General features: G+C 52.4%; 2 protein-coding genes across 3 annotated transcripts in view; one reads left to right on the top strand and one right to left on the bottom strand.

Annotated features, from left to right (window-relative positions):
- OPHN1 (oligophrenin 1) overlaps window positions 1–26583 on the top strand; it is a 94815-nt gene extending 68232 nt beyond the window's left edge. The window contains 6 exon segments of the mRNA XM_038748273.1: window positions 15252–15408; window positions 19104–19409; window positions 20558–20723; window positions 21561–21611; window positions 21743–21793; window positions 25014–26583. Coding sequence (XP_038604201.1) covers window positions 15252–15408; window positions 19104–19409; window positions 20558–20723; window positions 21561–21611; window positions 21743–21785 — 723 coding nt within the window. The 3' untranslated portion in view covers window positions 21786–21793; window positions 25014–26583.
- A 13969-nt stretch (window positions 26584–40552) lies between these two features.
- Window positions 40553–117602, bottom strand: AR (androgen receptor). 2 transcript variants are annotated; one of them, XM_038748453.1, is made up of 8 exons: window positions 115928–117602; window positions 66119–66270; window positions 54801–54917; window positions 45042–45335; window positions 43752–43896; window positions 42403–42533; window positions 41411–41568; window positions 40553–41211 (listed from the first exon to the last, which is right to left on the bottom strand). In XM_038748453.1, exons 1-8 carry the CDS (start codon window positions 117232–117234, stop codon window positions 41056–41058), a joined length of 2460 nt encoding a protein of 819 aa, XP_038604381.1. In that variant the 5' UTR covers window positions 117235–117602; the 3' UTR covers window positions 40553–41055. The 2 variants fall into 2 exon arrangements, with proteins under 2 accessions (XP_038604381.1, XP_038604382.1); XM_038748454.1 differs by lacking the exon at window positions 115928–117602 and adding an exon at window positions 69145–70689.
- Window positions 117603–143420: the final 25818 nt, after the last annotated feature.

Raw genomic sequence — 143420 nt, 5'->3', positions numbered from 1 at the left:
CCTCCTCCAGGAGGCCTTCCCAGACTGATCCCCTTCCTTCCTCTCCCCCTCGTTCCCTTCTCCATCCCCCCATCTTACCTCCTTCTGTTCCCCACAGCACCTCTATATTATGTATATATGTTTGTACATATTTATTACTATATTTATTTATTTATTTATTTATTTATTTATTTTACCTGTACATATCTAGTCTATTTATTTTATTTTGTTAGTATGTTTGGTTTTGTTCTCTGTCTCCCCCTTTCAGACTGTGAGCCCACTGTTGGGTAGGGACCGTCTCTATATGTTGCCAACTTGGATTTCCCAAGTGCTTAGTGCAGTGCTCCGCACACAGGAAGCACTCAATAAATATGATTGATTGATTGATTGATTGATTGATAGGACACGGGCCTGGGAGTCAGAAGCTTTGCTGCCATTTGTCTGCTGCATAGGGATCCGCCAAGCTCACTCTCTTCCTCCCTTCAAGGCCCTACTGAGAGCTCACCTCCTCCAGGAGGCCTTCCCAGACTGATCCCCTTCCTTCCTCTCCCCCTCGTTCCCTTCTCCATCCCCCCATCTTACCTCCTTCTGTTCCCCACAGCACCTCTATATTATGTATATATGTTTGTACATATTTATTACTATATTTATTTATTTATTTATTTATTTTACCTGTACATATCTAGTCTATTTATTTTATTTTGTTAGTATGTTTGGTTTTGTTCTCTGTCTCCCCCTTTCAGACTGTGAGCCCACTGTTGGGTAGGGACCGTCTCTATATGTTGCCAACTTGGATTTCCCAAGTGCTTAGTGCAGTGCTCCGCACACAGGAAGCACTCAATAAATATGATTGATTGATTGATTGATTGATTGATAGGACACGGGCCTGGGAGTCAGAAGCTTTGCTGCCATTTGTCTGCTGCATAGGGATCCGCCAAGCTCACTCTCTTCCTCCCTTCAAGGCCCTACTGAGAGCTCACCTCCTCCAGGAGGCCTTCCCAGACTGATCCCCTTCCTTCCTCTCCCCCTCGTTCCCTTCTCCATCCCCCCATCTTACCTCCTTCTGTTCCCCACAGCACCTCTATATTATGTATATATGTTTGTACATATTTATTACTATATTTATTTATTTATTTTACCTGTACATATCTAGTCTATTTATTTTATTTTGTTAGTATGTTTGGTTTTGTTCTCTGTCTCCCCCTTTTAGACTGTGAGCCCACTGTTGGGTAGGGACCGTCTCTATATGTTGCCAACTTGGATTTCCCAAGTGCTTAGTGCAGTGCTCCGCACACAGGAAGCACTCAATCAATACGATTGATTGATAGGGCACGGGTCTGGGAGTCAGAAGGTTTGCTGCCATTTGTCTCCTGCATGGGGTTAGGACACGGTCCAGGGAGTCACAAGCTTTGCTGCCATTTGTCTGCTGCATAGGGATCCGCCAAGCTCAATCTCTTCCTCCTTTCAAGGCGCTACTGAGAGCTCACCTCCTCCAGGAGGCCTTCCCTGACTGAACCCCTTCGTTCCTCTCCCCCTCGTTCCCCTCTTTACCCCCCATCTTACCTCCTTCTCTTCCCCACAGCACCTGTATATATGTATATTTGTTTGTACATATTTATTTATTTATTTATTTATTTGTTTATTTATTTTTCCTGTACATATCTAGTCTATTGATTTTATTTTGTTAGTATGTTTGGTTTTGTTCTCTGTCTCCCCCTTTTGGACTGTGAGCCCACTGTTGGGTAGGGACCGTCTCTATATGTTGCCAACTTGGATTTCCCAAACGCTTAGTGCAGTAGTCCGCACACAGTAAGCACTCAATAAATATGATTGATTGATTGATTGATTGATTGATAGGGCACGGGCCTGGGAGTCAGAAGGTTTGCTGCCATTTGTCTCATGCATAGGGTTAGGGCACATGCCTGGGAGTCACAAGCTTTGCTGCCATTTGTCCTCTGCATAGGGATCCGCCAAGCTCGCTCTCTTCCTCCCTTCAAGGCCCTACCGAGAGCTCACCTCCTCCAGAAGGCCTTCCCAGACTGTGTCCCTTCTTTCCCTCTCCCCCTCGTTTCCCTCTCCATCCCCCCATCTTACCTCCTTCTCTTCCCCACAGCACCTGTATATATGTATATATGTTTGTACATATTTATTACTCTATTTATTTTACCTGTACATATCTATTTATTTTATTTTCTTAGTATGTTTGGTTTTGTTCTCTGTCTCCCCCTTTTAGACTGTGAGCCCACTGTTGCGTAGGGTCTGTCTCTATATGTTCCCAACTTGGATTTCCCAAGCACTTAGTGCAGTGCTCCGCACTCAGTAAGCACGCAATAAATACGACTGATTGATTGATTGATTGATAGGGCAGGGGCCTGGGAGTCAGAAGGTTTGCTACCATTTGTCTGCTGCATAGGGTTAGGGCAGGGGCCAGGGAGTCAGAAGGCTTGCTGCCATTTGTTTGCTGCATAGGGATCCGCCAAGTTCGCTCTCTTCCTCCCTTCAAGGCCCTACTGAGAGCTCGCCTCCTCCAGGAGGCCTTCCCAGACTGAACCCCTTCCTTCCTCTCCCCTCATTCCCCTCTTCATCCCCCCATCTTACCTCCTTCTCTTCCCCACAGCACCTGTTTATATGGATATATGTTTGTACATATTTATTACTCTATTTATTTATTTATTTGTTTATTTATTTATTTTATCTGTACATATCTAGTCTATTTATTTTATTTTGTTAGTATGTTTGGTTTTGTTCTCTGTCTCCCCCTTTTAGACTGTGAGCCCACTGTTGGGTAGGGACCGTCTTTATATGTTGCCAACTTGGATTTCCCAAACGCTTAGTGCAGTGGTCCGCACACAGTAAGCACTCAATAAATACGATTGATGATTGATTGATTGATTGATTGATTGTTAGGGCACGGGCCTGGGAGTCACAAGGTTTGCTGCCATTTGTCTGCTGCATAGGGATCCGCCAAGCTTGCTCCCTTCCTCCCTTCAAGGCCCTACTGAGAGCCCACCTCCTCCAGGAGGCCTTCCCGGACTGAACCCCTTCCTTCCTCTCCCACTCGTTCCCCTCTCCCTCCCCCCATCTTACCTCCTTCTCTTCCCCACAGCCCTGTATATATGGATATATGTTTGTACATATTTATTACTCTATTTATTTATTTATTTATTTTTTTATTTTACCTGTACATATCTAGTCGATTTATTTTATTTTGTTAGTATTTTTGGTTTTGTTCTCTGTCTCCCCCTTCTAGACTGTGAGCCCACTGTTGGGTAGGGACTGTCTCTATATGTTGCCAACTTGGATTTCCCAAGCCCTTAGTGCAGTGCTCCGCACACAGTAAGCACTCAATAAATGCGATTGATGGATTGATTAATTGATAGGGCACGGGCCTAGGGAGTCAGAAGGTTTGCTGCCATTTGTCTGCTGCATGGGGATCCACCAAGCTCGCTCTCTTCCTCCCTTCAAGGCCCTACGGAGAGCTCAACTCCTCCAGGAGGCCTTCCCAGCCTGAACCCCTTCCTTCCTCTCCCCCTCGTCCCCCTCTCTATCCCCCCATCTTACCTCCTTCTCTTCCCCACAGCACCTGTATATATGGATATATGTTTGTACATATTTATTACTCTATATATTTATTTATTTATTTCACCTGTACATATCTAGTCTATTTATTTTATTTTGTTAGTACGTTTGGTTTTGTTCTCTGTCTCCCCCTTTTAGACTGTGAGCCCACTGTTGGGTAGGGACCGTCTCTATATGTTGCCAACTTGGATTTCCCAAGTGCTTAGTGCAGTGCTCTGAACACAGTAAGCACTCAATAAATACGATTGATTCATTGATTGATTGATTGATAGGGCACAGGCCTGGGAGTCAGAAGGTTTGCTGCCATTTGTGTGCTGCATGGGGTTAGGGCACGGGCCAGGGAGTCACAAGCTTTGCTGCCATTTGTCTGCTGCATAGGGATTCGCCAAGCTCGCTCTCTTCCTCCCTTCAAGGCCCTACTGAGAGCTCACCTCATCCAGGAGGCCTTCCCAGACTGAACCCCTTCCTTCCTCTCCCCCTCGTTCCCCTCTCCACCCCCACATCTTACCTCCTTCTCTTCCCCACAGCTCCTATATATACGTTTGTACATATTTATTACTCTATTTATTTATTTATTTCTTTTACCTATACTTATCTAGTCTATTTATTTTATTTTGTTAGTATGTTTGGTTTTGTTCTCTGTCTCCCCGTTTTAGACTGTGAGCCCACTGTTGGGTAGGGACCGTCTCTATATGTTGCCAACTTCTATTTCCGAAGCGCTTAGTTCAGTGCTCCGCACACAGTAAGCACTCAATAAATACGATTGATTGATTGATTGATTGATAGGGCACAGGCCTGGGAGTCAGAAGATTTGCTGCCATTTGTCTGCTGCATGGGGTTAGGGCACGGGCCTGGGAGTCAGAAGGTTTGCTGCCATTTGTCTGCTGCATAGGGTTAGGGCCCGGGCCAGGGAATCACAAGGTTTGCTGCCATTTGTCTGCTGCATAGGGATCCGCCAAGCTCGCTCTCTTCCTCCCTTCAAGGCCCTACTGAGAGCTCACCTCCTCTAGGAGGCCTTCCCAGACTGAACCCCTTCCTTCCTCTCCCCTTCGTTCCCCTCTCCATCCCCCCATCTTACCTACTTCTCTTCCCCACAGCACCTCTATATATGTATATATGTTTGTACATATTTATTACTCTATTTATTTATTTATTCATTCATTTATTTATTTATTTATTTATTTATCTATTCATTTTACCTGTACATATCTAGTCATTTTATTTTATTTTGTTAGTATGTTTGGTTTTGCTCTCTGTCTCCCCGTTTCAGACTGTGAGCCCACTGTTGGGTAGAGACCGTCTCAATATGTTGCCAACTTGGATTTCCCAAGTGCTTATTGCAGTGCTCTGCACACAGTAAGCGCTCAATCAATATGATTGATTGATTAATTGATTGATAGGGCATGGACCTGGGAGTCAGAAGGTTTGCTGCCATTTGTCTGCTGCATAGGGATCTGCCGAGCTCGCTCTCTTCCTCCCTTCAAAGCCATACTGAGAGCTCACCTCCTCCAGGAGGCCTTCCCAGACTGAACCCCTTCCTTCCTCTCACCCTCGTTCCCCTCTCCATCCCCCCATCTTACCTCCTTCTCCTCCCCACAGCACCTATATATATGTATATATGTTTGTACATATTTCTTACTCTATTTATTTATTTATGTATTTATTTTACCTGTACATATCCAGTCTATTTATTTTATTTTATTAGTATGTTTGGTTTTGTTCCCTGTCTCCCCCTTTTAGACTGTGATCCCACTGTTGGGTAGGGACCGTCTCTATATGTTGCCAACTTGGATTTCCCAAGCGCTTAATGCAGTACTCCACACACAGTAAGCACTCAATTAATACGATTGACTGATTGATTGATTGATAGGGCACGGGCCTGGGAGTCAGAAGGTTTGCTGCCATTTGTCTGCTGCATGGGGTTTGGGCGCGGGCCTGGGAGTCGGAAGGTTTGCTGCCATTTGTCTGCTGCATAGGGATCTGCCAAGCTCGCTCTCTTCCTCCCTTCAAGGCCCTCCTGAGAGCTCACCTCCTCCAGGAGACCTTCCCAGACTGAACCCCTTTCTTCCTCTCCCCCTCGTTCCCCTCCCCATCCCCCCATCTTACCTCCTTCGCTTCCCCGCAGCACCTGTATATATGTATATATGTTTGTACATATTTATTACTCTATTTATTTATTTATTTTACCTGTACGTATCTAGTCTATTTAATTTTGTTAGTATGTTTGGTTTTGTTCTCTGTCTCCCCCTTTTAGACTGTGAGCCCACTATTGTGTAGGGACTGTCTTTATATGTTGCCAACTTGGATTTCCCAAGCGCTTAGTGCAGTGCTCCGCACACAGTACGCACTCAATGCGATTGATTGATTGATTGATAGGGCACGGGCCTGGGAGTCAGAAGGTTTGCTGCCGTTTGTCTGCTGCATAGGGATCCGCCAAGCTCAATCTCTTCCTCCCTTCAAGGCCCTACTGAGAGCTCACCTCCTCCAGAAGGCCTTCCCATACTGAACCCCTTCCTTCCTCACCCCCTCGTTCCCCTCTCCATCCCCCCATCTTACCTAATTCTCTTCCCCATAGCACCTGTATATATGTATATATGTTTGTACATATTTATTACTCTATTTATTTATTTATTTATTTTACCTGTACATATCTAGTCTATTTATTTCATTTTGTTAGTATGTTTGGTTTTGTTCTCTGTCTCCCCCTTTTAGACTGTGAGCCCACTGTTGAGTAGGGACCGTCCCTATATGTTGCCAAATTGGATTTCCCAAGCGCTTAGTGCAGTGCTCCGCACACAGTAAGCACTCAATAAATACGATTGATTGATTGATAGGGCACGGGCCAGGGAGTCAGAAGGTTTACTGCCATATGTCTACTGCATGGGCTTAGGGCACGGGCCTGGGAGTCACAAGGTGTGCTGCCATTTGTCCGCTGCATAGGGATCCGCCAAGCTCACTCTCTTCCTCCCTTCAAGGCCCCACTGAGAGCTCACCTCCTCCAGGAGGCCTTCCCAGACTGAACTCTTTCCTTCCTCTCCCCCTCGTTCCCCTCTCCATCTCCCATCTTACCTCCTTCCCTTCCCCACAGCACCTGTATACATGTATATATGTTTGTACATATTTATTATTCTATTTATTTATTTGTTTATTTATTTATTTTACCTGTACATATCTAGTCTATTTTATTTTGTTAGTATGTTTGGTTTTGTTCTCTGTCTCCCCCTTTTAGACTATGAGCCCACTGTTGGGTAGGGACCGTCTCTGTATGTTGCCAACTTGGATTTCCCAAGGGCTTAGTGCAGTGCTCCACACACAGTAGACACTCAATAAATACTATTGATTGATTGATTGATAGGGCACGGGCCTGGGAGTCAGAAGGTTTGCTGCCATTTGTCTGCTGCATAGGGTTAGGGCACGGTCCAGGGAGTCACAAGGTTTGCTGCCATTTGTCTGCTGCATAGGGATCTGCCAAGCTCGCTCTCTTCCTCCCTTCAAGGCCCTACTGAGAGCTCACCTCCTCCAGGAGGCCTTCCCAGACTGAACCCCTTCCTTCCTCTCCCCCTCGTTCCCCTCTCCACCCCCCCATCTTACCTCCTTCTCTTCCCCACAGCACCTGTATATATGGATATATGTTTGTACATATTTATTACTCTATTTATTTATTTATTTTGCCTGTACATATCTAGTCTATTTATTTTATTTTGTTAGTATGTTTGGTTTTGTTCTCTGTCTCCCCCTTTTAGACTGTGAGCCCACTGGTGGGTAGGGACCGTCTCTATATGTTGCCAACTTGGATTTCCCAAGTGCTTAGTGCAGTGCTCCGCACACAGTAAGCACTCAATCAATACGATTGATTGATTGATTGATTGATTGATAGGGCACAGGCCTGGGAGTCAGAAGGTGTGCTGCCATTTTTCTGCTGCATAGGGTTAGGGCACGGGCCAGGGAGTCACAAGGTTTGCTGCCATTTGTCTGCTGTGTAGGGATCCGCCAAGCTTGCTCTCTTCCTCCCTTCAAGGCCCTACTGAGAGCTCACCTCCTCCAGGAGGCCTTCCCAGACTGAATCCCTTCCTTTCTCTGCCCCTCGTTTCCCCTCTCCATCCCCCCATCTTACCTCCTTCTCTTCCCCACAGCACCTGTGTATATGGATATATGTTTGTACATATTTATTACTCTATTTATTTATTTATTTATTTTACCCTTACATATCTAGTCTATTTTATTTTGTTAGTATGTTTGGTTTTGTTCTCTGTCTCCCCCTTTTAGACTGTGAGCCCACTGTTGGGTAGGGACCGTCTTTATATGTTGCCAACTTGGATTTCCTAAGCGCTTAGTTCAGGGCTCCGCACACAGTAAGCACTAAATAAATACGATTGGTTGATTGATTGATAGGGCACGGGCCTGGGAGTCAGAAGGTTTGCTGCCATTTGTCTGCTGCATGGGGTTAGGGCACGGGCCAGGGAGTCACAAGCTTTGCTACCATTTGTCTGCTGCATAGGGATCCGCCAAGCTCGCTCTCTTCCTCCCTTCAAGGCCCTACTGAGAGCTCACCTCCTCCAGGAGGCCTTCCCATACTGAACCCCTTCCTTCCTCTCCCCCTCGTTCCCCTCTCCATCCCCCCATCTTACCTCCTTCTCTTCCCCACAGCACCTGTATATATGGATATATGTTTGTACATATTTATTACTCTATTTATTTATTTATTTATTTTGCCTGTACATATCTAGTCTATTTATTTTATTTTGTTAGTATGTTTGGTTTTGTTCTCTGTCTCCCCCTTTTAGTCTGTGAGCCCACTGTTGGGTAGGGACCGTCTCTATGTGTTGCCAACTTGGATTTCCCAAGCGCTTAGTGCAGTGCTCCGCACACAGTAAGCACTCAATAAATACGATTGATTGATTGATTGATTGATTGATTGATAGGGTACGGGCCTGGGAGTCAGAAGGTTTGCTGCCATTTGTCTTCTGCATAGGGTTAGGGCACGGGCCTGGGAGTCAGTCACAAGGTTTGCTGCCATTTGTCTGCTGCATAGGGATCCGGCAAGCTCGCTCTCTTCCTCCCTTCAAAGCCCTATTGAGAGCTCATCTCCTCCAGGAGGCCTTCCCAGACTGAGCCCCTTCCTTCCTCTCCCCCTCGTTCCCCTCTCCATCCCCACATCTTATCTCCTTCTCTTCCCCACAGCACCTATATATATGTATATATGTTTGTACACATTTATTACTCTATTTATTTATTTACTTTGCCTGTACATATCTAGTCTATTCATTTTATTTTGTTAATATGTTTGGTTTTGTTCTCTGTCTCCCCCTTTTAGACTGTGAGCCCACTGTTGGGTAGTGACCGTCTCTAGATGTTGCCAACTTGGATTTCCCAAGCGCTTAGTGCAGTGCTCCGCACACAGTAAACACTCAATAAATACGATTGATTGATTGATTGATAGGGCATGGGCCAGGGAGTCAGAAGGTTTGCTGCCATTTGTCTATTGCATGGGGTTAGGGCACGGGCCAGGGAGTCACAAGGTTTGCTGCCATTTGTCTGCTGCATAGGGATCCACCAAACTCGCGCTCTTCCTCCCTTCAAGGCCCTACTGAGAGCTCACCTCCTCCAGAAGGCCTTCCCAAACTGAACCCCTTCCTTCCTCTCCCCCTCATTCCCCTCTCCACCCCCACATCTCACCTCCTTCTCTTCCCCACAACACATATATATGTATATATGTTTGTACATATTTATTACTCTATTTATTTATTTTACCTGTATATATCTAGTCTATTTTATTTTGTTAGTATGTTTGGTTTTGTTCTCTGTCTCCCCCTATTAGACTGTGAGCCCACTGTTGGGTAGGGACCGTCTCTATATGTTGCTAACTTGGATTTCCCAAGTGCTTAGTGCAGTGCTCCGCACACAGTAAGCACTCAATAAATACGATTGATTGATTGATTGATTGATAGGGCACGGGCCTGGGAGTCAGAAGGTTTGCTGCCATATGTCTGCTGTATGTGGTTAAGGCATGGGCCTGGGAGTCACAAGGTTTGCTGCCATTTGTTTGCTGCATAGGGTTAGGGCACGGGCCTGGGAGTCACAAGGTTTGCTGACATTTCCCCTTTTAGACTGTGAGCCCACTGTTGGGTAGGAACTGTCTCTATATGTTGCCAACTTGTACTTCCCAAGCGCTTAGTACAGTGCTCTGCACACAGTAAGCGCGCAATAAATATGATTGATAATGATGCCATTTGTCTGCTGCATAGGGTTAGGGCATGGGCCTGGGAGTCAGAAGGTTTGCTTCCATTTGTCTGCTGCATGGGGTTAGGGCACGGGCCAGGGAGTCACAAGGTTTGCTGCCATTTGTCTGCTGCATAGGGATCCGCCAAGCTCGCTCTCTTCCTCCCTTCAAGCCCCTAATGAGAGCTCACCTCTTCCAGGAGGCCTTCCCAGACTGAACCCCTTCCTTCCTCTCCCCCTCGTTCCCCTCTCCATCCCCCCATCCTACCTCCTTCTCTTCCCCACAGCACCTGTATATATGTATATATGTTTGTACATATTTATTACTCTATCTATTTATTTATTTATTTTACCTGTACATATCTAGTCTATTTTATTTTGTTAGTATGTTTGGTTTTGTTCTCTGTCTCCCCCTTTTAGACTGTGAGCCCACTGGTGGGTAGGGACCGTCTCTATATGTTGCCAACTTGGATTTCCCAAGCGCTTAGTGCAGTGCTCCGCACGCAGTAATCACTCAATAAATACGATTGATTAATTGATTGATTGATTGATTGATTGATAGGGCACGGGCCTGGGAGTCACAAGCTTTGCTGCCATTTGTCTGCTGTATGGGGTTAGGGCATGGGCCTGGGAGTCACAAGGTTTGCTGCCATTTGTCTGCTGCATAGGGATCCGCCAAGCTCGCTCTCATCCTCCCTTCAAGGCCCTACTGAGAGCTCACCTCCTCCAGGAGGCCTTCCCAGACTGACCCCTTCCTTCCTCTCCCCCTCGTTCCCCTCTCCACGCCCCCATCTTACCTCCTTCTCTTCCCCACAGCACCTGTATATATGTATATATGTTTGTACATATTTATTACTCTATTTATTTATTTATTTATTCATTTTACCTGTACATATCTAGTCTATTTATTTTATTTTGTTAGTATGTTTGGTTTTGTTCTCTGTCTCCCGCTTTTAGACTGTGAGTCCACTGTTGGGTAGGGACCATCTCTATATGTTGCCCTTTGGATTTCCCAAGCGCATAGTGAAGTGCTCTGCACACAGTAAGCACTCAATAAATACGATTTATGGATTGATTGATTGATTGATACGGCACGGGCCTGGGAGTCACAAGCTTTGCTGCCGTTTGTCTGCTGCATAGGGTTAGGTCACGGGCCAGGTAGTCACAAGGTTTGCTGCCATTTGTCTGCTGCATAGGGATCCGCCAAGCTCGCTCTCTTCCTCCCTTCGAGGCCCTACTGAGAGCTCACCTCCTCCAGGAGGCCTTCCCAGACTGAACCCCTTCCTTACTCTGCCCCTCGTTCCCCTCTCCATCCCCCCATCTTACCTCCTTCTCTTCCCCACAGCACCTGTATATATGTATATATGTTTCTACATATTTATTACTCTATGATTTATTTATTTATTTATTTTACCTGTACATATCTAGTCTATTCATTTTATTTTGTTAGGATGTTTGGTTTTGTTCTCTGTCTCCCCCTTCTAGACTGTGAGCCCACTGTTGGGTAGGGTCTGTCTCTATATGTTGCCAACTTGGATTTCCCAAGCACTTAGTGCAGTGCTCCGCACTCAGTAAGCACTCAATAAATACAACTGATTGATTTACTAATTGATAGGGCACGGGCCTGGGAGTCAGAAGGTTTGCTGCCATTTGTCTGCTGCATGGGGTTAGGGGACAGGCCAGGGAGTCACAAGGTTTGCTGCCATTTGTCTGCTGCATAGGGATCCGCCAAGCTCGCTCTCTTCCTCCCTTCAAGGCCCTACTGAGAGCTCACCTCCTCCAGAAGACCTTCCCAGACTGAACCCCTTCCTTCCTCTCCCCCTCGTTCCCCTCTCCATCCCCCCATCTTACCTCCTTCTCTTCCCCACAGCACCTGTATATATGTATGTATGTTTGTACACATTTATTACTCTATTTATTTATTTTACCTGTACATATCTAGTCTATTTATTTTATTTTGTTAGTATGTTTGGTTTTGTTGTCTGTCTCCCCGTTTTAGACTGTGAGCCCACTGTTGGGTAGGGACCGTCTTTATATGTTGCCAACTTGGATTTCCCAAGCGCTTAGTGCAGTGCTCCGCACACAGTACGCACTCAATGCGATTGATTGATTGATTGATAGGGCACGGATCTGGGAGTCAGAAGGTTTGCTGCCATTTGTCTGCTGCATGGGGTTAGGGCACGGGCCTGGGAGTCACAAGCTTTGCAGCCATTTGTCTGCTGCATAGGGTTAGGGCACGGGCCAGGGAGTCACAAGCGTTGCTGCCATTTATCTGCTGCATAGGGATCCGCCAAGCTCGCTCTCTTCCTCCCTTCAAGGCCCTACTGGGAGCTCACCTCCTCCAGGAGGCCTTCCCAGACTGAACCCCTTCCTTCCTCTCCCCCTTGTTCCCCTCTCCATCCCCCCATCTTACCTCCTTCTCTTCCGCACAGCACCTGTATATATGGATATATGTTTGTACATATTTATTACTCTATTTATGTATTTATTCATTTATTTTACCTGTACATATCAAGTGTATTTTATTTTGTTAGTATGTTTGGTTTTGTTCTCTGTCTCCCCCTTTTAGACTGTGAGCCCACTGCTGGGTAGGGACCGTCTCTATATGTTGCCAACTTGGATTTCCCAAGCGCTTAGTGCAGTGCTCCGCACACAGTAAGCACTCAATAAATACAATTGATTGATTGATTGTTAGGGTACGGGCCTGGGTGTCCCAAGGTTTGCTACCATTTGTCTGCTGCATAGGGTTGGGGGACGGGCCAGGGAGTCACAAGGTTTGCTGCCATTTGTCTGCTGCATAGGGATCCGCCAAGCTCGCTCTCTTCCTCCCTTCAAGGCCCTACTGAGAGCTCACCTCCTCCAGGAGGCCTTCCCAGACTGAACCCCTTCCTTACTCTGCCCCTCGTTCCCCTCTCCATCCCCCCATCTTACCTCCTTCTCTTCCCCACAGCACCTGTATATATGTATATATGTTTCTACATATTTATTACTCTATGATTTATTTATTTATTTATTTTACCTGTACATATCTAGTCTATTCATTTTATTTTGTTAGGATGTTTGGTTTTGTTCTCTGTCTCCCCCTTTTAGACTGTGAGCCCACTGTTGGGTAGCGACCGTCTCTAGATGTTGCCAACTTGGATTTCCCAAGCGCTTAGTGCAGTGCTCCGCACACAGTAACCACTCAATAAATACGATTGATTGATAGATTTGACTGATTGATAGGGCACGGGCCTGGGAGTCAGAAGGTTTGTTGTCATTTGTCTGCTGCATGGGGTTAGGGCACAGGCCTGGGAGTCACAGGGTTTGCTGCCATTTGTCTGCTGCATATGGGTCTGCCAAGCTCGCTCTCTTCCTCCCTTCAAGGCCCTACTGAGAGCTCACCTCCTCCAGGAGGCCTTCCCAGACTGAACCCCTTCCTTCTTCTCCCCCTCGTTCCCCTCTCCATCCCCCCATCTTACCTCCTTCTCTTCCCCACAGCACCTGTATATTATGTATATATGTTTGTACGTATTTATTGTTCTATTTATTCATTTATTTGTTTATTTTACCTGTACATATCTAGTCTATTTTATTTTATTAGTATGTTTGATTTTGTTCTCTGTCTCCCCCTTTTAGACTGTGAGCCCACTGTTGGGTAGGGACTGTCTCTATATGTTGCCAACTTGGATTTCCCAAGCGCTTAGTGCGGTGCTCCGCACACAGTAAGCACTCAATAAATACGATTGATTGATTGATTTTTTGATAGGGCTCGGGCCTGGGAGTCAGAAGGTTTGCTGCCATTTGTCTGCTGCATGGGGTTAGGGCATGTGCCTGGAAGTCACAAGCTTTGCTGCCATTTGTCTGCTGCATAGGGATCCGCCAAGCTCATTCTCTTCCTCCCTTCAAGGCCCTACTGAGAGCTCACCTCCTCCAGGAGGCCTTCCCAGACTGAACCCCTTCCTTCCTCTCCCCCTCGTTCCCCTCTCCATCCCCCCATCTTACCTGTTTCTCTTCCCCACAGCACCTGTATATATGTATATATGTTTGTACATATTTATTACTCTATTTATGTATTTATTTTACCTGTATATATCTAGTCTATTTTATTTTGTTAGTATGCTTGGTTTTGTTCTCTGTCTCCCCGTTTTAGACTGTGAGCCCACTGCTGGGTAGGGACTGTCTCTATATGTTGCCAGCGTGGATTTCCCAAGCGCTTAGTGCAGTGCTCTGCACACAGTAAGCACTCAATAAATTTGATTGATTGATTGATTGATAGGGCACGGGCCTGGGAATCAGAAGGTTTGCTGCCATTTGTCTGCTGCATGGGGTTAGGGCACAGGCCTGGGAGTCACAAGGTTTGCTACCATTTGTCTGCTGCATAGGGATCTGCCAAGCTCGCTCTCTTCCTCCCTTCAAGGCCCTAATGAGAGCTCACCTCCTCCAGGAGGCCTTCCCAGACTGAGCCCCTTCCTTCCTCTCCCTCTCATCCCCCTCTCCATCTCCCCATCTTACCTCCTTCCCTTCCCCACAGTACCTGTATATATGTATATATGTTTGTACATATTTATTACTCTATTTATTTATTTATTTTACCTGTACATATCTATTCTATTTATTTTATTTTGTTAGTATGTTTGGTTTCGTTCTCTGTCTCCCTCTTTTAGACTGTGAGCCCACTGTTGGGTAGGGTCTGTCTCTAGATGTTGCCAACTTGTACTTCCCAAGCGCTTAGTACAGTGCTCTGCACACTGTAAGAGCTCAATAAATGCGATTGATTGATTGATTGATTGGAAAGCAGTATGATCTAGTTGGAAAAGCCTGGACCTGGGTTCTAATCCTGGCTCCATCACTCTTCTGCTGTGTGACCTTGGGTAAGTGGGGTGAAGAGACAAGAGAGTGAAGAGACATGATCCCAACCCCAGCATACAGCGCAGTCCTTGGCCACTTAGAATGGCTTAACAAGTGCCACAATAATTATTCTGTGCTGGGGGATTGTTTTCCAGGTGGCTCTGCTTGGTGTCTGCCTTGGGCCAGGCAGAAGAGGGGAGGGAAGAGGTTGGGAAGGGGAAGGGAAGAGGAGAAGTCCAAGCAGCTGGATCTTTATTTCTGTGACTGTCTGTCTCCCCTTCTAGACTGTGAGATCATGGCAGGCAAGACACTCGAAGTGTCCTCTGCCAGTCAGCCCCCAATCAATACGACTGATTGGTCGATCGATCGATAGAGAGGCTGGCGATGGAGATAGGTAGGGCCCTGGGCTAGATTGGCAAGACCTGGGTTCTCATCCCCACTCTCCCACTCGTCTGCTGTGCAACTTTGGGCACTTCTCTGGGCCTCAGTTTCCTCATCTGTAAAGTAGGGACTGTGAGCCCCGCTGGGACTGATGGCCGTGTGTCTGCCACAACGCTTAGAGCAGCGTTCCGCACGTGCGGTTACGGTTCTCGGGGCTGGGGTGCGGGCCAACGGTTTCCGGTGTCCCCCCTCTCCTCCTTCAGATCTGCTCTGGTCCCCCCGAGGACAACGTGGCCCCGCCGGCTCCTCCCCCTAGGGTCTCAGCTCGGAGGCACAAGCCCATCACCATCTCCAAGCGGCCCCTGCGGGAAAGGGCCGAATTCTACTGCCCACCCCCTGCGCCTGCTGCCCAAAACCACGGTCAGTGCACACGCGTACCCCCAACTCCCAGCCCGCCTTGGCCCTGCTATCCTGCAGATGGGGGTGGGGGAGTTGGAAAGAGGTGGGTGGGATGGGATGGGGCGAGTGCCGGCAGGGAAAGCAGAGATTGGGCTATGGAGGCGAGGGGGTGGGAGGTGCATGAATGTAAACTTGTGGGAGAATGGGGTGGGTGAAGGATGGGATGTGGGGAGAGGGGGTGGGGCACGGGTTGTGTCTGTCCCATCCCCTCAGCTTGCAGGGTTGCTACACCAAACTCATCCAAGCGCTCATCACAGCCTCTTCGCTGAGCTCCCTGCCTCCAGCCTCTCTCCACTCCAGCCCTCATTTCAGTCTGCTGCCCGGATCGTTTTTCTACCAAACCATTCAGTCCACCTCTCCCCACTCCTCAAGACCCTCCGGTGGTTGTCCATCCACCTCTGCGTCAAACAGAAACTCCTATCCTTCGCTTTAAAGCCTCTAACACCTTGCCCACTCCTCCCTGATCTACTCCAGTTCGGCCTGTACACTCTGCTCCTCTAACTCCAACCCACTCAACCCGCTCGTCTTTCTCGCCGCCCCCCCCCTTGCCCACGTCCTGCCTTTGGCCTGGAATTCCCTCCCTCTCCCTTCACACCAGACAGATCACCTGTCTCCCCTCCTTCAGAGCCATCCTAAAATCACATCTCCTCCAGGAAGACTCCCCTGACCGAGCCCTCATTTCCACTCCCTTTACTCCGTCCTTTCTGCATTACGTACATACTTGGATCTTTCCCCTTTGAAAGCTTGGAGTTTCCTCCATCCTCAGCACCATACGGCTGCGCCCATAATTTATTTATATTTGCATCCGTCTCCCTGTCTAGACTGTGAGCTCATGAAGGGCAGGGAACGTATCTGCTAATTCTGTTATACTGTTCTCTCCCAAGTGCTTACCAACGCTCTGCACAGAGTGAGCACTTGATAAATACCAGTAGACTGTCAGCTCCTCAAGGGTGAGGTACACCTCTGCCACCTCTATAATATTGTCCTCTCCCAAGTGCTCAGAACATTTGTCTGCCCCAGAAAGTGCTCACTAAATCCCATTGATGGATTAAAGTGGGGTTTGGAGGGCCAGGCCTGGCTACCTAAGGGTCACTGTGACCTCCCAGCACCCGCCAGCCCCCTCGCAGGCCAGGTGGACAGCCCAACCTGCGTGGTGACCAGATCGGTCACCCCAGGTGCTGTGAAGACTGGTCCGTCCCACCCTGCCTGTCTCTGCTTCGGGACTGGCCCCAGCTCCAGGGGAGCAAAACCCTTCCTTGGCATCAAACCCCGCTCCTTGGCCAAGAATGCAATGGCCACGGCAACCGGGAGGAGGAGGAGTGGGAAGGGGCGGGGGTGGGGGGAAGGAAGAGGAAGAGATGGGGAGAGGAGGAAGAGGAAGAAGAAGAAGGGAAGGAAGAAGGGGGAAGGAGAAGGAAGAGGAGGAGTGGGGGAAGGAAGAGGAGGATGACAATGGGAAGGAGGGGAGAGGAGGAGGAGAAGGAGGAAGAGGAGAAGTGGGGGAAGGAAGAGGAGGAGGATAATGGGGAGGAGAGAGGAGGGGGAAGAGGAGGAGACCGAGAAGGATGAGGGGGAGGGAGAAGAAGGAAGAGGAGGGGGAGGAGGAGAATGTGGAGGAGTTCAAAGGAGGAAGAGGATGGCAGGGAGAGTGAAGAGGAGAAAGAGGGGGTGCCCAGGGAGACCCCAGGGGGCCAGCTGTGTTCAAAATTGCATTTCATGAGCACTGGCTCACCGTCCCGACCAAGAACATCTGGCTGACAGTTGCTGCCAGGACCCCCGCTCCCGGCCAGATCCGGCCTCTGATCCGAACCGGATTGAGCATCCCGATCCCAGCCTCTGCTCTGGTTTGGATCAGGCTTCTGGTCTGCATCAGCCCTCCTTCTGGGCGGATCACAGTTGGAGCTCATGGTCTAGATGGGGAAACAGGCACTAATATAAATAAATTATGGATGCGTGTTGTGACGCTGAGGATGGAGGCAAATCCAAGCTTTCCAAGGGGAAAGATCTAAGTACATACATAATGCGGAAAGGAGGGAGTAAGGGGAGTGGAAATAAGGGCTCAGTCAGGGGAGGTTTACTGAAGGAGATGTGATTTTAGGATGGCTTTGAAGGTGGGGAGACTGGCAAGGGGTCGGCGGCAAGATAGACAAGCGGGTTGAGCAGGTTGGAGTTAGAGGAGCAGAGTGTACAGACCGAACTGGAGTAGATCAGGGAGGAGCGGGCAAGGTGTTAGAGTGATTTAAAGCCGAAGGATAAAGTTTCTGTTTGACGCAGAGGTGGATGGACAACCACCGGAGAGTCTTGAGGAGTGGACTGAACGGTTTGGTAGAAAAACAATCCGGGCAGCGGACTGAAATGAGGGCTGGAGTGGAGAGAGGCTGGAGGCAGGGAGCTCAGCGAAGAGGCTGTGACGAGCGCTTGGACGAGTTTGGTGTAGCAACCCCGCAAGCTGGGGGGATGCGACAGATCAGCAGCGTGGCTCAGTGGAAGGAGCCCGGGCTTTGGAGTCAGAGGTCATGGGTTCAAATCCCGGCTCCACCAATTGTCAGCTGTGTGACTTTGGGCAAGTCATTTCACTTCTCTGAGCCGCAGTTACCTCATCTGGAAAATGGGAATTAAGACCGTGAGCCCCCCGTGGGACAACCTGATCACCTTGTAACCTTCCCAGCGCTTAGAACAGTGCTTTGCACATAGTAAGTGCTTAATAAATGCCATCATTATTATTATTATCAGCCCTTCTAGAGGAAGGCCCAGCCACAACCTGTTACAGTCTGTTGTGCATCGAGCACTGTAATGATTACCTGGAAGAGGTCAGTAGCATTAGTAGACATGATCCCTGCCCTCGAGGAGCTGATAGTCTACTTTGTGCAGAGCACTGGGCTGAGCGCTTCTGGGAGGACAATAGAGTTAGTATTCATTCATTCAATTATATTTACTGAGCACTTACTATGTGCACAGCACTGTACTAAGCACTTGGAAAGTCCAATTCAGCAGCAGAGACAATCCCTGCCCACAGTCTAGAAGCGGGGAGACAGACATCAGAGCAAGTCAACGGCCATCAACAGCATCGATATAAATAAATAGAAGTATAGATGTATGTGCACATCAAAACAAGTTAACAGGCATTGATATAAATAAATAGAATTATAGATCGTGCATATATACACAAGCGCTGTGGGGTGGGAAGGGAGATAATAATAATAATAATGATGATGGCATTTGTTAAGCGCCTACTATGTGCAAAGCACTGTTTGTTCTAAACGCTGGGGAGGCTGCAAGGTAATCGGGTTGTCCCACGTGGGGCTCACAGTCTTCACCCCCATTTTACAGAGGAGGTCACTGAGGCCCTGAGAAGTTAAGTGACTGCCCAAGGTCACACAGCTGACAATCAACGGAGCTGGGATTTGAACCCATGACCTCTGACTCCTAAGCCCGGGCTCTTTCCACTGAGCCACGCTGGTAGAGCGAAGTAGCTAGTCGGGGCGATGTTGGGGGAGGGTTAGTGGACGGGAACCCTGCCCTCAAAGAGCTGACAGTCCACTATGTTCAGAGCACTGTACTGAACCCCGGAGAGAGGACCGTGGAGTTGGTAGCCACAATCCCTGCCCTGGAAGAGCTGGTCATCTGGTACGTGACTCTCCTCCTCCCTTTCCCAGGGGACCACCATCATCGGACGGTGAACGGCAGCCTCTCCGGCAGCCTGGAGCCACCCAGGCCCCAGAAGCAGCCGCCTGGCCCGAGGCCCCGGGAGGGGGACCCCAGGGGACGGTCCCCGAGCCGGCCCGCCCACGAAGCCCACCCGGAGCAGAGCCCGGAGCAGAGGCCGGGGCCGAGGTTGCCCGAAGGAGCCATCAGGCCGCCCCCAACCAGAGCACCAAACGGCCTGGGGACGGAGCCCCCCAGGATCCCCTCCCTCCACATAAAGAGGCCCGCCCCCAGGCCCCTGGCCCACAGCAAAGAGGGTGAGTACGGCCCCCAACCCAGCCTCGCCGGTTGCCCTCACCCTGGGCTGCCCCACACTGGGGAGAAGCGCTTAGCACAGTGCAGCACTGTCCCAAGCGCTTAGTACAGTTCTCAGCACACAGTAAGCGCTTAATAAATACGACTGAATGAATGAGAAGTAGACCAGGACAGGAGACGACCACCGTGTGTCCGAGATGGACCCCCACCTTCGGGGCAGGGCAGCAGCTGGGCAGAATTGCAGTAGACACAGCTGGCGCTGTTGGGAGCCAGTGGGAAAGTTCAAGATCATACAAATCACATAAGGATAAAATAATAATTGTGGTATTTGTTAAGCGCTTACTATGTGCCAAGCACTGTGCTAAGCGCTGGAGTAGAGGTTGGACACAGTCCCTATCCCACGTGGGGCTCACGGTCTTCACCCCTATTTTACAGCAGAGGTCACGGAGAAGTGAAGTGGCTGATCCCAGGTCACAAAGCAGACACGTGGCAGAGCGGGATTAGAACCCAGGACCGAGATCAGGTCCACGCTGCTTTTCTAACGTCGTAACCGCTCTCAAGGAGCCTACGGCCTAATGGAGGAAACAGATGATCTGTCGATAGAATTTATTGTCTCCCATGGGCAGAGCACTGGACGGAGCGCTTGGGAGAGGACAGTGGAATTGGAAAATGCGGTCCCTGGCCTCAAGGAGCTGACAGTCTACTATGTGCCAAGCACTGTGCTGAGCATGAGGGCTAGGACCCTAGAGTTAGTAGACACGATCCCTGCCCTCCAGAAGCGTCCAGTCTACTGTGAGCACCCTCAAGGAGTTGACAGTGTCCCGCTTGAGGAGCACTAGCTAGCCGACTAGCGGAGGAGGCGGACACAAAAATGACATATGGGTAAAGGGGGCAAGGACATGTTTGGACAAGCAATGAGGGTGGATAGAAATAAATCAATAAGTCCTTGGTGTGACCGTCTGTCCCCCCTCTCCCCACCCTAGCCTTCTGCTGTGCCTGCTGTAACGGGGAGGAGAGGTCACTGTCTCCGTCTTGTCACTCCCCAAGGCCCAGGGTCTCCCCCGACTGTTGTGCCCCCTATGACGGGGTGGGTGGCCACCGTCGTGTCCATCCGGTTAATTCCCCGGGGCCTGGGGTCTCCCACTTGCAGGTGACGCTGATGCTGCCGGTCGACTGCGCTCCCCGGGGGACAGACCGGCCCTCACCCGCCCCCCCATGAGGCCCCCTGACCCTCCTGCCCGGACCCTCGTTCCCCAGAGGCTGGAGCAGAGGCCAGAGCCGACGGCCGGGGGCACCGAGGGCATCCCGCCGTCCGTGTGAGTAGGGGGATCTTCCCCGGGTCCCTGCCCCGCGTGTTTCCAGCCGGCTGCTGTGGGCCCACGGGGCAGGCCGGGCAGAGGGCTGGACACGGGGATTGGTCCCGGCTGGCCACTGTCCATCCTCCTGGGCCTCATGGGGGTGGCTAGGGCTGCAGGTGGAAATTGTACACGGACACTGGTCGGAGCCGGCCACCCCCTGCCCCAGCTCGGCACTAGTAACGGCTGGCCCCAGTCCTCCCCCGGGGCCCAAGAGGGTGCGGGGGCTGCGGACAGATGGAAGCTGGACTCAGACATCTGTCACAGCTGGACATTGTCCAGCCCAGGGTCCACGGGAGCACAGATGCTGAGCCTGAAGTCCCGGGCCACCTTGGGGTAATGGTCTGGTGTGTCTGTTTATTGTTGTATTGTCCTCTCCCAAGCGCTTAGTACAGTGCTCTGCACACAATAAGCGCTCAATAAATACGATTGAATGAATCCCCCAGAACCCCACCCCGGCCCCCAGGCCCCAACCACAGCCCCTCGGCTGGTCACAGTCTGGCTTGCACCTCTTCCAGAGAAGCAGCATGGCCTAGTGGCTAGAGCCTGGGCCTGGAACTCAGAAGGTCATGGGTTCCAATTCCGGCTCCGCCACTTGTCTGCTGTGTGTCCTTGGGCAAGTCACTTCACTTCTCTGTGCTTCAGTTCCCTCCTCTGGAAAATGGGGATGAAAACCGTGAGCCCCACGTGGGACAGGGACTGTGTCCAACTCCATTTGCATGTATCCACCCCAGTGCTTAGTACAGTGCCTGGCACATAGTAAGAGCTTTACAAATACCATTATTATTATTATTCCAGGGTGGCCTCCAGGACCAAGTTCTTCGAGACAGCGTCACGAAAGCCTGGGAGGTAAGAGGCACCCGTGGTCAGGGGTGCCCTGCTTTTCTGGGCCTGTTTCCATTGGGTGGGGGGCTTTCCGGTGCCCCCTCCTCCCGTCTTTGAGACCCCCATACCCTCATGGCTTTTCTCTCCCCCTGCAGCCCCTCGCCCGCCCAAGGCAGACTTCCCGGAGACGAGAGTTGAGACGAAAGGTAAGCGTTCCTCCCCCTGAGCCTCCGGCCCGAGGGTCCAGGCTGCGAGACCCCCAATTCAGTCAGTGGTATTTAATCGAGCACTTACTGTGTGCGGGGTATTGTACTAAGCGCTTGGGACAGTACGGTGCAACAAAGTTGGTAGACACTTTCCCAGCCCATAATGAGCTTCCAGTCTAGAGGGGAAGACCGATGCTCACAGAAATAAATAAATTATGGATACTTACATAGGGGGCGTGGGGCTGAGGGTGGGATGAAATCCAAGTGGAAGGGCGACGCAAGAGGGAGAGGGAGAAGAGGAAATGAGGGCTTAGATGGAGAAGACCTCTTGGAGGAGCGAAGCAGGCGGGCTGGGCTGGAGTGGAAAATAAGTGAGGTAAGATGGGAGGGGGCGGACAGATGAAGTGCTTTAAAGCCGAAAGTAAGGAGTTTTTGTTCGACACGGAGGTGGATGGGCACCCGCTGGAGGCACTTGAGAAACAGCGAGACGTGGACCGAACGTTTGTGTAGAAAAATGATCCAGACAGCAGGGCGGAATATGGACTGGAGTGGGAGAGACAAGAGGCAGATGCAGTAGCGAAGGCAGGATAGGAGAAGTGTTCGGATCAACGTGGTAGCGGTTTGGATGGAGAGGAAAGGATGGATTTTAGCGGGATTATGAAGGTTGAGCTGACAGGAATTGGTGACATTGAATCTGTGGGTTGAAAGAGAGACGGATTGAGGATAATGCCAAGGTTCCAGGGTTGTGAGACAGAGAGGACGGTCTACAGTGACAGGGCCGAGTCAGCATTAGCAGCCTGCCTTCCCACCCCAGCCCAGCCTGCGGGAAAGAAGATCACGAGGGCAGGGTTGGTGACTACTGATTCTACTCTCCTCTTGTCACGCCCCTCTTTCGGCCGGACTGTACGGGGCAGGGAAGCAAGGGGACGTTGAGGGATCCTTTGGATTTCTGCGAGCAGTGACCCTTTAGAGAAAAAAAATACTAGCTCTTCATTTCTTCCTGACACAAACTCAGTCAGACGTGTACGATCGCTCCCCCCGAGCCACCGGCGCTGTGCCTAGTGGAAAGAGCACAGGCCTGAGAGTCAGAGGTTCTAATCCTGGGACTGTCGCATGTCTGCTGCGTGACCTTGGGCCAGCCACTGAACTTCTCTGTGCCTCAGTTCCCTCATCTGGAAAATGGGGATCGAGAGCGTGAGAGCACAGGCCTGGGGGTCAGAGGTCGTGGGTTCTAATCCCGGCTCTGCTACGTGACTGCTATGTGACCCTGGGCAAGTCACTTAATTGCCTCATCTGTAAAATGGGGATTAAGACATGGGGGACAGGGACTGTGTCCAACCTGATTACCTCGTATCTACCCCAGCGCTTAGAACAGTGGTTGGCGCACAGTAAGCGCTTGAGACACCACAACTATTATTATCGTTATTGATTTCTAGCTAGAGTTTGCAAAGAGGGCGGGAATAAGTGATTCCTAGCCCAGTACTTGATAGCTCTCCTTCCCTGGACCAGTTTCCCAGTGGTCACCACTTTAGCCCGTCAAGGTCCTCGCTTCCTGTCTTGGCATTCATTCATTATATTTATTGAGCGCTTATTGTGTGCAGAGCACTGTACTAAGTGCAGTTATAGGCAGACATCCGGGTTTCCAGACCAACTGGAGAATCTCTGCTGCTTCAGCCGCAAAGATTCTTCAGGTCTGGCCCGTCCCTAGAGTCTTGGCTCAAACGATACCAGACGGGCCTGTTCTGAAATTGGCAACTCCTAGCGATGGGGAAAAGTCAGCCTAAGTTTTGAGACACAGACAGTTGGTGGCCTTGGATACCTCTCCTGAGCGCTCAGTACAGTGCTCTGCACATAGCAGACTTTAAGTTCCTTAAGGGCAGGGATCATGTCTATTAACTCTTCTACTCTCCCAAGTGTTCGGTCCAGTGCTCTGCACACAACAGATTGTAACCTTCTTGAGGGCCAGAGTTGTGTCTACTAACTACTGTACTTTCCCATGTGCTTAGTACAGTGCTGTGCACACAGTAGTCTGTCAGCTTCCTAAAGGTAGGGATTGTGTCTACTAGCACAATTGTGCTCTCTTGAGTTTTCAATCTGCGTACGGTGGGTAATCAATGTTATTGATTGAGCCACTGTTTCCAGTATTGGTTGTGGGAAGGGTGGGAAATTTGGGGGGTTAAACCTGAGTGTGGGATTCAGGCGCTTGGATCCTGGGTTGTCCTGGTGGACCCAGATGGACGAACCCCCTTTCCCCACTCCCCAATAGTAGGTGGGGAAACCGAAGACTTCCACAGGGACCCCAGGGCTTTGGTGGGACGGGAGGACTTGCTTCTTGGTAGAGAAGCAGCATGGCATAGTAGATACAGCCCGGACTTTGGAGTCAGAAGGTCGTGGGTTCTAATCTGCTGTGTGACCTTGGGCAAGTCACTCACTTCACTGGACCTCAGTTACCTCATCTGTAAAATGGGGATTAAGACTGTGAGCCCCATGTGGTCAGGGACTGTGTCCAACCTGATTATCTTATACACACCCCAGTACCAAGAATATTGCCTGGCCCATAATAAGTGTTTAATAAATGCCATTATTATTATTATTATTATTATTATTATTATTATTATTATTATTATTATTATTATTATCCCAGGGCCCCAGTCCAAGTTGAGGCCTGAGTTGGGGGTCCCTGGGCTGATTCAAGGCTCCGGACAGAGTTGGGGTCCCCAGTGTGATTCGGAGCTCAGTTCCAAGTTGGAGCTCCGCTCTGACTCAGGGTCCGCGGTCTGAGTCGGGGTCAACTGGCCACCTTCTCGCTCTCAGCTGGACGGTGGGTTGGCCTACTTAGTAGAAAGCACCTGCCCACTCTGTATTGAATTCTCTCAACTGCTTAATAATAATAACAATAGCAATAAAAATAATTATAGTTGTATTTGTTAAGTGCTTACTATGTGCTGGGCACTGTACTAAGCGCTAGGGTAGCTAGAAGATGATTGGATTGGACACAGCCCCTGTCCCACACAGGGCTCCCAGTCTCAATCCCCATTTTACAGGTGAGGGAACTGAGACACAGAGAAGTGAAATGACTTGCCCAAGGTCACACAGCAGGCAGGTGGTAGAGCTGGGATTCGAACCCAGGTCCCTCTGACTTAGCACAGTGCTCTGCACGAAGTAAGCGCCCAATAAATACCCTTGGTGATGATGATGGTGGGCTGTTCTCCCCCTGCAGGCGTGACCCCCGGATCCTGGCTGGCCCAGGAGCCTCCTTCCTGCTTCCCGAAGGGCCTCCCGGCCGACCTGCTCCCCGGGACCCCCGCCGCCTGTGGGATGTGGCAGCGGCAGCCGGGGTCCGGGACCCTCCCAAGACCCCCAAGTCCTCCCTCCCTCCTCCGGCCCCAGCAGTCATCCCGCAAGCCCGCAGAACGACGACGTGGCTTCTGTGAGGACTGGTGGGCTCTCGGCCCCGGGATGGACCAAGAAGAGACCCCCAGAGCCGGGCTTCGATGGTCTGCCCGCTCGCCCACCTCTCTGAGCGCCCTAGGAGATCGGCCAGGCCCCCGCGGAGGTGGACGCCTCTGTTTGGATGGATTCAGAACTTTGCACCGACCTGGCCCTCCTCGGGGAAGCCCAGATGGACATGGGGGAGCTCAGAGAGCTCTCATTTCATGTGAAGGGACATGAGAGACCCCAGCTGTGCCTGGATTAAAGCCACACCCTGTCCAGCCCTGCCCAGCCCCTCTCCCGGGAAGCCTTCCCCTGGCCGTGGGCTTCCACAAGACGCTTTCTGCTCTGGACCCATGGCCCTTGGGCCTCTGGGGAGTACGAGCACTGCGGGAGCCCGTTCAGGAGCAGATGGACCCGTGGGAGCCAAGCTGACCTGCAGGCGGGGACGAGTCCCCTCCCAGGCTCCCTCGCCCATGTGGCTTTTAGCTCTCCCATTGCCCGGGCGGGTGTGGAACCAGTTGGGCCCGGGACTCCCTCACGTGACCAGATCCAGCTGTCTCGGCCTCGCTTCCTGCGGGACCAGGGGAGAACGAGAAATTGGGAAATATTTAGAAGGTGCTGGCAGGCTGGGACAGCTGCCACCGAGGCTGGAGACTCCTTAGCCATGAAGCGAGGAGAGAGGGAGGGCGGGGAGACACTGGGGCCTGGCCGGGATTGGGGAGCACAAGCGGAGAGGGAACTCATTTGGGAGCACGTGCCAGATGGGAGCATGTTTGGTAAGGGCACATGTTGGAGGACATACAACTGGAAGAATGTTTGAATCCCGGGCCCTCCCACAAGGCCGGCTACTCATTCGGACCAGTAACTTCAAACCTGGAGCAGTCATTCCAATGGATTTACGTGATAGCCATTTCCGAGGAGTCCCAGGGCTGTTTCCCGCCCCTCTTCTCTATGGAAAAGGAGGAGGGGATAAAGATGGGGCGGAGGAGGAGAGGCGAAAATGGAAGAGGGGAGGAAGAGTTCGGTCCTCAGGACAGCTAGCCGCTGCCACCCCCGTGACCAATGCCGAGGTCCTCCAGGTGACCGCAGCCTCCAACATGACCCCGAGATGAGTCCAGGCCTCGGCCTCCTAGTGAGGAGGGGCAGGGCCGGTCCCTTCCCCATTAGTCTCCCCAGCCACGGCGCTCTTCTCCAACCCAGCCCTGCCCCACCACCCCATTGGGGTCACCAAGGGAGCCCACCTTCACCTGCTGGGGGACACCCACTCTCAGCTGAGCAAGGCCTGGGCAGAGGGAGGAAGATGAAGAGAAGGACACTCTAAAAGGCAGCGTGGCCTAAGTGGCTAGAGCACAGTAGCCTCCGTTCTAGTCCTGGCTCTGCCGCTTGCCTGCCGGGCAAATCGCTTCTCTGGGCCACCTCAGTTTCCTCATCTGTAAAATGGGGGTGAAATACCCGCTCTCCCTCCCTCTTACACTTATAAGACAGGGACCAGGTTTGATCTGATTATATCGGATCAAGACCAGCGCACAGCACGTAGTAAGCGCTTGACAACTACCACAGTAATAATTATAATCATAATCACAAGGGTAGATACGATTATGATGATGACGAAGACGATGATTCGGTGACACTACTTGGCGTTTTCAGCCTGAAATCCTGGCCGGAAATCATCAGAGGAGTGCCCAGCCCCCGCTGGGCCCTAAAGTCCTTTGTGCTTCTTGTTCTTCTACCGCGGGTTTGGGGCGTCCTCCTTACTGGCCTGTGCCCCTCATGGGGTACTAGCCCATCACCCCTCTCCCGGGACTGTCTGCAAAAAGGGACAAAATACTGTTCCCACCTCTGTATTTCCCTCTGGCACCCAGGGGCTCCCGTTTTTCTTCCCGCTCAGGGGTAGGATAATCGCTCCTCCAGAATCCGGGCCGCTAGACTCCAAACCTGCAGGGATCCTCTCTCTAATGCTGTGCCCTCCATCCACCCAGGGTCCACAACACGAGGTATCCCCATGTCTTGCTCACCCAAACAAACCTCACAGCCCCTCGCCTCAAGATGGCCAAGATTCTCTCACTTCTTCCCATCCTGCCCCTCTACTTCCTACCCAGTCCTTCTCTCCGATTGCTTCATCTCACGGTTCAGGGAAGGGCACGGAGGAAGGACTCTCCCGGACCGGGCGAACGTGTCATCGTGGGAGCCAGGATGAGGGGAGGGTTGGATCTGACCTCCTGTCTCCAAAAGAGGAGAGGACTTGCTAGTGTCAGAAGAGGCAGGATATTGCAGGGAAAATCCCTGTTCCAGTCCTTGATCCTGATGGATGGGAAATATCGGGGTACCCGGCCTATCCACACTCCAGTTCCCAGGAGCAAGAGCCCACATGACTTAAAAATCTCTCTGCTCAATCTGCTAAGGGAGGGTCTGGCCAAGAAATGGGGTCTCCACTCACTCGGTGTCCATATTTCCCCAGCTGGGCTTGGTGCCAACCTCACCAACCTGAGAAATGGATGCTCAGTGTTTCTTTGCTAGTCTTTCCCCATTAGAGTGGAAACTCCTTTTGGCTAGGGAAGAGGTCATTCCTTTATTTTGCCCTTTCCTCGTGTGCAGTAGAGAGCCCAGCACCCCAGGGGTGCTCAATACCTGTCATTATTAAAGTAGAGGGAGTGGGGGTCCCCTACTCCAAACTGATGTGGGGAAACGTGTACACCCAGCCTCAATGTGGGGGGTAAGGACCCCCCTCAACACCAGAGAGGAGCAGTGCCAAGGCACCACGGGGGCTGGGACACTGAAGCACTGTGAAAAGCCACGGGACCCAGGGGAAAGAGCCCGTGGGTCTGGGTTGTAATCCTGGCTCCTTCACTTGTCTGCTGAGTGACCTTGGGCAAGTAACTTGACCTCCCTGTGCCTCAGCTTCCTCATCTGTAAAATCAGGATATATGTCGTCCCTTCTTTTTAGATTGTGAGCCCCGTGTGGGGCAGGAACTGAGTCCGATCTGATTGTCTAGGGTCTACCCTAATGCTTTGCACAGTGCTTGGCATAAAGAAAGCCCCCGTTATTACTGGAGTCAAATGGCTGGAGGGCAGCGGAGGAATGGAGAAAGTACGAACCAGAGTAATAGCGGGTGGTCTGATATATGATATTCTGTTTCCAGGGAAGATCTTGGGGGGAAGAGACCTCCATAGGAGGCTGCATTTAGGGGCAAAGGGGCCTACTGGAGGCAGGCGGCCAGCCAGTGATCAGATAATAATAATAATAATAATAATGGCATATATTAAGCACTTACTATGTGCAAAACACTGTTCTAAGCACCGGGGAGGTTACAAGGTGATCAAGTTGTCCCACGGGGGGCTTACAGTCTTAATCCCCCATTTTACAGGTGAGGCAACTGAGGCACAGAGAAGTGAAGTGACTTGCCCAAAGTCACAGCTGACAATTGGCAGAGGCGCGATTTGAACCCATGACCTCGGACTCCAAAGCCCGGGCTCTTTCCATTGAGCCACGCTGCTTCTCCGATCAGATGGTCGGAAGTGACCACCTCTCTGTGACCTTCCGTTCTTGGGCCATTCTGGCCCCACAGCCCTGAAAGGGGGGTGGCTCGGCTGGTCAGAGAAGTAGTGTGGCCTAGTGGCTAGAGCCCAGGAAGACCTCATCTCTCAATCTGGCTCAGCCAGCTGTTTGTTGTGTGACCTCGGGCAAATTGCTTCACTTCTCTGTGCCTCAGTTACCTCATCTGTAAAATGAGGATTAGGAATGTGAGCCCCATGTGGAAACTGAGTCAGAGAACTAGTTATAAAATTGACAGCACTTGCGTGCCCAGCACTGAGGAAGTTACAACAATCAGATCGGACACAGTCCCTGTACCCTCTAGGAGCTCACAGGGAGGAAGAGGTATTCTGGCCCCATTTTCTAGATGAGGAAGCAGGCGTTGAGAGGTTAAGTGACTTACACAAGGTCACCCAGCAGATAAGTGGCAAACTCGGGAGTCTCCCGAGCCCCCGACAATCAAAAAATCAATCGGTGCTATTTATTCAGTGTGTAATATCCTGTGCTCTTCCCGCAAGATCACAATTTCTTCTCCTACGATAATTGTATTTGAGTACTCACTGGGTACTTAAAATTGATGTATCCATCAGTGGTATTTACTGAGCATTTATTGTGTGCAGACCACAGTACTAAGCACTTGGGAGAGGACACTACACCAGAGTTCATAGACACGATCCCTGCACCACAAGGAGTTCATAGTCTAGAGGGGGCAAAAATGCATTAAGCGCTTGGAAAGTATAAATCAAAGAAGCGACACATTCCCTGCTCTCAAGGAGATTCCCCGCTAATGAGGAGATGTAACATAAAAACATGTACGAGTGGAGCCTTCCGATTAAATAGCCGAACGGAATATTGAATAAATGTATATGCACGTCTATGTGGAGAATGAGTAAAAATAAGATTTAGACGAAGAAGAGGGAGGCTGAGGGAGGTTGGCGGTTGTCAGAGAAGACTTTTCAGAGCAACCCATGCCCGCTGAGCAGAGACGACAGTGAGAGAGTACTCTGTTCGAGGTTAGCGCCCAAATGGAGGGGGGGAAATCAGCGAAGAAATCGCCAGCCTTGGGTTGCATGTTTGAGTCTCTCCCCTGGCTACAGCAACCGTTTCTTGACGTGTCCTGTCTTCCCTGCCGAGACACCTCTCCGGAGTTGATGGGGGGCTCTCTCATCCCCCAGGATCCCCTCTGGTGTAAGAAAATGTGGGTGATTTTGAACTGCTGAGAGACCCAGGCAGGTCAGGGGTTGGGATTTCATCTTCTAAGAGATGGGGAGGAGCAAAAATGCTGATTCCAAGGAGAGACAGATTCCCAGGGGGCCGGGGAGACTTGGAAACTTCGGGGAGGGTAACTACATGTGCATATCCTACTCTGCCCCTGGATAAGCCCTGGTTGGAGACCTCTGCACCCTCCAACCTAGCAGGGGAGGGACAGAGGGGAATTGCCAGGGGGATGGGACAGCTTCCATCTGGGAGAATCAGTGGGGTCAGCTCTCTGCAGGGCGCTTAGGCACTGCCCCTGGACCCTGTGGTCAGCTCTGGCTGTCCTGTCCAAGTGGGGACAGTACAGAGATTGGGGAGGGGAAAAGGAAGCAGGCAGAGTGGTTGGGGGACGGGGCAGCATCCATCCAGGAGAGTCCGGTGGGGTCAGCGCTCGACAAGGTGGACAGGTGCAGGCTGAGAGGGGCCTAGAGACACAGAACCAGGATGGGGCCTATCACAGACCTGCCATCCCCCAAATCTCCAGCTCAGGACACGAGGGCCCCGTTGGGGCTGGCGACATCCGTCCGAACACAAGGAAACACCCTGCCTCTGAAGTTGTCAGGGCCCGGGCCCCATTCCCACAGACAGAATGTGGACAGAAACATCAATAACTTCCAGAAGGGCTTGGATAAAATCACAGGTAAGCGGTAAGAATGGGTGAGGAGAAGGGAAGTTGGAAGCATCAGACAGTCCATCCCTATTACCATGAGGGTACTAGCGGTGGTGCTATTTAGTGAGCAGTCACTGGGCAGAGGACACTGTACTGAACACGTGGACGTTACAGCAGAATAAAGAAATACATTCCCAGCCGACGAGAAGCTTTCACACTAACTGGAGAGGAGAATGTAGAAGCAATCAGTTATAAAAGATCGAGCACTTACCGTGTGAAGGAAGTGGGTCTTCAGGAAACCAGGCGGAGGGCCTAAAGAAATTCAGGCAGCAGATTTAAAGGAAACCAGGCAGGGGGAACTAAAGGAAGGTATGTAGTGGTTGCAAAGGAGCCAGCTCCAGTTCAGAAGCTGAAGCCAGCCTTCTCCTAATCTCCAGTCAAAACCGACTCTCCCGTCCTCCACCTCCCTTTAATCCTCTCAATCAATCATTCAATTAGTGGTAATTTATTCTCCCCCTTCTAGACTGTGAGCCCGTTGTTGGGTAGGGACCATCTACCTTGCCGACTTGTACTTCCCAAGGGTGCTCTGCACACAGTAAGTGCTCAATAAATACGATTGAATGAATTGAATGACTTATCTGGGCAGAACACTGCACTAATTGCTTGGGAGAGTAAAATGCAACACAGCTGGTAGGGACATTCCCTGTGCTCAAGGTGTTTTCAATCTAGAGGGGGAAACAGGTGGTTGAATGAATTACAGATGTGGGTAGGGATTGTGACTGTTTGTTGTGATAGTGTAATAACAATAAATAATGTTGGTATTTGTTGAGCGCTTACTAGGTGCCAAGCACTGTTAATAATAATAATGGTGGTATTTGTTAAGCGCTTACTGGGTGCCAAGCACTGTTCTAAGCACTGGGGGTTGGGGGGGGGGGATACAAGGTGATCAGGTTGTCCCACGTGGGGCTCACAGTCTTCATCCCCATTTTATAGATGAGGTAACTGAGGTGCAGAGAATAATCATAATAATAATAATGGCATTTATTAAGTGCTTACTATGTGCAAAGCACTGTTCTAAGCGCTGGACTTCTAAGCACTGGACTGTTCTAAGCGCTGGAAGTTAAGTGGCTTGCCCAAGGTCACACAGCTGCCAAGTGGCGGAGACAGGATTCGAACCCATGACCTCTGACTCCCAAGCCTGGGTTCTTTCCACTGAGCCACGCTGCTTCTCTAGTGTACTCTCCCCAGCACTTAGCACAGCGTTTTGCACAGAGTAAGTGTCAATAAATACAACTGAATGAATGAACGATATAGGGGAGGTGGCAGAGAATAACGATACAGACATAAGTGAAGCAGCGTGGCTCAGTGGAAAGAGCCCGGGCTTTGGATTCGGAGGTCAGGGGTTCAAATCCCGGCTCTGCCAATTGTCAGCTGGGTGACTTTGGGCAAGTCACTTCACTTCTCTGGGCCTCAGTTACCTCATCGGTAAAATGGAGATTAAGACAGTGAGCCCCCCGTGGAACAACCTGATCACCTTGTAACCTCCCCAGCGCATAGAACAGTGCTTTGCACATAGTAAGCGCTTAACAAATACCAAAACAAAAAAAAAAATCCCAGCTCCGCCAATTGTCAGCTGTGTGACTTTGGGCAAGTCACTTAACTTCTCTGTGCCTCAGTTACCTCATCTGTAAAATGGAGATTAAGACTGTGAGCCCCCTGTGGGACAACCTGATCACCTTGTAACCTCCCCAGCACTTAGAACAGTGCTTTGCACATAGTAAGCGCTTAACAAATACCAAAACAAAACAAAATCCCAGCTCCACCAATTGTCAGCTGTGTGACTTTGGGCAAGTCACGTAACTTCTCTGTACCTCAGTTACCTCATCTGTAAAATGGGGATTAAAACTGTGAGCCCCCTGTGGGACAACCTGATCACTTTCAGCTGTGTGACTTTGGGCAAGTCTCTTCTCTGTGCCTCAGTACCCTCATCTGTAAATGCCCCACGTGGGACAACCTGATCACCTTGTATCCCCCCAGCGCTTAGAACAGTGCTTTGCACATAGTAAGCACTTAACAAATACCATCATTATTATTGTAACCTCCCCAGTGCTTAGGACAGTGCTTTACACATAGGAAGTGCTTAATAAATGCAATTATTATTATTATTATTGTTATTAAGTGCTGGGTGGTTCAGTCTGGGTGAGTATCAGATCCATGTACACAGAAGGGGGAGAGGAGGAAAAATTAGGGCTTAGTCATGAAAGGCTTCCTGGAGGAAAATTGACTTTTTGAAGGTGTGGAGAGTGGTCATCTGTGGGCTACAAAGAGGGAGGGAGGTCCAGGCCAGAGGCAAGACGTGGGCGATGAGTTGGTGGCGAGATGGGCGAGACCGAAGTACAGTGAATAGGTTGGCGCTAGAGGAGCAGAGATTTTCTCCCTGAGAAGAAAATCAGGGAGGTGAGGTAGGAGGGGGCGAGCTGATTGAGAACTTTAAAGCCAACGGTAATGAGTTTCTGTTTGATGCGGAGGTGGGCGGGCGATCCTGAGGAGTGGGGAGACGTGGACTGACTGGGGAAAAATGATCTGGACAGCAGAGTAAAATACAGATTGGAGGGGGGAGAGCCAGGAAGTAGGGAAGTCAGAGATGAGGCTGACTCAGTAAGCGAAAGGGGATAGGAGAAGTCCTCGGATCATTGTGGTAATAGTTTGGATGGAGAGGAAAGGGTGGATTTTAACCATTTTATTCACTCAATCGTATTTATTGAGCGCTTACTGTGTGCAGAATGCTGTGCTAAGTGCTTGGGAAGTACAAGTCAGCAACTGATAGAGACGGTCCCTACCCAACAACGGGCTCACAGTCTAGAAGGGGGAGACAGACGACAAAACAAAACAGGTAGACAGGCGTCAATACCATTAGAATAGATAACTAGAATTTTAGAACAGTCTTTTGCACATAGTAAGCGCTTAATAAATGCCATTATTATTATTATTACTATAGCTACACAGGCATCATTAATAAAATAAATAGAATAATAAATATGTACAAATATACACAAGTGCTGAGGGGAGGGGAAGGGGGCAGGGCAGAGGGAGGGAGTGGCGGTGATGGGGAGGGGAACAGGAGGAGAGGAAAGGCTCAGTCTGGAAAGGCCTTCTGGCTCAGTGGAAAGAGCCCGGGCTTTGGAGTCAGAGGTCAGGGGTTCAAATCCTGGCTCCGCCACTTGTCAGCTGGGTGACTTTGGGCAAGTCACTTCATTTCTCTGGGCCTCAGTTACCTCATCTGTCAAATGGGGATGAAGACTGTCAGCCCCCCGTGGGACAACCTGATCACCTTGTAGCCTCCCAGCGCTTAGAACAGTGCTTTGCACATATTAAGTGCTTAATAAACGCCATTATTATTATTTTGGAAGAGGTGAGCTCTCCGCAGTGCTTAGAACAGTGCTTTGCACATAGTAAGCGCTTAATAAATGCCATTATTATCATTATTATTCTTCTGGAAGAGGTGAGTGCTCAGCAGCGCTTAGAACAGTGCTTTGCACATAGCACTTAATAAATGCCATTATTATCATTATTATTATCCTGGAACAGGTGAGCTCTCAGCAGCACTTAGAACTGTGCTTTGCACATAGTAAGTGCTTAATAAATGCAGTTATTATCATTATTATTATTCTGGAAGAGGTGAGTGCTCAGCAGCGCTTAGAACAGCGCTTTGCACATAGTAAGCGCTTAATAAATGCCATTATTATCATTATTATTATTCTGGAAGAGGTGAGTGCTCAGCAGCGCTTAGAACAGTGCTTTGCACATAGTAAGTGCTTAATAAATGCCATTATTATCATTATTATTATTCTGGAAGAGGTGAGCTCTCAGCAGCGCTTAGAACAGTGCTTTGCACATAGTAAGCACTCAATAAATGCCATTATTATCATTATTATTATTCTGGAAGAGGTGAGCACTCAGCAGCACTTAGAACAGTGCTTTGCACATAGTAAGCACTTAATAAATGCCATTATTATCATTATTATTATTCTGGAAGAGGTGAGCTCTCAGCAGCGCTTAGAACCGTGCTTTGCACAGAGTAAGCGCTTAATAAATGCCATCATAAAATAAAAAGTAGGGCCAGGGCCAGGGCTGGGCTGGGGACAGAACAGTGCTTGGCACACAGTAAGAGCTCAATAAATACGATGAATGGAGTCCGGGTCTGGGAGTGAGGTTGTGGGTTGGGGGTCTATAGGGGCCCTGGGCTGGGCCAAATCTGGGGCTGGACCAGGGCTGGGGCCCAGAGGGGCCAGGACTTGGGCTGATAAATAATTTATTTATTTATTTATTTATTTTACTTGTCCATATCTATTCTATTTATTTTATTTTGTTAGTATGTTTGGTTTTGTTCTCCGTCTCACCCTTTTAGACTGTGAGCCCACTGTTGGGTAGGGACTGTCTCTATATGTTGCCAACTTGTACTTCCCAAGCGCATAGTACAGTGCTCTGCACACAGTAAGCTCTCAATAAATACGAGTGATTGAGTGATTGGAGTGGGCCTGGGGTTGGGACACGGCCAGGGCTGGCCCAGAGCCGGGGCTGGATCTGAACTCCCGGGCTTTGCCCAGCACGGACGGGAGGTTCGACGGGAACTCGAGCGGCTGGCACGACCCGGTCTGACCCGCAGTTCCGGGAAATGTCCTTGGACTTTGGCGCTGACGGGCAGAGCTTACGGCTGCAGAGAGGGTCCGGCTCCCCACCGGCAGGCCCCGGGAGTTCTGAGGACGCCCGCGTACGCAGCCAGGAGAAGTGGCCTTTGCCTGGGGAGACTCGCCCCCAGCCCGCCTGAGCAGCTGAGGAGCCAAGGGGCTGCCAAGAGGTGCCTTCCTGGTGTCATGGTTCCCTCTGGCCAGGAATTTCCCAGGGCATGGAGCCCTTGCGGTGGTTTTCCTGGGCAAGGGGTCCTCGGAGCGGTGCTCCCCGGTGGCACAGGGACCACGAGGCTTCCTGCTGTTATGGAGCTCTTGGGGTGGGACGTCTTGCTGTCATGGGGCCCCTCTGGTGCCAACCTTCTCAGTGGGCCTCGTTCTCGCCTGTCCCGCCGTCGACCCCTGGCCCACGTCATCCCCCTGGCCCAGAATGCCCTCCCTCCGCACATCCGCCAAGCTCGCTCTCTTCCTCCCTTCATCATCATCATCATCATCATCATCATCAATCGTATTTATTGAGCGCTTACTGTGTGCAGAGCACTGTACTAAGCGCTTGGGAAGTACAAGTTGGCAACATATAGAGACAGTCCCTACCCAACAGTGGGCTCAAAGCCCTACTGAGAGCTCACCTCCTCCAGGAGGCCTTCCCACACTGAGCCCCCTCCTCTCTCTCCCCATTCCCTCTGCCTTACCTCCTTCCCCTCCCCACAACACCTGTATATATGTATATATGTTTGTACGGATTTATTACTCTATTTATTTATTTTATCTGTACATTTTTTCTATTTATTTTATTTTGTTAATATGTTTTGTTGTCTGTTTCCCCCTTCTAGACTGTGAGCCCACTGTTGGGGAGGGACTGTCTCTATATGTTGCCAACTTGGACTTCCCAACTGCTTAGTACACTGCTCTGCACACAGTAAGCGCTCAATAAGTATGATTGAATGAATGAATGAATGAGGCCTTCCCAGACTGAGCCCCCTTTTCCTCTGCTCCCCCTCCCCCTCCCCACAGCACTTGTGTATATTTGTACATATTTATATTCTATTTATTTTATTAATGATGTTTAGATATCTATAATTCTATTTATCTACTTTGATCCTATTGACGCCTGTCTACTTGTTTTGTTCTGTCGTCTGTCTTCCCCTTCTAGACTGTGAGCCCATTGTTGGGAAGGGATTGTCTCTGTTGCCGAATTGTACTTTCCAAGCGCTTAGTACAGTTCTCTGCACACAGTAAGTGCTCAATAAACACGACTGATTGAGTGAATGAATGAATACAGGTCCTCCCTGTATTCAGAGAAGCAGCATGGCTCAGTGGAAAGAGCCCGAGCTTTGGAGCCAGAGGTCAGAGGTTCAAATCCCGGCTCCGCCAATTAGCTGTGTGACTTTGGGCAAGTCACTTAACTTCTCGGTGCCTCAGTTACCACATCTGTAAAATGGGGATGAAGACTGTGAACCCCCCGTGGGACAACCTGATCACCTTGTAACCTCCCCAGTGCTTAGAACAGTGCTTTGCACATTGTAAGCACTTAATAAATGCCATCATTATTATTATTCCCTCCTATTTTAGACTCTGAGCCCCATGTGGGATGGGAACTGTGTCTGACATTCATTCATTCAACCGTACTTATTGAGCGCTTACTGTGTGCAGAGCACTGTACTAAGTGCTTGGGCAGGATTATCTTGTATCTACCCCAGTGCTTAGTACAGTGCTTGACACATAGTAAGCACTTAAATACCGCTATTATTTATTGTGAGAAATCAGAGACAGCCTAAGAGGCCCAGAGAGACCACATAGATGCAGAGACAAAACCCAGAGAGATGTGAAGCAGTGTGGCATAATGGATAGAACCTGGGTCTGGGGGCCATAATAATAATAATAATAATAATAATAATAATAATAATAATAATGGTATTTGTTAAGCGCTTAAAGACCTGGGTTCTGACCCCAGCTCCGACAATTGTCTGTTGTGTGACTTGGGCACATCACTTCACTTCTCTTTGCCTCTGTTCTCTCATCTGTAAAATGGGGGATGAAGAAGGTGAGCCCTATGTGGAACAGGGACTGTCCAACCTGATTTTCTAGTATCCCCCACAGCACTTAGAACAGTGCCTGGCACACAGTAAGCGCTTAACAAATGCCATAAGTATTATCAAGCACTTAGTACAGTGCTCCGCACATAGTAAGCGCTCAGTAAATGTGATTGAATTATGTGGAGAGATGTCACAAAATCCCGAGAGACCCCAAGAGCCACCGAGAGACCTAAAGGGGGTGGGCTGGGGTTGGGCTGGAACTGAGGTTGGGGCTGGGGCCTGATTCCAGGCGATCCTGGTTCTCTAGGGAACAACTTCTCAGAGGGTGGATGGGTCCTGGGATTCCCGGGAATAGTTCATTGGGCAGAAGGGCAGAGGCCGGAGTCAAGGAATCTGGCCTTCCCACCCGTCCCCAGTTCTGAGCAGGAAGCTGTCCCCTTGGGGGATAACAGACAGCAGATTCGCCCGGCTGCGTACCGTCCTGGGGGTGGACTGCACCATCCCCTGTGGCCCAGGATGCGGGGGTCACCCCCACTCCCTCCACTGGGCCGCCTTTCTGCTGGTCGGGGGTCTCGGGTGGCCACCAAGTCCCGGCGGGAAGACAGACGCGGTGGCCCCCTCTTCCAACCAACAAAGTTTCTGCCTTTATTGTTGTTTCAGAGCAACGAGAGAGTCAAAAGTTACAAAACGGGACTGAGCACGGGCGCGCAGAAAGACCCAGCGGCGGGGGGCCCGGGACCCCGACCCCGGACGAAAAGCGGGGAGTAGGGGGCTGGGGTTTGGGCTCATTTCTGCAGGGATGCACCCCTGTCCCCCCCAGGGGCCTCCGAGAATGGGAGGGGCAGAAGGCTCGGTGCCTCCTTCCTTTCCCAGGCCCATGGGTGACTGGTTCGGGCCACACGTGCGTCGATGGACGAGGCTGCTGGGAAAGGGTTCTGCCCTCTTCCTCTTCCCTCCCAAACCCGTGTGGAAGAGGTCTGGTGGAGGGACCCCCACCTCGGTCCTGGGCCTGGGAGTGCCCTCGAGGGGCGGGGGTCTTCCCGAGGAGCCCGGAATTCGCCCGGAGCGGCCCCCAACCCAACCAGCAGCAAGAGCGGATGGAGCGGATTGGGTTTCCCAGGGGCCAAGACCTTCCCATCTTGATCCGGGGAGGACCTCGGAGACCCAGGGATGGAGCGGTGCCGGGCCCGGGCACAGTCGATTCTACACCCCGGGTCCACGGGCAGCAAAATGCCACCTGTGCCACTCCATCGCCCGGCACAAAAGTCTCCGCTGAGACGGAGTTCCGGGCCTGCCCTTGTCCAGGTTCGGATCGACCCCCTGCCCTAGGCGGCAGACAACGCACTCTGTGTGGGTCAAGGGGGCCGCCCTGAGGCTTCAACCCTCTGGCCAACATCAACCCCCCCAGGCACAACCCCAGGACGCTCCCCATCCCTCCACATCCCTTTCGGTCCCTTGCTCAGCCGCTACTGGAGAGGAAAAAAACAAGCAAATTGTGCTAGAAATCACGCAGCGAAGGACTCGGAAATCTGTCTTCCCCAATTACAGTCTACCCACGAGCGCATCTACGTCTACAGGGACCCAAAAAATCTGTCCCAAGACCCCAGCCAAGCGCCTTGAGCAGGGAACTTCTGAGAGGAAAACCCCCCCCCCATCCCCACCTCGATTTTGGTATCTTAGCAAATACAGCGGTATCTTTGGTTACATGAAATGCACATCTATTCTAATATTTTCTGGGAGGCAGTGGGGAGGGGGAGGAAGTCAGAAAGCAGGCGCCAGTTTGGGAAGTGGAGGCCGGGTTTGGGGGGAGGGAATCCCGGGGGTGGGGAGGTGGGCCAGCCGGATCCGTCCTCCATTATCCCGGGGCTGGGCAGGGAATCAACTAGGTGACCGGGATCTGTGAATGCCCAGTCAGAGCTGCCTACCCCAGGCAGCGCCACCCCCTCACTCAAGTTGTTTGGGGACCCCCCCCGGGGAAGCAATGGGAACTTTGGAAGGTGTCCGTGTCCCCAGACGCAGGGGGAGGCCCCCGTTTCTAAGTACAAGTAGGAAAAAAATTATATGTGTGGGTATATGTGTGTGTGTAAAGAGAAAAACAATGGGGTCTGCAAGGGGTCAGCCGGTGGCTTCCTTGACCGCAGCCATGGGGCAGACTGGGATGGTTAGGCCGGCTGACCCTACCGCGCTTTCGGTCGCAGGAGAAAGGGCGGGCGGGCCCGCGGTCCCCGCTCCATGCCGATGCCCGCCAGTGGGCTTCCTTCCCACATACCGGCCGGACACCGCAGAGAGAGGGGTCATCCCACTCCAGGTCAGGGGGGCCGGCGGCCGGGAATCTCACACTGCAGTGTCACAGCCCCGATCTTGGCCGTCTGAAAGCGGAGAAGCTGACCGCTGTGGCCAGCGGAGCCCCCCCGGGTGCCTCGATGGGAGGAGGAAGTGGGAACCCGCTGAGGCCGGAGACAATTTACACTATGTACAAGAAGGTGGTGGCGGGGGCAAGCGGAAGCGGCCGACAGATTCCTGATGGACAGCATCCCCGGAGGGGGCCGCCCGCTCCCGCCCGGCCCATTGGTTCCTGGGCCCGGATCCCCGTCCACTTAAACTGCAGCCGGGAAAGGCAATGGGGTTCCCTGGCACCCCCTCGGGGCATCCCTGGCCCCGGGTGTGTCCCCTCCCCATCGTGAGGCTGGGCAGGAGAATGGTGACAATGGGGGGAGGTTTTGGGGCCTGGCGGGAAGCCCCAACTCCACCCCAACAGGCTCCGATCCCGGCGCCTCCCACTGATAGATGACCCCTGACCTCCGACCCCCGCCAGGAGTGAACAATTGTTTCGGAAACATCCTGAATCGCTGAATCGGCCTGCACTCATGCACAATCCAGTCTCTTAGCCGGACTGTTCCGGTGGCTCGTTCCCCACAGGGTTGGCAATGCGTGGGTGTGTGGGTGAGTAGGGGGCTGTGAACGGTGCCCGCGGCCCGGCTGGCAGGGCCCTGTGTCCCGAGAGGTTAGTCTCCCCTCTGCGGGGGGTTGGCTCCGCTTTGATGGCTCTCATCATCTCCGGCAGCGTGAGGCCCCCCCAGGACCACCCGGTCGCTGGCGGGCAGAGATGGGGCACAGACTGGACGTGGGCCAGATTGCATAGAGGGTGGGTGGGGGTTGGGGGGTAAGGCAGAGGGGAGCAGGGGGGCAGGAGGTGGGCTGGGAAGGGAGGTGGAGGGAGAGGAGGATAAAGAGGAGAGGGAAGAGAGAGAAGAGGAGGCAAAGGAGGGGGGATTCAGGGCGGGGATGGGAAAGCGGGGCAGGCAATTCCTGGGAGAAGTCTCGGGGTGGGAGCACCATGGGTGAGGCGGAGGCTTCAGATGTGCCCCGGGCTCCAGCGGCCCGAGGGCGGGCAGGTCCAGTCCGCCCAGAGGGGGGACCCAGGGGCAGGGGGAACTGGGTGTCTGCCCATTAAGGGGATGACAGGGGTGGGGACTGCATTGGGCACACAAGCTGGAGGGAGGAGGGGCAGAAGAGAAGGGCAGAGGAAGATGGTGGGGGGCTGAGGGGGAGGGTGTGGTTGAGGAGGGGCGTGGAGGAACCAGCAGGAAGGACTAGGACACAACTCTGGGCTGGCGCTGGTGCCCTGCCCCGGGAAGAGGAGAGCAGGGCAAGGCCGGGCCCAGTGGGGAAAGGCTGGGCGGGACCGGAAGGGACGGGGGTCCTCACTGCGCGTGGAAGTAGATGGGCTTGACCTTCCCAGAGAGGATCTTGGGCACCTGTACAGAGATGATCTCGGCCATCATTTCTGGGAAGTCCACGCTGACCATGTGACTCTTGATGAGCAGGTCGAAGGTGAACTGGTGCAGCTCCCGGGCGATCTGGCAGGACGGGGGTGGCACGGAGGTGACCCGGAGGCCCGCGATGGGGGCAGGCCGGCCAGGGCTGGGATGGGGCGGGGCGGGGCCGGGACCCCCCCCATTACTGGCTGCGTGGAGTCCAGTGAGTTGGGGCTGGGCTGGGGTCGGGGCTGGGCTGGGGTGGGCCCGGGTTGGGCTCGGGCCTGGGGCCCTGTGTTACCGGCTGCACGGAGTCCAGCAGTTTGGTGAGTTGGTAGAATCTCCTGGAGCAGGATGTGGGATTCTTTCTCTTGCAGGCGATGATACGATCGAGTTCCTTTATGTAGTTCATCCGGAGTTCGTCAAAGAACTTCTGATTCTTCAGGCCGTCCACGGGAACTGAAGACGGACATGGACACGGACGGGGGGGACGGGGGAGAAGGGAAGTGGACACCCTCAAATCTGCTGCAGCCAGGGGTGGGAGGCGTGCGGCAGGAGGGGCAGAGATGCTAAGCTGGGGTGGTGGGGGCCAGGTCTGCCAGGGTCCTTTATTTTATTAATAATAATAATAATAATGATGATGATGATGGTAGTTATTAAGTGCTTACTGTGTGCCAAGCACTGTTCTACAAGGTGGTTACAAGATGATCAGGTTGTCCCACGCGGGGCTCACAGTCTTCATCCCCGTTTTCCAGATGCGGGAACCGAGGCCCAGAGAAGTGAAGAGAACTTGCCCAAAGTCCCACGGCTGACAATTGGCGGAGTCAGGATTCGAACCCACGAGCTCTGACTCCCAAGCCCGGGCTCTTTCCACTGAGCCACGCTGTTTCTCTACAAGAGCAGGGGCTTTAGAGTCAGAGGGCATGGGTCCAAACCCCGGCTCCGCCAACTGTCAGCTAGTCCACTTCTCTGGGCCTCAGTGACCTCATCTGGAAAATGGGGATTAAAACTGCGAGCCCCCCGCGGGACAGCCTGATCACCTTGTAACCTCCCCAGCGCTTAGAACTATGTGCTCTGCACATAGTAAGCGCTTAACAAATACCATCGTTATTATTATTATTATTCCTGGAACCTCTTAAGGGACCTCGACAGCAGTGACTGGTGACCCCAAAGCTGGCAGCTCTGTGCCCAGCAGCCTGAGGAGCGTCATGACGCCGGCTCTGCCCGCAGCCTTGGGAAAGCCCCGTGCTAGCGGGCCCGGCAGCCTGGCATCCCCGACAGGCGGTCACTCACTGATGCTGAAGAGCAGCAGCGCCTTCATGCACAGGAACTCCTGCGGGGTGATCTGCAGCCACCCGAACTCCTGCGACAGGTGACGCATCCGCACGCATTGGCTGTACATCCGGGACTTGTGCATGCGGTACCTGTGGAGTGGAGTCACGAGACTTGGCAAGGGGCTCCCACTCAGAGCCTTGGCACAGCCCAGCCAGGGACCTACCGGCACCGGAGTCTCCACACAAGCCCACCCGTGCCGATCCGCTCTCCCCATCACCCTCTCGTTCGTTCATTCATTCATTCAATCGTATTTATTGAGCGCTTACTGTGTGCAGAGCACTGGACTAAGCGCTTGGGAAGTACAAGTTGGCCACATGTAGAGATGGTCCCTACCCAACAGTGGGCTCACAGTCTCTCATTGCCCCACCCACACCCCGGCCCTCCTGTCACCTTGCCCACTCCCTGACAGTCGCGCCCACGTGCCAGCCTTGCCATCCTCAAAAATCTCCAGTGGCATCAAGCAAAAACTCCTCCCTCTCGGCTTCAAGGCTGTCCATCCCCTCACCCCCTCCTACCTCACCTCCCTTCTCTCCTTCTCCAGCCCAGCCTGCACTCTCCGCTCCTCTGCCGCCGCTCACCTCCTCACTGGGCCTCATTCTCTCCCGTCCCGCCGTCGACCCCCAGCCCACGTCCTCCCCCGGCCCGGAATGCCCTCCCTCCGCACATCGGCCAAGCTAGCTCTCTTCTTCCCTTCAAAGCCCTACTGAGAGCTCACCTCCTCCAGGAGGCCTTCCCACACTGAGCCCCCCTTTTTCCTCTCCTCCTCCCCACCCCCCCAGCCCTACCTCCTTCCCCTCCCCACAGCACCTGTATATATGTTTGTACAGATTTATTACTCTTACTTGTCCATATCGACTATTCTATTTATTTTGTTAATGATGTGCATCTAGCTTTAATTCTATTTGTTCTGACAACTTGCCACCCTACCACGTTTTGTTTTGTCGTCTGTCTCCCCCTTCTAGACTGTGAGCCCGTTGCTGGGTGGGGACCGTCTCTCTATGTTGCCGACTTGTACTTCCCAAGCGCTTAGTCCATTCATTCATTCAATCGTATTTATTGAGTGCTTACTGTTTGCCACTGTACTAAGCACTTGGGAAGTACAAGTTGGCAACATATAGCAACGGTCCCTACCCACGGCTCTGCACACGGTAAGTGCTCAATAAGCATGATCGAATGAATGAATCCCTCAGCCCTGCCCCTGCCCGTCATTCCCCACCCCTATGGACAAGCTGGCACCCGCCTTCCAGAACCTGTCGCCCGAGACCTCTCCCGCCGAGCCCCCCGCCCTCCGGGCCGCGGCCACTCACTCATTGAACACGAGGTCGGGGGCAAAGTAGAGCATGCGGGAGTTGACGTTGGTGAAGGAACGCCAACCCATGGCGAACACCATGAGCCCCATCCACGAGTACTGGATGACGGACATCTGGTCGTCCACGTGCAGGTTCCGGAAGCCTGGAGGACAAAACGAAACAAGAGGACAGGTGTCAAGACGCCTGGAGGACAAACGCAGCGAGGGGTCACGGGGGGCCGAGAGCCACGGGGAACGTTCTACGTTTCACTACCGGCATCTACACTCTGACCCGGAGCCCTCCCGCTGCAGGGCTTAGCCCTGTTTGCGGGAGTGCGTGTGTGTTTGCGTGTGTGACCGTGTGTGAGGGTGCGCTTGAGGATATGTGTGCGAGAGTGCCAAGTTGTGTGGGAGAGAGTGAGGTTGTGTGTTTGGGAATGTGCGTGAATGTGTGTGGAGTGTGAGAGGATGTGTGTTGTTCTGACGTCTTGACACCTGTCCACTTGTTTTGTTTTGTTGTCTGTCTCCCCACTTCTAGACTGTGAGCCCGTTGTTGGGGAGGAACCGTCTCTATATGTTGCCGACTTGTCCTTCCCAAGTGCTTAGTACAGTGCTCTGAGCACAGTAAGTGCTCAATAAATATGATTGAATGAATGAATGAATGTGAGCCCGTTGGGGAGGGACCGTCTTGATATGTTGCTGACTTGTCCTTTCCAAGCACTTAGTACAGTGCTCTGTGCACAGTAAGCGCTCAATAAATACAATTGAATGAATGAATGAATGAACGTGAGCCCGTTGTTGGGGAGGGACCGTCTCGATACTTTGCTGACTTGTCCTTCCCAAGAGCTTAGTACAGTGCTCTGTGCACAGTAAGCGCTCAATAACTACGACTGAATGAATGAATGAATGAATGAATGTGAGCCCGTTGTTGGGGAGAGACCGTCTCGATACGTTGCCGACTTGTCCTTCCCAAGCGCTTAGTACAGTGCTCGGCGCACGGCAAGTGCTCAATAAATACGATTGAATGAATGAATGAATGAATGAATGTGCAGGAACTGGCACACAAACAAGCTGTTGCTCCCCCACCTCGTGTGTACGTGTGTGTGTGTGTCTGTGTGTGCGTGAGAGAGAGTGTGTAGTGTGTGAGGGAGTGTGGGTGTGAAGGAGTGTGTGGGCGTGCGTCTGTCCACGCTACTACCGCGCAGGGCCTCGGCCCACCTGACACGGGCGAGCGGCTGTTCTCCCAGCTTGTGTGTGTTTGTGTAGTGTGCGTGTGTGTGTGTCCCCACGTCCCCGTCCACGCTCTTACCGGGCAGGGCCTTGGCCCACTTGACGATGTGGACGAGCTGCCGCTCTCCCAGTTCATTGAGGCTGGTCAGCAGGACGGCGAAGGAGTCGGGCTGGTTGTTGTCGTGGCCGGCGCAGACCACGCCGGGCTCGATGGCCTCCAGGACGTTGAGGAAGATGGGCTGGCACTCGTAGCTGTCCATGTGGGACAGGCCAAGCGGGGGGCCCGGCTCCTCCGGGGGGCCGCCGCCGCTGCCGCCCGCCGCCTCGCCCTCCTCCTGCAGCTTCAGGCTGCCCAGCTTCTTCAGCTTGCGGGCTGGGGGCGGGAGGAGGGGGCCTCAGCCGCCGGCCGGCCCAGCCCACGGAGACTGTGAGCTCACCTTTTAGACCGTGAGCCCACTGATGGGTAGGGACTGTCTCTAGATGTTGCCAACTTGGACTTCCCAAGCGCTTAGTACAGTGCTCTGCACACAGTTAGCGCTCAATAAATACGATTGATTGATTGATTGATTGAGGGGACGCTGGCCGGGGGCTGGTGGCCACAGGCCAGTGTTCCAGTGACTTCCCCAGGCCTCACTCCCATCCACCATGGAACCTCCTCTGATTATCCCTCCTCTCCCTATCACGCCTGCTCCAGGAGGCCTTCCCGGATTATCCCCCTCTTCCCCATCACTACCCCTCCAGGAGTCCTCCCAGGATTAACCCTCACCTCTCCATCTCGCTTCCAGGAGGTCTTCCCGGCCTTACCTCCCCTCCTCCAGGAGGCCTTCCCTCATTACCTCCTCAGCTCCCCCATCACACCTCCGCCAATCAATCCATTTATTGAGTGCTTACTGTGTGCAGAGCATCATCATCATCAATCGCATTTATTGAGCGCTTACTGTGTGCAGAGCACTTTACTAAGCGCTTGGGAAGTACAAGTTGGCAACATATAGAGACAGTCCCTACCCAACAATGGGCTCACAGTCTAGAAGGAGGCCTTCCCTGATTAATAGTGTTGGTATTTGTTAAGCGCTTACTACGCGCCAAGCACTGTTCTAACAAGTTTATCAGGTTGCCCCACGTGGGACTCACAGTCTTAATCCCCATTTTACAGATGAGGTAACTGAGGCACAGAGAAGTCAAATGACTTGCCCAACGTCCCACAGCAGACCAGTGGAAGAGTCAGGATTAACCCCTCATCTCTCTGTCCCACCTGCAGGATGTGACACTCAGGATGAGCCCCTTGGCAACTGTGGGGTCTGTTAAGTGCCTACGTTGTGCCAAGCACTGTGTCAAGCACAGGCGTAGATACAGGATAATCACATTGAACAGGGTCCCGGTCCCACTCGGGGCTCAGAGTCTAAGGGGGAGGGAGGACAGGAATCGAATCCCCATCCATCCTTGGAGGCCTTCCCAGATTGAGCCCCCTCCTTCCTCTCCCCCTCGTCCCCCTCTCCATCCCCCCTGCCTTACCTCCTTCCCTTCCCCACAGCACCTGTATATATGTATATATGTCTGTACGCATTTATTACTCTATTTATTTATTTATTTTACTTGTACAGATCTATTCTATTTATTTTATTTTGTTAATATGTTTTGTTTTGTTCTCTGTCTCCCCCTTCTAGACTGTGAGCCCACTGTTGGGTACGGACCGTCTCTACATGTTGCCAACTTGTACTTCCCAAGCTCTTCATACAGTGCTCTGCACACAGTAAGCGCTCAATAAATATGATTGACTGATTGATTGATCCTACAGAGGAGGAAACTGAGGCCCAGAGAAGTCAAGCGATCTGCCCTAGGTCGCCCAGCGGGCGAGTGGCAGAGAACCCAGGTCCTCTGACTCCTGGGCCCACCAGGAAGTGTTAGAGGTGGGCAGGGGGAGACCCTGTCCTAATAATAATAATAATAATAATAATGGTATTTGTTAAGTGCTTACTATAAGCACCGTTCTAAGTGCTGGCATCCAAGCTAACCAGGTTGGACACAGTTCCTGTCCCACATGGGGCTCACAGTCTTCATCCCCATTTTTACAAGTGGGGTAACTGAGGCCCAGTGAAGTGACTTGTCCAGAGTCACACAGCAGACAAGTGGCGGAGCCGGGATTAGAACCCAGGTCCTCTGACTCCTGGGCCCAGGTTCTTCCCACCAGGAAGTGCTAGAGGGGGGCAGAGGGAGACCTTGTCCTAATAATAATAACAATAATAATAATAATGGTATTTGTTAAGCGCTTACTATGTGTCAAGCACTGTTCTAAGTGCTGGAATCCAAGCTAATCACGTTGGACATTTATTACTCTATTTATTTATTTATTACTCTATTTATTTATTATTACTCTATTTATTTATTTATTTTACTTGTACCTATCTATTCTATTTATTTTATTTTGTTGGTATGTTTGGTTTTGTTCTCTGTCTCCCCCTTTTAGACTGTGAGCCCACTGTTGGGTAGGGACTGTCTCTATATGTTGCCAACTTGTACTTCCCAAGCGCTTAGTACAGTGCTCTGCACACAGTAAGCACTCAATAAATACAATTGATTGATTGATTGATTGATTGATTGGACACAGTCCCTGTCACAAACGGGGCTCACAGTCTTCATCCCCATTTTTACACGTGGGGTAACTGAGGCCCAGAGCAATGAAGTGACTTGTCCAGAGTCACACAGCAGACAAGTGGTGGAGCCAGGATTAGAACCCAGGTCCGGACTCCTAAGCCGATGCTCTATTCACTAGGCAATTCTGCTTTTCCGCTCCCTTCTCCTCCCCGTGGGGAGTCCAGCGGCCGTGGCCCTCGGCCCGCCCTCCGGAGACCACCCGAGCGGGCCCCCCAGCCCGCCCGGTCCCGGCCCCTGGCCCGAAGCCAGGCCAGGGGAGCTTGCCAGGGCAGGCAGCTTTTCCACTGGAAAAATCGCAGTGCTAATTCGGAGCGGTCGTATTTCCACAATTGTGCCTTAAACTGACATTAAAAACAAATGGGAAAACAGGCCGCGCTGTGCGGGTCAGGGTGACCGGCTAAGGGAGAGGGAAACAGAGGCGGGAGGCGGGGGGCGGGCCTGTGTGTGGGGGGGGGGGGGAACGGCGCTCTGCCAACCTAGCGGAGGCCGGACGGCAGCACCAGTGTGAGAATGGCTTATTAAAGGACACTGCAGCCGGATGGCAAGCAGAGGAAGCCCAAAGTGGCAGACAGGCCCTCTGCTAAAGGGGCAGCCCCCTGCTTCCGGGCCTAGTCAGGGGCTGGGGACAGGGCTCAGTCCCATCCCCGGCCCCTCCGGACCCCCGGCCGGTAGGGTTGTGGTGCAGGGGGAGACCGGGTTACTTGGGGGCTGCCCCCACTCCCCTGTGCCCCCCAGCTCCCATGGTGTCCTTCACCCTCCGGCTCTCATGGTTCCCCTCACTCCCTATGCCGGCCCCCAGCTCCTATGATTCCCTTCACCCCCCAGCTCCCCTGGTTCCCCTCCCTTCTCCATGACCCCCGGATCCCATGATTCCCATCACTTCCTCATGCCCCCCAGCTCCCATGGTTTCCCTCACTCCCCTGTGCCCCTCAGCTCCCATGATTTCCATCACCCCCCAGCTCCCCTGGTGCCCACCAGAGCCCATGGCTCCCCTCACTCCCCCATGCTCCCCAGCTTCCATGGTTCCCCCCACTTCCCTGCCCCTCCAAATCCCACGGTTCCCCTCACTCCTCCATGCCCCCCAGCTCCTGTGGTTCCCCACTGCCCCATGCCCCCCAACTTCCACAGCCCTCCTCACTCCCTCGGGTCCCCCAGTTCCTGTCTCCCCTCATCCTCCCAGCTCTCTCAATTCTCCCGACTCCCCTGTCGCTCTTGAGTCCCCTAGTTCTGGAGCTCCCCGGGCTGCCCCAACTCTTCAGGTCCCCCAGCTCCGCCAGCTCCTGCCAGGGCTTCAGCTGACACCGCAGCACTCGTGGGAGGGAGTTGGAAGGGAATCTGGACCTGGCTCCAACAGTGAGGGGTGGGGGCCACAACACAGACACCATTTCTGGGATGGTTAGGTGACGCGTGTTGCCGTGGGAACGTTATCAATGCCAGTCTATCAGAAGCCTCCCCCGGCTTCCCACGGCTCCTCCCGGGCTCTTTCGGTTTGATTTTACCTCTGGGGAATGAAGTCTTGGGAACCCTTTCCTCTGGGGTGTCCTTGCCGCCTGGCTCTAGACTGGAAACTTGTTGTGGGCAGGGAATGTGTCTGTTCATTGTTCTACTGTTCCCTTCCAAGCGCTTAGTACAGTAAGCGCTCAATAAACATGATCAAATTGAACTGCCCACTTGGAAAGTGTTTTCCACACCTCTGTCTCCTTCTAGACTGTGAGCCCACTGTTGGGTAGGGACCGTCTCTATATGTTGCCAACTTGTACTTCCCAAGCGCTTAGTACAGTGCTCTGCACACAGTAAGTGCTCAATAAATACAATTGATTGATTGATTGATCGATTGTCTCAACAGCCACAAAGCTTTAGGACAGGGTTTCCACTCAGCGCCTACATGGACAGTCCAAGTGGAAACGTTTTCACAACAGCCGTCTGCCTCGACGGCCCCTCCGCCGAGTGTTCTGAACGAACCTGTTCCTCCGGAAACACCTGTCCCCCGTTCCAGCCCCTGACCCCACGGGTCACTAGACCTTCAGGATGCCCCCCTGGACCAGCCCGGCCTGGACCACCCCGCTGTGGCCGGCGGACATGACTCCGCGCTTCTGCCTTCCGTCCGCCCCCTTCGCATCTAGCCGCAACACAGCTCTCCCCTTCTCCAAAGCCCTTCTGAAGCCACGTCACCTCCAGGAGGTCTTCCCTGATTAATCCCTCATCTCTCCAACACCTCTTCTCCAGGATGACCTTCCCTGATTGCCCCCTCACCTCCCCAACTCAACTCCTCCAGGAGCTTTCCCGGATTATCCCAATCACACCTCCTCCAGGAGGCCTTCCCCTAATAACTCCCCCCTCCCCATCTCATCTCCTCCAGAAGCCCTTCTCTGATTAACTCCCTCACTTCCCCATTTCATCTCCTCCAGAAAGCCAGATTGATCCCCTCACCTCCCCATCTCATCTCCTTCAGGAGGCCTTCGCTGATGAACCCCTCATCCCAGCAGTTAGAACAGTGCTTTGCACATAGTAAGCGCTTAAAAACTACCATTATTATTATTATTATTATTATTATTATTATTATTGTTATCCCCCCAATCATCTCTCTTCCAGGCAGCCTTCCTTGATTATTTCATCTTCCTGCTATGTTTTTCCCCTCCATTTTAGCACTTGTGCCCCAGTTAGGTGACTGGGCAATGTAGCATTACTGTACACACTCTACTATAATAATAATAATGGCATTTATTAAGCGCTTACTATGTGAAAGCACTGTTCTAAGCACTGGGGAGGATACAAGTTGTCTCAAGAGGGGCTCACAGTCTTAATCCCCATTTTACAGATGAAGTAACTGAGGCCCAGAGAAGTTAAGTGACTTGTCCAGAGTCACACAGCTGATAAGCGGCGGAGCAGGGATTTGAACCCATGGCCTCTGGCTCCCAAGCCCGTGCTCTTTCCACTGAGCCACGCTGCTTCTCTATGTGAGCACTAATTCATCTATACCTCTATTTCTACCTCTTGCACTGTCTGAAAATTATTTCTGGGTCTGTCTCTCCAGCTGGAATATAAAATCCTTGAGGGTGGGGATCACAGGCAGGGAACTTGTTGCTGTCCACACAGTAGGCTATAAACTCCTCAAGGGCAGGGATCATGTCTACTAACTCTATTGCCCACTCCCAAGTACTCAGTACAGTGGTCTGTACTTAATAGACTGCCAGCTCCTTGAGGATAGGGATTGTGTCTACCAAGTCTGTGGTTCTGTATTATCCCAAGTGCTTAGTACAGTGCTCTACACACAGTAAGTGCTCAATAAAAAACAATGATTAATTAATAGAGAGGTGGGGAAAAAGGAAACCACTGAGTAATTAATAGAGGGATGGGGAAAAAGGAAAGGGAGGAGGGAGGGAGGGACTATAAGCTCATTATGGGGAATGTATTTACTAACTTGGTTATACCGTCCTCTCCCAAGTGCTAAGTACAGTGCTCTGCACACAGTAAGTGCTCAATAAAAACAGTCGATTGATTGATTGATTGCTCTGGCCACTGACATTCACCTTCAAACTGGGAGGGGGAAGTCGAGTGGGAGAGTGGGCAAACAGCCCCTAGCACTCTAGGACTCTGGACTGTAAGCTCGCTGTGGGCAGGGAATGTGTCTGTGTATTGTTAGATTCCCAAGCGTGTAGTACAGTGCTCTGCACACAGTAAGCGCTCAATAAGTGTGATCGGCTTACTGACTGATTGGGGCCCACCAGTGGCTTCCTGGGAAGATGTAAGCTCACTGTGGGCAGGGAATGAATCAGTGTATCGTTAGATTGTCCTCTCCCAAGCGCTTAGTACAGTGCTCTGCACACAGTAAGCGCTCAAGAAGCACTTGAGCACAGTAAGAGCAGCAGCGTGGCTCAGTGGAAAGAGCCCGGGCTTTGGAGTCAGAGTTCATGGGTTCAAATCCCGGCTCCACCAATTGTCAGCTGTGTGACTTTGGGCAAGTCATTTAACTTCTCTGTGCCTCAGTTACCTCATCTGTAAAATGGGGATGAAGACTGTGAGCCCCATGTGGGACAACCCAATCACCTTGTAATCTCCCCAGCGCTTAGAACAGTGCTTTGCACATAGTAAGCGCTTAATAAATGCCATCATCATCATCATCAATACATGCGATCGGCTTACTGACCGATTGGGGCCCGCCAGCGGCTTCTTCGGATCGACCCTGGCCACGGCCCCTCCCCGGGGTCCCAGGGGTGGCTGGCGTGAACTTGGATTGGTGCCCCCCACCCCAGTGGTCCCTCGGATCAATGAATTCATTCATTCAAACATGTTCATTCATTCATTCATCCAACCGGATGGTGCCTTAAGCTGAGTCACATCCGGCCTGCAGAGCGCTTAGGCTGAGGATCGCCGTGGTTCGGAAGCGCTGCGCCCTGCGCGAAACACTGGCCCGGTGAACATATATCCACCCCAACACTTAGAACGGTGCTTGACACAGAGTCAGCACTTAACCAACACCAAAACAGAGAGAGGCAGTGTTGTCTAGTGGATAGAGCAGGGTCTGGAATACAGAGGACCTGGATTCCAATCCCAGCTCTGTCATGTGCCGGCTGGGTGGCCTCGGGCAAGTCATTTAATTTCTCTGTACCCGTTTCCTTATCTGTAAAATGGAGATTAAGCCTGTGAGTCCCACGTGGACAGGGACTGTGTCCAACCTGATTACCTTGAATCTACCCCAGTGCTTAGTACAGTGCCTGGCACATAGTAAGTGCTTAACAAATAACTGCGGTATTTGATATTTTATGGGAAATACCATAAAAGAAAAAAAAAGGCTTACTAAGTCCTAAATACTGCATGAAGCACAGGGTTAGATACAAGATAATCAGGTCGGACACAGGTCGGCTTACTATGTGCCAAGCACTGTACTAAGCGCTGGGGTGGAATCGAGCAAATCGGGTTGGGTACGGTCCCCGTCCCCACATGTGGCTTGGTGGAAAAAGCTTGGGCTTTGGAGTCAGAGGTCATGGATTCAAATCCTGGCTCCGCGAAGTGTCAGCTGTGTGACTTTGGGCAAGTCACTTAACCTCTCTGGGCCTCAGTTACCTCATCTGTAAAATGGGGCTTAAGACTGTGAGCCCCCCCGTGGGACAACCTGATCGCCTTGTTACCTCCCCAGCGCTTAGAACAGGGCTTTGCACATAGTAAGCGCCTAATAAATGCCATCATTATTATTATTACCTGTACCTGTACATGCCAACTTGTACTTCCCAAGCAGTGCTCGGCACACAGTAAGCGCTCACTAAATACAACTGAATGAATGAATGAATGAACATGGGGCACACATTCTTCATTCCCGTTTTACAGATGAGGTAACTGAGGCACAGAGAAATAAAGTGACTTGCCCAGCCCTGTCTAATGGCAGGGCCCGATTAGAACCCAAGGTCCTCTGCTCCCAGTGGTGCGTTATCCACTAGGCCGAACTACTTCCCAGTTTCCCGGTTAAAGCAGTTAATTCCCTGTTTACTTTTCAATTAGCTGTTTGGGTTCTCCGACTTCTGCCCCTCGGCAGTTGCAAACTGTCAGGAGGTTAAACAATTACAGAGGAAACCTACAACTCCCGAGACAAGGATGCAGGGTTTAAAATGAAGGATTTCCCCGTTGCTAGGGGGCTGCGGCTTTTAGGATTTTCCAGAGGGAAAGGCGTCGTGGATATTCATTCATTCATCCAATCGTATTTATTGAGTGCTTACAGTGTGCAGAGCACTGTACTAAGCGCTTGGAAAGTACAATTTGGCAATGGATAGCGACAATCCCTACCCAACAACGGGCTCACAGTCTAGAAATAGGACAGAGCACAGGTCTGGGAGACGAAGGTCACGGGTTCTAATCCCTGCTCCGCCGCTTACCTGCTGTGGGACCAGGGGCAAGTCACTTCACTTCTCTGTGCCTCAGTTCCCTCAGATGTAAAATGGGGATTAAGACTGAGAGCCCCATGTCGGGCAGGGACTGTGTCCAATCTGATTACCTTGAATCTACCCCAGTACTTAGAACGGTGCTTGGCACATAGTAAACGTTTAACAAATACCATAATTATTATTAATTATTACTTGGATTTACACTCTTTATTCACCCCTAGAGCCCGGGCTTTGGAGTCAGAGGTCATGGGTTCAAACCCCGGCTCCGCCAACTGCCAACTGTGTGCCTTTGGGCAAGTCACCTCACTTTTCCGGGCCTCAGTTCCCTCACCTGGAAAATGGGGATGAAAAACTCTGGGCAAGTCACTTCACTTCTCTGGGCCTCAGTTTTCCCTCATCTGGAAAATGGGGATGAAAACTGTGAGACTCCTAAGGGACAACCTGATCACCTTGTAACCTCCCCAGCGCTAAGAACGGTGCTTTGCACATAGTAAGCGCTTAACAAATACCATTATTATTATTATTATCCCAAGGCACCTATGTCCATACACATTATTTATTGATTTCTATGAATGTCTGTCTCCCCCTGTAGATATCGAACTCTCTGTGGGCAGGGAACACGTGCCCTCCACCGTTCCCCACCCAAACGTGCCACACCAGCCCATCACCCAACTTGTTGCCAACTTGTATTTCCCAAGCACTTAGTACAGTGCTCTGCACACAGTAAGTGCTCAATAAATACGATTGATTGATTGATTGATCACCCTGGCGATGGTAGTCCTACTGCCCCAGCCCCTGTAGACCCTCCTCTGGCCTCGGAGGCCCTGCCTCCAACCTCCCCGTCAGGGTCATCCTGGCCCCGGCAGCCCCATCCCCAACCTCCTAGCCTCACCCTCACTAAATAGAATATTTACTATTCTATTTATTTTGTTAATGATGTGCACCTAGCTTTATTTCTATTTATTGTGATGACTTGCCATGGTTTGTTTTATTGTCTCAGACCGTGAGCCCGTTGTCGGGTAGGGACCGTCTCTAGATGTCGCCAACTTGGACTTCCCGAGCGCTTAGTCCAGTGCTCCGCACACAGTAAGCGCTCAATAAATACGACTGAATGAATGGATTCATTCATTCAATCCCATGAACCCCATGAATGGATGAATCCAGGCCTTGGAGTCCCGCTCCCACCCCCATCGCCCTTCCAGGGTCACCCCAGACGTGCAGGCCCACCCCCACCTTCCAAGGTCATCCCAGCCCCCGGTCCCGCCTTCCAGCCGGGATCATCCAGGCCTCCTGGCCTCCCGGACACCTACCTCCAAGGGTCATCCCAGCTTCGTAACACTTGCGCAGGCGGCAGGAGGGGCAGTTCTTCCTGCGGAACTTGTCAATGGTGCAGTCGTTACGGCTGGCGCACAGGTACTTCTGCTTCCCTGCCGGGTGGGAAGACCACACGCTGCCCACCGGGCCCCCGGACCCCACCCCCGGAGGCTGGACGGCCAGGGCCCAGCCGGGAGAGGTGGACGTGACCCTGCCCAAGGGCCCGGGATTCACTCAGAGCACTCAAAACAGTGCTCTGCACATGAAAGGCGTCCAGAACAGCGTGCCCACAGTACGCAAAAGTGCCCACAGTACGCACCTAATAGAGCGAACACAAAACACAAGAAGCGGCGTGGCTCAGTGGAAAGAGCCCGGGCTTGGGAGTCAGAGGTCATGGGTTCAAAGCCCAGCTCTGCCACTTGTCAGCTGGGTGACTATGGGCAAGTCACTTCACTTCTCTGGGCCTCAGTGACCTCATCTGGAAAATGGGGGTGAAGACTGTGAGCCTCATGTGGGACAACCTGATTATCTTGTAGCCTCCCCAGTGCTTAGAACAGTGCTTTGCACATAGTAAGTGCTTAACAAATGCCATCCAGCGCTTAGAACAGTGCTTTGCACATAGTAAGCGCTTAATAAATGCCATCATTATTATTATCATTATCATTATTATTATTATAGGTGTCCAGTACAGAGCTCTACACACAGTATGCGCCCAACACAGTGAACACCCACAGCAGGTGCCCAGTGCAATGCCTGCACACAGCAGACATCCAGAACACTCAGTAGGTGCTCAGTACAGCCCCCTGCACATAGCAGGTGTTCAATAATAATAATAATAATGATGGCATTTATTAAGCACTTATGTGCAAAGCACTGTTCTAAGCACTGGGGAGGTTACAAGGTGATCAGGTTGTCCCACAGTGGGCTCACAATCTTAATCCCCATTTTCCATATGAGGTAACTGAGGCCCAGAGAAGTGAAATGACTTGCCCAAAGTGACCCAGCTGACAATTGGAAGAGCCAGGATTTGAACCCATGACCTCTGACTCCAAAGCCCGGGCTCTTTCCGCTGAGCCGCACTGCTTCTCTGCTTCTCCAACACGGCACTCTGTACTCAGTAGGTATTAGAGAAGCAGCGTGGCTCAGTGGAAAGAACACAGGCTTGGGAGTCAGGTCATAGGTTCAAATCCCGGCTCCGCCACTTGTCAGCTGTGTGACTTTGGGCAAGTCACTTCAATCAATCAATCAATCAATCATATTTATTGAGCACTTACTGTGTGCAGAGCACTGTACTAAGCACTTGGGAAGTACAAGTTGGCAACATAGAGAGACCGTCCCTGCCCAACAGCGGGCTCACAGTCTAGAAGGGGGAGACAGAGAACAAAACCAAACATATTAACAAAATAAAATAAATAGAATAGATATGTACAAGTAAAATAAATAAATAAATAAATAGAGTAATAAATATGTACAAACATATATACATATATACAGGTGTTGTGGGGAAGGGAAGGAGGTAAGACGGGGGGGGTGGGGGGGCAGTTATCTCATCTGTAAAATGGGGATGAAGACCGTGAGCCCCCCGTGGGACAACCTGATCACCTTGTAACCTCCCCAGCGCTTAGAACAGTGCTTTGCACATAGTAAGTGCTTAATAAATGCCATATTATCCAGTAGAGCACACTGAATAATAGGGGCTCAAGAAACACTCCTGGATGGATGGATGGATGGATGGACAGGCAGACCAATGGGAAATGGTGCCATGGCTTCTCTTCTGGTGCTGGTGGGCAAACCCTGTGCCCTCAGGTCCCCAGAGAGGAAAGTGCCCAAGGGCAAGGGTCTGTGCTCCCTGGCTGGCATGAGCCAGCAGTAATAGCGGCTGTGCCCAACCTCTCTTCAGCTAATGGGCAAAACCGCCACCACCTTCTCCATGGCAACGGCAGCGTCGCCCCGGAGACCACCCACCCACACCCCTCCTGCCCCCGCGCCCCCCTGCCGGCTGACCCCAGGGCCCACCACCTACCCTGCTCTTTGTGTGCCACCATTGACCTGTGCCAACATCCACCTCTGCCACGGGCGCTCAAGGGACTGTCATTAGGGCAGCTCTCGGGCCAGGGGAAGGGACAGGAGAGAGGAGCCGGGAGCAGAGCTGGGCATGAGGAGGGGACAGGAGGAGGGGCCTGGCTTGGAGCTGGGGGGGTCCCAAGGGACTTGGGGGGGTGCGTGGCCTGGATCTGGGAATCCCAGATGGCTGGAAGGAGTCTGGCTTGGCATGGTGAGTCCCCAGTGGTCTGTGAAGGGCCCAGCCTGGAGCTGGGGGTCTTGGAAGATGCTGGGGGGCCCAGGTGGCCTGGGAGGGACCAGGCCTAGAGCTGAGAGACACAGGTGGCAACGAAGGGCCTGGCCCGGTGATGGGGGTCCCGGGTGGCTTAGGACGGGCCTAGCCTGGAGGTGGGAATCCTGGCAGCCGGGAGGGCAGGGGCTGGACCTGGGGGTTCCTGGTACCCAGGAGGGGCCTGGCCTGGAGCTGGGAGTGCAAGGAGAGGCCCTGGCAACCCCGATCAGGGGTTGGGGCTGAGGACTGAGAGTCCTGGGGCACAGCAGGGACTTGGGAGTGAGTGGTCAGACTTGACGGGACCAGCGAGGTTCTGGTCCCCACGGGGGTGGACCAGCACCAGCTGTGGGGGCCCAAAGGCTCCTCAGAGCAGCCCTGTGGACCGGAGACACGCTCCCCCAAAAGCCGGCCCTCCAGGAGCCCTCCGTCCTACGATTGAATGAATGAATTTGAGATGGGTGAGACGGCGGGCAGGCCAGAGACCCCTCCTGTCTTGGAGAGACGAGTGAGATTCCACCCCGGCCGGCCCAGCAGAGGCGGCGAGGCCACGGGGTGAGCAGCTCACGGCCTGAACAAACAGCCAAAACCCAAAAAGGAAAAGATTGTCGGCAACCATTTCCGGAGGCCCCGGCTCGGCCGGGCAGGAAGAATTCCGGGGACACTGCCCGTGAGGGAGGGGTGGGATCCAGGGGACTGGGGGTGGGCTGGGAGGGATGGGGGAGACACAACCAGGAGGAGATGGGGGTGACGGCAGGGGTGGTGAGGAGGATGGGGGGCAATGAAGGGTACAGGGCTGTAGGTGGGAGGCTGGGATGAAAAGTCAGGAGGCTAGGATTGGAATCACCCCCCTGAAGCAAACGAGTGTGAGTGCGCCTGTGGGTTTTTGTGTGAGTGTGTGTGTGTATGTGCGTGTTCATGTGTATCCCCCAGGGCACTGGAGCCCATGTGCTGGGCTGCCCTGGAGTCCCTGCCCTCTCTCTGCCCAGGCGGCATGGCCCATCACGTTTGGACAGACACGGGGCTCGGGCAGAAAAGTCAGGTCCCGGGACCCCTGGCTCCCCCGGCCAGTGGTCATCCTGAGCTTTCAACCTTCACTCTTCCCGGGGGTTCAGTCCTGCCTCCTTCGGGAAGCCCTCCACGGTTGCGAACAGCAGGGATGGGGTAGCCTTTTGGCCGAACTGCTGGGCATCTTGGCCCGGGCCACCCCAGTGGGTGCCATACAGAATACTGCTACAACAACTGCTTCTGCTATAATTGCTACTATTACTACTTCTATACTGTTGCTTCTGCTGCTATAACAATTAGGGTATTTGATAAGCGCTTCCTGTGCGCCCGGCACTGTCCTAAACACTGGGGTAGATTCAGGGTAATCTCGTGGGGCTGACACTTTTAATCCCCATTTTACAGATGAGGTCACTGAGGCACGAAGTGAAGTGACTTGCCAAAGGTCACACAGCAGACAAGTGGCAGAGCCGGGATTAGAACCCACGTCCTCTGACTCCCAAGCCCGGGCTCTTTCCACTAAGCCTCGCTGCTACCAATTCTACTACTATTACTGTTACTAACAGTGCTTGGCACATAGTAAGCACTTAACAAGTACTATTATTATTAGTATTATTACTGCTACTACCACTAATCCTGCCATTCATTCATTCAATCGTATTTATTGAGCGCTTACTGTGTGCACAGCACTGTACTAAGCGCTTGGGAAGTACAAGTTGGCAACATATAGGGTCGGTCCCTACCCAACAGTGGGCTCACAGTCTAGAAGGGGGAGACAAAGAACAAAACAAAACATATCACATATCATGCCACTATCAATACCATTACTATCACTACCACTACTGCCGCTATCACAACGACTACTACCAATACGACTTGGAGAAGCAGTGTGGCTCAGTGGAAAGAGCCCGGGCTTTGGAGTCAGAGGTCATGGGTTCAAATCCCGGCTCCGCCAATCGTCAGCTGTGTGACCTTGGGCAAGACACTTCACTTCTCTGGGCCTCAGTTCCCTCATCTGTAAAATGGGGATGAAGACTGTGAGCCCCACATGGGACCACCTGATTACCTTGTATCTACCCCGGCGCTTAGAACAGTGCTTGGCACATAGTAAGCGCTTAAAAATACCAATATTATTATTATTATTATGGGTTCAAATCCCGGCTCCGCCAATCGTCAGCTTTGTGACCTTGGGCAAGTCACTTCACTTCTCTGGGCCTCAGTTACCTCATCTGTAAAATGGGGATTAAAACTGTGAGCCCCCCCCCCCGCCCCATGGGACAACCTGATCACCTTGTAATTTCCCCAGTGCTTAGAACAGTGCTTTGCACATAGTAAGCACTTAATAAATGCCATTATTATTATTACTACTACTGCTACTACTACTCTCATCCTACTCCCTCAATTATCACCATTACTACTACTGCAACTACTACTACCAGCCACATCATCCTTGATATTTATTGGGCACTTACTAGGCACAGAACACTGTACTAAGCCCTTGGGTGAGTACAATACAATAAAGTTGGCAGACGTGTTCCCTGACCACAATGAATTTACAGCCTAGAGGGAGAAATGGATATTAATATAAATACATAATTTATAATATATAATTCAAACATATGTACACAAGTGCCATGGGGTTGAAGGAAGGGGGAATATCAAATATCACGCAGATCATCACTACTAGTACTAGAATTACTACTACTATTTCCCCATTAAAGTACTCACCCCAACAGCATTGATTTCCCTTATTTTTATACTTTGTTCCTCCCCCTACCCACCGTTTAGTGTCTATCTCTTCTGTTTGCCTGTAATCTCCTTGAGGATAGGGATCAAGTCTACTAACTTTTATACTCTTCCAAGAGTTTAGTGCCATGCTCTGCAACCAGTAAGTGCTCAATAAATACTAGTGATTAATTCCTTCCACCAATGCTACTATTACTACTTCCACCACAAAAGAGGTAACAGGGGAATGGGGGAACAGGCAAGAAATGGGGAGAATGGAGGAATGGGGGAATAGGGGAAGATGAGGGAGAATGGAGAGAATGAAGGAATGGGGGAACAGGAGAGAATGGGGAAGAATGGAAAGAATGAAGGAATAGGGGAACAGGGAACAATGGGGGAGAATGGAGGAATGGGGAATAGGAAAGAATGGAGGAATGGGGGAACACGAGAAAATGGGGGAGAATGAAGGAATGGGGGAACAGGAGAGAACGGAGGAATGGGGGAACGGGAGAATAATGATGGCATTTGTTAATAATGATGACATTTGTTAACTGCATACTATGTGCTAAGCACTGTTCTAAGGGCTGGGGGAGATACAAGGTAATCAGGTTGTCCCACATTGGGCTCACAGTCTTAATCCCCATTTTCCAGATGAGGTAACTGAGACCCAGAGAATCAGTCAATCAATCAATCAATCAATCGTATTTATTGAGCGCTTACTGTGTGCAGAGCACTGTACCAAGCGCTTGGGAAGTACAAGTTGGCAACACACAGAGAAATGAAGTGACTTGCCCAAAGTCACACAGCTGACAAGTGGTGGAGCCGGGATTAGAACCCATGACCTCTGACTCCCAAGCCCGGGCTCTTTCCACTGAGCCACGCTGCTTCTCATAATGGGGGAGAATGGAGGCCTTCCCAGACTGAGCCCTTTCCTTCCTCTCCCCCTCGTCCCCCTCTCCATCCCCCCATCTTACCTCCTTCCCTTACCCACAGCACCTGTATATATGTTTGTATGTTTGTATATAGTTATTACTCTATTTATTTATTTATTGTACTTGTACATATCTATTCTATTTATTTTATTTTGTTAGTATGTTTGGTTTTGTTCTCTGTCTCCCCCTTTTAGACTGTGAGCCCACTGTTCGGTAGGGACTGTCTCTATATGTTGCCAACTTGTACTTCCCAAGCGCTTAGTACAGTGCTCTGCACACAGTAAGCGCTCAATAAATATGATTGATTCATTGATTTATTGAATGGGGGAATGGGAGAATGAAGGAATGGGAGAACAGGGAAGAATGGAGAGAATAGAGGAATAGGGGAACAGGGAAGAATGGGAGAGAATGGAGGAACGGGGGAACAGGGGAGAATGGAGGAATGGGGCCCCAAGAACAGGCAAAGGGACTGGGGAGGAACAGGGAACCTGGCTCTGCCACTTGTCTGCTGTGTGACCGTGGGCAAATCACTTCACTTCTCTGTGCCTCAGTTCCCTCAGCTGTAAAATGGGGATGAAGACTGTGAGCCCCACGTGGGACAACCTGATCACCTTGTATCCCCCCCAGTGCTTAGAACAGTGCCTGGCATGTAGTAAGAGCTTAACAAATACCACCATCATCTTTATTATTGCTATTATTATTAGCAATAGGGGGACAGGGGGATGGGGAGGGTGGGAGAAGGGCCTGGCCAGTGGTAGGTGAGTCAATGTGGGTCAGATTCAGCTGAGCCGGGATGCTGGGTCTCCCTGGGCCCAGGGCGATGCCATCTCGCTGCCTGCTACTGCCAACAGGATGTGTGCCCTGCAGGCAGGGCAGGACGGGTGGACGGACGGGCGGATGGACGTTTAGCCCGGGAGCAGAACCCCATTGCCAACCCCTGGCCCAGCCTCACGCCCACCTCTCCTTTAATCCTCCACTGCCCCTGCCCACTCCCTGGAGCTGGGCTGCCCTGTTTCTCCCACTTCAGGTGGTGGGGTGGGGAGGAGCCCAGCCATGGCAGAGTCCCAGGGGGTGCTCAGCTCTCTGCTCTGGATAAAAGACTGATTGAAGGGAGGATGGAAGTGCTGACTATGTGCTAAGTGCTGGGATAGTTGTCAGCTCACATCCTGAGAGGAAGAACAGATTTTAAACCCCAACTTGACAGGGAAACTGAGGAACAGAGAGGCTAGGCGACATTCCCAAGGTGATGGGCAGAACTGGAGAGCCGGGAAGACCTGGGGAGCAGGAAAGAAAGAGCTGGGGAGAGATGGGGGCCAGGAAGCTGGGCAGAACTGGGGAGCAGGAAGATGTGGGGAGCAGGGAAGACCTGGGGAGCAGGAAAGAAAGAGCTGGGGAGAGATAGGAAGAGCTGGGCGCCAGGAAGCTGGGCAGAACTGGGGAGCAAGAAGATGTGGGGAGCAGGAAAGACCTGGGGATCCAGGGGAGACCAGGAAGAGTTGAGGAGTCAGGAAGAGCCAAGGGGAGCCGGGGGGAGAGCAGAGAAGTTGGGCACAGCTGGGGAGCAAGGAAGAGCTGGGGAACCGGAGCCAGCAAAGAGGCCCAGTCCCTCCCAGTCTGTTTGCACAGGTGCTGGGCAGGTGTCCTCTGGACCTCCAGCAGCATCCTGCGTCCGGCTGGGGGAGGGGGAAAGGTGCGGCCAGCCGGAGTGATGACCTCTCTGCTCTGGGGCTCCCTCGCCTCCTGGTCGGTGACCAGCCTCACTCCCTGACAGGACTTATTTCCTCAAAGGAATTATCCCGCCCTCTGCACTGTCAGCTAGTTATGGGCAGGGAACGTTTTTGCTAATTCTGTTGTACTCTACTCATTGAAGTGCATAGTACAGAGAAGTAGAAGCGCTTTAGAGGGAAGTGCTCTGCACACAGTAAGTGCTCAATAAATAAATACGAATGAATGAAGTAGAAGCAGAGAAGTAGAAGAGAGAACAGAGAAGTAGAGAAGCAGCGTGGACTCCCTGACAGGATTTATTTCCTCAAAGGAATTATCCCGCCCTCTGCACTGTCAGCTAGTTATGGGCAGGGAACGTTTTTGCTAATTCCGTTGTACTCTACTCATTAAAGCGCATAGTACAGAGAAGTAGAAGCGCTTTAGAGAGGAGTGCTCTGCACACAGTAAGCGCTCAATAAATAAATACGAATGAATGATTGAAGTAGAAGCTGAGAAGTAGAAGATAGAACAGAGAAGTAGAGAAGCAGCGTGGCTCAGTGGAAACAGCACGGTTTTGGAAGCCAGAGGTCACGGGTTCTAATCCCGGCTCTGCCACTTGTCAGCTGTGCGACTTTGGGCAAGTCACTTCGCTTCTCTGGGCCTCATTTACCTCATCTGGAAAATGGGGATGAAGACTGTAAGCCCCACGTGGGACAACCTGATCACCTTGTATCCCCCCCACGCAGCGCTTAGAACAGTGCTTCACACAAAGTAAGCGCTTAACAAATGTCATCATTATTATTATTACAGAGAACTGCACATAGTCAGCACTCAATAAATGCCCTTCATTTCATTCATTCATTCAATCGCATTTATTGAGCGCTTACTGTGTGCAGAGCACTGTACTAAGTGCTTAGGAAGTACAAGTTATTGATTTATTGATTGATGGATGCCCTGCCTTGCTTTCCCCACAGGAATCTGGGTCTGGTGCCTGGAGACCGGAGGCCAGAGGTTACAGAAAGGACCCGGGAGAAGGTGGAAGCAGAGAAGAGATTATTTGGGGACAGGTGTCTCCGCAGCCTGCTCCACCCAAGCCCCTCAAACCCCACAAGAACCTGGAACTGGACACCCCCAATGGCCCCACTCCCTACTGCTGGGGTCACAAATGTCCAGGATTGGGCCTCCACCTTTGCTGGGCAGAGAGCAAACGGGGAAGCCGGACGTTAAAAAACCCAACCGCCAGTGAACCCAAGGAGCAGCCCGCAGGAGACCTGGGTTCTAATCCTGGCTCGGCCGCTTGCCTGCTGTGTGACCTTGGACAGGTCATTTCCCTTCTCTGGACCTCAGTCTCCTCAATCGTAAAATGGGAATTCAATCCCCGTCCTCTCTAGCACTTAGACTGTTAGCTCCACTTGGGACCTGATTACCTTGTATTTATTCCAGTGTTTGACACATGACAAATGCTTAAAAATAGCACAATTGATTATGATTATTATCATTAGTCAGTCTTATTTACTGAGTGTTTCCTGTGTGCACAGCATTGTCCTAGGTGCTTGGGAGGACCATATAATTAATAAACAGACACATTCCCTACCCACAATGAGCTTACAGTTATTATTAGTATTATAGTATGTTTGGTTTTGTTCTCTGTCTCCCCCTTTTAGACTGTGAGCCCACTGTTGGGTAAGGACCGTCTCTATATGTTGCCAACTTGGACTTCCCAAGCGCTTAGTACAGTGCTCTGCACACAGTAAGCGCTCAATAAATACAATTGATGATGATGATGATCCTTATTCTTATTAATAATTATGGCATTTGTTAAGCGCTTACTATGTAAGCACTGTACTAGGCGCTGGGCACGGTACTAAAATTCTTATTATTACCTGTGAGGAGGAGGGAGAGGAGAAGGGAAAAGGAGAGAGGCAGCAGTAGTAGTTCTCTTCCCGCTCACCTCCCGCCGATTATTTTTCTCTATTTTACAACAACAGCAGTTTGGTGACCCAGATTTGAAAGGCCCGGGTGCCGGATTGTACAGCCCGGAGAAATCGACTCTCGCAGTTGGGCCGATTTGCCCGCACTGCTCCCTCCCTGTGGGCCTGAATAATAATAATAATAATCATAATAATAATCATAATAATAATCATAATAATAATCATAATAATGGCATTTATTAAGCACTTACTACGTGCAAAGCACTGTTCTAAGCACTGGGGAAGTTACAAAGTGATCAGATAATGACGATGGCATTTGTTAAGCGCTTACTATGTGCAAAGCACTGTTCTAACCCCAACCCCGCCACTCTCCAAGGCACCCCACCCCTCTTGTCGCTGAGGAGGGAGGTGGCCCCTTGGGCTTCCAGTGAGCCACTTGGCTCTCCTGGGTTGCCCCAGCACCGCTAGCCGGGCTACCCTTCCCTGCTGGGAACCGTGAGCCCTCCTGAGCCCAGAGGGCTCATTTTCTACGCCCCGTGGCCACAAAGTGGGCAACACACGGAGGTACCATCCTTCCAACCTGGACACACAGACAACAAAATATGTAGGGGCGTCCACTGCAGTTCTCTGAGGGACGGCGGGTTACTGCCACTTCCCCTGCCCGCTGCCGCTGGCCTTCAGAGAGATGCGGTGCAGGGTGCCATCTTTGATAAAGGCCACCCCTTGGTCACCACCACCTTTGCTAGAAATGGAGCGTTGAGAGAGGCGGTGGTGTGGCCACCTTTGGAAAGGGTTGGGGGGTGGCCGCAAGTCCCCCAAGGCGACTGCTGTTCTTATGCTCTGAAGCCAGCCCGACTGGCCCCCCTCAGATGGGCTGATGCGACCCTTCCCCTTCATCCAAATAATAATAATAATGATGGCATTTATTAAGCGCTTACTATGGGCAAAGCACTGTTCTAAGCGCTGGGGAGGTTACAAGGTGATCGGGTTGTCCCACGGGGGGCTCACAGTCTTAATTCCCATTTGACAGATGAGGTAACTGAGGCACAGAGAAGTTAAGTGACTTAACAGCCTCCAGCCTCTCCGGCCCTTCTCCCCACTGGGAAGAAGGCTGGACCCCTGCCCTGCCCAGGATGTCTCAGGCCAGCAGGGTGGAGGGCACAGGGAGGGGAAAGGCCACAGCCTTCGCCTCAGAGTGTTCTTTGGAGAAGCACTGTGGCTCAGTGGAAAGAGCCCGGGCTTTGGAGTCAGGGGTCATGGGTTCGAATCCCGGCTCTTCCAATTGTTAGCTGGGTGACTTTGGGCAACTCACTTCACTTCTCTGGGCCTCAGTTCCCTCATCTGTAAAATGAGGATGAAGACTGTGAGCCCCCCGTGGGACAACCTGATCACCTTGTAACCTCCCCAGCGCTTAGAACAGTGCTTTGCACATAGTAAGCACTTAATAAATGCCATCATTCATTCTTTGGTCCTCCCACCCGGACTCCTCTCCCTGTCCCTCTTTGCCAGGGGGAAGGAGGGGCCGGTGACTGAATTGGGTGGGTCCATTTCCCAGTTGCCTGAGTTGGGCTTGCGGGACTCCTGCCATCCCGGACTCGGAGATCTCAAATGGCTTGGACTACCCCAGGGAGAGAGGAGCAGGAGGGAGAGCAGACGCAGCAGAGACGGGGGAAGGGGGTTCCTACCTTCGGCCGCCCTCTTGAAGAACACTTTGCAGCTGCCGCAGGTCAGAGCTCCGTAGTGGCAGCCAGAGGCCTCGTCTCCGCAGATGAGGCAGGTCTTCTGAGGCGGGAAGTAGTAATCAATGGGCAGCACATGCTCTCGTGCCGCCTCCAGCCTGCGGGGGCACAGGGACAGGGCTTGGCGTGAGGGTGGGGGCACCGGCGGGGCACCCCCCGCTTATTGCCACCAGCCTTTGGGGGCCCAGGGACAGGATGCGGGGGGAGATACCCGTGGGGTGCCCCTGGCTGGCCACATCCAGCCTGCTGAGGCACGGGAATGGGTCACGGAGTGATGGAGGAGATGCCAGTGGGCGTGGGCAGGGCAGCCTGCTGGCAACCCAGGCCTTGGGGTTCATCAGACCGAATTTTTGTCACTAAAGGTACTTGGGGGTGACCCCCGCCTCACTCCTCCCCTTCAGCAGCCTCCTCCTTTCCCTCCTCCGCATCCCCTTTCCGCTCCCACCCTCCCTCCATCCTGCACCCTCGGCCAGGACACTTGGGCAGAGTGTGTCGGGAAGAACCAGCCCGACACCCGGTGGGAGAGGCAGGGGGAGGTGTGAGGGCCCTGGGAGGGGTCAGCTCTCAGCTGGGGAAGGGGATTTTGGCGGACAGAGGGTGGCAGGGGTGGCGGTGAGGAGAAACAAGACATGGGAGACAGGATGGGGCAGCAAGGCTTGACACTGACAGGACGCATCATGGAGGGGTGGCGTTGGGGTGGGAGACCCTGCAGATCCTCTCAAACCCGCTGGACTGGCATCAGGCAGTGACAGGCAAGAATGGGGGGCTGGAGGAGGGTTTGGGGTCTGGGGGTGTGTGGCGCAGAACGTCACAAGCCCGTCACCGGGCCCGCAGCCAGCCCTGGCAAGCGATCTGAGCTGCATCCCCTACTACCAGGCTGCCGCCCGGGGGGCCACATCCATCCTCCTCGTCTTTCCCAAGGGCGGCGTATCCCAGCCGGGGCCCACACCAGTCCCCCCTGTTTCCCCAGAACGGGGCAGGCCTGAGTCCGGGCCATGTCCTTCCCTCTTGTCTTCCCCGAGGTGGGTGGGCCTGAATATGGAAGTTGCGGGGGGGAGAAGGGAGCGGCGAGCAAATCCTTGGGGCAGACAGGCCCCCTCTTCCTGCTCTGCTGGGCCTTCCCCATCTAATCTCCATGGGGTGCCACCCTGGCTCTTCCGCTGTTCACCGCTCGCAACCCCGAGCTCTGGCTACTGGTAGCCCTGGCTCCTCTTCCACTGGTCAGTCGCACCTCTGCAATCGGCCGCTTGCGGCCCTGACACCACTGCAGTTTGCCGACTGCTTAGAAGCCCAGCTGGCCAGTGATTTGCTTTCTGTTGGCAAGCCTGGCATCTCCGCACCTCGGTGACTTACTGTTCGCAGGTCGGGCGCCTCTGGGATTGGCTGTTCGTAACCCCAGCACCTCCGCCATTGGCCAGTCACAGCCCCGGCTCCTTGGTTATTGGCCGCTCACAGACCAAGCACCTCTGCAATTGGTCAGTTGTTCGCAGCCCCACCACGTTTCACAACCTTAAATTGCCATCCTCCCTCAGGACCTGGGAACTACTTCATTCCCAGCCACTGGGGCGTCTCCCCCACTGCCCTAATCGCTCTCCCTACTGGGTCTCTGCACTTGGGTCTATTCCCTTTAAGAACCTAGGCAGTCGCCTGCCCCCAGCCCCCCAGTGTCCTTTACACTCTGCCGCTCCCCCGTCACTAATTTATTTTAATCCATCTGCCCTACTGGACTGTCAACTTCCTGAGGGGAGGGATAATAATAATAATGGCATTTATTAAGCGCTTACTATGTGCAAAGCACTGTTCTAAGTGCTGGATATACTTTGTCGTTTCCCCGTTGGGGAACTGAACCCCGGTCTCCCGTGTGACAGGCGGGATGTTGTCTACTAACTCTACCGTGTTCTCCCCAGCGCTCAGTCCAGTGCTCTGCACAAAGTAGACGACACTTGTCAGCTCCTTATGGGCAGGAATCACGTCTACTAACTCTACTGGACTCTCCCTGGTGCTCAGGGATCACCCAATAAATAGATGAATTGTCCCCTCTCCTCCCCTGGGGCTTTCCAATCAGCTTCCCCGCCCCACAACTCTTACGTACATATCTAGGATTTATCTATTTGTATTATGAATACTAATAATGGCATTTGTTAAGCATTTACTATGTGCCAGTCACTGTACTAAGCACTGGGGTGGACACCAGCAAATTGGGTTGGACACAGTCCCTTTCTCACAGTATCAAACCCCCATTTTACAGATGAGGGAACTGAGGCACAAAAAAGTGAATTGGACTTGCCCAAGGTCACATAACAGGAAAACGGCGGAGCCAGGATCAGATCAATGTCGGTATCCCCCTCTAGATTGTAAGCTTGCTGTGGACAGAGACTGTGTCTGTTTATTATTCTGTCGTACTCTCCCAAGCGTTTAGTACAGTGCTCTGGACACGGTGAGCGCTCAATATGTATGATCGACTGATTGATTGACTGCAACTTGCCCTGGGGACACTAGATGGGTCAGACATCAACCGGGCCCTAGGAAATCGCTGGAAGCCCCGACTCATGAAGGCAGGTCGGGGGGAGTTGGGGAGCCTGTGGACAGGGACTTCACACAGTCACACAGGCTCCAATCCTGGCTCCGCCACTTACCTGCTGTGTGACCTTAGCCAAGTCACTTCACTCCTCTGGTCCTCAGTTCCCTCATCTGTCAAACAGGGATGGAGACCGTGAGCCCCTCGTGGGATGGGTACTGTGTCCAACCGCGTTTGCTTGCATCCTCCCCAATGCTTAGTGCAGTTCCTAGCACGTAGTTAGTGCTGAATAAATAGCATTATTATTTATAATAATAATAATAATAAAGGATCCTGATAATCATGGACCCACGGTGCTCGTTTCTATAAATGACAAAATAGCCGCGTCCAGTTAGGCTCCGGAGCAGGTGTAGCAGCTCAGCCTGCTGGAGATGGGAGATCTCACCTCACTTACCCGCTGGAGATCTCTGAAGCACGGCTACAAGCACGCGGACAGAGGTCGCGGGAGCTGGAGTAGCGTCCTCCACGTCGGAGGTCGGCGGTCATCCTGGAAGTGGGCTGCTTGGAGAGACAGAGTCCCTTGCCCTTGGGTGTACACTGTCCGTGAAAATTCAGTCTTGCCCCTTTGCGCACTTAGGCCTTCCCGAAGCCAGGCGTCTGCAGGGCCGCCCCGGAGGTCAGAAATGGTGGGCGGATGGCCTCTTCTGGGCAAGAGCGCTGAGAAATCTCTCTCCAGGGATGCTGAGCTCTTCTGAGGGGCCGGGGGTGCGGCGGGGAGGCCTAAAGGGCAGACTGACCGGTGGGAAACTTCTGGGGCTGGGGGCCGGGTGGGAAAATGACCCTCGGAGTAAATGAGGGCTGCCACGCTTCTGGAAAGTCCGTCTAGATCACGGTGGTGGGCGCTGGCCCCAGGGCTGCCCGGCCCAGCTCCAGAGGAGATCCTGGAGTCATCGCTGATGGCTCCTCTCGGCCATGGTTGGTAGCCCCTGGTCCCCGTGGTCAGTTCTGGCTCTCCCTTCCCAGCCGGGGTAGGAGAGAGCTGGGGGACGGGTGGAGGGGCAGCCAGGATGGTCAGGAAGATGGGATAGCTTCCATCCAGGGGGTCAGGGCTCTGCATTGTGGACAGATGCTGTCCCCGGGTGCTGTGGTCAGCCCTGGCTGCCCCAACCCACTGTGGGGCAGGACAGAGATGGGGAAAGGGAAGAAAGGGCAGCCAGGGCGATCAGCGGAATGGGGCAGCTTCTGCCCAGGAGAGATTGACAGGGTCAGCACCCAGAAGGGTGAAAAGAGCTGCCCCTGTGCCTTGTGGTCAGCCCTGACCCATCCTAGTGGGGACAGGACTGAGCTGCGGGAGGGGAAGAGGGGCAGTCAGGGTGACCAAGGGGATGGGGCAGCTCCTGTCCAGGAGTGACCGATGGGGTCAACACCCTGCTGGGTGGACAGATTCTGCCCCTGGGCCCTGTGGTCAGCTCTGGCTGCCCCAACCAAGCAGGGGAGGGACAGAGTTAGGTGAGGGGTAGGGGCAGCCAGAATGATCAGGGGGATGGGGAAGCTTCTGTCCAGGAGTGACTGACAGGGTCAGCGCTCTGCGGTGTGGACAGACACTGCCCCTGGGCCCTGTGGTCATCTATGGCTGCCCCAACCCAGCAGGGGTGGGACAGAGTTAGGTGAGGGGTAGGGGGGCAGCCAGAATGATCAGGGGGATGGGGCAGCTTCTTTCCAAGAGTGACTGACAGGGTCAGCGCTCTGCGATGTGGACAGATTCCGTCCCTGGGCCCTGTGGTCAGCTCCGGCTGCCCCATCCCAGCGCGGACAGGACGGAGCTCAGAGAGGGAAGAAAGGGCAGTTAGGATGGTCAGGGGGCATCTAGGGGCAGCTCCCAACCAGGAGAGACCGGCGGGGTCAGCGCTCTGCAGGGTGGACAGATGCAGCTGGGAGGGGCTGGCCTGGAATTCCCAGGACCAGGAACGGGGCGGATGGGACAGACAACTCCCCTTCCCTCAGCAAGAGAACTTTCCCTCTGGTCTCCTCAGGGCAGGGACCACTTCTCTAGGCATTCTGGGAAGCGGGAACAATTTCAGCTTCCGAACCCTGCTGACAGGAAGCAAGGGTCCAGCTGGGGAGATTCTAAGGAGATAAAAAGACGAAAACCACTTAGCATTTTCAACATGGAGGCAAAATCACAACAAATCAACCGGTCAATCAGTTGCAGTGTTTGCTGACGGATGGTCAGCTCCTGGAGCCAGGAGCTCGTTTCCTAAGCGTTCAGTACAGTGACATCCTGTCAGCTCTCCTGGTCAAATGCTGTAGTGAGCACTGGGGCGGCCGAAGTGAACTGGCACAGACCCGAGGAGGCACGGGACGGGGTTGGGCCCTCAGTGTGGACCTGGAAATGCCACCAGCCTGGCCAGGCCTGAGGGGGACTGTGGTTGCTTGGTTGCTACCCCTCCTGCCCCATTCCTGCCCACCCCATCGGCGGGGGCAGAGGACAGAAACCGAGGTCCTGGACACGGGGAGTGTGATGTGGGCAGAGGTTTTCGGCGGCAGTGGGTTACGGCGAACTGTTTCCGAATGCTTGGCACCTGATAAAGAGTGGTTGGGCCCGCGAGGGGTTCATTCATTCATTCATTCACTCATTCAATCAATTTATTGAGTGCTTACCGTTTGCAATCATCATCATCAATCGTATTTATTGAGCGCTTACTATGTGCAGAGCACTGTACTAAGCGCTTGGGAAGTACAAATTGGCAACATATAGAGACAGTCCCTACCCAACAGTGGGCTCACAGTCTAGAAGGGGGGAGACAGAGAACAAAACCAAACATATTAACAAAATAAAATAAATAGAATAGATATGTACAAGTAAAACAGAGTAATAAATATGTACAAATATATATAATATGTACAAATATATATGTATATATATATAAATATATACAGGTGCTGTGGGGAAGGGAAGGAGGTAAGACGGGGGGGATGGAAAGGGGGAGGAGGGGGAGAGGAAGGAGGGGGCTCAGTCTGGGAAGGCCTCCTGGAGGAGGTGAGCTCCTAGTAGGACCTTGAAGGGAGGAAGACAGCTAACTTGGCGGATGGGCAGAGGGAGGGTATTCCAGGCCCGGGGGATGACGTGGGCCGGGGGTCAACGGCGGCACAGGCGAGAGCGAGGCACGGTGAGGAGGTGAGCGGCGGCAGAGGAGTGGAGGGTGCGGGCTGGGCCGGAGAAGGAGAGAAGGGAGGTGAGGTAGGAGGGGGCGAGGGGATGGACAGCCTGGAAGCCCAGGGTGAGGAGTTTTTGCTTGATTCGTAGGTTGACAGGCAACCATTGGAGATTTTTGAGGAGGGGAGTGCCACGCCCTGAGCGTTTCTGTACAAAGATAATCTGGGCAGCAGAGTGAAGTATAGAGTGAAGTGGGGAGAGAGAGGAGGATGGGAGATCAGAGAGGAGGCTGATACAGTAGTCCAGACGGGATAGGATGAGAGCTTGAACGAGCACGGTAGCGGTTTGGATGGAGAGGAAAGGGCGGATGGGGGGAGCCCGTGGCTCGAGGGCGGCTTCGTCCTCCTCGGGCCCCGCCACATGCCTCCGTCATAAGCTGGATTGGTGCCCAGCTGGCCACCCGGCTAAGGTCTGGCACCTGGGAGCTGTGGGCCCATAAAAGAGGATGGCTGGCTGGGCGGAGGTTTGGCTTCAAGGGAGGTTTGGCTTCCCCCATACAACCACACTGTCTTGCCCCCCTCCCCAAAGACTCCCTCTCCCCCTTCTAGACTGTGAGCCCACTGTTGGGTAGGGACCGTCTCTATATGATGCCAACGTGTACTTCCCAAGCGCTTAGTACAGTGCTCCGCACACAGTAAGTGCTCAATAAATACGATTGAATGAATGAATGAATGACGCAGCAGGAAGATGGAGATGCCCCCCCGGGGACCCCTTGCTCCCTTTATTCGTCTCCTCCTCCCCAGCCCCAGAACGCCCTAGAATCCAGGCCTGGGAGTCCGAAGGACTTGGATTCTAATACCGGCTCCGCCACCTGTCTGCCGTGTGATGCTGGGCAAGTCACTTCACTTCTCTGGGCCTCAGTTCCCTCATCTGGAAAATGGGGATGAAGACTAGAGAAGCAGCGTGGCTTAGTGGAAAGCGCATGAGCTTGGGAGTCAGAGGTCATGGGTTCAAATCCTGGCTTTGCCACTTGTCAGTTGTGTGACTTTGGGCAAGTCACTTAACTCTGTGCCTCAGTTACCTCATCTGCAAAATGGGGATTAAGACTGAGCCCCATGGGGGACAACCTGATCACCACGCATCCTCCCCATTCATTCATTCAATTGTATTTATTGAGCGCTAACTGTGTGCAGAGCACTGGACTAAGCGCTTGGGAAGTACAAGTTGGCAAATAATTCTATTTATTCTGACGGTTTTGACACCTGTCTACATGTTTTGTTTTGTTGTCTGTCTCCCCCTTCTAGACTGTGAGCCCGTTGTTGGATAGGGACCGTCTCTATATGTTGCCAACTTGTACTTCCCAAGCGCTTAGTACAGTGCTCGGCACACAGTAAGCGCTCAATAAATACGATTGATTGATTATTTGTGCAGGGAACAATGTTGCGGTCACAAATGGCTCACCGCGCACGCTCTGAGTGGGTGCTTATTGGATAATTTCTTTGTGCAGGGAGCAGTGTGGAGGATGCCTAGCGGGTACACGCATGCTTCAAGACTGCGAGCCCACTGTTGGGTAGGGACCGTCTCTACTTGTACTTCCCAAGCGCTTAGTACAGTGCTCTGCACACAGTAAGCTCTAAATAAATACGATTGATTGATTATAGGGACTGTCACTAGTCAGTTGATTGTATTTATGGAGCAATTATTATGTACACAGCACTGTACTAAGCACTTGGGAGAGCACAATACAACAATCTAACAGACACATTCCCCGCCCACAATGAGCTTACGGTCTAGAGGGCAAGACGGACATTAATAGAAATACATAAATCGCAGAAGATATGAACATAAGTGATGTGGGGCCGGGAGAGGGGACGAATAAAGGAAGCAAGTCATGGCGACGCAGAGGGGAGTGGGAAAAGAGGAAAGCAGGGCTTAGTCAGGGAAGGCTTCTTGGAGGAGATGGGCCTGCGATAAGGTTTTGAAGAGGGGAAGAGCCACTGGATATGAGGAGGGAGGGCGTTCCAGGCCAGAGAAGCAGCGTGGCTCGGTGGAAAGAGCCTGGGCTTTGGAGTCAGAGGTCATGGGTTCAAATCCCGGCTCTGCCACTTGTCAGCTGTGTGACTTTGGGCAAGTCACTTCACTTCTCTGGGCCTCAGTTCCCTCATCTGTAGAATGGGGATTAAGACTGTGAGCCCCACGTGGGACAACCTGATCACCTTGTAGCCCCCCAGCACTTAGAACAGTGCTTTGCACATAGTAAGCGCTTAACAAATACCATTATTATTATTATTATGTGGGCGAGAGATCGGCGATGAGATAGAGGGACGGTGAGGAGGTTAGCGCCAGAGGAGCGAAGTTTGTGGGTTGTGAGTGGGACTCTATCCTGGCCAGTTTTTGTGTTTGGAGGGCACCAAGCAGGGGAACAGCCTTTCTGGGACCATGAGGGGCTCTGTGCTGGACACTTTTGATCTGAGAGGTGCGGTGTGGAGGGTGCCTAGCAGGGGCAGAGCCCTACAGAGATGTGAACGGTGCCAGAGACCGTAGGGAACCTGGGGTCTGTGCCCTGCAGATGGCCCACCTCTCCAGGGGGCTCAGCCGCAGCCGACCGCTGGGTTGGCGGGCGCCTCGCAGTCGCCCACCCGGGGCCGATCCCACCCCGTCACCCGCCAGGTCAGGACTAAGGAGGGTCACTGGGGTGGGGCTGACCCACCGTCCCATCCCCAGGGATGGACAGTGTGGACAACGGCGGGGGGAAGGGTCCGGAGGCACACACAAACTTGGAACAGCTGGAGCCGAGCCCGGCAAGGCCTCGCTCCCGGGGCCAAGGTCGATGCGGCCCAGGCCTGGCTGGAGAAAAACACCCGCTCCTCCGCCTGGGCCGGAGACAAGGCCCCCCGGCTCTAGACCCCCGGGCCTGGAGACCTCCTCCGGAGAGCGCCCTGACCTCTGCCCTCGGGTCTGGCCTCCTGGGCCATCCTGCTGCGGAAAAGACACCCTCTCTGGGCCTGCCCAGTCCCGTGCCCATCACTGCGCTGAAACCCCCCCTGCCCGGGCCCGATACCCTGGCCCACCCTAGCCGGCCTCAGCCCCACCCCAGGAACACCAGAACGAGGCAAAGACAGCCTCCTTCAGCAGCTCATTAGGCACTGATCCTGGAGGGACACCCCCAAGGACAGACCCTTAATAATAATAATAATAATAATGATGGCATTTATTAAGCACTTACTATGTGCAGAGCACTGTTCTAAGTGCTGGGGACATTACAAGGTGATCAGGTTGTCCCACGGGGGGCTCACAGTCTTAATCCCCATTTTACAGATGAGGTAACTGAGGCCCAGAGAAGTTAAGTGACTTGCCCAAAGTCACACAGCTGACAAGTGATGGAGCCGGGATTTGAACCCATGACCTCTGACTCCAAAGCCTGTGCTCTTTCCATGGAGCCACACTGCTTCTCTTCCCTTCTGGTCAGGCCCCCAATTAATCCCTGAGTCAGTTCCCCCAGTAAAGCCAGTCCTCTCAGTCAGACCCCCACCAAGTCAGCTCTCCCGGTTAGCCCAGGACTTTGTTACACAGCATCACAAACACCAAGGAAGTATGAGTGCTGACTGTCATTCATTCACTCATTCAATCGTATTTATTGAGCGCTTACTGTGTGCAGAGCACTGGACTAAGCATTTGGGAAGTACAAGCTGGCAACATAAAGACTGTGAGCTCACCTTCTAGACTGTGAGCCCACTGTTGGGTAGGGACCGTCTCTATATGTTGCCAACTTGGACTTCCCAAGCGCTTAGTACAGTGATCTGCACACAGTAAGTGCTCAATAAATACGATTGAATGAATGAATGAATGAACATATAGAGACGGTCCTCTTGGATACCCACCTTCATGGGTGGGGATGGATCTCCCCAGACTCCTGATGGCCCTCTCATTCATTCAATCATAATGATAATCATTCATTCATTCCATCATATTTATTGAGTGATTACTGTGTGCAGAGCACTGTACTAAGCGCTTGGGAAATACAAGTTTTCAACCTAAGGAGACGGCTTCTACCCAACAATAGGCTCACAGTCTAGAAGGGGGAGTAATAATAATGTTGGTATCTCCTATCCCACCTTGACAACTCAATAATAATAATGATGGCATTTGTTAAGCGCTTACTATGTGCCAAGCACTGTGCTAAGCGCTGGGGTTGACAAGGTCAACAGGTTGTCCCCCGTGGGGCTCACAGTCTTCATCCCCATTTTCCAGATGAAGGAACTGAGGCCCAGAGAAGTGAAGTGACTTGCCCAAGGTCACACAGCTGGCAAGTGGCAGAGCCCGGATAAGAATCCATGACCTCTGACTCCCAAGCCCCGGCTCTTTCCACTAAGCCATGCTGCTTCTACAATTCAATTGTATTTACTGAGCGCTTACTGTGTGCAGAGCACTGTACTAAGCGCTTCGGAAGTACAAGCTGGCGACATAGAGAGACGGTACCTACCCACCAACGGGCTCACAGTCTAGAAGGGGGAGACAGACAACAAAACAAAACATGTAGACAGGGGTCAAAATCTCCATCCCTGACTCTCTCCCAGTGACCGAGCATGGACCATCCAACACCCCTGATTCTCCCCTCTCCATTCCAGACTCTTCCCAAGTGATCCTGGACACCATGATGCAGGGTGGGCCTAGTGGATAGAGCATGGTCCCGGGAATCAGAAGGACCTGGGTTCTAATCCCGACCCCGCCACTTGCCTGCTGTGTGACCTTGGGCCAATCCCTTCACTTCTCTGGGTCTCAGTCACCTCATCTGTCAAGTGGGAGTTAAGACTGTGAGCCCTTTGTGGGACAGGGACTGTGTCCAATCTGAGTATCTTGTATCTACCCCAGGGCTAAGAATAGTTGTTGACACATAGTAAGTACTTAACAAATACCATTCTTCTTCTTCTTCTTCTTCTTCTTCTTCTTCTTCTTCTTCTTATTATTATTATTATTATTATTAATAGAGAAGAGAAGCAGCATGGCTCAGTGGAAAGAGCACAGGCTTGGGAGTCAGAGGTCATGGGTTCAAATCCCAGCTCCGCCAATTGTCAGCTGTGTGACTTTGGGCAAGTCAATGCCCTCCCTCTGCCCATCCGCCAAGCTAGCTCTCTTCCTCCCTTCAAGGCCCTACTGAGAGCTCACCTCCTCCAGGAGACCTTCCCAAACAGAGCCCCTTCCTTCCTCTCCCCCTTGTCCCCCTCTCCATCCCCCCCCATCTTACCTCCTGCCCTTCCCCACAGCACCTGTATATATGTATATATGCTTGTACATATTTATTACTCTATTTATTTATTTATCTTACCTGTACATATCTATTCTATTTGTTTTATTTTGTTAGTATGTTTGGTTTTGTTCTCTGTCTCCCCCTTATAGACTGTGAGCCCACTGTCGGGTAGGGACTGTCTCTATATGTTGCCAAATTGTACTTCCCAAGCGCTTAGTACAGTGCTCTGCACACAGTAAGCACTCAATAAATACGATTGATGATGATGATGATGATGAAGTCACTTAACGTCTCTGTGCCTCAGTTACCTCATCTGTAAACTGGGGATTAAGACTGTGAGCCCCACATGGGACAACCTGATCACCTTGTATCCCCCCCAGCACGTAGTAAGCACTTAACAAATGCCATCATTATGATTTACTAGTATTTCTTAAGTCCTTACTGTGTGTCAAGCACTGTTCTGAGCGCTGGGGTAGATACAAGTTAATCGGGTTGGACACAGTCCCTGTCCCACACTGTCAATCCCCATTTTCCAGATGAGATAACTAAGGCCTAGAGAAGTGACTTGCCCAAGGTCACTCAGAAGACAAGTGGCAGAATCAGGATTATTCATTCATTCATTCATTCATTCAATCGTATTTATTGAGTGCTTACCGTGCGCAGAGCACTGGACTAAGAGCTTGGGAAGTCCAAGTTGGCAACATATAGAGACGGTCCCTCCCCAACAGTGGGCTCGCAGTCTAGAAGGGGGAGACGGGTCTTTCTGACCCCCCACCCCAGCCTGTGATCTATCCACTAGGCCACCCTGCCTCTCATGGCTGGGGGTGGGGAAGAGGAGGGGGTGCCCACTAAATATGAGTCCCCAGTTGGTTTGGGGAGGGGGTTGCTTGGCCTATGAGCCAGGCCCTCCCTCCTCCTGGGTGCCCCCCGCAATGGGCTGACTGACGCTCTGCCTCCTCAGGTGGGCAGGGGATGGGCCCTCTGAGGGCAATAATGGGGAGGGGGCAGGATGAGGGCTCCTTTGCAGTGGAAGAACCCGCTCATACGACATGGAGGGTTTCATGTCAGGGGCCTCAGGAGTGCCCAATGAGGCTTCCCAGGCACTGCCAGGGCCGCTGTGGGCCGCCGAGGGTTCTTGGACAAGTCCCAGAGAGTTGCCTCATCTGTAAATTGGGTCTACTAATACTTGCCTTTCCCTACCCAGAGTGCTGTTTAATCACACTTGAAAGACCTCTGGGAAACAAAACTGCTATATCGGTGCAAAGCTTTATTCACAGTTTCTGTGTCATTCTTCTTTCTTAGCCACCTTAGTCCTTTCGGCAGCTATTTAGTCATCAGTGATAGATACATAGTCTAATAAATAGTCTGATATTTTCAATAGTCTAATATTTTGAATAGTCTAATAGTTTGGGATCTTGGGCAAGTCTGAGAGAGTTCCCTCATCTGTAAATTGGGTATACTAATACTTGCCTTTCCCTACCCAGAGTGCTGTTTAATCACACTTGAAAGACCTTTGGGAAATAAAACTGCTGTATTGGTGCAAAGCTTTATTGACAGTTTCTGTGTCACTCTTCTTTCTTAGCCACCTTAGTCCTTTCGGCAGCTATTTAGTCATCAGTGATAGCTCATCTAATAAATAAATAGTCTAATATTTTAAATAGTCTAATAGTTTGGGATCTTGGACAAGTCTGAGAGAGTTTCCTCATCTGTAAATTGGGTCTACTAATACTTGCCTTTCCCTACCCAGAGTGCTGTTTAATCACACTTGAAAGACCTTTGGGAAATAAAACTGCTATATTGGTGCAAAGCTTTATTGACAGTTTCTGTGTCATTCTTCTTTCTTAGCCACCTTAGTCCTTTTGGCAGCTATTTAGTCATCAGTGATAGCTAGTCTAATAAATAAACAGTCTAATATTTTAAATAGTCTAATAGTTTGGGATCTTGGACAAGTCCGAGAGAGTTTCCTCATCTGTAAATTGGGTCTACTAATACTTGCCTTTCCCTACCCAGAGTGCTGTTTAATCACACTTGAAAGACCTTTGGGAAATAAAACTGCTATATTGGTGCAAAGCTTTATTGACAGTTTCTGTGTCATTCTTCTTGCTTAGCCACCTTAGTCCTTCCGGAAGCTATTTAGTCATCAGTGATAGATAAATAGTCTAATAAATAAATACTCTGATATTTTCAATAGTCTAATATTTTAAATAGTTTAATAGTTTGGGATCCTGGACAAGTCCGAGAGAGTTTCCTCATCTGTAAATTGGGTCTACTAATACTTGCCTTTCCCTACCCACAGTGCTGTTTAATCACACTTGAAAGACCTTTGGGAAACAAAACTGCTATATCGGTGCAAAGCTTTATTAACGGTTTCTGTGTCATTCTTCTTTCTTAGCCACCTTGGTCCTTTTTGCAGCTATTTAGTCATCAGTGATAGATAAATAGTCTAATAAATAAATACTCTGATATTTTCAATAGTCTAATATTTTAAATAGTCTAATATGTACAGATAAAATAAATAAATAAAATAGAGTAATAAATCCGTACAAACATATTTACATATATACAGGTGCTGTGGGGAGGGGAAGGAGGTAAGGCGGGAGGGTGGGGAAGGGGAGGAGGGGGGCAGAGGCTAGGGAGTCGAAGGCAATCTGCTACAAGTCAAAACTCACCCGTGCCGGGCGGCAGCGGCACGGGAGAGAATCAAGGGCGAAGACTCGAGTTTACGCGGCAGTGGTAAACCCCTTCTGTATTTTTACCAAGAAAACTCTACGGATACACCACCAAAACGATTGCAGACGGAGGTGGGGCGTTCTGGGAGAGATGTGTCCGCGGCTACAGGTCGAATACAACTCGACGACCCAAGACAAGACAACAATCCTTCTTGGTTGGGACGTATTCTCGTTTACTTTGTCCCTCTAACATTGCTCCGATTTCTCAGTGTCCCATGGAGACACAGAATCACACACTGAGGTCCAGTAAGACCCAGGGCCCTATGGGGTGGAGTTGGGTGGCCAAGTGGAAAAAGCAGGGAAATGGGGAGTCAGGACACCTGGGTTCAAGTTCCAGCTCCACTTCTTCGTCTGCTGTGTGACCTCGGGCACGTCGGTTAAACACTCCGCTCCTCAGCTGGAAAATGTGGATTCACTCCTTAATAATGGCATTTATTAAGTGCTTACTATGTGCAAAGCACTGTTCTAAGCGCTGGAGAGGTTACAAGGTGATCCGGTTGTCCCACGGGGGGCTCACAGTTTTAATCCCCATTTTACAGATGAGGTCACTGAGGCACAGAGAAGTGAAGTGACTTGCCCAAAGTCACACAGCTGACAATTGGAGGAGCTGGGATTTGAACCCACAACCTCTGACTCCAAAGCCCGGGCTCTTTCCAGTGAGCCACGCTCCTTCCTTGTTCTCCCTCCTGTTCAGCCTGTGAGCCGCAGTGAGACAGAGACTGAATCTGACTTAATTAGCTTGCATCTACCCCAGTGCTTGGTACATAGTAAGCGCTACACAAATACCATCATTATTATTATCGGGAAAATTTCTGGGTATCCTGCTCAGAAAACTGTTTTTAAAACAGTCCTAGAGTACAGCCGGGAATTCAGTTGGGGTACACTATGACCCTCAGATCTTTTTTCAGCTTGGAATTCCTTCCGTGTCTCCAAGCTATCGATCGATGATATTTGTTGAGCACTTGCTGGGTGCAGAGCACTGTACTAAGTGCTTGGAAAAGCACGACACAACAGAGGTGGTAGATTGGATTCGAGCCTCAGGGGGAGGCAGGAATTAAAATAAAGGCCAGATAGGGGAAAATGCAGAAAGTAAGACTACACAAAGAAATGCTACAGGGCTGAGGGTGTGGTGAATGTCAGTGCTTGAAGGGAAGCTAGAGGGCAGCATGACCCTATAATAATAATAATTATTATTATTATTATGGCATTTATTAAGCGCTTACTATGTGCAAAGCACTGTTCTAAGTACTGGGAAGGTTACAGTCTTAAACCCCATTTTACAGATGAGGTAATTGGGGCCCAGAGAAGTTAAGTGACTAGCCCAAAGTCACACAGCTGACAATTGGCGGAGCCGGGATTTAATAATAATGATAATAATAATAATAATAATAATAATAATAATGATAATAATAATAATAATGTTGGTATTTGTTAAGCGCTTACTATGTGCCAAGGAAATCAAGGTTGTCCCACTTGGGGCTCACAATCTTAATCCCCATTTTACAGATGAGGGAACTGAGGCCCAGAGATGGTAAGTGACTTGCCCAAAGTCACGCAGCTGACAATTGGTGGGGCCGGGATTTAATAATAACAATAACAATAATAATAATAATAATAATAATAATAATAATAATAATAATGTTGGTATTTGTTAAGCGCTTACTATGTGCCAAGGAAATCAAGGTTGTCCCACGGGGGGCTCACAATCTTAATCCCCATTTTACAGATGAGGGAACTGAGGGCCAGAGAAGTGAAGGGACTTTCCCAAAGTCACACAGCCGAGAAGCGGCAGAGCCGGGATTAGAACTCACGACCCCTGACTCCAAAGCCCATGCTCTTTCCACTGAGCTATGCTACTTCTCTGTCGAAAGAGTCCAGGCCTGGGAGTCGAAGGAGCTGGGTTCTAGTCCCAGCTCCGCCACCTGATTGCCGGGTGACTTTGAGCAAGTCACTTCACTTCTTTGGGCCTCAGTTCCCTCATCTGTAGAATGGGGGAGTCAACCCTTGTTCTCCCTCCTACTTAGACTGTCAGCCTCATTTGGGACCAGATGACCTTGTCTCGACCCCAGGGCTCAGTCCAGGCACAGAGCAAGTCCTGAAGAAACAGCACAATTATGATGAAATTACTGTGTGCAGAGCACCAACTTGTCCTTCCCAAGCACTTAGTACAGGGCTCTGCACACAGTAAGCGCTCAATAAATACGATTGAATGAATATCTAAGCGCGTGGTCCCGGAGAAAGGAGCAGGGAAAATGAAGGCTCAATTGGGGAAGGCTTCTTGGAGATTTAATATCCAAATTATTAATTTAATAATTTAATAGTGATCTAATAAGGCTTTAAAGGTAGGTAGACTGATGATCTGTCGAATACAAGGGGGATGGACAAAGCCTGGGTTGGAAGTCAAAAGGGCCTGGATTCTAACCCTTGCTCCCAGACTTGTCTGCTGAGTGACCTTGGACAAGTCATTTTCCTTCTTTGTGCTACAGTTACCTCATCTGTAAATGGGGATTAAGACTGTGAGCCCCATGTGGGACATGGATTACGTCCACCTGATGACCTTGGATCTACCCCAGTGCTTAGAACAGTGCCTGGCACATACTAAGCGCTTAACAAATACCAGAGAAGCAGCGTGGCTCAGTGGAAAGAGCCCAGGCTTTGGAGTCAGCAGTCATGGGTTCAAATCCCGGCAACACCACATGTCTGCTGTGTGACCTTAGGCAAGTCACTTAACTTCTCTGAGCCTCAGTTCCCTCATCTGTAAAATGGGGATTAAGACTGTGAGCCCCGTGTGGGACAACCTGATCACCTTGGATCCCCCCAGCGCTTAGAACAGTGCTTTGCACATAGTAAGCGCTTAACACATGCCATTACTATTATTATTATTATTATTATTATTATTATTATTATTATTATTAGCGGGAAGGAAGCCCAAGGCCAGAGATGGGACATGGGCAAGGGATTGGCGGTGAGGCAGACAAAATCAAGAGGCCTCACAACTCCCCTGTTGGGTTCCTGAAGTTTCTTCTTCTGATTTCTGAGGTGTGATGCTCCTAATTTGCCAAGATCCGGAATTCCTCCTCCCTCTCCCTTCCGGGCCTTGTCTGTCTATCCTTGTTCCTGTTCCAGCTTTCAATCTCTGTAGACTGTGAGGTTGTTGTGGGCAGGGAATGTCACCATTTTTTGTTGTACTGTTCTTTCCCCAGCGCTTAGTACAGTGCTCTGCACACAGTATGCACTCAATAAATATGACTGAATGAATAAAAGACTCATCCGTCTTCCCCCTGAGGTGGCCAATACCTCAGGGGCAGGAAACCTTTGTCTTGTTGCTGTCACACACTCCCAAGCGCTTAATGCAGTGCTCTGCACATGGTAAGTGCTCAGTAGAGAAGCAGCGTGGCTCAGTGGAAAGAGCACAGGCTTTGGAGTCAGGGGTCATAGGTTCGAATCCCAGCTCTGCCAATTGTCAGCTGTGTGACTTTGGGCAAGTCACTTCACTTCTCTGTGCCTCAGTTCCCTCATCTGTCAAATCGGGATTAAGACTGTGAACCCCCCGAGGGACAACCTGATCTCCCCTAGCACTTAGAACAGTGCTTTGCACATAGTAAGTGCTTAATAAATGCCATTATTATTATTATTATTATTATTATTTAATACCAATGGTCTACTAACTCTACTGTCCTCTCCCAAGCATTCATTCCAGTGCTCTCCACACAGCAGACTGCCAGCAGAAGATAATGATTTTTTGGCAAGCCTGGGCCATCATCAATCAATCATTTTATTGAGCATTTACTGTGTGCAGAGCACTGTACTTAGCACTTGGAAGAGTACAATATTATCATTATCATAACACACACCCATCATACAGTCACCACATACACTCACACATATTCTTATCTCATGCACACACAAACACAAACTCATCATCACCCCTCTGTATTCCCACTTACACACACACACACACATCATAACCACACCCATACATGTAGACATTCTCAGTTTGTCACTGCCAGACTTCCTAAATCAGAGTGGAAGCTCTTTGTGGATGGGGAATGTGTCACTTCTTAGTTCAGTTAATAATAATAATAATAATGATAGCGTTTATTAAGCGCTTACTATGTGCAAAGCACTGTTCTAAGCGCTGGGGAGGTTACAGGGTGATCAGTTTGTCCCCCGTGGGGCTCACAGTCTTAATCCCCATTTTACAGATGAGGGAACTGAGGCACCGAGAAGTTGTGACCCGCCCAAAGTCACACAGCTGACAATTGGTGGAGCCAGGATTTGAACCCATAACCTCTGACTCCAAAGCCCGGGATCTTTCCACTGAGCCACGCTGCTGGTGCATGTTGCTTTGTGTGTGCGTTTGTGTGCGTGTGTGTGTGTGTCTGGAGTGAGATACTGTGTGAGTGTGTGGGATGTGAGATGCTGTGGATACCTGCATTGGGGCGGTGTGTGATGCTGTGGTGTATGTGGTGTTAGTGGCGATGGTGTGTGTGGTAGAAGTGTGCATGTGTTGTAGAAGCAGCATGGCTCAGCGGAAAGAGCATAGGCTTGGGAGTCAGAGGTCATGGGTTCAAATCCCAGCTCCGCCAATTGTCAGCCGTGTGACTTTGGGCAGGTCACTTACTTTCTCTGGGCCTCAGTTGCCTCATCTGTAAAATGGGACTGTGAGCCCCAAGTGGGACAACCTAATAACCTTGTATCTATTCCAGTGCTTAGAACAGTGCTTGGCACATAGTAAGCGCTAAACAAATACCAACATTATTATTATTATTCTCTGTGCCTCAGTTACCTCATCTGTAAAGTGGGGATTAAGACTGTGAGCCCCACGTGGGACAACCTAATAACCTTGTATCTATCCCAGCACTTAAAACAGTGCTTGGCACACAGTAAGCACTTAACCAATACCAACATTATTATTATTATTCTCTGTGCCTCAGTTACCCCATCTGTAAAATGGGGATTAAGACTGTGAGCCCCACGTGGGACAACCTGATCACCTTGTATCCCAGAGCTTAGAACAGTGCTTTACACTTAGTAAGTGCTTAATAAATGCCATCATTATTATTATTATTATTACTGTATCCCAGCACTTAAAACAGTGCTTGGCACACAGTAAGCGCTTAACCAATACCAACATTATTATTATTATTCTCTGTGCCTCAGTTCCCTCATCTGTAAAATGGGGATTAAGACTGTGAGCCCCACGTGGGACACCCTGATCGCCTTGTATCCCAGCGCTTAGAACAGTGCTCTGCACTTAGTAAGCGCTTAACAAATGCCATCATTATTATTATTATTGTCCCCAGCTAGTGTGACTTTGTCTGCAGGGGCTTTTCTGTTACCTGTTGCAGAGGATGGCGACAAGCTGGGGCTGGGGGTAGGTAGACCGGCTGGGAGGGATGGAGGGTCCGGACCGGATGGACGAATGGATTGGGGACAGACAGACCAGGAACAGGGATGGGCTGGAGGGGAGGAGGACAGACCTGCATCAGATGGATTGGGAAGAGAGGACTGATGGACTGGGACCAGGCAGACTGGGTTGGGAAGGAGGGATGGACGGAATTGGGGGGCAGAGGGACGGACAGACCAGGGTCAGATGGTGTGGGTTCGGGGAAGGATGGCAGGGGTCGGACGGATTGGATGGTGGGACAGATGGACTGGGGTTGGACAGTCTGGATCCGGGAGAGATGGATCAGGTGTTGGGGGCTGGACAGGCCAGGGATGGATGGACTGAGGGGTGGCAGGTAACGGACGGACGGGGACCAGATGGACAGGGTGAGGAGGGTGGATGGACTGGACAGATGGACTGGGTGGGAGGGACGGATGAATTGGGGTCAGGCAGACTGGGTTGGGGGGAACAGATGGACTAGGGTTAGATGGACTGGGTAGGGGAGACGGATGGACCAAGGTAAGACGGACTAGTTGTGGGGGACGGATGGACCGGGGATGGACGGATCAGGTATGAGAAGGATGGACCTAGGTCAGACAGACTGCATTGAGGGATGGACAGATTGGGGAAGGACAGATAGGGTGTGGCGGGGATGGATGGACAGGGGTCAGATGGACTGGATTTGGGTGGAGGGAGGACAGATCGGATAGGATGGATCAGGTGTAGAGGGGTGTGGAGAGATGGATGGATTGGGCGAGGGATCGGGGAACGGACCGGAGTCAGATGGACTGGGTGGAGGGGACTGACGGGCTGGGTCGGGGGGATGGACAGACAGGGGTCAGATGGACTGGGTTGGGGGGGATGGATGGACTGGGGTCAGGTGGACTGGGTGGAGAGGGATGGACCAGGTTGGGGGAATGGACTGGGGATGGCTAGACCTGGGGTCAGGCCGGACTCCTGCCCACACAAGCTCCCTCCCTCAGGCCATTTAGTCAAAAGATGCGGAAGGACAGACTGGACGCCTGCTGGCCTTCCTCAACCTCAGGGTGGGGCCAACACTCCCCTCCTGGACCAGAGAGGGCCATGGTCCTCCCCCTGCCACAAAGAAAGTGGGGAGCAGAGGGGAGGAGGTGCTTGGACTGGGTTTCTGAGTGTCATGGCCCAGGAGTGGGAGGATGCCCTCACTCACTCACTAGCTTGCAGCCGGACAGAACAGGAGTCGGTGCCTGGGCCCAGCAGACGGGATGGGAGAGCGTCTGCTGGGGCCCCAAGCCCCCCATACTTCAGCCAAATCAGCCTCTGAACCCCTCCCTCTCTGGTAGCTGGGAAGCAATTACCATAAAAATGATGATGATGATGATGGTATTTGTTAAGCACTTACTATGTGCCAGACACTGTACTAAGCACTGGGGTGGATACAAGCAAACCGGGTTGGACAAAGTCCCTGTCCCACACGGGACTCAGTCTCAATCCCCATTTTACAGATGAGGGAACTGAGGTACAGAGAAGTGACCGGCCCAAGGCCACACAGCAAACAAGTGGCAGAGCCGGAATTAGAACTCATGACCTTCTGACCCTCAGGAAGTTACTTTATCCACTACGCCAAGCTACTTCCACAAGCAGCCAAGCACTGGGCTAAACACTGGGGGAGATAAAAGATAATCAGATCAGACACAATTCCTAACCGACACGGGGCTCACAGCCTAAAAAAGGAGGGGGAGTGGGGATCTTAGCCCATTTCATAGATGAGGGAGCTGAGGCCCAGAGAGGTTCATTGACTTGCTCGGGGTCACCCAGCAGGCTAATAGCAGAGCCGGGACTAATAATAAATTGTAGCATTCATTAAATAATAATAATAATAATGATGGCCTTTATTAAGCGCTTACTACGTGCAAAGCACCATTCTAAGTGCTGGGGAGAATACAAGGTGATCAGGTTGCCCCCATGTGAGCCCATGTGGGGCTCACAGTCTTCATCCCCATTTGACAGATGAGGTAACTGAGACACAGAGAAGTGAAGTGACTTGCCCAAAGTCACACAGCTGTCAATTGGCGGAGCCGGGATTTGAACCCATGACCTCTGACTCCAAAGCCCGGGCTCTTTTCCACTGAGCCACGCTGCTTCTCTATTAACGCTTAATAGAGGATAATGCTCTGTTAATGCATATTAAATATGTTCCGAGCGCTGGAAGAGATACAGTCCCTTTTCCACACGGGGCTCACACTCTATGGGAGAGAGGGAGGACAGGGATTTAACTCCCGTTGAACAGATGATGAAACTGAGGCAGGCCGAAGGGAAGCGGCCTACCCGAGGTCACCTGGAATTAGCAGCTGGCAGGTAGGTTGCCCTATTCCCAGGCTCGGTCTCCTTCCCGTAGGCTGCCATTTTGTTTTCCAGCTTCTTCCCAGAAAGGCGCCTCTAAAGTCGGTTGGTGCCAGCCCAGCGCCAAACCTGCTCAGTGTTCTGAACTTAGAAAAAAAGGACTAACTGCCCTTTGTTTCAAAGTCCCAGTGAAACCTGCAGATCGTAAATCTCCCGCCATGCCTTCGGGACGACACCGGATCACAGATTTATGAGCTTCGTGTTGGAGATGTGTAATAGTATCTTTGCCGAAATGGCCGCCAGAATTCCTTTCTGGGTGTTGGTGGAATGGAGAGAGGCAGACCTACAGAAAGCTTTTCTCCCGAGAGTCCCCCTACCGCCTCCGCCCCTCGCTCCTTGGACTTGCTGGTCGCTCCCAGAAATTCCCAGTGGCTCCCCCAACCCTTTCCAGGCCGGTTCTCATTTTCCGGGGGGCCGCTGGTTGCTCCAGGACCCCGGTAGCCTTTGCCTTGTTTCTAAATCCAACTTGCCCACGGCCCAATACCTTCGGCTTCTACCCTCAAACGGTCCTCAGCCCGACGTCTCTGCCTTCTAAATCCTTGTTGCCCGCACCCCGTTGTCCTTGTCTTCTAAATCCAACCCGCCCGAAGCCGGGTGTCTGTCACCAAAATCCTACTTGCCCGCAGCCCAGTGTGTTTGTCAACTAAATCCAACTCGCTTGGGAAGGCTTGGAGACCCCCTGGGCCCGGACTGCCAGCCGTGCCCAACCCAGGCTCCCATAGGAAGGCTTCTCTTCAGCTCCTTCCTTGCCTTCCTGAGGGCCATGGCAAGTAGCCAGTGGGGTGAGAGGGAGAGGTTAAAGGGGCCCCCTTAGCTAACCACATCCTCCCATAATAATAATAATGATAATAATAATGGCATTTATTAAGTGCTTACTATGTGCAAAGCACTGTTCTAAGCGCTGGGGAGGTTACAAGGTGATCAGGTTGTCCCACGGGGGGCTCACAGTCTTCACCCCCATTTTCCAGATGAGGTAACTGAGGCCCAGAGAAGTGAAGTGACTTGACCAAAGTCACACAGCAGATGTGTGGTAGAGCCGGGATTTGAACCCATGACCTCTGACTCCAAAGCCCGGGTTCTTTCCACTGAGCCACGCTGCTTCCCATGCCCACAGACCCCCTGAGCCCTCCATACCCGCGATGCCTGAAAGTGCCTGGGCCCTCCACACCCTCATGCCCACAAAACCCTGAGCTCTCCATGTCCCCAGCTCCCCAGACCACATGCCCCATCCTCCTGAGAACCCTGTACCCCCACCCTCCCTGCTCACAGGCCCCTCTGCCACCAGTCTCTCCTCCCGATGCCCACAGCAGCTGGGTGGGGGGGGTGAGGGTGGAGGTAGGCAGGGACCTGAACGAGTGAATTACTGATACAGAGACGCCCGTCCCCGGGGCCACATCCTCCCGGTGCCGGTCTGGGCCGGGGAGAGCCAAGGCCAGAGACTGCCCAGGCCCGTTGATCCCTGCCGGCCTGAACAGAGCTGCCCAAACGATACCCAGGCCAGCACATGCAGGGATTGCTAGAAGACAGCAGATAAGGGCCTCCGGGGAGGCGGCGGCAAGTCCTGGAGTGGGCCTGGCCTGGCCTGGCATCGTTCCCCTCTCTGGAGTTGGAGAGGGCAAGATGGAGGGACTGACACCCCATCGTGGGAAGAAACCGAGGCACAGACGGGGGCAAAGCATGGGCCTGGATCTAGCATCAGTACCATTCATGGAGGGCAGAGCACCTGTCATCTTTATTGTCCTCTCCCAAGCACTTAGCACAGGGCTCTGCACACAGTAAGCACTCAATAAATACCACTGATTGATGGATTGATTGAAAAAGCCACCGGTCCTGATGCTTTCTACTTCACCGTTGGCCGCTGCAGTCTGCACTGCCCGATAAAGACAGCAAGCAGAACCCGAAGGGGATTAATGAGAATTAACAGGGCTATTAAGTACACACTGGGTGTCAAGCACTGGGGGTGAAACAGTGTAATCAAGTCAGACACAACCCTTCTCCCACATGGGGCTCCCAGTCAAAGATGGAAGGAAAACCTGGATTAAACCCCTGTTTTACAGATGAGAAGTCTGAGGCCCAGAGAGGTTAAATAATAATAATAATTGTGGTACTATTAAGTTCTTACTGTGTGCCAGGCTGGGGTAGATGCAAAGTAACTAGGTTGTACACAGTCCCTGTCCCACATAAATAATAATAATGTTGGCATTTGCTAAGCGCTATGTGCCAAGCACTGTTCTAAGCACTGGGGTAGATACAAGATAATCAGGTTGTCCCATGTGGGGCTCACAGTCTTAATCCCCATTTTCCAGAGGAGGTATATGAGGCCCAGAGAAGCGAAGTGACTTTCCCAAGGACACACAGCAGACATATGGCAGAGCTGGGATGAGAACCCAGGTCTTTCTAACTCCCAGGCCCGTGTTCAATCCACTAAGCCACGCGGCTTCTTGCCTAATGACTCACCCAAGGTCACTCACTCTGCTAGGTGAGTGGCGGCGCTAGGATTCAAAACTTGATCTCCTGAGTCCCAGGCCCAGCCTCTTTCCACAGGGTCATATTGCCTCCCTCAGAAACTCGGGGTTCCAGTTGGGACCCCCAGGGCGAGAAGAAGGCGCAAGTGAGAATCCGCTTCTGCAGGGCGGGATGCTCCGGAAATGGAACTGGGGGGACTGAGGCAGACCGGATGAGAGCTTGGGGAGTGGCATGGGTGAGGAGTGGAAGACAGGATACATTTCCAGCTCCCCCAACCTCCACGCCTCCAATTACCCAGCCCCCTCAACTCCCACCCCTCCAGCCATCCCCCCAACCCCTTCCCCAGTCCCTCCAGTCCACCCGGGGGTCGGGGAGACATTTCCTGGAGCTTGCCAGGCTGGGAAGCCGAGAGGCTGGGTCAGCGGTACAGGTGGCAGAATGAGACTCGAAACGAGACAGAAAATCCTCAAAGAAAAACAAAACCCTAGAACTGTTTGGAAAAATCCAGGAGAAGAGGGTTTTATAGCACCCGGCAAAGATCTGCCGTCTGCCACCCGAGTCATCAAGGCCAGCAAGAGACAGAAAGAGAGAGAGAGAGAAAGAGAGAGGGAGGGAGAGGCAGACAAACAGAGATAGATAGACAGACATAGTAAGACATGCAGACGGAGAGATACAGAGAGTCAGACCGACAAAAATGAAGAAATAGAATAGGAATGACAGAGAGAGAAGGCAGACAGAGAGAGGAGAAAACACACACACACAGAGGCCGAACAACAGAGATGAAGAGGGTCAGGCTGACAGAGACAAAGAGAGACAGATGCTGAGAGGGTGAGAGACACACAGAGAGACTGACAGAGAAAAAAAGAGACAGACCGACCCAGACAAAGAAATAGCTAGAAGGTAAGAGACAGAAAGGGAGACAAGGTGAGACATAGAGACAGAGAAGATCCATAAAGTAAGAGTCTGAAGGAGAAACAAAGACAGAGAAAGAGAGATGTTTAGAGAAAAGCAGAGACCAAAAAAAGAATGAAACTCAGAGACAAAGAGTCAGAGAAAAACAAAGAGAGAGAGGATGAAGAGAAAGAGAATGAGGCAGAGACTAGGAGTCAGACAAAGAGAGAAACAGAGAGACAATGAGGGACAGACATAGAGACAGAGACAAAGAGAAAGGGAGAGACAAAGATACAGAGAGAGACAAAGGCAATCAAATAAAGACAGAGACAAAGACAAGCAGAGAAAAAGGGAGAGGAAAAGTCAGAAACAGAGAGACAGATGCAAAGAGATGTAGTGAGACAAGGAGAGACATGGAGGTAGAAAGGAAGCGGTGAAGAGTCAAAGGCAGAGAGAAAAGAGGCAAAAAGAGAGATAGAGATGAAGAGAGAGGTAGAGAGACAAGGAGGAAAAGAGCGAGTCAAAAAATGATAGAAAGGGAGGTGAAGAGTCAGACAGAGACATAAACAGATAGAGATGAAGAGAGAAGCAGAGAGAAGAGGAAAAGAAAGAGTCGAAGAATGACAGAAAGGAGGAGGTGGAATCAAAGTCAGAGATAGAGAAGCAAAAAGAGAGACAGTGAAAAGAGCGAGTCAAAAAACGATAGAAAGGGAGAGGTGAAGAGTCAGACAGAGACATAAACAGATAGAGATAAAGAGAGAAGCAGAGAGACGAGGAAAAGAAAGAGTCGAAGAATGACAGAAAGGAGGAGGTGGAATCAAAGTCAGAGATAGAGAGGCAAAAAGAGACAGTGACAAGGAGAGTATAGAGACAAGGAAAAAAGAGAGGTAGAGAGACAAGGAGAGGAAGAGACAGCAGAGGAGAGTTGAAGAGTCAAAACCAGACAGAAACTAAAAGAAAGAGACAAAGGGGGACAGAGACGGAGAGATGGAGGCACAGACTGGACTGTGGCAATGAGGACCTGGAAGCAATGCTCCTACAAGATGGCCACCACCGGGGAGATGGGCAGGGCCATGCTGCGAGGCGCCGTGGTCGGGCCAGGATGCCCGCATCAGAGCGTGCCCGCCTCTGCCCGGCCCCGCTCCTTGTCCTGTCCGGCCGCCCCAGGCTCTCCGCTGCATTTTGCCTGACGTGCCTCCTACTTCCTTTCTCCCTTGCCAGAGAGCACTCCGTAGCCTTCTGTGCTCTAGTGCTCCTCTTTGATCTAGTGCTCCTCCCACACTCCAGCGCCCCTTCCCTCCTCCTCCCTGCTCCCTTGGCCTCCTGGCAAAGTGCAAAGTTCCCACAGCCCCCCCAGGACCCCGGCATCGTCCACCTCCCGGCCGCCCCCGCGGAATTGGTCGGGACAAAGGGAGACTGGAACACCCTTCCCGGAGTCGGAGATTTCTGAGGATTTCTGGCTCTTCACCCCAATGGCCACTCCACTCTTTTCCGTCCCTTCCCCTCTCTCCCGCCTCCAGCCTCTCCCTGTTGCCCCTCCTACGCGACGGATAATTCACGGAGCTGTTCTCAGGGGCTCCCCACCCACCGGGCCTGAAAGTCTGGGCCAGGACTAGTAGTGGTCCCAGCATGGGGCTGGGAAAATGAGGACCAGAGTCCTAGCCCACATTCTGCCCCTGCTCACTTTGGATAAGTCACTTCTGCTCCCTGAGCCCCCATTTCCTCCCCCATTAATAATAATCCCTGGGATGTTTGTGAACCTCTTTCTCTGCGCCAAACATTGTGCTGAGCGCCAGGGTACCTACAAGACAATCAGGTTGGACGCAGCCTCTGTTTCACATTACGGTCACGGTCTAAGGGAGAGGAGGACAGGAATTGCATCCCCGTTTTACAGATGAGGAGGTTGAGTTCCAGCAAATCAATCAATTGGCATTTATGGACCCACTTACTAAGTGCAGAACACTACTAAGCATTTGGGAGAGTCCAACACAACGGAGTTGATAGGCGCGTTCCCTGCCCACAACCAGCTTCCAGTCTAGAGGGAAGCGGCTCGCCCAAGGTCACACAGCGGGCAAGTGGCAGAGCCAGCATTAGAACTCAGGTCTTTTGGCTCCCGGGCCCAGGCTCTTCCATTAGGCCCAGCTCCTTCTCTAAAAGATAAGGCCACTTCTTCCTGGGTCTCAGTTTCCTCAGCTATAACATGGAGAGGAGGCTGACAATAATAATAATAATTATTATTATAATAGTATTTGTTAAGTACTTACTATGTGCCAGGCACTGTTCTAAGCCCTGGGATGTACCCCAGCTAATTGGATTGGACACAGTCCCCGCCCTACACGGAGCTCACAGTCTTAATCCCCATTTTACAGATGAGGGAACTGAGGCTTGGAGAAGTGAGGTGACTTGTCCAAGGTCATCCAGCAGACAAGTGGTGGAGCCAGAATCAGAACCCAAATCCTTCCGACTCCCAAGCCCATGCTCTAACCACTAGGCCATGCTGCTTTGACCGCCCTTCACGGCCCTAGCGCCCGGGGAACATAAGGGGTGTACTGGACCTGTCTTCTCCCACTGGCACTTTCTTTAAAAACGAACAGTCCTGATCCCCATGGGCCCAACTCAGACATTTAGCTTTGCCTCTGTGGCTTCGCTGCTTTGCCAAGTTTGTTTGTGGGAGGGCCCCCTTGACCCTCGCGCAGTCTCGAGGGGCTCGGAGAGGCCCATCTGGCCCTCCTCCTTCGGGGCTGGGGGGCCGAGGGCACACCTGGGGGAAACTGGTGATCCTCGGGGCCGAGGTGGGAGGCCGAGAGCCGGCGGAGGAGGAGGCCGGAGGCCGCTGTGCCCCGGGCAAGGAGCCCAGGGGTGCCCGGCCGCGATCACGACGATCCGGGCGGCCCCCGCGCACTGGCGTCACGCAAACCCTCAGGAAGGGTGGCCAACTCAGCGGGGGACGCTAAACTTTTCCTTCTACAGGGGTGTCCTCGGAAGCAGGCCCAGGGCCAACCAGCCCCGAGGGGCCCCTGCTCCCTCTCTTCCCGCTCCGGGGAGAGGCGGGAGATTCCAGAGGCGGTGGCCACCCACCCACCCTCTAACATTTCAGTTGTGCAAAAGCGAGCACACATACACACACGAACACACACACACACAAACCACCAGTGGCCTGCCGCCAACCCAAGCAAAGCTCTTTTATAGGTCCCTTTCCCACATGGGGATTGCCAACCTGTTCACCAACCCGAGTCCAGTCTGCCAGCGTTGGGGGCCACAGGTGGGGGCCGGGGAGCTGCCCCGCTGGCCCCACCACCGCACCGGGGAGCCCACGGAGGAGGAAATGTGGCCTTCAGAGGCCAGTCAGACCTCGAGCTTGTGGGAGCTAATTCAGGCCGTGGAATGTGATCAGCTGCGACCCTCCCTTCCAGCCCGGCCTCTCCGGCCTCGACACTGAGGCGTCTCCCGGGGCCCGGCCTCGGCGGCCAAAGTCCGAGCCCCGGACGGGCCGCGCACTCGGGAACGTCCGGGGAGCCAGGGTGTTGGGAAATCAACGTCTCCGAATGCAGAGGAGGCTTGCCCAGACTGGCTCGCCAGCAAGCGTATGTACTAAGTGCCCACTCTGGGAAGGGCACTGTACTGAGCACTCGGGAAACATCGATACAGTTAGTTGTCATGATCCCTGCCCTTGAGGAACTCCAGGAATTTCAGGGTATGCAGAGCACTCTACCGAGTACTTGGGGGTGTAGAAGAGTTAATAAACATGATCTCTGCCCTGAAGGAGTTTACAATCTAGAAACGGAGACAGATCCTAAAATAAGGTCGTGGGTTCTAATCCCAGGTCCACCACTTGTCTGCTGTGTGACCCTGGGTAAGTCACTTCACTTCTCTGGGCCTCAGTTACCCCACCTGTATAATGGGGATTGAGACTGTGATCTCCACGTGGGACAGGGACTGGGTCCAACCCTATCTGCTTGTATCCACCCCACCGCTTATAGTGCCTGGCACATAGTAAGCACTTAAATACCAATATTACTATTATTATTATCATTATTAACAGGAAGAAGTAACCAAGAGAGCATAAAGAAAGTCACTGGGGCCTGGTGGGAAGAGCGTGGGATTGAGAGTTAGAAGACTGCCACTTGGCCTTCTGTGTAACCTCGGGCAAGTCGCTTAACCTCTCTGTGTCTCCTTTTTGTCATCAGATCCCTCTTCTCCCTTCCCCCTTAGACTGAGGGCCCCGTACGAGGCACAGACTGTATGACCTGATTATGTGGTACGTATTCCAGTGCTCAGCACAGGGCTTGGCACACAGTAAATTCATAAGTGCTAGTGGGCCAGTGACGGTGGGTATCCGGGTGTTCGGATAACATAGCTGGAAGGCTGGTTAGAGATGCGGGGATAGCCAAGGAGGGCCTCCCGGAGGAGGTGTGATTTTCTAGGAGGGCTTTGAGGCTGGGGACAGCAGGGGCCGATTGGATGTGAAGGGGATGGGATCACGTGGGGGAGAGTCCAGGTGGCGGAGTTTCCAGTGGGGAGGGAGCAGGGAATAAACTTCCGGGCCGTGTTCCCGACTCTTCACGCCCCGACAGACACGGGGGAATTGTGCCGTGGCCGGGCGTGACTGGCGGGGCGGGATGGCTCCTGGCCCTTCCCCAGCTCCACAATGTCCTGGCCTGAACCCCAGGACTCTGGCAAGGGTCACCGCTCCTGGGGCAGATGAAGAGCCATCGTCTGGGCATCTAGCAGAGCGGCCTGGCATCCGTCGACCTCAGGGGCCTCCGTCCATCCGAGGGTCAAGTCTCTCTCACGCCTGACAGGTGCCATTGTCATCTGGGTGCCCGGCCCCTACATTCCTCGGGGCCCTGGACATCCCGGGCCGAGGGCACCTTCCCGCCAGCACGGATGTCCTCCAGGCTGGGGGCCGGGATGGAGTGGCTTTCAACAGGCCCGGTTGGCACCCACAGACAAGGGGGCGACCAGCAGAAGGCCCGGGGCCTGGAGCGAGGAAGCATTTCGTAACTCTTCAGCTGGCCTGCAGCTGCCTCAATAATCTTCGCCCCTTAACCCAATGCAGCACACAACGCTTGGCACAGTGTCAGAGCTCAGCCACTCCTACGGCCCTTATCCAGCGACTTGCTGTCACTTCTGTAAAGGACGACGGCCCAGCGACGGCCCAGGGCAGACCGTCGGAGCCAACTGTGGCCACCAAGGTCAACTGTAGCCATGGGGGTCAACCGAGGGTTCTGGGGTCAATTTTGATCACCGACGTCAGAGAAAGGACCCGCCACCACTTCCAGGTGGTGCCCTACTCCAGGAACCGCCAAACACACGTATGTGATGCATAAGTGACTATGGTTGGGGGGGGTGGCGGTGATGCAGGGAAGAAAGGGGGAAGGGAAAGAGGAACTGAGAGCCGGGGCAGGGCAGCCAGGATGGTGGAAATAGACAGGCGGGAGGGCTGACCAGCTGGAGGGCTGGTCCTGGCAATCCCCAAACCCGGCAGGGTCTCGGCAGGTCACCAGCCAGACGGGCCCACCCCCGGGTGCCCCCCACCATCCGTCGGGACCCCCGCATCCCCAGCCCCACACTGCCCACACCTCCACTGCCGTAGACATCATCCTGGAACCGGGGGCTCTATAGTCTGGGCCCCGTAGGGACCGGATCAGTCACGGGTATGGACTGAGCAGCATCGACAGTGTACAGAGCACTGTACTGGGTGCCCAGAAGAGGACAATGGAATCAGTAGACAGGGAACTTAGTCTACTCTATGCAGAGCACTGTACTGAACACTTGGGAGAGGACAACAGAATTAGTAGACATGATCCCAGCCCCCAGAAAGTTAATAATACTAATACTAATAATAATAATAATAATAATGATGGTATTTGTTAAGCGCTTACTATGTGCAAAGCACTGTTCTAAGCGCTGGGGGGTACAAGGTGATGAGACTGTCCCACATGGGGCTCACAGTTTCAATCCCCATTTTACAGATGAGGTAACTGAGGCACAGAGAAGTTAAGTGGCTTGCCCAAGATTACACAGCTGACAAGTGTCTGCCAAGTGACTCCCAAACCCGGGCTCTTTCCACTGAGTCATACTACTTCTCTAAAGCTTGGCAGTCTACTGTGTGCGGAGGACTGTACTGAGCACCTGGGGATACGATATGCCAATATCATAATATAATATATTACTAATATATATAACTATAGTTATGTATATGTTAAAATATATATAACTATAACTATAGTTATATATATTAGTTATAGTTATATAGTTATATAACTATAACTAATATATCATGTTAGAAGACATGATCCCTGCCCTCAAGGAGCTGAAGAGGACAACAGAGTTAGTAGATAGCATTCCAGCCCTCAGGGAGCTTCCCATCTAAAGTGTGAAGAGCACCGTGCTGAAAGTATTGGACTTTCCCAAGCGCTTAGTACAGTGTACCCAGTAAGTGCTCAATAAATTCGATTGAATGAGTGAATGAACGAGAGGGCAATAGAGTCGGTAGACACGACCCTGCCCGCAGGAAGTTAGGAGCCGGCGAGCCCGAGGGGAAAGAGGCGTGTCTGGCCCGGTTCTGGTTTCCGTCCAGCCAGTTCAGCCATCAGGAAGGGGGCAGCGGTCCAGGTGGGGCTTCGCAGGCTCCCGGCGTAATAATAATTGTAGTATCTGTTGCGCCCTCACTACGTGCCGGGCACTGTACTAAGCACCGGGATGGATACGAGCAAATCGGGTTAGACACGGTCCCCGTCTCCCTTGTGGGGCTCACAGTCTCAATCCTCATCTTACGGATGAGGTATCGGAGGTCCAGAGATGCGAAATGACTTGCCCCAGCAGAAAAGGGTCAAAGGGACCGCGGGTTGGAAGCTCTGCCCCTCTCTGCCTCCTCACTCTCAACCGCCCTTTCCTATCCCTGCTGCGCCATAATGGCCGTCCGGGCTTCGCCCCAAGAGATCTCTCCAGGGGCCCGTGGCTGTGGGTTCAGTCAGTGGGTCGCGGCTGGATCGGAGGCAGGGGGATGGCCACCTGTCCCCGAGGAGAGTCCCCTTCCAGGGCCCAGGAAGCTGCGGAGAGGGCCGAACCTCAAAGTCATGAGCGACACAATTCCCGGAAATACCTCACCTCCACCGTGCCCTCCCGGCCGACAAAGACACTCTTTCTACTGGGGATTCAGGCGGATGGCAGGAGGGGCAAGTGTGCCTGTGTGCGTGTGTGTGTGTGTGACTTATCTGCACTTTTACCAGCCCCACCCACACACAAAGACTCGCCCACACACCCAGCCTGACAAACCCAAAGAAAGTTGCACGCATCCACATGAAAACCCATCCGCCCCCACGAGCGTGGGCGCAAACACACGTGAGTGCACCTAAGTAGGCACTCGGATGCACACAAGTCAAAACGCCAATTCTCACACACACGCACAGACACGCCCGCCCAAAAGTTCACATGTAAGACACTATTGCCAGTGCACGCACACACACAAGCACACACAAACACGCACATCGGCCCAGTCTTCTGAGGAAACCTCCATACTCCCCTCCCTCTCCTCTTCCTCCGGTCCTGTCCCTTCCCTCCCCCTTTCTCCATCCCTCCCTCCATCGCTATCCCTCCCCTCCTCTTCTTCCTTGCCCTGTCCCTTCCTTCTCCCTTCTTTCCTTCTTTCTCCATCCCGCCCTCTGTCCCCTCTATCCCTGTTTCTTCCCTTTTTCCCTCCCCCCTGCCCACATCTGAGAGAGGCCCAGGGAGAGGTCACCAGATCAGGTTGCCCCTGCTAGAATTGCCCCGGACTGGCTCATTCTCAACCAGCTGGGCCGCAGCTGGCCCTGCCGGACCCGCCGGCCACCAAGTTGGACCCTGGGCTTCGGAGCCGGGAAGGAGCCTGGAGTCCCGGCCCCCGGCTCACTGGCCCAGGGACCAGCGCGTCCATCGGTCTGTCTTTCCCCTCCGCCTTTCCCACGGGGCAGCACCCTAGGCCCGGGAGTCAGAGGTCCTGGGATCTCATCCCCCTTCCGCTGCTTGCCTGCCGTGTGAACTTGGTTGAGTCACAGCGCTTCTCCGGGCCTCAGTTACCGCATTTGTAAAATGGGGGTTTTAAATACCTGTCCCTCTCTCCCTTTTATACTGTGACCCTCTTGTGGGACAGAATCCATATCTGACTTGATTATTTTGTAGCCATCCCAGTGTTTAGTGCAGTGCTTGGCATATTAATCAGCACTTTATAAGGATTATTATCATCATGTTCTGGAAGCCCAGTTTCCTGATCGGTAAAATGAGGATCTGGTACCTGTTCTGTGTCCCCTTTAGACTGTGAGCCCCGTAGGGACAGGGATTGTGTCCGACCCGATTGTCCGGTAAGGACTTGCTTACTAGATAACAATGATGGTGGAGGAAACAACACAATCTAGTGGACAGAGCAGGGGCCTGGGAGCCAGAGGACCTGGGTTCTAATCCTGACTCTACCACTTGCCTGCTGTGTGACAATTCACTTCTCTGTGTCTCAGTTTCCTCAACTGTAAAATGGAGATTCAATCCCTGTTCTCCTTCCTATATTGACTGCAAGTCTCATGTGGGATAGGGACTGTGTCCCACCTGATTAACTTAAATGTGCCCCAGTGCTTGCGTGGCTCAGTGGAAAGAGCACGGGTTTTGGAGTCAGAGGTCATGGGTTCAAATCCCAGCTCTCCCACTTGTCAGCTGTGTGACTTCGGGCAAGTCACTTCACTTCTCTGCGCCTGTTACCTCAACTGTAAAATGGGGTCAGAGGTCATGGGTTCAAATCCCGATTCCGCCAACTGTCAGCCGTGTGACTTTGGGCAAGTCACCTAACCTTCTCACCTTCTCACTGTGCCTCCATCTTGCCTGTCTCATCGCCACCGACCTAATTATTTTCCCCCACTTCAAAGCCTCACTGAAAGCACCTCTTATCCAAGAGGCCTTCCCAGACTAAGCCCCCCTCTCCTCTTCTCCCACTCCCTTCTGCATCACCCTGACCCTCTCCCAGCCCCACAGCACTTATGTACATATCTGTCATTTATTTAGTAAGCGTTTAATAAATACCATTAAAAAAAGATTAAGTGCTTACCACAGGCCAATCCCTGTGCTAAGTGCTGGGGTGAAACAAAGTTATCAGGTCAGATGCAGTAACTGCCCACGTGGGGTTCACATTCTAACATGGAGAGAACAGGTATTGGATCCCCATGAGGAAATGGAGTCCCAGAAAAGCAAAGTGGCCCAAGGTCACCCAGCAGGCAAATGGCAGAACTGGAATTAGAACCTGATTTTTAAGCCCTGGGCTCTTTCCACTAGAACTCTAGCCTTGTATGTTTGTTACGGGCAGGGAACGTGTCCACTAATTCTGTCGTACCTTATTCTCCCAAGCTTTTAGTACAGTGCTCTGCACATAGCAAATGCTTAATAAAGACCACTAATTGATCGATAGGTCACCCTGTCTCCCTGCAATAAAGTTCCCTGCATAGTCTTCCTTCTGTCCTGAGGGAGGGACGGGCAGCCCCAGGGTCCTCGGCTTGGCTTCCCTCTGTGGCAAGAAGTTCCTGCCATTTGCTGCATTAGCCAATATTTTTTCGGGGGCTTAGGGCCATTGGCGGGAGGATTTAGGTCTCTCCCATCTCATAGAGAAGCAGCGTGGCTCAGTAGAAAGAGCCCGGGCTTAGGAGTCAGAGGTGATGGGTTCTAATCCCAGCTCCGCCACTTGTCAGCCGTGTGACTTTGGGCAAGTCACTTCACTTCTCTGAGCCTCAGTTACCTCATCTGTAAAATGGGGATTAAGACTGTTAGCCCCGTGTGGGAAAACCTGATTACCTTGTATCCCCCCCCCAGCGCTTAGAATAGTGCTTGGCACATAGTAAGCACTTAACAAATGCCATTATTATTATTATTATTCTAGAGAAGCAGCACAGCAGAGGACATAGGGCACAGGCCTGGAACTCGGAAGGTCATGGGTTCTCAACCTGGCTCCGTCTCTTGTCTGCAGTGTGACCCTGGGCAAGTCACTGAACTTCTCTGTACCTTAGTTACCTCATCTGTAAAGTGGGGACTGAGACAGAGACCCTCAGGTAGGACAGGGATTGGGTCCAACCCAATTTGCTCATAACCGCCCCAGAGCTCAGTACAGTGCCCGGTACATAGTAAGCGCTTAACGAATACCACGACTATTATTATTATAATGCAAAGACACCCTATCAGAGAATAAGGCTTACTCCTGCCCCAATCTCCAGAAGCCCAACCACCTCCCCTTACTTGGTATGTTGTTCACGTGCTCAGCACTTACCCACCTTGTCTCACCCATGGTCTACTCAGCGATCACAACCCAGCCCACTTATACCATCGCCACCACCGGCTGGGTCGAGAACGTGTGACTGCCTTCCACCGGTCTGCTTGGCCCCCGGAGGAGGCTCCCACACCCATTCTTCCAGGGCTAGGGGCAGCCCCTTCGGATCCCCACTCCAACTCCATCCCCCCACCCTAGGAAGTGAGAGCTTCATTTCCTGTCCCAGGAGTTGCTGCCCTTGTAGTGGATGTGATTTTTGGAGTGAATCAAAGGTAGCCTGGGGAAAGAGGCTCCATCTCTTCTGTCTCCCCTTCGCCTGTCCCCTCTCTTTCCACCTTTGTGCCTCAGTTGCCTCATCTGTAAAATGGAGATTAACACTGTGAGCCCAAGTGGGGCAACCTGTATCCCTCCAGCGCTTAGAACAGTGCTTGGCACGTAGTAAATGCTTAACAAATACCATCGTCACCCTCATCTTCCATCTCCCACATCCTTCCCTCTCCCTCCTGCTCCACCTCCCCTCTAAATTCTCCCCTTCCTCAGTCTCCCACTTCTTTCCTTGTTCCCCCCTCTTTCCACCCCCTTCCCCAACTCCCATCTCCTTCCCCCTTCCTCCGCCCTCATCCTACCTCCTTTCCTTTCTTCCCCCTTCCCTCCATCTCCCCCCATCTCACACCCCCTTCCCTCTTTTCTTCCCTCCACCTCAGTCCCCCTTCCCTCCATCTCCCTCCTCCCTCTCTCTACAACCCATATGGCCACGGCACTCAGTGCGAAGCCCTGTGCTAAGCACTCGGGGAACGTATCCCCGGAAGACGCGGCACGCTCTCGGCTCCGGCCCCTCTGAAAGCGAGGGGTCGAAAGGTTGTCCGCTTACGGGGGTGGGGGCAGGGGATCAAAAAGGGGTTCGGAGGAAGTACCGGGACTGAGCCAGTGGTGGTGTGAGTGGATTGGGATGAAATCATTGAATAGATGATAGGCTAGACAGTGGAGCGAGACTGAATAGGTAAGTGGCGAGGATGTGAACAAAATACAAAGTGGGGGGCTGTTGGGCTGGAGGAAGAGAAGGAGGAGGGGGAGAAGGAAGAGGGGGGAGAGGGAGAATGAGGAGGAGGAGACAGAAGGGAGGAGACATCGAGAGGCGCGGAGGACGGCTGAAGAGAGGGTAGGGAGTGGGGCAAGATTAAGGCAGAAGGGGGACGGAGGAGGGTCGGATCCCATGCGCATACCTATGTGCAGACACATATGTACACATACACACAGACACACGCGCGCCAGTCCGCCGGACCCCTCTGCTGACACACGCCGGTCATGGGGAGGTTGTGGGGACACGTGTCCCACTCCGGTGATGGGCGGGGGGGGGGGTGGGGCACCATGGAAACGGCGGGTCATGTGAGCCCAAATGGGCACGGGGACCCAATGTATCCTCCCCCAGTCACTTTCTCCCCACACCGCCCGGCTTCGGTGCGAACGACCGTTTCGATGGTCACAGAGACGCCTGGCTCTGCTCTGCCCGGCCCAGCGTAGGACAGCTAGCACGGCTCAGCATGGCTCGGCTTAGCCCGGCCCGGCCTGGTCCTGCTCCGCTCAGCAAGGCCAGCTCAGCTCAGTTTGGCATCACCTGACTCATCCCGGCAGGATTCAGCTCCGCTTGTCTCAGCCTGGCCCAGCACGGCTAAGCCTCCTTCCCAGGACCCAGCCCAGACCCATTTCCGGGGCTCAGGATCCTCTCGTTGGCCGGTAGGGTCTTCCCCAACTGGACAACCCCAGCCTGGAAGGTCCAGGGCACGGGGAGCCAGCTGGCATCTGGGCAGCGACGGCCAAACCCCACCCAGACCGACCACCTTCACCTGCTCCTCTGCTCCCCCAAGTCCCTTGAAACTCAGTGCTGGGAGGGAGGAAGGCCAGAGTGGGGACCAGGAGGAGGGAACGGCCGGCTCTCCTCCACCCGGGCCGGCCAGGCCGGCCGGGCACAGGCAGGCCCGGAGAGCTTCCAAAGCAAACAGCAGAGGGGCCCCGATGGGAGTGTGGGCGTGCTCGCCGTGGGATATTATTAGGGTCCGGACCGAAATACACCGGGCCCTTCGGCGGGGGCCAACGGCCGGGGGAGGGTGGGGAGGAGACGTTCCTGGAAAACCAACGACCCGGTGCCTGTCTCCTGCACCGGGACTGGAGGGTAGGCAGGGATGGGGGAGATGAGGCCAGAAGGCCTTTTCGAACATGTCTGTGGCCGGGGAAGCCCCCAAACCCTCCCCGCTCTCAGTCCAAGGCTCCTCACCACAGCAGGCCTCCACACTGGCCCTGAGGGCCTTCAGGGCCCCGTCGGTCCAAAGGGCGTCCGGAGAATGTCCGGCGGTCAGGACCTGGACCGACCTGGGGTCGGGGCGGGGCCCTGGGATCGGCCCCGGCCGGCGCAGGGAAGCGTGACCCAGCTCCCCTTGAACGCCTCGGCCTGCCTCCCCCTGCCAGCCCCTCTGAACTCCTTCACCCCCTCCTCGGCGTTCATAACAGTAATAACAATAACTGTGCTGTTTCATAAACGCTTACCGCGTGCCAAGCACTGGGGTAGATACAAGATAATCAGGACAGAAACAGTCTGCGTTCCACACGGGGCTCACGGCCTAAGGGAGAGGGAGAAGAGGTACCGAATCCTCATTTGACAGATGAGGTAACTGAGGCCCGAGAAACGAAATGACCTAGCCCAGGTCACACAGCAGGCACGTGGCAGAGCCGGGATTAGAACCCAGGTCCTCTGATTCCCAGGCCAGGACTCCTCCCCCTGGGCCACACCGCTTCTCCCGTACGCACTTCCCTTCAATTTACTTACCTCACCCCCGCAAAGTTGTAAATATCTGTGGGTCTCCCCCATTAGACTTGGAAGTTCCATGCGGACAGGGAATGTTCCACTCAGTAATCCTGTATTTCCCAAGCGTTTAGTACAGCACACCACACCCAGTAGGTGGCTAACTAGTGTTCCTCCTATGTATACTGATACTGTCCCTCACCTTTCCCAGCCAATCAATCAATCAATGGCATTTATCGAGCAAGCGCTTACTATGTGCAGAGCTTTGCACTGAGCACTTGGGAGAGTACATGCAGACACAATGCCTGCCCTCAAGGAGCTTCCAGTCTACTGTGTGCAGAGCACCGTACTGAGCGTTTGGGAGCAGACACTAGACTAGAAGGGGATCGCGTCTACCACCTCTGTTGCACTGTACTCTCCCAAGTGCTTACAACAGTGCTCTGCCAATGGTAACTTCTCAACAGATACCACTGATGATGATTTGGCCTAGCGGGGATAGACACGTTAAAATAAATAATGGATATGGATGTGAGGATTGTGGGAATAGGGTGAATCCCAAAATGGTTCAAAGGTAGGCAACCAAGTGAATAGTTGACAGAGAGGGGAGGGGGAGGACTTAGTCAGGGAAGACCTCTTGTGATTTTAGGAGGGCTTTGGAGGTGGGGAGAGTGATCGTCTGTTGGTTATGAAGCGAGAAGGAGCTTCAGACCAGAGGGAGGACATGGGTGAGAGGTCGGCAGCGAGATAAATTGGCATTAGAGGAGCAGAGCTGGGTTGTACTGGATGGGTCAGGAAAGGTAAGGAAGAGGGGATGAACTGATTGAGCCCTGTAAAGTGGTTGGTGAGGAGTTTCTGTTGGTTGTGGAGGTGGATGTGCAGAAAAATGATCCATGCAGCTGAGTGAAGTGGGGAGAGACAGGAGGCAGGGAGGTCAGCAAGGAGTCTGACGCGTGAGTCAAGGAGGGTTGGCCTGGGAGCAGTTTGGCTAGAGAGGAGAAGGGTGGAGTCCAGAGCTGTTGTGAAGGTAGAACTGACAGAATCTCGTGGCAGATCAAATATACGGGTTGAATGAGAGAGGAGTCAGTTCATGGTACTTATAGAGTGCTCGCTTTGCGCGGAGCACTGTACTGAGCGCTCGGAAGAGGACAATAGAGTTAGTAGATATAATCTACTAAGTAGATATGAGTAGGGAAGTAGCTTGGCCTAATAGAACACAGGCCTGGGAGTCAGAGGGACCTGGGTTCTAATCCTGGCTCCACCACTTGTCTGCTGTGTGACCTTGGGCGAGTCACTGCTCTGTACCTCAGTTACCTCACCTGTAAAATGGGAATTAAGACCGTGAGCCCCATATGATAATAATAATGGCATTTGTTAAGTGCTTACTATGTGCGAAGCACTGTTCTAAGCACTGGGGGGATATAAGGTGATCGGGTTGTCCCCCGTGGGGCTAACAGTCTTAATCCCCAGTTTACAGATGAGGTAACTGAGGCTCAGAGATGTTAAGTGACTCGCCCAAAGTCACACAGCTGACAAGGGGCGGAGCCGAGATTCAAACCCATGACCCGGCCTCCAAACTCCAAAGCCCGCGCTCTTTCCACTGAGTCACGCTGCTCCATATGGGACAGAGACTGTGTCCAATCTGATTAACTGGTATCTAACCCAGTGCTTACAACATATAGTTAGCGCTTAACAAATACCATCATTACGATCCCTGCCCTCGGGGAACTGACAGGCTGCCGTGTGCAGAGCACTGGGCTGAGCAACTGGAAGAGGACAATGCAGTGGGCAGACACAGTCACTGCTCTCGAGGAGCCTGCAGGATGGTGGTGCCGTCTACAGTGACAGGAGAGGCAGGGGAAGGATAGGGTTTAGGTGGGAAGAAAAGGAGGTCTGCTTGGGAAGGTTAAATTTGAGGTGTCGGCCGAATGGAGAGGTCCCGAAGGCCGGAGGAAATAGGAGATCTCGGAGGAGGAGGGGAGGACCGGGCTGGAGAGGTAGATTTGGGAATCATCCACGATGAGATGACAGCGGACGCCGCGGGAATGATTTAGGGCGAGAGACGGCACCTGCCTGCACGTGTGTGTTCATGTGCCGAGGAGTGGGTGCGCATGGACGTGTGTGCAGGCTGACATGCATGTGTGGAGAGATGCAGGCTCGCATGATTCTGCAGCCTTTCACTTTGGGCCTTAGTTGGTGTCGCGCAAATGGGGTGGCAATCTGAAAACAGCGTGGCCCAGTGGAAAGCGCCTGGGGCCTGGGAGTCGGGAGACTGGGATTCTAATCCCGGCTCCGCCTGCTGCCTAACCTAGAGAAGGTCACGTCACTTCTCGGTTTTCTCATCTGGGAAATGGGGACTGATAACCTGTTTTCCCTTCCCTTTAGACTCGAAGCCCCCTGTGGGACAGGGGTTGTTTCCAACCAGATGATCTTGTATCCACCTCAGCAGTTAGTACAGTGGTTGGCACAGCGTAAGCACTGTACAAGCACTAGGAGCAGCATGGCTCAGTGGAAAGAGCACGGGCTTTGGAGTCAGAGGTCATGGGTTCAAATCCCGGCTCCGCCATCTGTCAGCTGTGTGACTTTGGGCAAGTCACTTCACTTCTCTGGGCCTCAGTTCCTTCATCTGTAAAATGAAGATTAAAACTGTGAGCCCCCCTTGGGAAAACCTGATCACCTTGTAACCTCCCCAGTGCTTAGAACAGTGCTTTGCATATAGTAAGCGCTTTAACAAATACCATTATTATTATTATTATTATTATTATTATTACTACTACTACTACTGCGGTGTGCCCCAACAAGATAATTATGTATCCCAAAGTAAAATATTTCAAATTGGAGAATTTTTTTTTCTTTTGTACTCAGGTAACACTTAATTTTCCATGGTACTTTTCTCATCCCTTTTGACAAAATGGCACCTTGCACTAAACAGACAAGGGACCTGTCCTTATCGATGTTGAACGGACTCGCCTTTTACCTCCTACGAGATTGAAATAGACCCTAATCCCGCCAGTCAAGTCAATCAAAACTCAAGCCAAAGTAAACGTTGCAGTTTATCTAAAGTGGGAGAGTTTTGGAATAATGCCTGAAAAACTGGCGTTAAAGTTCAACGGCTCTATCGCAAAACGGCAAAATCCAGATTAGAGGTAAGCGCGTGCTCACGTGTATGTGTGCAAACCTGTGCGTGTGCATGTGTGAGGGCATACCTGCGTGGGTGAGGAGGGGGATCAGGGAGAAGAGGAGGGAGTTTGGGGGGCGGGGAAGGGAAGGAGTAGTGAGCACAGGGAGCAGGTGAGAAGCAAGGAGAGGAATAGCGTGGCCCAGAGGAAAGAGCCCAAGTCTGGGGGTCAGAGGACCTGGTTTCCAATCCCTGCTCTGCCACGCGCCGCGGTGTGACCTTGGGCAAGGCACTTCACTTCCTCTGTGCCTCAGTTACCTAACCTGCAAAACGAGGATTCAATACCTGTCCTTCTTCCCCCTTAGATTTTGAGCTCCATGTGGGTCCTGATTGTGATAACTATAATAATAATTGTAGTATTCGTTAAGCGCTTTCTGTGTGGCGCCGGGGTAGATACAAGCAAATTCGGTTGGACACAGTCTCTGTCCCACTTGGGGCTCACGGTCTCCATCCCCATTTTACAGATCAGGTAACTGCAGCACGGAGAGGCAAAGTGACTTGTCCCAGGTCCCAGCAGACAAGCAGTATCTACTCCAGAACTTAGTACAGTTCTTGGCCTAAAATAAATGCTTAACAAATACAACTATTATCATTATTATAGGAATGGGGAGGAAGAAGAGGAGCCAGGGGATGAGAGAGAGGGTTCGGGAGCAGGGCCGGGGCTGGGGGAAGGAGAGGAATGGAAGCAGGGTGAGGAGGGAGATGCAGGGAGAGGAGTGGGAAGCAGGGAGCTGGCGGAGAAGGGAGGGAAGCAGGAAGAGGAGCTGGGAGCAAAGAGGGAGTCCGATGGGCTGTCAGGGCGAGGCCCTGGCCACATCCAGGACGTGCCTCCCGGAGTGTCTGGGTTTGAGTGCGTCCCCGAGTGTGATGTCACTTCCTGCCCTTTCTGCCCACTCCTTCCTCCTGGCTCCAGCTGGGCGCAGGCCGCCTTCCCGCCCTGTGCGGGGACCCAGGCTAGAGGGTCCCAGCCTCCGCTCCCGCCGATCCGCCTCCCGGGCCCCTTCTTCCTCATCCCTCTCTTCCCCCCAAGGGCCCTGAGTTTGGGTGGTAGGGGAGGGTGGGGCTGGGGTGGATGGTGGCAGGGACAGAGGGTGCCAGGCCCCTGGGACCCAGTCCCCACGGCCCCACGGGCTCGGAGGGACCAGGGTTTTCTCAAGCGAGACCTGGCCAGGCTGGGGTTTCCCCTGGGGGTCCCAGAATGGGGGCTGCTGAGGTGGCCAGACATTCAGAGGGTGCAGGGGGCTGCTCCTCATCTCCCCACAGAGGTCGGGGCCACCGAGCTGGCACTACCAGGAGCCGCAGGGCTCAGGAGGCCTAGTGGAGAGCGCCCACTTGGGCAAAGCCACTTCATTTCTCTGGGCCTCAGTTTCCTCATCTGCGAAATGATCCCTTTTCTACCTCCTACTAAGGGAGCGAGCCCCACGTGGGATCCGATTATCTTATATCTATACCAGCTCGTAGTTCAGTACGGAGAAGCGGCGTGGCGTAGCGGATAGCACACGGGGCCTCGGAGTCAGAAGGCCGTGGCTTCCAATCCCCACTCTGCCACTTGTCTGCTGTGTGACCTTGGGCAAGTCATCCCTTTACTTCTCTCTACCTCGGCTCCCTCTTCTGTAAAATGGGGATGGAGACGGAGCGCCCGCTGTAACCCGATTTGCCTGTATCCACCCCAGGACTCAGTTCAGTGCCTGGCATAGAGTAAGCACTTAAATACCATAATTATTATTATGATGATGATTAGGATGCTTGGCACAAGGTAAGAAGCACCATTAAAAAAAAAAGCGAAAGGTGGATAGCCCTACTGGCAGCCACCCACCTATCTGCGAATGCCAGGGTCCCCGGGCAACTACCCAAGGAGCGGCCGGAGAGGAGCCGCTACAGGCCCTAAACAGCGGCGGCCCCGGGCCGAGCTCGGACCGGTTCCCCTGGAGGACGCGGAGGAGAGGTTTAGTACAGAGGTTTTAGTAAGCGCTCAGTAAATACGATTGAATGAATGAATGAATGAGAGGGGCCGCGGGCTGTGTTGGCGGCTGGGCTGTCCGTCAGTCAATCATATTTAGTGATTGCTTACTGCGTGCAGAGCCGTTTGGGAGAGTACACTGCGATTTGCTTGTATCCACCCCGGCGCATGGTAGAGAAGCAGCGTGGCTCAGTGGAAAGAGCCCGGGCTCTGGAGTCAGAGGTCATGGGTTCTAATCCCGGCTCCGCCACTTGTCAGCTGGGTGACTTTGGGCAAGTCACTTCACTTCTCCGTGCCTCAGTTCCCTCATCTGCAAAATGGGGATTAAGACTGTGAGCCCCCCGTGGGACAACCTGATCGCCTTGTATCCCCCCCAGCACTTAGAACAGTGCTTTGCATATAGTAAGCGCTTAACAAATACCATTATTATTATCATTATTATTATTACAGTGCCTGGCACATAGTACGCGCTTCACAAATCCCATAATGACTGTTATTACCCTTATTATTACAATATAAAAATAAAGAGGCACATTCTGGGTCGGTGTGTTTGCTGGAAGCCCAGGCCGGGGCTCTGGGATTGGGCAGGGGGGGTCCCCTCGCCGTGAAGACCCCAGAGTCTCCCGGCGCAGGTGTGCCCCCAACCCGCTGCTCACCGCCTCTGCCCGGGGCCCGGCAGCTCGGCGTTCCAGCAGCACGGACTGTGCTGGGCCGGCGGCTGCGGCGTGCAGGGAACAGGCCCGAGGGTCCGGGGCCCCGGCCAATCCTCCCCCGCCGCCGGGCCCTCGGCTCCTGGTGCAGACAGCCCCCCGACACGCCAACCCCACCGGCAGTTGCCCCCCACCCGCCTCCACGTCCCTCCCTGCGGACCAACCTCCAGCAGTCCCTCCCGCAGGGCTGGCTCCTTTCTGGGAGTCCCCCCGGTCCCCTTCCCTCATGGCCCGGCCTCGTGGCCGCAAGGGCAACCCATGCTCCTCCAGCCCTCCTCCTCTGGCCACTAACTCTGCCCCCATTACCCAGGTCCTTGGGCCTCAGTTTCCTTGTGGGGGACCCAGATGCATGGCTCTGCCCAGACCACTCAGTTTCTGGGGCCTCGGATTCAATCAATCAATCAATCAATTGCATTTATTGAGCGCTTACTGTGTGCAGAGCACTGTACTAAGCGCTTGGGAAGTAGAAGTTGGCAACATATAGAGACAGTCCCTATCCAACAGTGGGCTCACAGTCTAAAAGGGGGAGACAGAGAACAAAACCTCCCCATAAGGAACCCGGTCACCCGGTTCCGTCCAGGCCGCCCATATTCTATGGCCTCAGTTTCCCCAGAGGGGACCTAGCCACACGGCTCTGCCCAGGCCACCCAGTTCCTGGGGCCTCGGTTTCCCTGTAGGAGATCCGGCTGCCCGGTTCTGCCTCGGCCGCCTAGTTCCTGAGGCCTCAGTTTCCCCCGGGGGACCCGGCTGCTCGGCTCTGCCCGGGTCACTCATTTGTTGATTCATTCAATCGTATTTATTGAGCACTTACTGTGTGCACAGCACTGTACTAAGCGCTTGGGAAGTACAGGTTGGCAACTTGGTTCCTTGGGCATTAGTTCCTCCTTAGGGGATCCGGCTGCCTGGCTCAATCTGGCTTGTCCATGTCCTGGGGCCTCAGTTTCCCCATTAGGGACTCAATCGCATGGCTCTGCCCCACTGCCCAGTTCCTGGGCCTTGGTTTTCTCATAGAGGATCTGGCCACCCAGCTCGGCCCGGGCCGCCCAGTTCCCAGGGACTCAGTTTCCCCGTAGGGGATCCAGTCACCTGGCGCTGCCTGGGCTGCCCAGTTCCTTCGGCCTTGGTTTCCCTATCGGGGATCCAGCCCCCTGGCTCTGCACGGGCCGCCCAGTGGCCGGGGCCTCGGTTTCCCTGTAGGCCACTGGCTGCACCAGCCAACTGGTTCCTTCAGCCTCAGTTTCCTTGTAGGGGACCCGGCTGCACTGCTCTGTTTGGGTCGTCCACTTCCTGGGACCTTCTTTCCCCACAGGAGGTCTGGCTGCCAGCTCTGCCCCATCTGCGCAGTTCCTTGGGCCTCGGTTTCCTCATAGGGGATCCGGCGGCAGGGCTCTGCCCGAGCCACCCACTTTCTGGGGCCTCAGTTTTAACAATAATAATCAGTTATAGTATTCATTAAGTGCTTACTATGTGCCAAGCACTGTTCTAAGCAGCTGGGGTAGATACAAGGGAATGAGGTTGTCTCGTGCGGGGCTCACAGTCCTCGTCCCCATTTTACAGATGAGGTCACTGAGGCACAGAGAGGCTAAGTGACTTGCCCAAGGTCACACAGCAGACAAGCAGCGGAGCTGGGATTAGAACCCGCGTCCTCCGACTCCCAAGCTCGGGCTCTTGCCACTGGGCCACGCTGCTTCTCGTGTTTTCCTCGAAGGGCACCCAGCTGGCCCCTGCCTCCAGCCCGACGTTGCTGGGAAGCCAGCGGTCCCAGTGGGGCACCTTCCCGGGTGGGCAGAGACCATCCTGACTCCCCGCCTGGGTCTCACCCCCGCCGGGAGGGAGACCGATCCCGGGCCACCGCCCGAAGGGACCGGGAAACCTTCGCTGAGGTGAACGCACGGGGCCAGAATCCTTTCTCTGCCATACTACCGTCGCCTCGTGGACGATCGCCGCTGAGGTGGATTGGGGTGGGGAAGGGGGGAGGGAATGGGACACATGGGGGGTCAGGGCCCCTCCGAGTGGAGAGACCCTCAGCCCAACCGGTGAACCGGCCGCCCCTCTTGGGGAAAAATCCCCGGGAGCCGGCGGGCGACCTGAGGAAATCTTCCCGAGAAACAAGATGGCGACTCCCCAGCTCCGTCTGGCTCGAGGCCGGGCCGGGACACCTCAGAAGGGGAATGATTGTTTCCTGGTTCTTGGATCACTCTTTCCACTGAGACGACCCCCCTCCCTCCACAACCCACCTCTCCCAATTTCTCCTCCGGCCCCCGGGGGAGCGGGAATCCTGGGGTCCCAGCTTCCCGGGGAGCCTTGTGGAGGGACACCCGCGGCAGGGAGGGCCGACAGTTTGTTGACTTGTTTGTTTGTTTTCGAAACGCAGAAAAAAATGGCCCGGGAAATTCCTGGGCAGGGGGTGGGGAACGGTCCAAGTTAAAACCGATCTTCCCCCCTTATTCCAGCCGGCCCAAGGCCACACGCCATTTCGGTCTGTTCCAGCGCCTTTGGAAGGCAACGACTCCTGGGTGTGGGGGACTCAGGTGTCCGGGACCCCGTCACCCGCGGCGGCCCTCCTCCTCCCGGGCTCCTCGTCTGCCCTCAACTTCCAGGTGCAGGCCGAGTCCCTCGGTGGAGACAGTCGCTCTCACGTTCCCCCCCGGGCCACGGGGAGACCCCTGAGCCTCGCCATCCCCACCCGGCCAGTCTAGCGGACCCTCGCTTCCGGCGCCTGAAATGGCGGCCGCGGCGGACACCACACCCCCTGGCCTGCCCCCGCCGTGCACCAACTTTGGAAACAAAGAATCGAGGCAGGCCTCACGCCGGGCGATAAAACGCCACGGAGGAACGCTCTGTCGGTCGAAAAGTCCTGGGAAAATTCTCATCCTCCTTTGGCGAGCTGAAAGCAGATAAACGTCCAAGCACTGATTCGGGCCATTTTTTCCTCTCAAAAAAAAAACCTGCCTGAGGCTTCGGGGATCCAAGCCCCCTCCCCCGTTCGGTGTCGGGGGGCACGGGCCTGGGCCGGTTGTCCGCTGGCTAGCCACGGCGGGCTGCCCAGGGCCGGCTTATCGGTTCACCGGCCTGTGTGATCTTGGAGAGGCCGTGTCTCAGTCAAGGCCAGAGGCCTCGTCTCCTTCCCCGCCCGGCTACGAAACCCCGCGCTGCGTTCGGTGTCCCCGGCTCCCTCTGGCCTTTCCCCAATTCCGCCGGCCCGGGGTTTCCCTCTGGAAATATCCAACTGAGGAATGGCCCCGACTCTGGGTCCCGCGGCCCACACTGGGCTCCCGAGGACCCGCAGAGGTTCGGTGCAGACCACCAGCCCCTGGTCCAGCGTCAAGCAAGCTTGGGAAACCAGAGTGACCGCCCATTCCTCCCCGGGCCCCAGAGGCAGGGCCGGGGGACGGTTCGCGGCCTTCCCCTCCGGGCCCCGTGGAGTCAAGGACTCGAGCGGAGGATCCCGAGGAGACAAGCAGCCTTGGATGCATTTCTCTCCCAGGGAATCTCCACGGCGCAGCTGAGGGAGTTAGGTGGGGAAGGGTCAAGGGGAAGCCAGCCGGCCGGCGCGGGCAGGGTATCGGAGCCCAGTCCTCACGCGGTTGCTTCCCGGGGGACAAGAACAGTGCACGGTGCTTAGAACAGTGCTCAGCGTTTAGAACAGTGCTTAATAAATGCCATTATTATTATTATTATTCAGGAGGGAATCTGAACCCACACCCAGAGGGCCAAGTGAGAAGTCAAAAAGAGAATGCCCCAGCCCCCCGCCCGAGGTGAAAAGGATCCTTCCCAAGTGAGTTAGCACTTGTACCTAAGTCCAGCCTGGGACTTCTCCCCGCTCCCTATGAAATAACCCAATAATAATTGGGAAGCAGTGTGGCTCAGTGGAAAGAGCACGGGCTTTGGAGTTGGAGGTCATGGTTTCGAATGCCGACGGCCACCCGTCTGCTGTGTGACCTCGGGCAAGTCACTTAACTTCTCTGAACTTCAGTTCCCTCATCTGTAAAATGGGGATTAAGATTGTGAGCCCCACGTGGGACAACTTGATCACCTTGTATCCCCCCAAGCGCTTAGAACAGTGCTCTGCACGTAGTAAGCGCTTAATAAATGCCATTTAAAAAAAAATAACCCGTTTATTACCATCGTGATAACGACCGCTAATGAGAAGAATCGTGACGGTAATAATCGTAACCGGGCTATTCCTTCAGCGTCTCCTTCAAACTCTGCCCTAGCTGCTCCTAAACGGGTCCAGCCTGGAGGATCGGCGTCGTCCGGAGTCGTCCGTTCTTCTCTTTTCCTGCCTCCTACAAAATGCCCTTTGAGGAGCGCCCGCTGGCCTTGGGATCATTTGGAGAAAGTCGGATTTCTCCCGAATTGGTTGGGCAGAGTGGGAAGCCCTCCCGAGGCCTCCACGGGGGCAAAGGGGGGTCGACACTGAGCCCCCCGGGGAGGGCCCAGGGGGCCGGAACTGGCTTGTCCCGAGTCCGGATCTCCAGCGCCCAAAAGGCCTGGGCTGAGGGCTGGTGGTCGCCCGGGCGTCGACCTCCCCACCCCAACCGCCGCCCTCGCCTCGTTCCCTTAATAATAATAACAACGGTGGCATTCGTTAAGCGCTTACTAGGTGCAAAGCACTGTTCTAAGCGCCGGGGAGCGCTTAGAACAGTGCCTGGCATTCGTTAAGCGCTTACTAGGTGCCAAGCGCTGTTCTAAGCTCCGGGGAGTGCTAAGAACAGTGCTTGGCATTCATTAAGCGCTTACTAGGTGCCAAGCGCTGTTCTAAGCGCCGGGGAGCGCTTAGAACAGTGCTTGGCATTCGTTAGCCGATTACTAGGTGCCAAGCACTGTTCTAAGCATCCGGGAGCGCTTAGAACAGCGCTTGGCATTCGTTAAGCGATTACTGGGTGCCAAGCACTGTTCCAAGCGCCGGGGAGCGCTTAGAACAGCGCTTGGCATTCGTTAAGCGCTTACTAGGTGCCAAGCGCTGCTCTAAGCACCGGGGAGCGGTTAGAACAGTGCTTGGCATTCGTTAAGCGATTACTGGGTGCCAAGCGCTGTTCTAAGCGCCGGTGAGCGCTTAGAACAGCGCTTACTAGGTGCCAAGCACTGTTCTAAGCACCGGGGAGCGCTTAGAACAGCGCTTGGCATTCGTTAGGCGATTACTGGGTGCCAAGCGCTGTTCTAAGCGCCGGGGAGCGCTTAGAACAGTGCTTGGCATTCTCGTTAGGCGATTATTAGGTGCCAAACACTGTTCTAAGCATCGGGGAGCGCTTAGAACAGTGCTTGGCATTCTCGTTAGGCGATTATTAGGTGCCAAACACTGTTCTAAGCATCGGGGAGCGCTTAGAACAGCGCTTGGCATTCGTGAAGCGATTACTAGGTGCCAAGCACTGCTCTAAGCACCGGGGAGCGCTTAGAACAGTGCTTGGCATTCGTTAGGCGATTACTAGGTGCCAAGCACTGTTCTAAGCGCCGGGGAGCGCTTAGAACAGCGCGTGGCACCTAGTAAGCGCTTAATAAATGTCATCATCATCATACAACGTGATCGGTTGGTCCCACGGGGGGCTCGCGGTCTCCATCCCCGTTTTCCAGAGGAGGGAAGTGAAGTGTCCAGCCGGGACTGGAACCCACGCCCTCCGACTGCCAAGCCCGCGCTCTTTCCACTGAGCCTGTAGACTGCGAGCCCACTGATGGGTAGGGGCCGTCTCTCTATGTTGCCAACTTGTCCTTCCCAAGCGCTTAGTCCAGTGTTCTGCACACGGTGAGCGCTCAATAAATACGATTGATTGATTGATTGATTGAGCCACGCCGCTGCCCGGAGGCGACGGCCGCGGGGCAGGCCTCTCGGCGTGCCCCTCCCTGGGACCAGCTTGTACTTCCCAAGCGCTTAGTCCAGTGCTCCGCGCACGGTAAGCGCTCACTAAATACGATCGATCGATTGACCGATTTTTGGATTGACCCGGGGCCGGGCGAGCTCGGTGCCCAGCTGGGGCTGGCACCCGTCCTCGGAGTGGCAGGGCGGGGAAGCCGGGGAGCGGGCGGAGAGAGGGTTGGCACACGGGGGACACTCACCGCACGTCGCCGTAGGGGCCCGGGTAGCCCTCTGCCCAGGGTGCCAGCTCGCTCTTGACGGGGCCGGGGAAGGGCATCCGGCCGACGACGCCCCCCGGGTACCACATCTCCGGGGGCGCCAAGTCCCCCTCGGGGCGCGGGTAGGGGTAAGGGGCGGCCCCTCCGGGGCAGGGCTCGCCCCCGGTGCCCACCGGCCCGTAGAACTGGCCCTCGTCGGCGGCGAAGAGGGTGTGCCAGGTGGAAGGAGGGGCGGCGGGCGAGCCGGCTCCGGGCCCTCCGTGTGCCAGGCCGGCCAGCTCTCCGTAGCGGCACTGGGCGGCCCAGGCCGGGCCGTAGTCCAGCGGGCTCTCCAGCTTGACCCGGGGGTGCGGGGGCGTCCCAGCCAGTGCCAGCTGGAAGTTGTAGTAGTCGCGCCCGGCGAAGGCCGCCCCCTCGTCCAGGGCAGCGGGCTTGTAGAGGGCCAGGGGCGAGGGCAGCTCCGGGGCGGGCCCGTCCGGGGGCCCCTTGGCACAGCCGGCCTTGTAGGCGCCGTAGTCGCCCGTCGGGTGGTGGGCAGGGTCGTCGCCCGGCGGCGGCGGCGGCGGCGGCGGTGCGGGGGGGCCCCCCTTGCCGTCGGGCGGGCAGGGCGCGGGCCGGGCGGGGGGCGAGCCCAGGAGGGCGGCGAACATGCAGTCGCCCCGCAGCTGGTCGCCCGGGCTCAGGTGGTCCAGCGCCTCCCCCCCGAGGCCCATGCTGACCGACACGGCCCTGCACAGCTCCTTGGCGCTGTCCGAGATGCCCGCCGCCGTGCCCGGGTACCCGACGGCGGCCGGCTCCTTGGCGGGCTGGCGGGCGGGCCCGTCCTGCTCGCCCGGGAGGAGGAGGCCCGGGAAGCCGGGGCCCAGCAGGGCCAGCCCGCCGGGCACGGCTGAGTCATCCCCGGCCGGAGCGGCAGGAGGGTTGGGGGGCAAGGGGTCCCCGTCCGTGCCAGTCCCGGGGCGGCCCTCGGCGGCCCTCCTGCGGGGTGCCCGCTCTTCCTCCTCCTCCTCCTCCTCGTCGTCCTCGTCGTCGTCCAGCGACAGGTAGCCGGCGTGGGTGCCCGCCGCGTCCGGGGAGCCCTCCGTCCGGACCTGCTGGGCAGGACTGGCACCGGCGGCCGGTGGAGGCGGCGGCGGCGGCGGGGCACGGGGGGCGTTGGAGCCTCCTCGCGCCCCCGGGCTCTGGGACACCTCCCGCACGCTCTGGAACAGGTTCTGGAAAGCCCCCCGGAAGGCTTTGGGGGGCGGGGGGCGAGGGTGGACTCTGCCCAGCCCCAGCTGCACCTCCATCGCGGCTGCCCGCGGTGCCCGGGCACCGAGGGGCGGCTCAGAGCGCGGCCGGACAGGTGCGGGACTGCGCGGGCCGCTGCGGCCAGCTCATCTTCTCGGCATCGCCGGCCTCGACGGGGGGGAGCGGACCCCGGGGTCTGCGGGATCCGCACCCCTGTGTGCGGCCCGATTTGGAGAAGGTGGGGGGGGGGGGGGTCTCCCACCCGCCTTGCCAGTCCTACCCGCCTCTGTCCCGGAGTCCGAGCGCCCGGCCGCTTCGCCCAACTTCCCCGGGGGTCTTTCCTGGGGGTCCGGGGGTCCCCCCACCCCCGGGCCCGGGCTCGTCCCGCCCCGCTGGGCCGCGCTGGCCGGCGGAGCCGCTGGGCAGGAGGGCGGGAGGGAGGCCGGAGAGAGGACGCGGCGAATGCAACAGTTGTTGGCCAGAGCCGGGACCCACCCCTCCCGTCCCCGGCCCGCCCCCCGGCCCGCCCCCTGCCCCTCCCCTGCCCCCGGACCGCCCCCCGTCCCGCCCCCTGCCCGTCTCCTCCCCGCCAAGCCTGGGCGGGCATTGGTGCCAACTCCAGAGCCGGGGGGTGGGAGGAGCGGCCAGACCAGTGCCGGAGCCTTGGCAAGCGCGCAGTCACTTACACAGACTCACACAGACCCACACAGACACACGCTCATGGAGACTCACAAAAAATACCCAATCACACTCACACAGACCCCCACAGACTCACACAGACACACGCTCATGGAGACTCACGAAAAATGCCCAATCCCACTTACACAGACCCCCACAGACTCCCACAGACCCCCCACAGACTCACACAGACACACACTCAAGGAGACTCACAAAAAATACCCATTCACACTCACACAGACCCCCGCAGACTCCCACAGACCCCCACAGACTCACACAGACACACGCTCATGGAGACTCACAAAAAATGCCCAATCACACTCACACAGACCCCCACAGACTCACACAGACACACGCTCATGGAGACTCACAAAAAATACCCAATCACACTCACACAGACCCCCACAGACTCCCACAGACCCCCACAGACTCACACAGACACACACTCAAGGAGACTCACAAAAAATACCCAATCACACTCACACAGACCCCCACAGACTCACACAGACCCCCCACTGACTCACACAGACACATGCTCATGGAGACTCACAAAAGATGCCCAATCACACTCACACGGACCCCCACAGACTCCCACAGACTCATACAGACTCCCACAGACCCCCACAGACTCACACAGACACACACTCATGGAGACTCACAAAAAATGTCCAATCACACTCACACAGACCCCCCACAGACTCCCATAGACCCCCACAGACTCATACAGACTCCCACAGACTCCCACAGACCCCACAGAGTCACACAGACACACACTCATGGAGACTCACAAAAAATGCCCAATCACACTCACACAGACCCCCACAGACTCACACAGACCCCCCCACAGACTCCCACAGGCCCCCACAGACTCCCACAGACACACGCTCATGGAGACTCACAAAAAATGCCCAATCACACTCACACAGACCCCCACAGACTCCCACAGACCCCCACAGACACACGCTCATGGAGACTCACAAAAAATGCCCAATCACACTCAGAGTTAAACACAGCCCCTCTCCCAGACTGGAACACACAGAGGTGAGGGCACACAAGCATAAACATCTTCATAAACCCGGGCCCACATATTCCCTCTGAGCTCGCAACTTCAGACACAACATAATAATGATTGTAATGTTAGTGTTTCAGTGCTTTCATTCAATCATTCATTCAATCGTATTGACTGAGCACTTACTGTGTGCAGAACACAAAATACGCACGTGTAGATTTATGCCTAGACAGCTGTACGGAGATAAACACAGGCGTGACAGGGCAGGCCTCTACAGGCACACAAAAGACAACAATGTGAGCTTGTTGTGGGCAAGGAACGTGTCTGCCAACTCTGAACTTGCACTCTCCCAAGCCCTGAGTACAGTGCTCTGCACAGGGGACATGCTCAATAAATACAACTGACTGATTGATGAATGCACACAGTTACACAGGTACAGACACACGGGCACCCAGCTACGCAAGTGCACACGCATTTAGGTGGTAGCATGGCTTAGTGACAAGAGCCAGGGATTTGGGAGTCAGAGGTCATGGGTTCAAATCCCGGCTCAGCCCCTTGTCTGCTGGGTGACCTTGGGCAAGTCACTTCAACTCTCTGGGCCTCAGTTCCCTCATCTGTAAAATGGGGATGAAGACTGTGAGCCCCACGGGGGACAACCTGATCACCTTGTAACCTCCCCCACGCGTAGAACAGTGCTTTGCACATAGTAAGCACACAGTAAGTGCCATTATTTTATTATAGGAAGCGCGTAACAAATACCGCTGTCAGTATTATCAGGTTCCTTCAGATATAAAATCACCCAAATCACCCAGATGATACATAAGTACACACACAGACATATTTATTAAGTGCTTACTATGTACAGAACGCTTGTACTGAGAGGGCAATACAGTTGGTAGACATGATCGCTGCCAACAGGGAGCTTACAGTCTATTGTGTGCAGAACACTGTACTAACTGCTTGGGAGAGCGTAAATGAGTTATTAGACGTGATTCCTGCCATCAAGGAGCTGACAGTCTACTGTGTGCAGAGCACTGGACTGAGCGCTTGGGAGAGCACAATACAATTGGTAGGTAATAATAATAATAATAATAATGGCAGTTGTTAAGCGCTTACTATGTGCCAAACACTACACTCCCTGCCCTTAAGGAGCTTCTAGTCTGACAGTTGGCAAGAACAGATGCCCAAGGCCCTCTGCCCTCTGAGGAGGACCAGAGGAGCTAGGAGTCACAAATACAGACCCAATCATGCACACCTCCCAAACCTATGCAGATATGCATACCCAGATATATACATATACTCCTTCAGGTACACAAACACACATAGACAGAGACACAAACATATACACATAGGCACCTTCAGACACATAGTCACACAAGCACACAAACACAGGTACAAAAAGACACACAGACAGATACACAAACACCTCTCAATCATACATATACATATATATCTATGGACACATAAGCATTCATTCATTCATTCAATCGTATTTATTGAGTGCTTACTGTGTGCAGAGCACTGTACTAAGCAGATACAAGGACACACAGATGGGCACACAAATGCAGGCCCATAGCTGCCTCCAGAACATAGTAAGCACTTAACTTGTACATATTTATTTATTTTACTTGTACATATGTATTCTGTTTATTTTATTTTGTTAGTATGTTTGGTTTTGTTCTCTGTCTCCCCCTTTTAGACTGTGAGCCCACTGTTGGGTAGGGACTGTCTCTATATGTTGCCAACTTGTACTTCCCAAGGCTTAGTACAGTGCTCTGCACACAGTAAGCGCTCAATAAATGCGATTGATTGATTGATTGATTGATTGATGGTTTTGACACCTGTCGACATGTTTTGTTATGTCATCTGTACCCCCTTTTAGATTGTGAGCCCGTTGTCGGGTAGGGACCGTCTCTATATGTTGCCCACTTGTACTTCCCAAGCGCTTAGTCCAGTGCTCTGCACACAGTAAGTGCTCAATAAATACGATTGAATGAATGAATGAATGAATGAACAAATGCCACATGCACAAGCACACACTTCTGATACACATATACAAAAATTCACATCCATACAGGTACATAAAACACACTTAGATACACAGACTCACAGAAAAGCAGACCCAGATGGGTGACCTTGGGCAAGTCACTGAACATCCCTGTGCCTCAGTTTCCTCATTTGTAAAATGGGGATAAAATAACTGTCCTCCCTCCCCCTTAGGGGGAGAGCACCACGGGGGGCAGGCACTGTGTCTGACAGTTATCTTATGTCTACCCCAGTGCTTAGTGCAGTGCTTAACAAATACCATAATAATAATAATAATTATTATTATTATTATGTGTGCTGACTATATGTGCCTGGGTACATCTGTCTGTTTACCTGCAGGGGGTGTTCGTTTCTACTTCAGTGTGTGTTTGGGAAGTGTGTGTTTGCCTATCCGTGCGCTTTTATGTCTATATATGTGATTCCTTTTGTACCTATAAGTGTGTATTCATTCACTCAGTCATTCAATCGTATTTATTGAGCGCTAACTGTGTGCAGAGCGCTGGACTAATCAATCAATCAATCGTATTTATTGAGCGCTTACTGTGTGCAGAGCACTGGACTAAGCACTTGGGAAGTACAAGTTGGCAACATATAGAGACAGTCCCTACCCAACAGTGGGCTCACAGTCTAGAAGGGAGAGAAAGAGGCCAAAACCCACCGTGTGGACGGGTGTCAAGTCGTCAGAACAAATAGAATTCAAGCTAAATGCCCATCATTAACAAAATAAATAGAATAGTAAATATGGACAAGTAAAATAAATAGAGTAATAGATCTGTCCAAACATATATACAGGTGCTGTGGGGAGGGGAAGGAGGAGAAGGAGAGGAAAAAGGGGGCTCAGTCTGGGAAGGCCTCTTGGAGGAGGTGAGCTCTCAATAGGGCTCAATAAATACGATTGAATGAATGAATGAATAGGACTACGGGAATACTTGTATGCACCTATGCTTGTGTATATGGGTGTCTGTGTTTGTGTCTGTGTATGTATCTGTGTGCAGTATTATGTGTATCTGTGTGCATTATTATAATATATATATATAATAATTATTTGTACATATATTATATAATAATAATAATGGTATTTGTTAAGTGCTTACTATGTGCAAAGCACTGTTCTGAGCACTCATTTAAATGCCTACAGATGTGTAATCCCAAACACAGATACAGAAGTGAGCGTGCGTGCAAGCACACATACACACATACACACACACCCCTCTCAAACATACACATATGTGGAGACACAAACACAGATCCATTCAGGTACACATATATAGAGACACAAAGACCGATGCAGAAACCCTTGCACATAGATATCTACAATCAATCCATCAATCAGTGGTATTTATTGAGTGTTTACTGTGGTGTAGAGCACTGTACTAAGCGCTTAGGAGAGGACAGGAGAGTCAGTAGACCCAGTCCCTTTCCACAGCGTGCTTACGCTCTAGAGATTTGACCTAGTGGGAAGAGCACAGGCCGGGTGTCAGAAGGAGCTGGGTTCTAATCCCAGTTCTGCGACTTGGGGAAGTCGCTTAACTTCTCTGTGCCTCAGTTGCCTCATCTGTAAAATGGGGATGAAGATTGTTGTGGGACAGGGACTTTGTCCAGCCTCATCGATTTGTATCTATCCCCGAGCTACAGTACACTGTCTGCCACATAGTAAGCACTTCACTTCTCTGGGCCTCAGTGACCTCATCTGTAAAATGGGGATTAAGTCTATGAGCCCCATGTGGGACAACCTGATCACCTTGTATCTCCCCCTCCAGCGCTTAGAACAGTGCTTGGCACCCAATGAGCACTTAACAAATACCATTATTATTATTATTATTATTATTATTATTAACTTGAGCAACAACATGCCTTGGTGGATAGAGCATGGACTTGAGCCTCAGAAGGACCTGGGCTCTAAACCCCACATGTCTGCTGTGTGACCCTGGGCAAGTCATTTAATGTCTCTGGGCCTCAGTTACCTCACCTGTAAATTGGGGATGAAGAGAGTGAGCCCCAGGTGGGACAGGAATTTGTCCAAACTGATTAACTTATATCTAACCCAGTGTTTAGGATAGTGCTTGGCATATAGTAAGTGCTTAACAAATGTTATAATTATTATTACTATTGTTAACAAATACCACATATTTAAAAAATCTACAGATTTTTTACACAAGCTCTCGCACAGATAGACAAGTCCACACAGACTTCCCAACCACACAGAGAAACACATACAGAAACACACACCCATACAGGCACCCAGATGGATACACCAACACACACACATAGAGATTCACAGATACACAATCACTCCCACAGCTACACAAACACACCTCCCAAACACCCAATTGTGCAGGCATCCAAACATATTCACAGACAGACACACAGACGATTAAACCAGCACCTGCACCTAGATGCCTGCAGATAAGTGATTATGCACACAAGTGCACACTCACACACTCAAATAGAGAAGTGGACACACATAGATGCAAAAGGAGAACCGAGGTCAGAAACACAAACATGTGGAGCCAGAGATGTGTATGCGCACACCCCAAATTCCCACCTGTGGCTTTGTGTTGGCTCTTAGGGAGGGATTGAGCCCACTAGGAAGGGAGGCACAGGTAACACTCTCCGTCTCTTCCTCTCAGCCGTCTCTTTCTCTCTCTTTCTCTCTCCCTCTCTGTAGGTCTGTCTCTCAGTCTGTCTCTGTCCTCTGTCTCTCTCTGCCAGTCTCTGTCTCCCTCCTCCTCTGTCTCTCCATCTCCCTCTGTCTCTCTCTCTCTGCATCCCTCTCTTTCTCTCTTTTTCTCCCCTGTCTCTCTGTCTCTCTCTCAGCCAGTCTCTCTGTCTCTCTGTCAGGCTCTCTCTGTTTCCCTCACTTTCTCTGCCAGTCTGTCTCTCCCCATCTCTCTGCCAGTCCCTCTCTCTCCCTGTCTTTGAAACTGTGAGCCCACTGTTGGGTAGGGACTGTCTCTATATGTTGCCAATTTGTACTTCCCAAGCGCTTAGTACAGTGCTCTGCACATAGTAAGCGCTCAATAAATATGATTGATGATGATGATGATGTCTCTCTCCCTCTCTGTAGGTCTGTCTCTCAGTCTGTCTCTCTCCTCTATCTCTCTGCCAGTCTCTGTCTCCTTCCTCCTCTGTCTCTCCATCTCCCTCTGTCTCTCTCTCTCTGCATCCCTCTCTCTTTCTTCCCTGTCTCTCTGTCTCTCTTCCAGCCAGTCTCTCTGTCTCTCTGTCAGGCTCTCTCTGTTTCCCTCACTTTCTCTGCCAGTCTGTCTCTCCCCATCTCTCTGCCAGTCCCTCTCTGTCTCTCTCCCTCTCTGTAGGTCTGTCTCTCTGTCTCTGTCCTCTGTCTCTCTCTGCCAGTCTCTCTCTCCCTCCTCCTCTGTCTCTCCATCTCCCCCTGTCTCTCTCTCTCTGCATCCCTCTCTTTCTCTTTCTCCCCTGAGTCTCTGTCTCTCTCTCAGCCAGTCTCTCTGTCTCTCTGTCAGGCTCTCTCTGTTTCCCTCACTTTCTCTGCCAGTCTCTCCCCGTCTCTCTGCCAGTCTCTCTCTCTGTTTCTCTCTACCTGTCTGTCTTTTTGTCAGTCTGTTTCTCTCCCTCTTTCTCTCTGTACGAATCTCCGTCTCTCTCTTCATCTCCCTCTACCTCTCTCGGCATCTCTCTCTCTGTTTCTCTCCCCCGACTCTCTCTGTCTCTTTCTCAGCCATTCTCTCTGTCAGGCTCTCTCTGCTTCCCTCCCTCTCTGTCACTCTCAGTCTGTCTCTCTCCCTCTGTGTCTCTTTCTCTGTGTCTCTCTATCTGTCTCTCGCCCCAACTCTCTCTGTCTCTCTCCCTCTGTATCTCTGTCTTTCCGCCTATCCATCCATCCATCCATCCATCCATCCATCTGTCTGTTTTTTTCTCAGGCTCCTCTGTCCAGACTGACTGAGGCCCTGCAGGAGAGTGCGACCCTCGCCCACCCCGCTACAGGGAGCCGCGGTCCCGGTCTCCCCCAGCCCCAGCAGGGCTCAGCCGTCCATCTCACTTTACAGATGTAGCCATTGCTTGCCCCATTCCGGAAATGCCTGGAGACTCATGCCAGCCTCTTTGTTTTCCTGCTTTTCCCAGAATCACTCCCAGAGGGCCGGGCAGGGCTGCAGAGCGGGGTGCCCGCGGCCTGTCGTTTCCTCTCTGGCCAGTGTTTGGCGAACCCAAGGTGGCCACAGGGTATGGGCCTTGCGGACCGGGGTGAAAATAACCTGTCATTTCTCCTGTGGCTAGCGTCCAGAAGGAGCACGGGGTAGTGGCGGTGTGGAGCCGGCCACATATGGCCTATTACAGTGGCTAGAGCCCTGGCCTGGGAATCAGAAGGTCATGGGTTCCAATACCATCTCTGCCACTTGCCTGCCTTGTGACCTTGGGCAAATCACTTCACTTCTCTGGGCCTCAGTTATCTCATCTGTAAAATGGGGATGGAGACAGTGAGCCCCACATGAGACAGGGATTGGGTCCAACCTGATTTGCTTGTATCCACCCCACCGCTTAGCACAGCTCCTGGTACATAGTAAGTGCTTAACAAATACTATTAGTGTTGTTATTATTATTCCTCTTATTCCAGAGGAGTGGACAAGCCACAGTCCTCAGACCTTCTGAGCTGCTTGTGTGCTGAGGTCTCGCCTTCTTCTTCCCCATAAACCTTTGCCTGGAGCTGCAAGCGGGAGGCAGACAACATCCTTGGGGACCCCACTCCCCCTCCAAGGGCCGGCTGGATGTGGTAGGGGAGTCCGGGGAGGGTTGCCCAGTGGGAGGGTGGGCGGGGAATTTGTGGTGGGGGAGCAGAGGGAGAAGACCCCCGGGAGGTCCCACACCCCCAATCTGCCCTGGCCTCAGTGAGAGTCTCTCTCAAGATTGAAGGCCGGCCCCCCGGGGAGAGAAAAGTGGGCCTGGAGCCATCGACCTCCAGGGGGGCAAGAGTTGTGGGAGGATGGGGAAACTCTTCCAGCCACTGCCGGTTGCCGGGGCCGGGTGAGGGGGGAGACGGAGGGAGATTCAGACCCGCACACCTGGTTCCTCTCTCCGAATTGGGCACCCGGACTCATCCTTCTCCTACTCCATCACCCCAGTGGCAGGCAAGGAATGTGTCTGTTTATTGCATTTGTAGTCTCCCCAATGCTTAGTGCAGTGCTCCTCACACAGCAAGCACTCAATAAATGTGATTGAATGAATGAAAAAATGAAAGTGACCAACAGGCAGGAAGACAGGAAGGAAAATGACCGGCAGGCCGGCAGATGGGCAGTCAGACAAGCAGGAGACTGACCGGCAGGAAGGAGGATGGGTGAACAGACAGGAGGATGACCAGCAGGCAGGTGGATGGATGGACAGTCGGACAGACAGGAGAATGACCTGGGTAGACAGACAGGCCTACCAGACTGCAGGTAAAGAGGCAAGAAGAGAGACTGTTATGCTTGTAAAGAGATCTAATATGCTTGTACAGTGCTCTGCACACAGTAAGCGCTCAATAAATACAATTGAATTGAATGAAAGAGACACAGGTAGGCAGAGAGACACCCAAGCAGACAACCAGACAGGCAGAGACAGACAGACAGGCAGGCAGAAAGACATGGGAAGACAGGCAAACTGGCAAAAAGGCAGGCAGGGAGACAGAGGGACGGACAGCAGACAACTACAGAGACAGGCAGACAGGCAGGCAAAACATAGATATGAAGGCAGGCAGACAGGCAACCTGACGGACAGACAGAGAGACAGACAAGCGGTCATACAGCAGACAGTCAGGCAGAAAGACATGGATGGATAGGGAGGTAGACAGCAGCAGACAGGCAGACAGACAGGCTTGAATATAGATGAACAGCAGGTAGAAAGGCAGGCTGACAGACTGGGTTGTAAAAACAGGCAGAAGCAGACAGAAGGGCACAAAGGTAGACAGCTGGACGTACAGGCAAGCATACAGGTGGAAAGATGGACAAGCAGATAGGCAGGAAGACAGGTAGACAGTCAAACAGCTAAGGCAGGGAGGCAGACACGCATGGAAGCAGACAGGCAGAGAAGCAAACAGGCAGAGAAGCAGACGGACAGATGGTCGAGCAAACAGGCAGGCAGACTGACAAGTAGAAAGACAGGCAGAAAGGTGGAACACACTGATGGGCAGACTGACAGGCCAACTGACAGATGGACAGATAGACGGACTGTCTGTCTGCCTGCCCACCTTTCTCTCTGCCTGAATGTTGGGGTTTTTTCATGGTATTTATTAAGCGCTTTGCACATAGTAAGCGCTTAACAAAAAGCCATCATTAAGCGCATAGTATGTGCCAGACACTGTACTAATCACTGGGGTAGATACAAGCTAATCGGGTTGAACAGAGTCCCTGTCCCTCATGGGGCTCACAGTCCTATTCCCCAGCTTACAGATGAGGTAACTGAATTTCAGAGAAGTTAAGTGGCTTGCCCAAGGTCACACAGCAGACAAGTGGTAGAGCTGGGTTTAGAACCTAGGTCCTTCTGATTCCCAGGCCAGTGCTCTATCTATTAGGGTCACGCTACTCTATCTTCTCTGCCTGTCTGTCTGCTTGTCTGTCTGCCTACCTATAATAATTGTGGTATTTGTAAAGTGCTTGCTGTGTGCCAGGCACTGTCCTAAGCACTGGGGTGGATACCAGCAAATCGAGTTGAACACGGGTCCTGTCCCACATGGGGCTCCCAGTCTCAATCCCCATTTTCCAGATGAGGCAACTGAGGCACAGAGAAGGGAAGTGACTTGCCCAGGGTCACACAGCAGACAAGTGGCAGAACCGGGATTAGAACCCATGACCTTCTGAGTCCCAGGCCCATAGGCTATTTGCGACTCCACACTCCATACTACACTCGCTGGCTTGAATTCCTCTCCTCCAACGCTCTCCTGGACCCCCTCCAATCTGACTTCTGTCCCCTCCACTCCACCGAAACTGCCCTCTCAGAGGTCGCCAATGACCTTCTTCTTGCCAAATCCAATAGTCCTACTCCATCCTGATCCTCCTCGACCGCTCAGCTGCTTTTGACTCTGTCGATCCTCCCCTTCTCCTCAACACAGTATCCAACCTTGGCTTCACTGACCCCATCCTCTACTGGTTCTCCTCTTATCCCTCTGGCCATTCAATCTCAGTCTCCTTTGCCGAATCCTCCTCCCCCTCCCATCCCCTTACTGTAGGGGCTCCTCAAAGGTCAGTTCTTGGTCGCCTTCTGTTCTCCATCTATACTCACTCCCTTGGTGATCTCATTCGCTCCCATGGCTTCAATTATCATCTCTATGCGGATGACACCCAAATCTGTCTCTCCTCCCCTGTTCTCTCTCCCTCCCTCCAGGCTCACATCTCTTCCTGCCTTCAGGACATCTCCACCTGGATGTCCTTCCACCACTTAAAACTCACCATGTCAAGTCTGAGCTCCTTATCTTCCCTCCCAAACCCTGTCCTCTCCCTGACTTTCCCGTCACTGTGGACGGCACTACCATCCTTCCCGTCTCACAAGCCCGCAACCTCGGTGTCATCCTTGACTCTGCTCTCTCATTCACCCCAAATAACCAATCCATCACCAAAACCTGCCAGTCTCACCTTCACAACATCACCAAGATCTGCCCTTTCCTCTCCCTCCAAACCGCTACCATGTTAGAACAATCACTCATCTTATCCCCACTGGATTACTATATCAGCCTCATTTCTGATCTCCCAACCTCCTGTCTCTCCCCTCTTCAGTCTATACTTCACTCTGCTGCCTGGATTCTCTTTCTACAGAAACGTTCCAGGCCTGTCACCCCTCTGCTCAAAAATCTCCGGTGGTTGCCTACCAACCTTCATATCAAATAAAAACCCCTTACTATTGGCTTCAAAGCTGTCCATCACCTTGCCCCCTCCTACCTCACCTCTCTTCTTTCCTTTTCCATCCCAGCCCGCACACTCCGCTCCTCTGGTGCCGCTAACCTACTCACTGGGCCTCGTTCTCGCCCATCCCGCCGTCGACCCCCGGCCCACGTCCTACTTCTGTCCTGGAACGTCCTCCCTCCTAAAATCCTCCAAACAATCCCACTTCCCCCTTTCAAAGCCCTACTGAAGACTCACCTCCTCCAGGAGGTCTTCCCAAACTAAGCCCCCCCTTTTCCTCAGCTCCCCCTCACCCCCATCATCCCGACTGGCTCCCTCTGTGCCACCCCCTTTCCGCCCCACAGCACTTATGTATATATGTGCACATCTATAATTCTATATATTTATGTTAATGCCTGTTTACTTGATTTGATGTGTATACATATCTATAATTCTATTTATTTTGATGCCTTTGATGCCTGTTTACTTGTTTTGATGTCTGTCTCCCCGCTTCTAGACTGTGAGCCTGTTGTGGGCAGGGATTGTCCATCTTTGTTGCTGAATTGTACTTTCCAAGGGCTTAGTACAGTGCTCTGCACACAGTCAGCGCTCAATAAATTATTATTATTATATTATTATAAATTATTATTATTAATAAATACGATTGAATGAATGAATGCTACATATCTACCTGTCTGCCAGTTTGTCTGTTGTCTGATTGCCTATCAGTCTGCCTGTTTGCCTATCTGCCTACTGTGTGACTTTGGGCAAGTTACTTAACTTCTCTGTGCCTCAGTTACCTCATCTGTAAAATGGGAATTAAGACTGTGAGCCCCACGTGGGACAACCTGACCACCTTGTAACCTCCCCAGCACTTAGAACAGTGCTTTGCACATAGTAACCACTTAATAAATGTCATTATTATTATTATTACTTATCTGTCTGTTCGTCTGCCTGTCTGCCTAACTGACTGGGCTGCATGTCTGCCTGGCTTCGGCCTGTCACCTTAAGCCCCCAGTTCCCAGCCCCTGGCCTACAGTCTTCAGTCTCTAGCCTCCAGACTCCCGACCTCTAATCCTCATGCCTCATTCATTCAATCGTACTTATTGAGTGCTTACTGTGTGCAGAGCACTGTACTAAGCGCTTGGGAAGTACAAGTTGGCAACATATAGAGACGGTCTCTACCTGACAGCGGGCTCACAGCCTCATCTTTCAGCCCCCAAATGCCAGTGTCCAGTCTTCAGCCCTCGGCCTCCAACCCCCAGACTCTAAACCCAGTGTCCAGTCTCCAGCCCTCAACCTATAGGCCTCAGCCCCCAGCCTCCAGCCTGTAGTCAGCGGAAAGAGCACGGGCTTTGGAGTCAGAGTTCACGGGTTCAAATCCTGGCTCCGCCAGTTGTCAGCTGTGTGACTTTGGGCAAGTCACCTAACTTCTCTGTGCCTCAGTTACCTCATCTGTAAAATGGGGATTAAGATTGTGAGCCCCACGTGGGACAACCTGATCACCTTGTATCCCCCCCCAACGCTTAGAACAGTGCTTTGCACATAGTAAGCGCTTAACAAATACCATTATTATTATTATTATTAACCTCCACCTGCAGCTTAAAGGTCTGGGGCCCATCAGGTCTCCAGGCTGAGGCTCAGAGCTGGGGGGGCAGTGGTGGGGAGGGGCAGGAGGCATCCTGAGGGAGTTGGGTGGAGTTGAGTTTCAGGATCGTGTGCCCCGCACCCTGGGTTGGGCCGTGGTGTGCGGGTCTCCTCGGTGTCGATGCCCCTGGGCCAGGCAGGGATCTGCCCGGCTGAACCCCCTGGGGTCTAACCCCCAGTCCCGGGGTGGGTCCCAGGCCTACCCAGGGTCCCCGCAGAGAGAACCTCCTGGCAGGATTCCTGACTGGATTGACTTTGATCCCGGCTCTGCCAATTGTCAGCTGTGTGACTTTGGGCAAGTCACTTAACTTCTCCGTGCCTCAGATACCTCATCTGTCAAATGGGGATGAAGACTGTGAGCCCCCCCGTGGGACAACCTCATCACCTTGTAACCTCCCCAGCGCTTTGCACATAGTAACCGCTTCATAAATGCTATCATCATTATTATTATTATTATCCACCTAGATTTCCCCACATGCGCCGGGCGCTGCTCCTCCTTCCTAGCCACTGCTCTGGTCCAGCCTTGGCCTTGGTCCTGATTCTGTCTCTAGCCTGGCCCTGGCCTTAGCTTTGGTCCTGGCCCTGGCTCCGGTCCACCCCTTGTCCTGGGCCTGGCTGGCCCTGGCCGCAGCTGTGCCCAGAAATCTCTTCTCTCCTCAATCTACAACTGCATTCATTCAGTAATCTGTATTGATTGAGCGCTTCCTGTGTACAGAGCACTGTACTAAGCACTCGGAAACTACAATACAGCAATAGACAGAGACAATCCCTGCCAAAATTGGGCTTACAGTTTGGGAGGGAGAGGGGAGACAGTCAGCGCCGGCTCGCTCCTGCTGGACTCCATGCCAGGCTAAGCTCTCACATGCCCTGGTGCCCACCCTGCTGCAAACTCCGATGCCCACCCTGATACTCACTCTCTGTGATGCCTGTGGCGACACCCCCCCTCAGCAGGCCGACCCCTTAAACCCTTTTTCCGGGGCTCCGCTTGCAGTCGGCTCTGCTGGGCTGGTGTTGGGGGGCCCAGGGAGGCGCCTCCTTATATTTAAGAGCTTACTATGTGCCAGGCACTGTACTAAGCGCTGGATGGATCCAAGCAAATCGGGTTGGACACAGTCCCTGACCCACGTGGAGCTCCCATTCTCAATCCCCATTTTCCAGATGAGGGAACTGAGGCATGGAGAAGTGAAGTGACTTGCCCAAGGTCACCCAGCAAACAAGTGGCGGAGGCGGGAATAGAACCCATGACCTTCCGAGTTCCAGGTCCTTGCTCTGTCCATTAGGCCACACTGCTTCTCTAGACTCTGAACAAGGGGATGCCCATGATAATCATAATAATGATGGTATTTGTTAATACCATCATTAACATACCATCATAAATACCATTTGTTAGACTGTGAGCCCACTGTTAGACTGTGAGCCCACTGTTGGGTAGGGACTGTCTCTATGTGTTGCCAATTTGTACTTCCCAAGCGCTTAGTACAGTGCTCTGCACATAGTAAGCGCTCAATAAATACGATTGATGATGATGATTTGTTAAGCACTTACGATGAGCTAAGCACTGTTCTAAGCGCTGGGAGATACAAGGTGATCAGGTTGTCCCACGTGGGGCTCACGGACTTAATCCCGTTTTACAGATGAGGGAACTGAGGCACAGAGAAGTGAAGTGCTTTGCCCAAGGTCACACAGCTGACAAGTGGCGGAGCCGGGATTCGAACCCACGGCCTCTGACTCCCAAGCCCGGGCTCTTTCCACTGAGCCACGCTGCTTCAATATGTCACACTGCATCATGGAAGGGCAACACAGGCATCGGGCACCGAGTGCTCTGCACACAGTGAGTGCTCAATAAATACGATTGAATGAATGAATGGAGGTGATCTTGATTCTGCATGATTCATACTTTCAGTCATATTTATTGAGCACTTATTGTGTGCACTATGCTAAGCTCTGGGGAGCAGTAAATAAGCAATGAGCTCTTGGGAGCAATAAATAGATGCAATCCTAGAGTGTTTCTGCAGGGACTCCTACCCCCCAGTCCAGCTCGCTCCAGAGCCTCGGAATCCTGTCCCAGGGCCAGGAAGACCTGAGCATCACTTCCAAGCCGGGAAACTTGGCGGCCAAAGCCACAGCCGAGGGACCCTGGGAACTGAAAATAAAGATACCGCAGCCATGCGACCCAGCGGACAGAGCCTGGGCAAGCGGGTCAAAAGACCTGGGTTCTAATTCCACCCCGCCACATACCTGCCGTGTGACTTCATTCACGCCACTAACCTCTCTGAGCCTCGGTTACCTCATCTGTAAAATAAGGAAGAAGACCATGAGCCCTATGCGGGGCAGGGACTGGATCCCACCTGATTTGCTTATATCCACCCCGGCTGTTAGTAATAATAATAATAATAATAATAATAATGGATGGTATTTGTTATATGTTGCCAACTTGTACTTCCCAAGCGCGTAGTACAGTGCTCTGCACACAGTAAGTGCTCAATAAATATGATTGATTGATTGACTGTTAAGCGCTTACTATGTGCAAAGCACTGTTCTAAGCGCTGGGAAGGTTACAAGGTGATCAGTTTGTCCCACGTTGGGCTCACAGTCAATCCCCATTTTACAGATGAGGTAACGGGGGCACAGAGAAGTGAAGTGACTTGCCCAAAGTCACACAGCTGACAATTGGCGGAGCCGGGATTTGAACCCATGACCTCCAAAGCCCGGGCTCTTTCCGCTGAGCCACGCCTGGCACATAGGAAGTGCTTAACAAATACCATAATAGTAATAATAATTCCTGTTTACCATGGGGATTTCATCCCCGTTCACTCTCCTACATAGACTGTGAGCCCCTTGTGGGGCCGGATAATGTTGTATTCATTCAATCATTCAATCGTATTTTATTCACTCATTCATTCAATCGTATTTATTGAGCACTTACTGTGTGCAGAGCACTACACTAAGCGCTTGGGAAGCACAAGTCGGCAACATATAGAGACAGTCCCTACCCAACAACGGGCTCACAGTTTAGAAACGGGCTCACAGACTTTATTGAGCACTTACTGTGAGCAGAACGAGCAGTGTGGCTCAGTGGAAAGAGCCCGGGCTTTGGAGTCAGAGGTCATGGGTTCAAATCCCAGTTCTGCCACTTGTCAGCTGGGTGACTTTGGGCAACTCACTTCACTTCTCTGTGCCTCAGTTACCTCCTCTGTAAAATGGGGATGAAGACTGTGAACCCCCCGTGGCACAACCTGATCACCTTGTATCTCCCCCAGTGCTTAGAACAGTGCTTTGCACATAGTAAGCGCTTAATAAATGGCATCATTATTATTATTCTCCATCACCTTGACACCTCGCCCCCTCCTACCTCACCTCCCTTCTCTCCTTCTCCAGCCCAGCCCGCACCCACCGCTCCTCTGCCGCTAATCTCCTCACCATACCTGGTTCTCGCCTGTCCCGCCATCGACCCCCGGCCCACGTCATCCCCCGGGCCTGCAATGCCCTCCCTCTGCCCATCCGCCAAGCTAGCTCTCTTCCTCCCTTCAAGGCCCTACTGAGAGCTCACCTACTCCAGGAGGCCTTCCTAGACTGAGCCCCTTCCTTCCTCTCCCCCTCGTCCCCCTGTCCATCCCCCCCATCTTACCTCCTTCCCTTCCCCACAGCACCTGTATATATGTTTGTACATATTTATTACTCTATTTATTTTACTTGTACATATCTATTCTATTTATTTTATTTTGTTAGTATGTTTGGTTTTGTTCTCTGTCTCCCCCTTTTAGACTGTGAGCCCACTGTTGGGTAGGGACTGTCCCTATATGTTGCCAACTTGTACTTCTCAAGCGCTTAGTACAGTGCTCTGCACACAGTAAGCGCTCAATAAACACAATTGATGATGATGATGATTATTATTATTACTAAGTGCCGGCACTGTAACTGTGCTTTGCACACAGTAAGCGCTTAATAAATGCCATCATTATTATTATTATTACTACTACTACAAAGCTGGCATTGTAACTCCCCCAGTGCTGAGTACAGTGCTTGGCACTTAACAGATTTCACAATTAGCATGAAATCAGGAGCCGCAGTTTGGAATCAGACCGGAGGCAGGCTAGTGAGTGTAAAACGAGGCCTGGCGGCTGGCCATTCCGGCCGCAGTGCATCCCAGACCCTGTCCTCGACGGCCTTCCCGCGATTCCGGGGTCCCCTTCAACCCCCGGACCCTGTGCTCAGCAGAGATGGGGACATCAGCAAGGCAGGGAGCAGCGGTTGCAACTATCCTTGGGAGAGCCTGGATTTAGGCCGGGATCCCAACGCCCTGCTCTCGGGAGGAGCGCAGAGTGACAGGGGCCAGCCCAGACATGAGGGCACACCCTCAGCTCCTGGACTCTCTGTCTGCCCCCTGGAAGTCCTGCCCACCCAAGTCCCACCCCACAGAAGTCCTGCCCCTTGCCAGCCTCTGCCATGGAAATCCTGGCCATGGAAGACCTGCCCTTGGAAGCCTGTCCCATAGAAACCTCGCCCTCAGAAGTTCTGCCCCTGAATACTAGAGGTCCCCTAGATGTCCCACCCCTAGAAGCCCCATTCATTCATTCACTCAATCGTATTTATTGAGCACCTACTGGGTGAAGAGCACTGTACTAAGCGTTTGGAAAGCACAATTCAGCAACAAATAGAGACAACCCCCGCTCACAATGGGCTCACAGTCTAGAAGTGGGGAAAGATAAGCAACAAAACAAGTAAACAGGCAACAGTAGCATCAGTATTTATAAATCGAGTTATAGATTCATTCATTTATTCATTCAATCGTATTTATTGAGTGCTTACTGTGTGCAAAGCGCTTGGACAGTACAATTCGGCAACAGGTAGAGACAATCCCTACCCAACAATGGGCTCACGGCATAGATATATACACATCATTAATATAAAAGTATAGAATTATAAATAGGTACATGTACGCACAAGTGCTGTGGTGGGGATAAGGGTAAAGGGAGCGAGTCGGGGCGATGGGGAGGGGAGGAGGAGCAGAGGGAAATGGGGGCTCAGTCGGGGAAGGCCTCCTGGAGGAGGTGAGCCTTCAGTAGGGCTTTGAAAGGGGAGGAGAGAGTTAGTTTGGCGGATGTGTGGAGGGAGGGCATTCCGGGCCAGAAGTAGGACATGGGCCGGGGTCAACAGTGGGACAGGTGAGAATGAGGCAGAGGAGAAGGGAGTCCTATCCCATGAAAGTCCTGTCCCTAGAAGCTCCACCTCTGGAAATCCTGCCCCACAAAAGTCTGGCCCCCTGGAAGCCTCTCTCCTGAAAATCCCACCCACAGGTTCATTGTGAGCCTGGAGTCCCTGTCTAATTCCCACCTGCGCTTACTACAGCGCTCCGCACACAGTAAGCGCTTCATAAACGCCACTGCTTCTACTCAATATTATTGCTACTAGAAGCCCCATCCCTTAGTTCTGCCCCTAAAGTCCTGTCCCACTGAAACCCCGCCCACAGAAGTTCTACATCAATGGTATTTATTGAGCATTTACTCTGCACAGAACACTTTGATACCGCAGGGTTGGTAGCTACTTTCTCTGCCTAGAGGAGCTTACAATCTAGAAGGTGAGGCAGATGTTTAAATAAATGACGGATGAGGACTAAAGTGCCACAGCGCCTAGAACAGTGCTCTGCACATAGTAAGCGCTTAATAAATGTCATTATTATTATAGGCCTGAAGGTGGGTGAAAATGCTGTGTAAATCTAAGCTCACGGCCTAATGGGGACCAGGGACATTAGCCCCCTTTTACAGGTAAGGAAAAGGCGATCCAGAGAGGTGAACTGAAAACCCAAGGGCACCTGGCAGGCCAGCGACAGAGCCGGGACTCGAATTGGGTTCTCCAGCCCAGCTCTTTCTGCTAGGTTACACTGCCTTTTCTGAAGTAGTTGAAAAGAAGTAGAAGTAGTGTGGACTTGGGAAGCACAATTCACCTTCTCAATGTGCCTCAATCTCACCTGTCCTGCCACCGACCTCTGGCCCACATCCTACCTCTGTCCAGGAATGCCCTCCCTCCTCAAATCCACCAAACAATCACTCTTTCCCCCTTCAAAGCCATACTGAAGGCTCACCTCCTCCAAAAAGCCTTCACAGACTAATAATAATAATAATAATGGCATTTGTTAAGCGCTATGTGCAGAGCACTGTTCTAAGCGCTGGGGAGGTTACAAGGTGATCAGGTGGTCCCACGGGGGGCTCACAGTCTTCATCCCCATTTTCCAGATGAGGGAACTGCGGCCCAGAGAAGTGAAGTGACTTGCCCAAAGTCACACAGCTGACAGTTGGCGGAGCTGGGATTTGAACCCATGACCTCTGACTCCAAAGCCCGGGCTCTTTCCTCTGAGCCACACTGCCCCGCTTTTCCTCAGCTCCCCTTCCCTTCCACGTCACAACGGCTCTCTCCCTTTGCTCCCCCCCACCACAACACTTATATATATATGTATATATTTGTATACTTCTATACTTCTATAATTGATACGTGTTTACTTGTATTGAGCCTGTCTTCCCATGCCTTCCCCCCTTCCTCAGACGGTGAGCCCGCTGTGGGCAGGGATTGTCTCTCTTTATTGATGTATTTTGCCTTCCAAGTGCTTAGTACAGTGTTCTGCACACAGTAAGGGCTCAATAAATACGATTGAATGAATGAATGACCTTGGGCAAGTCATTTCACTGTGCCTCAATTTCCTCCTTTGTAAAATGGGGATTGGATGCCTGTTCTCCCTCCTCCTTAGATTGTGAGCTCTGTGTTGGATAAGGACTGTGTCTGACCTGATTACTTGTATCCATCCCAGAGCTCAGCACAGTGTTTGGCACATTGTGAGGGCTTAACAAATATAGTTATTATTAAAAATGGGGGGATAAAATACCTGGCCCCCCGCCTTCTTCCCCTTAAACCATGAGCCCCACATTGGACAGGGTCTGTGATCTAGGGCTGAGTATAGTTTTGGGCACATACAAAGTGCTTAACAAATACCACAATCATTATTGTTAGTACCACAATAATTGTTAGGTAACATTAGACGCAACTGGATTGCATTCATTCATTCATTCAATCGTATTTATTGAGCGCTTACTGTGTGCAGAGCAGAATCGGCCTCACAGCAAGAGTCAAAGACAAGTCCAAAATCGCCCCGCCGAAGCCTCTTGGGAGAAGCAGCTTGGAGTCAGAAGGACCTGGGTTCTAATCCCAGTTCCACCACATGTCTGCTGTGTGACCCTGGACAAGTTGCTTTACTTCATTGTGCCTCAGTTACCTCATCTGTAAAATGAGGATTAAGAAGAGTGTGAGCCCCACGTGGGACAGGGACTGTGTCCAACCTGATTAATTTGTAGCTATCTCAGTGCTTAGAACAGTGCTTGGCACATAGTAAATGTTTAACAAGTATCATAATTATTATTAGTTATTGAGAGCTCGGGTCAGGATGTGGCCAGTGTGACTTCATAAAGGGCCAGTTAAGCTGGGCAAATTGAATCCACTTCCATGGCAGAAGGTTGTTATAGACAGGGGAGAAGAAGTGGGGCCAGCTCTGGAAATTCATTCATTCAGTTGTATTTATTGTGTGCAGAGCACTGTACTAAACGCTTGGGAAGTACAAGTGGTCCCTACCGAACAACAGGCTCACAGTCTAGAAGGGGGAGACAGACAACAAAACATGGAGACAGGTGTCAAAGTCGTCAGAACAAATAGATAGAATATGAGAAGCAGCGCAGCTCAGTGGAAAGAGCCCGGGCTTTGGAGTCAGAGGTCATGGGTTCAAATCCTAGCTCCGCCAATTTTCAGTTGTGTGACTTTGGGCAAGTCACTTCTCTGGGCCTCAGTTCCCTCATCTGTAAAATGGGGATTAAGACTGTGAGCCCCCCGTGGGACAACCGGATCACTTTGTAGCCTACCCAGCACTTAGAACAGTGCTTTGAACATAGTAAGCGCTTAATAAATGCCATTATTATTACAAGTTGGCAACATATAGAGACGGTCCCTACCCAACAACGGGCTCACAGTCTAGAAGGGGGAGACAGACGACAAAATATGTAGACAGGTGTCAAAGCCGTCAGAACAAATAGAATTAAAGAGATGGGCACGAAGCTTCGGAGCGGAGCTGGAGCTATCTGCTGCCATTTGGGCACGGCCTGACTGAGTCAGAAGACACCTGTCAAGCTGGGGACCAGGGATCAAACCGGGTGTCCGACGGGGCCCAGTCGTGGGGGGCGATCCCCGCTCCGGGAGTCGGGTCACCTGGGTTCTGGTCCCAGTTTTGCAAGCCAGGGCTGTACTAGTGGTAAGGAGGGATGCCTGGGGTGTTCTGTGAGGGGAACAGGCCCGGCGGCAATCCTGAAAACCACCAGCCAACAGGATTGGAAGACCGCGGCGACTACGATGGCTACTAGCTGGCACTCCGGCCCAGCGTTGGTTCCGGGCTGCGGGCACCATGATGTCTCCTCAGGCCCTCGGCCTATCAAAACGATCAATCAGTGGTATTTATTGAGCGCTTGCTTTGTGCAGAGCACTTTATTAGATGATTGGGAAAGTACCGTACAATAGAGTTAGATAATAATAATAATAATAATGGTATTTGTTAAGCACTTACTATGTGCAAAGCCCTGTTCTAAGCGCTGGGGAGGTTACAAGGTGATCAGGTTGTCCCACGGGGGGCTCACAGTCTTCACCTCCATTTTACAGATGAGGTAACCGAGGCACAGAGACTTGCCCAAAGTCACTACGATCCCTGCCCTCACGGAGCTGATAGTCTACTGTGTGCAGAGCACTCGATTTGGAGGGGACAGTGGACTGGAGTGGAGAGAGACAGGAGGTAAGGGAGGTCAGTGAGGAGACTGACAGTAGTCAAGGCGAGATAGGATAATGGCGGTTTGGATGGAGAGGAGGGGACGGATTCTCAAAATCTGGCAATTCCCCCAAAGGTTGAGAATTGTTTGATAAGTCACAGCTCAGTTCTGGGCTCCCACAGACTGTAAGCTTCCTGTGGGCAGGGGTCACATCTACCAACTCTGTTGCATTGTTATAGTAATAGTAATAATAATAATAATTGTGGTGTTTGTTAAGCACTTAGTGTGTGCCAGGCACTGTTCGAAGCACTGGGGTAGATGAGCTAATCAGGGTGGACACCGTCTCTGTCCCGTGTAGGGCTCAAAGTCTAAATCCCCATTTTGCAGATGAGGGAACTGAGGCACAGAGAAGTGAGTTACCCAAGGTCACACAGCTGCCAACTGGTGGAGATGGGATTAGAACCCAGTTCCTTCTGACTCCCAAGCCCGTGTTCTAGCCACTAGCCACACTACTGGCTGGTCACTGTTAGAGAAGCAGCGTGGCTCAGTGGAAAGAGCCCGGGCTTTGGAGTCAGAGGTCATGGGTTCAAATCCCAGCTCCGCCAACTGTCAGCTGTGTGACTTCGGGCAAGTCACTTAACTTCTCTGGACCTCAGTTATGTCTTCTGTAAAATGGGGATTAAGACTGTGAGCCCCCCACGGGACAAATTGATCATCTTGTATCCTCCCCAGCACTTAGAACAGTGCTTTGCACATAGTAAGCCCTTAACAAATACCAACATTATTATTATTATTACTGCTTAATTATACTTTCTCGAGCCTTCAGTGTGTGCTCTGCACACTGTAAGTGCTCAATAAATAGCACTGATTGATAACCACCCTCAGAGTTGGCCTGTCGCCAGGTCAGCACTTTCCACCACTCTCCTGGCTGACACTGAGGCTTGGGGAGACAGCTCCTTCTGGGCAAGAAGCACATCTACCAACTCTGTTGCTTTTTACTTTCTTGAGCTTTTAATACAGTGTTCTGTCCCCAGAATAAATACCAATGATTGACTGAAAGGAGGGATGGGACAGCGGGCCAAGGGAAAAATGAAGATTTCTGGACCGCAAGTCCTGGACACCTTCTGAAGAGAGGAAGTTGGGGTGGGGAGACCTGTGTGGAAAGTGGAACTTTTAGGAAGGGGGAAAAGACTCCTGCTGCCAGACAGCAGCAGAACCACGGAACGTAAGGCAGGACTACTTGTACATCATAAAGGATTAAAAATAAGTGCATTTTTTGAGGCTTGATAAAACATGCAATGACTGGTACCAGGAGAAAATTGAAAACTGAATACCGTCTGGCAAGGATTTAAGAAACCCCCAGTTGGATTCGGATCAGCCAAAGGCAACTGCAACTTAGTAACAGTGTTCTGCACAGGGTGAGTGAACAATAAAAATGCCACTCACTGATTGATTTATACCAGTGAATGCTGCTCAGGACTGGAAATCATAATGACAACAATAATGATAATAATAATGATAGAAACTGTGGTATTTGTTGAGTGCTTACTATATGCCAAGCATTCATTCATTCAATTGTATTTTTCGAGCGCTTACTGTGTGCTGAGTACTGTACTAAGCGCTTAGGAAGTACAAGTCAGCAACATAGAGAGACCCAACAACGGGCTCACAGTCTAGCCCCTTCAAGGCCCTACCGAGAGCTCACCTCCTCCAGGAGGCCTTCCCAGACTGAGCCCCTTCCTTCCTCTCCCCCTCATCCCCCCTCCATCCCCCCATCCTACCTCCTTCCCTTCCCCACAGCACCTGTATATATGTATATATGTTTGTACATATTTATTACTCTATTTATTTATTTATTTATTTTACTTGTACATATCTATTCTCTTTATTTTATTTTGTTAGTATGTTTGGTTTTGTTCTCTGTCTCCCCCTTTTAGACTGTGAGCCCACTGTTGGGTAGGGACTGTCTCTATATGTTGCCAATTTGTACTTCCCAAGCGCTTAGTACAGTGCTCTGCACATAGTAAGCGCTCAATAAATATGATTGATTGATTGATTGATAGAAGGGGGAGACAGACAACAAAACAGAACATGGATACGGGTGTCAAAACCGTCAGAATAAATAGAATTATAGCTATATGCACATCATTAATAAAATAGAGTAGTAAATATGTACATGTAAAATAAATAGAGTAATAAATCTGTACAAATATATACAAGTGCTGTGGGGAGGGGAAGGAGGGAGGGCAGAGGGAGGGGAGGAGGAGAGGAAAAAGGGGGCTCAGTCTTGGAAGGCCTCCTGAAGGAGGTGAGCTCTCAGTAGGGCTTTGAAGGGAGGAAGAGAGCTGTACTAAGCATTGGGATAGAAACAAGCAGATTGGACAGAGGCTCTTTCCCACAAAAGACTGGTGGTAATGAGAGGAGGGAGAACAGGAATCTCCATTTTACAGATGAGGAAATGAAACCCAGAGAAGTAAAGTGATTTGCCCAAGGCCACAAAGCAATCCAGTGGTGGAGCCGGGTTGAAAATGAGGCCTACGGGGATTTGACTGAGAGAGTTAGTAGAAGATTTCTACTGGCATATCCTAAGAGACATCTTGAGCCCAGCTGGCGGAGAAGTTGCCTCTCTGTTTCCTCACTCCATGGGATTTATTGAGCCCTTACTAGTCATTCAATCGTATTTATTGAGCGCTTACTGTGTGCAGAGCACTGTACTAAGCGCTTGGGAAGTACAAGCTGGCAACACATAGAGACGGTCCCTACCCAACAATGGGCTCACAGTCTGGAAATGAGAAGAGCACTGTTTTGATCGTTTGTGACAGTACAGAAACGTTCAGTTCACATCTCTCCACTCTTCAAGAACTTCCAATGGCTGCCCATCAACTTCTGTATCAAACAGAAAATCAGCTTTAAAGCGTTTGATCAGCTCGCCTCACCCGACCTCACCTCACTAATCTCCTACTACAAGCCGCACACTCTTCTCCTCTAGATCTCATCTATCACACTGCCGACCCCTTCCCCATGTCCTCCCACTAGCCGGGAACCCCCTCCTCCTCCATACACACCAGACCTCCGCTCTCCACCACGGACTTGGGAGTCAGAGGCCATGGGTTCAAATCCCGGCTCCGCAGCTTGTCAGCTGTGTGACCTAGGGCAAGTCACTTGACTTCCCTGTGCCTCAGTTACCTCATCTGTAAAATGGGGATTAAGACCGTGAGCCCCACGTGGGACAGCCTGATCACCTGGTATCCTCCCCAGCGCTTAGAACAATACTTTGCACATAGTAAGTGCTTAACAAATGCCATCATTTATTTTTATTTATTAAGGTCACTTCTCCTCCAAGAGGCCTTCCCTGATTAAACCTGTTTACTCTCCCTTCTACATCTATGCACTTCAATCTGTGACCTTTGGACACTTGATATTTGCCCCAACTCATATATAAATTTAAATTACACATTATAAATTATTCATTCAATCACATTTATTCATTCAATCATATTTATTGAGTACTTACTGCGTGCAAAGCACTGTACTACGCCCTTGGGAGAGTACACTATCGCAACAAACAGACACATTCCTGCCCACAACAAGGTTAATGTCTGTCTCCCCCTCTAGACTGTAACCTCGTTATGGGCAGGGAACATGTCCGCTAATTCTGTTGCACTCTCCCAAGCGCTTTATACAGTGCTCGGCCCAGAGAAAGTGCTCAGTAAATCCGATCAGTTGATTGATTGATGCAATTGAGCTAGTAGACACTATCTCTGCCTCAAAGGAGCTGACAACCTTCTGCAGGCAAAGGACCGTACTGGGCACTTGGAAGAGGACAATGGAGTCAGTAGACAGTATTTGTTGCTGAATTGTCCTTTCCAAGCACTTAGTACAGTGCTCAGCACACCGTAAGCGCCCAATAAATCCGATTGAATGAATGAAATCCAATTGAATGGATAAACATGATCTCTATCTTCAAGGAGTTTCTGGTTTACTCTGTGCAGAGTATGATACTGAGAGTCCAATAAAGCTGGTAAATATGATCCCTGTCTTCAAGTAGCTGGCAGTTTATTGTGTGCAGAGCACTGTACTGAATGCTAGGGACAGTACGATCGCTCCTTCAAGGAGCTTCCAGTTTATTCTGGGAAGAGTCCTGTACCGAGCACCTCCTGGCTTTAATCCATCAGTGTCTTGACAGGGCAAATCCAGCCCAGCCACCTAGAGAGCTTGGGACGGCAGCTTCCGGAGGAACCGTGGAATAA

This window comes from Tachyglossus aculeatus, chromosome 6 (genome assembly GCF_015852505.1).
Source record: "Tachyglossus aculeatus isolate mTacAcu1 chromosome 6, mTacAcu1.pri, whole genome shotgun sequence".
In the NCBI taxonomy this organism is placed as follows: domain Eukaryota; kingdom Metazoa; phylum Chordata; class Mammalia; order Monotremata; family Tachyglossidae; genus Tachyglossus; species Tachyglossus aculeatus.
Note: the sequence above shows the minus strand (reverse complement) of the source record. Positions and strands in the feature narration are given on the sequence as shown.

Coding starts and splice junctions, on each gene's coding strand:
- AR (XM_038748453.1), bottom strand. CDS start 117,234: ATGGAGGTGCAGCTGGGGCTGGGCAGAGTCCACCCTCGCCCCCCGCCC. Junction 54,918..66,118: donor CTTCAAGAGGGCGGCCGAAG/GTAGGAACCCCC, acceptor CCCACCCGGCAG/GGAAGCAGAAGTACCTGTGC. Junction 45,336..54,800: donor AGCTGGGATGACCCTTGGAG/GTAGGTGTCCGG, acceptor TCCCGCCCCCAG/CCCGCAAGCTGAAGAAGCTG.